General features: G+C 40.7%; 6 protein-coding genes across 6 annotated transcripts in view; 3 read left to right on the top strand and 3 right to left on the bottom strand.

The window, feature by feature from the left end:
- The window catches only part of sirt5 (sirtuin 5), a 17938-nt gene extending 4631 nt beyond the window's left edge, over positions 1-13307 (bottom strand). The window contains exons 1-5 of the mRNA XM_063200403.1: positions 13292-13307; positions 11945-11979; positions 10846-11018; positions 4572-4625; positions 672-789 (exon numbers count right to left, since the gene is read on the bottom strand). Coding sequence (XP_063056473.1) covers positions 672-789; positions 4572-4625; positions 10846-11018; positions 11945-11979; positions 13292-13307 — 396 coding nt within the window. The remainder of the gene's footprint in view (positions 1-671; positions 790-4571; positions 4626-10845; positions 11019-11944; positions 11980-13291) is intronic.
- An 11681-nt stretch (positions 13308-24988) lies between these two features.
- Positions 24989-31438, bottom strand: stx6 (syntaxin 6). The gene is made up of 8 exons (XM_063200969.1): positions 31234-31438; positions 28979-29147; positions 28561-28656; positions 27638-27700; positions 27369-27497; positions 26015-26121; positions 25658-25752; positions 24989-25561 (listed from the first exon to the last, which is right to left on the bottom strand). The coding sequence occupies exons 1-8, from the start codon at positions 31266-31268 to the stop codon at positions 25485-25487; spliced, it is 771 nt and encodes a 256-aa protein (XP_063057039.1). The 5' UTR covers positions 31269-31438; the 3' UTR covers positions 24989-25484.
- A 1893-nt stretch (positions 31439-33331) lies between these two features.
- On the top strand, positions 33332-35575 carry tal1 (T-cell acute lymphocytic leukemia 1). The gene is given in 5 exon segments (XM_063200402.1): positions 33332-33343; positions 34081-34145; positions 34207-34383; positions 34512-34585; positions 34958-35575. Coding segments are annotated over 5 exon segments (822 nt in total). The 3' UTR covers positions 35452-35575.
- Positions 35576-46851: 11276 nt separating this feature from the next.
- Positions 46852-49913, top strand: pdzk1ip1 (PDZK1 interacting protein 1). The gene is made up of 4 exons (XM_063200121.1): positions 46852-47060; positions 47668-47782; positions 47938-48021; positions 49363-49913. Exons 1-4 carry the CDS (start codon positions 46994-46996, stop codon positions 49430-49432), a joined length of 336 nt encoding a protein of 111 aa, XP_063056191.1. The 5' UTR covers positions 46852-46993; the 3' UTR covers positions 49433-49913.
- Positions 49914-50626: 713 nt separating this feature from the next.
- Positions 50627-116072, bottom strand: patj (PATJ crumbs cell polarity complex component). The gene is made up of 47 exons (XM_063200967.1): positions 115663-116072; positions 115265-115319; positions 114951-115129; positions 108003-108188; positions 107583-107722; positions 105995-106160; positions 105274-105402; positions 103664-103915; positions 102950-103052; positions 102231-102319; positions 100030-100165; positions 98890-99018; positions 98592-98659; positions 98215-98271; positions 97788-97922; positions 96258-96488; positions 95251-95475; positions 94152-94358; positions 93623-93733; positions 92951-93298; positions 92610-92688; positions 92274-92361; positions 91687-91761; positions 89191-89262; positions 88020-88197; positions 86315-86425; positions 86122-86190; positions 85222-85339; positions 73239-73435; positions 71268-71359; positions 70791-70863; positions 70340-70414; positions 69832-69894; positions 65823-65891; positions 65445-65577; positions 64725-64831; positions 63565-63648; positions 62056-62249; positions 60854-61001; positions 60349-60435; positions 59372-59477; positions 54892-54929; positions 54611-54733; positions 54196-54300; positions 52683-52786; positions 52192-52315; positions 50627-51706 (listed from the first exon to the last, which is right to left on the bottom strand). The coding sequence occupies exons 2-47, from the start codon at positions 115284-115286 to the stop codon at positions 51560-51562; spliced, it is 5772 nt and encodes a 1923-aa protein (XP_063057037.1). The 5' UTR covers positions 115287-115319; positions 115663-116072; the 3' UTR covers positions 50627-51559.
- Positions 116073-124706, top strand: tm2d1 (TM2 domain containing 1). Its single transcript, XM_063200968.1, has 7 exons — positions 116073-116496; positions 116852-116925; positions 117599-117707; positions 118114-118205; positions 119115-119188; positions 123030-123150; positions 124110-124706. Exons 1-6 carry the CDS (start codon positions 116327-116329, stop codon positions 123138-123140), a joined length of 630 nt encoding a protein of 209 aa, XP_063057038.1. The 5' UTR covers positions 116073-116326; the 3' UTR covers positions 123141-123150; positions 124110-124706.
- The last annotated feature ends 19473 nt before the right edge of the window (positions 124707-144179 follow it).

The raw sequence follows: 144179 nt of genomic DNA, 5'->3' as shown, positions 1-144179 counted from the left end.
TAGGCATTTACAACGAATAGCAGTGTCTTAGAAAGTGTTACCCAACATTCAATGAACATTGACTGAGGAATGCAAAACAACCTAAATGAGAGGCAGATATGCCCCCTGGTACAGGTCAGGAGTGGAACTTAATTTTTTCCCCCACCAGTCACTGTGGCAGGTAGATTTTAAAATCTACCAGTCACTAGCCATTTTTACCAGTAAAAGTGACTGGTGGGTTGAAACATTTACCAGTCACCACTGAAACTTACCCGTCATTGGCAGGTGGACGGGTGCTTATTTCCATCCCAGGTACAAGTACAGATAAGTGTACAGGTAGGTGTTCCTTTGTTCAAGACGTGGGAATATTATCTATAATAATAATATTATCTATTATCTTATCACAGGCTTTAGGCCCAATAGGAGGACATACAACATACCGGTATGCATAAAATAGACAGTAAAATATATTCTATTTACAGTGTACTGATAGAGTAACAGTGTTATTATGCAGATAAAACAACCCAGACGGAGACATTCCCACAACCACAAGCACACACATGGAACAACACGTACACACACACGCACACGCACACGCACACACACACACACGAGGCAGAGATCGCACACTCTCTCTCCCTCACACACACACACTCACACACACCCTCACACTCAGAAACACACACACTCACCACGAGACAGAGGTCGCACATGTCCAGCTCCACTGCAGTCAGGATGTCAGAGTCCAGCGTCTCCCCAAACCACACCAAATGCGGACGCAGGAGCCCGTTACAGTCGCGCACTTCACATCTGAAGAACACACGCACACACACGCACACACACGCACACAGACACACACACACACGCAAGCACGCATGCTCTCTCACACACACACACACACACACACACACACACACACACACACACGTGCACTGCACACACACACACACACACACACACACACACACACACACACACACACACACACACACACACACACGCAAGCACGCACGCACGCTCGCACACACACGCACACACACACACACGCGTGCACTGCACACACACACACACACACACACACACACACACACACACACACACACACACACACACACACACACACACACACACACACACACACACACAGTAGCATCAGAAGCAGAAGCGGTAAGAACACACACAGTAAAAACAACTTTTGTAGAGAAAGTTTCATTTAGTGTTCCTGAACATTGTGATCAGAACACAGAGCCCTCTGTAGAATGGGAGACAGTAACCCCACACCACAGCACAGCACAGCACAGCGGCATGAACTGAACATTATCAAAGTATCCAAAGCTTAATCTGAAGACCGCCTGCTGCAGTCTTACACTCCACACACACACACACACACACACACACACACACACACACACACACACACACACACACACACACACACACACACACACACACACACACACACACACACACACACACACACACACACACACACGCAGATATCTCAGAGATGTGTGTGTGTGTGTGTGTGTGTGTGTGTGTGTGTGTGTGTGTGTGTGTGTGTGTGTGTGTGTGTGTGTGTGTGTGTGTGTGTGTGCGTGCGTGTGTGCGTGTGTGAGTGAGTGCGTATGTGTGCGCATGCTCACGTCTGTGTGTGTCTGTGTGTGTTGTCTTTTACTCAATACACACACACACACACACACACACACACACACACACACACACACACACACACACACACACACACACACACACACACACACACACACACACACACACACACACACACATCTCTGAGATATCTGTGTGTGTGTGTGTGTGTGTGTGTGTGTGTGTGTGTGTGTGTGTGTGTGTGTGTGTGTGTGTGTGTGTGTGTGTGTGTGTGTGTGTGTGTGTGTGTGTGTGTGTGTGTGTGTGTGTTTGTATTGTGTGTATTGAGTAAAGGCGCACACACACAGAGCCACACAGACGTGAGCATGCGCACACACACACACTCACTCACACACGCACACACACACACACACACACACACACACACACACACACACACACACACATATTCTTAAAGCCATGATGATTAAAGAGAAACATTCTCTCTCTCTCTCTCTCTCTCTCTCTCTCTCTCTCTCTCTCTCTCTCTCTCTCTCTCTCTCTCTCTCTCTCTCTCTCTCTCTCTCTCTCTCTCTCTCTCTCTCTCTCTCTCTCCGTTGAGAAATCTAGTCATCTTCCTTCCATGTAGCAGGCAAAAAAGGCACAAGGAAAGCAACAGCAATATCATGAACAGAGGCAGAGAACATGCATACCAAGGAAGCTGTTTGATAGAACATTTGACTATGTTACACCCTTTTTTCATTTTAAGTCTGTCTGCCTTCTTTTTGTGGAGTTAGAAACTGGAATGTTTCACCCTGTCCCGCAATTCAATTTGCGGTCAATAGGGGCGTCTAGATTCCTAGGCTAGCAATGGTGAAGACTACGGACTACAGACATCAGACAGACAGACAGACAGACAGACAGACAGACAGACAGACAGACAGACAGACAGACAAACAAACAGACAGACAGACAAATCAACGCGACCAAAAACATAACCTCCTTGGTGGAGGCGGAGCTAACTACAGTCCGTCTTTACACAACACAGGCCACTTATAGGCTTGTCTTGCTCCGCACAGTCACCAGACCGTAACATCTATTTTTGGGGGATGCAAATCGTCATGGTAACTTTAAGGAGCCATAAGCAGTAACAGTAAATTGAAGTAAATCAGCTTTATGGCTGCATAGTATCTGGATTGAGTAGTTTTAATGGAAGGATGACGGGCTGTTGACACTGTAGCTGTGAGCAGGGCCGCTGACAGCTTTGGCTGTGCCCGTGACAAAGTTCTCTGAAAGGGCCCCCCTTCCCAATACATTCAATGTAATGAAGACCCAATTATGGGCCCCCAATCTCCCAGGGCCCTGGGACAACTGACCCCTTTGTGCCCCCCCTTGTCAGCTTCCCTGGCTGTGAGAACAAACAGAGACACTCTCCCATTCTGGAGAGAGTTAAGGTCTGTTGCCTTTGTAGGGTAATGGAGGAGTATCATAGCTTGACAGGCCAGCGCACACCAAATGGGATGGGCCAGAGGGCAATCCACCAGACGGCGTCAACAGATGACACTCAAAATTGCTTCTGCATGAAACAAACAGGACTACCGTTGCACTATCGTACAACCAGTCAGAGCAACAAACTTGGGTAACACTTTCAAAAATAAAGGTCCTTCAAAAAGCTTTATAAACAAAACATTTGCAAATGTTTGTAAATGAGTTCGAAAATATGTCAAGACAGCACAGTCGCTCCAAGGAGCAAAAGAGATGAAACATTTGTAAATGGTTTGTTTATAACTAGTTCAGTAACACATGTTAGTAACATGTTAATAAAGCTTTTCAAGGGATCGTTATTGTAAACTTTGGAATCTAATCTAGAATCTAAAGTGTTACCCAAATTGGTTGTCCTGTCCCTATTGCAACAAGCCAGCACTCCCAGTGACTCTATACCAGGTGTAGTGAGATAAGGTTAGGCATCATGGCCATTATGAAGACAGAGAATGTCCTAACCAAGTATTGACCATTGCATGTTATGTAGAAAATACCAAATTTCAACTGATTAATGTGACCCGAATTTTGATGAAGAAAAATGTGATTTTATAACAATATTCTAATAATGCGAATTCCCCAATTCATGGGTTTTTTTAGCTGGAAGGCCAACGTATATAAAAAGAAAAAAAATAATGATTGGAATAGTTAAAAAACTGGGCCATGAATCTACAATCCATGACAGTTTAACATTATTGATGGAATTATGGAAATAAATCAACTTTTTCATGGTATTCTAATAAAAAGGCCTGGAGCTGTATATGATTCATGTGGTTGGCCGGACGAAATTTGGGAGAGTGGCTGACCATAGGCTATCAAATAGACTGATAATGGAATAAACATGTTAATGTGCGGTACTGGTTGAGGAGCTGAACATCTCCAAAGCCCAAAGAAAACGTGCTTATAGAGATACACTGGATAGTAAACTAAGACTTTGCAGTGGAAATGCAATGGTGCAATAAACAAACCTTACTGTGACCTGTAACATTATCACATTAATGTCAGTTCAGTCAGTGAGGGCTCATTCCATGTCAATACATGGATACATGCTGTATTATGATCCTGTACAATGAGGAGGACATCCAGAGGTAACAGCACCGTTTTATTATTATAAATCATAGATGAAAATAGACTGGGCTGAGCTGAGCTGAGAGCTACACAATGTTGCCCCCTGCTGGAAAATACTCGTAATTGCAAGCCAAACTAAGTGACTCAGGCAGAGTAGGCGGCACTCTCAGGAGTTGATTATGCCCGCAATACAAAACAGAAATTAAAACTGGACTAGAATCTAATTACACACGTAACCAAGTTAAGATAATGCCGTTCCTAATCGAAGAAATCAAAACACACACACACACACAAACACACACACACACACACACACACACACACACACACACACACACACACACACACACACACACACACACACACACACACACACACACACACACACACACAAAAACCTGGGTAGTTGTTCAACTGGTATGCCAGCATCTTTTGCCTTCGGGTCGGGAGCACTACAGAGACAGAACATAAAGTGATGTCTTCATAGCACAGGAAACTGACAGTACACATTCTGGAACACAGTGGTGTGTGGAGCTACAGACAGCAATTGGAAATGGAATATTAATGTATAAATAATTCTATATTGAAGACAGACTATCTGTGTGCGCGTGCACACAAGTGTGTGTGTGTGTGTGTGTGTGTGTGTGTGTGTGTGTGTGTGTGTGTGTGTGTGTGTGTGTGTGTGTGTGTGTGTGTGTGTGTGTGTGTGTGTGTGTGTGTGTGTGTGTGTGTGTGTGTGTGTGTTTTATCTTTTAAAAACTTTGAAAGAGTCATCCATGCTTTTATCTCATCACGCCTTGATTACTGCAATGCCTTGTATGCTGGCCTCAGTGCTTCCTCCCTCTCCCGCCTGCAACTTGTGCAAAACGCCGCTGCCCGCCTCCTTACTAAAACTCGAAGGCGGGAGCATATCACGCCTGTGCTTGCTGCTCTTCACTGGCTCCCTATACGCTACAGAGTAGATTTTAAGATTCTTTTATTTGTTTTTAAAGCTCTTCATGACCTGGCACCATCTTATTTATCTGACCTACTAAACGTAAACGCCCCCTCTAGATCCCTCAGGTCAGTAGAACAAGCGCTCCTCATTGTACCACGCTCCAGGTTGAAAACCAGAGGAGACAGAGCTTTTGCTGTAATGGGCCCCAAACTGTGGAATGACCTGCCACTCTATATCCGCCTGTCCCCCTCCCTAGCTGCTTTTAAAACTCACCTTAAAACTCACTTTTATGCATTAGCTTTTAACACTGTATGACCTCTGTGTTTGCACCTAGTTATTTATCTATCTATTTATACTTTTATTCTTTTTATTTCTTTGTTCTTAAATGTTGATCATCCCCTTAGCTCTTATATGTATTCTTATTTTTAAATATGTGTCGTTATGAAACTGTCTTTTTATGGTTTGCCCTTTAGCATAACGTATCCCCCACCCCCTTTTTTGTTCTACATGATGCTCAGTTTTTAGATCTTATTGATTGTGATTTTTCTTCTTTATCTTGTCCTATGTCCTCAAGTATGTCTATGTGTTCTAAGGTTGAAAGTTTCCTTTCAAGTCCTCCTACTTGTCCAGCACTTTGGACAGCTACCTCTGTTGTATTTTAAAGTGCTTTATAAATAAATTGACTTGACTTGACTTGACCTGTGTGTGTGTGTGTGTGTGTGTGAATGTGTGTGCGTGTGTGTTTGTGTACTTAACAACCATTATGGGGGACGGATGTCCCCACTAAAGTAGCAAAATCCTTGTCATGGTACTTTGTGGGGCCCACATTTTGGACCCCATAAATCTATCAGTGTTTTTATAGTAGTTTTGTGTGAAAAGTGTACAAATATTTCCTCACAGGTTAAAGTTATGGATTGTTTTGGTGTGGGCACAGTTTAGCATTCTTTAGCTACTGGTTGGGCAAATATGAATGGAAGTCAATGGGAGGGCCCCACAAAGATATTAAAGTGAGGATTTATAGAATAGAATAGAATAGAATATAGAATATACTTTATTTGTCATGCAAGCATGAAATTTATCTTTCGTCTCATCATAAAAACAAACATGTGCATTCACTCCATTAAAACACTCATACTCTAAAAAACATAAATACACATAAAAAACATTGCACATATCCCCTCCCTCCAGCCACCTCTCCCAGCACACACACCACATACAGTACAGGTCAGATACCAGATCCAGTCCCTTGTTGTTATACCAGCCTAGCTTTTCCATTGCTTATTGACCATGGAGATTGCGTTGGGTATGAATGAGTGCTTGTAGATGTTTTTCTTTGTAATGTGTGCTCTGTAGTGCCTCCCTGAGGGGAGCAGCTCAAATTCAGGGTTAAGGGGTGGGTGTTGTCATCCAAAATGTTTATGGTTTATGGTTTTACTGCAGTCCAATACAGCTTTTCCAGTTGCTTTTGGGGTCGACCTATGATTTTTCCAGCATTTTTCACCACTCTGGACAGCCTGTTCTTATTAGATAGGGTGAGGTGGCCATACCAAACAGAGATGTTATAGGTGATGACACTCTCTATTAAGCTAACATAGGTCCTTTCCAAAATGTTGCTGCTAACTCCAAAGCCTCTCAATTTTCTTATTAAAAACAACCTTTGGTTAGCTTTCTTACATATGGCATCAACATTGTCTGAGAAGCTCAATTTTGTGTCAATGTATGTGCCCAAATACTTAAAACAGTCAACAATTTCAATATTTTGTTTGGACAGTAAAAGGGGTGATGGGACACCACTATAGTTAAGAATTATCTCTTTGGTTTTGCATACATTAAGTAAAAGTGAGCTTTTCTTGCACCATTGCTCTAACTTAAAAACATGATCATATCATCAGCATATTTCACCAATTTAAAATCATCATGGCAGAGTGACATTTCATTTGTGTATACAGAGAACAGAACAGGGGACAAACAGCATCCTTGTGGGGCCCCCGTGTTAAGGACCAGCTCATCTGAGACCAAGTCTCTGGTGCACACACGCTGTGGGCGGTCAGTTAAAAAGTCTTTGATCCAGTGCACCATCCCTCCCTCTACCCCTAGGTCTAAAAGTCGTTGCAATAAAATGTGGATTTGCATTGTATTAAAAGCAGCTATAAAATCAATAAATGAAACATGTGCATAAGCATTGGCGTTTTGCAAGTGTTTAGTGACCATATTGGTCAGAGTGAGGGTGGCATCTTCAGTCCCTCTGTGACACTTGTAGGCAAACTGCATAGGATCCAGATGTGGGTTCAGGGATGCATTAAGGTGTCTGATTACGACCCTTTCCATGCATTTTGCCAAAATTGGGGTAGGCAACCGGGCAAAAGTCATTCAGCTCTTTTGACCCAGGTTTTTATGTCACAATAAAAACACAAGAGACAAGATAAACCACAGCTACATCACATCTAAACAGAAATAATCTCTTAAAACAGAGTATACATAGAAAACTAAAAGGTAGACAGCAAACAAGAAATTACATTTTTAAAAATTACAGTGGTCGGTTAATGATGATTTTAGGAGGTCTTTAAAATAATTTATGGGTTGAAGAACTTCCAGATTTAGAGTGACTTGAAGTTCATTCCCAGCTTTTGGAGTGTAATGGAGGCCAACTAGCAGAGTGTGGCGTGGACTGTTAGTAAAGCTACCTCCTGAAGCCTCATACAGTATTGGTAGCGCTGGTCCTTTAGCTCAGCGGTATCGTGCTATGCTTGCCATGCCCAAACTAGGAGGTGGCAGGGTCGAGCCCCAAGTGGTACAGGAACACCTCTGTTACGGGTTCTTATGGTGAAAAGGCTGTTTCAGTTCTTGTGAGTGGAGTAGGCCTATGTAAAAGTAAACTTTACTTTAAACAGTATTTTGAAAAGAAAGCAAATGAATAAATGTAGTTTACCCATTAAGGTATCTCTCTCTCTCTCTCTCTCTCTCTCTCTCTCTCTCTCTCTCTCTCTCTCTCTCTCTCTCTCTCCCTCTCTCTCTCTCTCTCTCTCTCTCTCTCTCTCTCTCTCAGATTAACTGTCTGGTTCATCAGCAACAATTAGGGGCATTTTCACACCTAGACCTCTTTAAGTGGACAAAAAAGTGACAGCAACCGACAGCAAAAGGACTCAGTTCTGTTTATGTTCAGATTGTGAGTGTCTTAGAATAAGAACCAGCTAATCTTTCTGGTCCTGTTAGACTGTAAGGGGGTGAGAACTGAGTGAGCACGTAGGCTACTGCTGTGGTGAAACTGTTTTGACATACCATTTGAGAGCTTTAGCACGTAAACCATGCAAACCTGTTTGATTCTGCTATTGCCAGAGATGGATGGCCTGGATGTCTTTGGTCTTTCAACGCTTCTATGTCCATTAAATATCCATAACTTTGACCAGAGGAATGAGACTCACAGGTTGCAGCTGTCAGAAGCGTTGATGAACTACTTCGTCGGATTAGCCCCATGCTGTCTAACCGCTGTCTGACTGCTATCTAATTGTTCCTCCGGTGTGTGTGTGTGTGTGTGTGTGTGTGTGTGTGTGTGTGTGTGTGTGTGTGTGTGTGTGTGTGTGTGTGTGTGTGTGTGTGTGTGTGTGTGTGTGTGTGTGTGTGTGTGTGTGTGTGTGTGTTTCTGTGTGTGCGTCAGAAGTGTTGATGAACTACACTCGCCGGGTTAGCCCCATGCCGTCTAACTGCTGTCTGGCTGTGTGTGACACATATCTCTGGCAGGGATAGCGATGGTTTGGCTCTACATTGAGATGTCCCAGTGATAAAATATTCTTTTTTGGTCAATGATGTCTGGGGTATGGGACTGAACAGCAGCAGGTTTTTTTCCTCCCATGATGATGAATATTCACTACACTTGCGTACCACACACATGCAGAGAAAGAATTGCTAGCCAGTGTGTGGATGTTTCTCTTTGTGTGTGTGTGTGTGTGTGTGTGTGTGTGTGTGTGTGTGTGTGTGTGTGTGTGTGTGTGTGTGTGTGTGTGTGTGTGTGTGTGTGTGTGTGTGTGTGTGTGTGTGTGTGTGTGTGTGTGTGTGTGTGTGTGTGTCTCAGAAACGTTGATGAACTACACTTAGCCCCATGCTGTCTGACTGCTATCCAATTGCTCATCCAGTGTCTCTGTGTGACACATATCTCTGGCAGGGGCAGCGGTGGTTTGGCTCGGTTTGGCTCTACATTGGGATGTCCATAGTGACAAAAGCTTCTTTTTTAGTCAATGATGTCCGGGGTTGGAAGTGAACAGTTGAAGTTTCTTTTTTCCTATGATGAATATGCACTATACTTGCTTACCACACACATGCAGATTGAAGGCTTCAGCAAATAATGTATGGCTAGCCAGTGTGTGTGTGTGTGTGTGTGTGTGTGTGTGTGTGTGTGTGTGTGTGTGTGTGTGTGTGTGTGTGTGTGTGTGTGTGTGTGTGTGTGTGTGTGTGTGTGTGTGTGTGTGTGTGTGTGTGTGTGTGTGTTTCAGAAGTGTTGATGAACTACACTCCTCGGGTGGGTCCTCGCTGTCTATTTGCTGTCAGACTTCTATCTAAGGGTGGTTGACGTTTAAGGGCGTAACACAATTTAAAAAAAAAGTTATTCCAATTCCTGAAAAAATTGAAGGAAAAAAATGTAAAAAAATGTAAAAAAAAAATAAAGCACTTAGTGGTCCGTGGAATTTCACCTAATTTTTGCCATTTTTTGGGGAAATATGTCCTGCATCAACACATTGCATAGGCATGCCACACCGCAGGAAAATGAAGTCACACCACAAATTTTCCTGAAATTCACTACATTATGGCCATTTCAATCCTTTTGTATGCATGACTGACATCTGAGCTCATGCTAACTTGATAATGATATTGTGTTTAATCTTAATATGTGTTTTCATTTATCAAATGAAATATATATATGAAATATAAGAGCAGTCACACCACAGGACACCATAAAATGAACCTAAGCATTGCGTGACAGAAACATTGCAATATGAAGACATATTAAGAGGTTGATAGTCACCTTAAACTTCCACAGCACTCTCCAATAACTGAGGTACTGACTGGTTAGGAGCCAGTCTTTAAGACCCTTGTAATTGGCCTTGCAGCTGCCCGTTCACAAACATTGACATACATGTCACCCCACAGGACGCAATTTGTGTTACGAAATTGAACTTGTAGTTAATATTACTGTCTTGAGTTTTTTTCACATTCACATATCTTAATATAAAGTTAATATTTATGCAATCATGCCAAATGCTTCATACATTATTCAAAATGTTGTTGGTTAATTAAATATATATTATATTCCAGGTTTCATTAATGTTACAGTCACACCGCAGGATATTTGACATATAAACCTTTACATAAATCTTAACAAAAATGTTTCTTCTCATCTAAGACTAATATGAAATATAATGTACCACATCTTCTTTCATTGACATTTGTTTTTTAAAGGAAAAATAACAGTTTTGTAGGTTTTTAACCAATGTTACGAAAAAACAAGGCGTCACATCAACCACCCCTAAATGTTTCTAAATGTTTCTCCAGTGGCTGTGTGTGACACATATCTCTACCAGGGATAGCGGTGGTTTTGCTATACATTGGGATGTCCCAATGGCAAAATGTCCTTTTTTAGTCAATGATGTCCAGAGTTCAGCATTTTTGTTTCCTATAATGAATATGCACTTCACTCATGCGTGTGTGCGAGTGTGTGTGTGTGTGAGTGAGTGAGTGAGTGCGAGAGAGTTCTCACCTGTTTGGCAAGTCGTGCCTCACACTCAGCGATGGCGATGTGTGCCGGGTTGGGTTCCTTGGTCATCATGAGTTCACGCGTATTGCACGGTTCACGGTATTGGTAGAACTCCCACACTAGCGACGGAGAACGAGAGAACGCGGTCGGGGTGGTCAGATCCTGGAAACAAGAGAGAGTCAGAGACAGAGAGTCGGGGGGGAGGGAGAGAGAGAGAGAGAGAGAGAGAGAGAGAGAGAGAGAGAGAGAGGGAGAGGGAGAGAGAGAGAGAAATGAAAGACACATTTAATAACTATAACATCAACCAGAATATTGATGAAGTTCCTTGGATTTAGGACAGAACTCAAGAAGTACAGTTACTTACAACCAAACTCTTGACAATGAGAGAGAAAAAGAGCAGTAGAGAGAAACATACAGACAGAAGGGAGATTGAGAGAAAGAGAAAGACATGCAGACAGATCAAGAGAGAGAGAAATATAACTAGGACACCTGAAACAGGTACTATAATTTATTAAAAGGCTAATTTTCATGACAAATGACAAAATATTAATCACGTCGATGTAGGTCAAATGGTATTTTATTCATAACCATAATCAGTTGAAGTGTGTGTATGTATGTGTGTGTGTGTGTGTGTGTGTGTGTGTGTGTGTGTGTGTGTGTGTGTGTGTGTGTGTGTGTGTGTGTGTGTGTGTGTGTGTGTGTGTGTGTGTGTGTGTGTGTGTGTGTGTGTGTGTCGCTGACAGCTTTGGTCAGGCCCGGGACAAAATCATCTGAAACGGACCCCCTCTCAATACATATAATGTAATGTTGTCCCAATTCTGGCCCCCCTGTTTCCCTGGGCCCGGGACAACTGTCCCCTTTGTCCCTCCATGTCGGCTTCCCTCTGTGTGTGTGTGTGTGTGTGTGTGTGTGTGTGTGTGTGTGTGTGTGTGTGTGTGTACCTGTGCCTGCCATTTCCTCCAGTACTTGTGTGTGTGTGTGTGTGTGTGTGTGTGTGTGTGTGTGTGTGTGTGTGTGTGTGTGTGTGTGTGTGTGTGTGTGTGTGTGTGTGTGTGTGTGTGTGTGTGTGTGTGTGTGTGTGTGTGTACCTGTGCCTGCCATTTCCTCCAGTACTGTGCTGGGCCTTTGCAAACGCCTTGCGGAACTCTGCAAGGTCTGCACAACAAAACACACACATACACACACACACACACACACACACACACACACACACACACACACACACACACACACACACACACACACACACACACACACACACACACACACACACACACACACACACACACACACACACAATGCAGAATGACAAACTGCACCCAGCTTCTTGAGGAAACATACAGGTGCATGCATATTAATTGTATCTCCATAGTCCAACATTGACAGACAAGTACTCTGGACCGGCCTTACCTGGTTGAAAAACTGACCTTAGGTATTAACTTTAAAAAAAAAATATATATATATATATAATTATTATACAATATATATTATTATTATATAATATATATTATTATTATACATACTTCAAATGTGAGCTTTTGGTCAAGCCTAATGGCAAGATATTTGAAAGGATATAACCCTCTCCAAGAAGGCACCATCAAGTGTTGTTAAATTACCACCAGGACATGATCCCGAACATGTGAATATACTTAGCTTTATTTATGATATTTCACTTGAATTCACACAGATCACACGCATCTCTGTTTTAATCTACTGTTTTAACGAGCTAACATTTTAACATTGTGTACTGCTAAGTATCCTTGGGTACTTTGAAAGGCGCTACAAAAAAAGTATTAATATTATTATTATTATTATTATATGCATGAAATAAATTCCTGACTGGTGATTTCACAAACACTGTATCTCAACTCAACAATGAACTACTGTAGATGGGAAACCACCTTATCATGTAGTGTGATGAAGCGGTCTGAACACTGTGTATTAACTCCAAAAATACTTTATTTCATTTTAACATACGGCAAAGTTTCGAACCAACAGAGGGATCTTCCTTATGAGAACTATGGTCTGAGTTGACTTATATCACATGACCTACAGGTAGGCTACCTGGCAGAAAGGTGAGCGCACCCTAAGGTGACAAGTGGTATGGCATGCGCCTGGACGCGCTGGCATACAAATTCAAGACCAGTGATCACAACCGGTGGTCAGAAGAAAACAAAAAAAACAAAAAAAACAGAAAAAGAAAACAGATTAAAAAGATAAAAAAACACACTGCAAAGACAATCAGTCATAATAGTCTGTACAATCATGAATAAGGATTTTTTGTGTGCAGAAGACACATTACATGCATCAATATATTATAGCTTAATCATAGTAAGCTTAATCATGCCATACTGCGGTGCACTTTTGCTCTCAGAACAGCTCTTTCTGGTCCCAGTTAGGCTTTTATGGGGTGTCAGTCTTCTTTTTGATCCCACCCTGTGCATAGTACATCTTGCTCAATGAGTTTTTGTTCACTATTATATTGCACGTTATTATATGGAATTTAATTCAGCAAAATCATTTACACTAATCTGCGCAACAGTAGGCAAATGGATTCACAGTCAGTGTTGCTTCCGGACATGCTGATATCACAGAGGTACAGTTGAGGACGATATTATTATTTTTCTTGATTTCTCAGTAAGAATGACCATTATTAACCGTTTATGTTATTCTGGAAATAAATACACTGATGGAGATAATGTTCAATGAGTTGAATTTGGATTTTTCTATTGTTACGATGAGTTTAAACAAAAAAGGGCAAAAATGACGAGGACAAAATTATTAGCCCTCTGATCATTACTAGTCAATATGGCGCCATTTATGAACCAAAACTGACAACAGGCTCTCAAAAGTTGCTACCTAGGTTGGCACATGCCCCACTAGGGATTTTGGCCCATTTCTTCACTGCAAAGTGTTCTAGCTGGTCCAAATCGCATGGATGCTGAGCATAGACATTAACCACAGACTCTCAGTGGGATTGAGGACTGGACTATGAGTAGGTGATTCCAATATCATGGTTTTAGTGTCCTTGAAGAACCTCTGAACTAATCTAAATGTATGCTTTGGGTTACAATGTTGTTGGAAGACCCAGCAATCCAGATTCAGACCCAGACTCCCTGTGTCTGAGGCTGAATAACAGACTAAACGTGATGCCCCACCACTATGTGTAACTGTGGAAACTGCTTAGCCTCATTAGACCAAATAAGCATTGGACACCTGCCTAGATGATTGTTATTGACCTGGCCTCACCTGGAGGTTTTTTACTCCCCCCAAGAAAGACAGTTGTTAGGGCTTGTCATCATATTGGGCTTTGGGGCCATCATCACAGAAGAACCCCTTTACTAAAGGCAGTGCATATCAGTGTTATTGAGCTTTGCCTGTGAACATTTGAAAGTCAAAAATGTGTTTTGAACGTCTCCGCTTTCATCTGATGATATTCAATTGCACCTGCTTTGATGCATGGATTTTGCGTCTGTCAGGTGAAGAAAGGGATAGGCCTTGAATAGTTATAAGATGGTTTCCACAATTAACCATGGGGGTGGATGCATCATTCTGTGGCAGCCTCAGCCACAGGAAACCTTGTTTGGGTGTATGGCACCATAAAAACTGAAAATTATGATAGAATGTGGAAAGTGACCTTGCAAAAATATGCTCATAGAGGGAGCTAAGATCTTCACTGGATCTTTCAATAAGATAATAACCCAAAACTTGCACCCAAAATAGTTCAAATGTTCTTCAAGGATACTAAAACAATGGTCATGGAGTGGTTCAGACCTCAATCCTTTAGATCAGTGGTTCTTAACCTTTTTTTCTTAACGCACCCCCTCACCTGTGCCCAAGGCAAGCCGCGCACCCCCAACCCAAACTTCCACACATGTATATGCACTGAAAAATGATTGAAGTGATTAATTACAACGATTCTTGCTTGAGAGACTAATCAATATCTTAATGCCTTTACATGGGGACCAAATCATGTTTTAATTTGGATTTGATTTGGCCTAGTTTTGGTCACAACCTCAAGACAAACAAAATTCCGTGCACCCCCTCAAATCTCTGGCGCACCCCCAGGGGGTGCCCGCACCCCAGGTTAAGAATCACTGCTTTAGATAGTATTTGAAGAGTGCTGAAAATGAATGTCCATCCTCAACATCCATGCAATTTGGACCAGCTTAACTATTTGCAATGAAAAAAATGGACCAAAATCCCTGTTAGGACATGTGCCAACATAGTTAACAACTAATCAAAGTGCCTGGTGTCATTTTTTGTTCATAAATGGCACTGTATTGACTATTAATGATAAGGGGGCTAAACATTTTGTCCTTGCCATTTTTACACTTTTTTGTTTAAACTCATTGTAAAAATGGAAAAGTCCAAATTTAACTTATTGGATACTATCTCCATGGTGTATTCGTTTCCAGAATAACATACATTTATTAATAATAGGTAACGCTTTATTTTACGGTACAGTATTTACTATGTACTTTCTGGGTAACAACTGGGTAACAGAGAGAAATTACATGGTACCTAGAATGTAAAAAGGTGGTAATTATGATGTAAATACTATGTAATTACAGGGGAATAGCTCAAAACTTACCATGAAACTACACTGTGTATTTTCTGGATAACAATTGGGTAACCAATGTTGGTAACGCTTTATTTTACGGTACAGTATTTACTATGTACTTTCTGGGTAACAACTGGGTAACAGAGAGAAATTACATGGTACCTAGAATGTAAAAAGGTGGTAATTATGATGTAAATACTATGTAATTACAGGGGAATAGCTCAAAACTTACCATGAAACTACACTGTGTATTTTCTGGATAACAATTGGGTAACAGAGAGAAATTACCCAATTGTTATCCAGAAAATACACAGTGTAGTTTCATGGTAAGTTTTGAGGTTTTCCCCTGTAATTACATAGTATTTACATCGTAATTATCCCCCTTTTTACATTCTAGGAACCATTTAACTTCTATATGGTACAGTATTTACTGTACTTTCTGGGTAACAACTGGGTAACAGAGAGAAGTTACATGGTACCTAGAATGTAAAAAGGGGGGTAATTACAATGTAAATACTATGTAATTACAGGGGAAACCTCAAAACTTACCATGAAACTACACTGTGTATTTTCTGGGTAACAATTGGGTAACAGAGAGGAATTAGATGGTGTATAAAATTTAAAGGGGGGTTACTACAAAGTAAATGCTATGTAATTAAGAAGAAAATATCTCATGAATTACTATGAAAGTACGGTGTATTTTCTGGGTAATTATTGTTTGATGGCAATTTAAAAAAGGATGAAAGTACTACCTATTTACCTGTTTGTTTTACAGCAATACCACATTTAATTACTAGGTTAATGTGCTGCTCTGGATGGTCATTACACAACTCCAAAGTCAGAACTTACAAGGAACAGTATTTCATTGTAGTTACTGTGTTTATCACCATACATACCCATTTATTGCATGGGTAAATGTGGTACTTACCTGACAAAACAATTGCTGATGTCACACATTGCCATGGGCTTTATCTTCATTCTTGTAGCCGTTGAGTCAAAAGTGTTTGGTAAGTACATGGTAGGTTTCTGCACTGTTACCAAGTAACATATATTTATTTACCAGGTAAAAAAGGGGAAACTGTACTGTAAAGTAAAGTGAATGCTCTTACCAAAGTATTACCAATTTCTTACCAAGTAATTAAACTTGTTTCATAAATCATGTAAGTGCATGGTAAGTTTCTGCACTGTAACCGAGTTACAAATATTCAGCTACCAGGTAAAGAAGGGGAAACTGTACTGTAAAGTAAAGCGAATGCTCTTACCAAAGTATTACCAATTTCTTACCAAGAAAATAAACTTGCTATGGTAAGTATCTGCACTGTTACCAAGTAACAGATATTCAGTTACTAGAAAAAGGGGAAACTGTACTGTAAAGTAAAGCGAACGCTCTTACCAAAGTATTACCAATTTCTTACCAAGAAAATAAACTTGTTATATATCATGTAAGTACATGGTAAGTATCTGCACTGTTACCAAGTAACAGATATTCAGTTACCAGGTAAAGAAGGGGAAACTGTACTGTAAAGTAAAGCGAACGCTCTTACCAATTTCTTACCAAGCAATTAAACTTATTTCATGTATCATGTAAGTAGGCCTACATGGTACGTTTCTGCACTGTTACCAAGTTACAGATATTCAGTTACCAGGTAAAGAAGGGGAAACTGTACTGTAAAGTAAAGCGAACGCTCTTACCAAAGTATTACCAATTTCTTACCACACAATTAAACTTGTTTCATATCATATAGGCCTAAGTACATGGTAAGTATCAGCACTACCAAATTACAGATATTCAGTTACCAGGTAAAGAAGGGGAAACTGTTCTCATAGGACTCTGTGTTAATTGCTAGCATGGAGGTAACATTTGCACTGATGTAGTCAGAGAACGGCAGGAAGTACAGGAGAAAGGTATAACCCAATAACTTAACTCAAGGGGAAATGTAATATGAGCTCATTTCCAAACATGGGACAGTATCACTTTAACATCCGAGTTGGCAGCAGATATAAAGACTCATCAGACCAGGCCTACATTTTTTACAATACAAGACTAGAGAAAGTATTGCCTGGACTGTTTCTGCTGCCAACTCGGATGGCTGCCTTGTTCCACACACACACAGGTGCATATATTTTATTATTATTATTATTATTTCATTCCAGAATTCCTGCTGCCCGTTCTTCATTTCAATTTTCATGAATATCACTTTCCAATTTCTAGGTATTATGACAGCACACATTGCAATTTTCATCAATGAAAAAATGAAAAGGGGGATTTTCTCCATGATCCTCAATTTTTAATTTAGAAACAGTCATTTTTAGCTGCAAAACTTACTATGTTCATGTAACCCAGTTGACAAATGCATATTAAAAACGTATTAGTTGATTAAATAGCATAAATAGTAAAATGGGATAATAAATAGTGATAATACTGATAAGGCAATTCATGAATGAAGGTTTGGTATCGTTAAAAACACGATTAACATAGCAGGACTTTTACTGTGACAGTTACGTTATGGGACTTTTATTTTGACATGCGTTTCCACGCATTCAGCTTTCCGTGGAGCCGTTCCAGTCAGTTGAGCTGAGAAGAGCTCGAAAGCTGAAGGAAAGACTTCGTTTCTTCGGCTCCACCTTGGAGCTAGATATTGATAGAAAATTAATTCTAAGTTAAAGATACCTACTTCTAAGTTTCATTTTGGACCACCGAGCGACCTGCTCTGTAAATCTTTTCTGTTTTGAAGAGCAAGAAGCTGCGCTTCGTCGTGTATTGTTTCTGTTGAATCGTCTCGGTAAGGCAACCACCTGTATTTTCCCTACGGATGTAACTTGAGTGTTATTGCTTATCACTGTGAAATACTTCGGTGAAACCTCAGAATTGTATTTTGTTTTGTTAATACTTGTTGTGTTTAGTGTGAAAAGGGTATATTTTGGTTGAATTGAGTATAAGTTTAAAGCTTGGAATGAGCGGCCTGTAATTCACATGCTTGTGATCACGCACCCAGCAAGTGCGAGGGGAGACTCGAGAGGTCTGAACAAGTCCTCCTGATCATTACTGTGCTCGGCAATATCTGTGTGTAATTCCCGCGGTTTCAGTACCGAGTGATGTTTTTCATAGTATTCATCCTGTTATTTGATAATGGTTATGTAACTGAATGGTATGCAATGCTTTTCAGTATGCGGTTTGCATATATTTTCCTTTGAGAAGATTGATATTAATGTTGTACAACCAGAGGTGGAAAGAGTACCGAAAATTGTAGGCCTACTCAAGTAAAAGTAGGCTATCTTTAGGCTACTTTGCCTAAATCCTGCTCGAGTAAAAGTAAAAGTAGGCCTACCTATCTAAAAATCTACTCAAGTAAAAGTAAAAAGTACTTCACTTAAAAATGCAATTTGAGTAAAAGTACTTAGTTACATTTAATTAGCTTTTCTAGACAATGTAATGTTTCTTTTTCTTGAATATCGTCCTCCATAACCTCTATCTCTTGCTTGGCACCAGCCATCATCCAATACATTGATCCAAGATAGTACAATAGTGAAAATGCTGTGTGCCATCCTGCATCATCTTTCATTTCCGGCAGATTGTGGCATTATTTTGCGTGGCATTTTGTCTATTTTTTTACTCAGTACTCAGGCCAGGTTCCAGTGTAATTGAGTTAACAACTTGGGTCAAAATGTACTCAAGTACTAGTTAAAGTATTAATTTTAAAAACTACTTAAAAAGTTCAAAGTACTCATAAATGCTACTCAAGTACAATACTTGAGTAAATGTAATTAGTTACTTTCCACCCCTGTGTAGGCCTACAACTACTTTAAGTTTAAACTGTTTGAACTGATATTTGATAAGAAATGTGAACATTGTCCTGTGTACATGTGTAGCTTAACTAAGGGTATGGTTACACAGGTGAAGTTTTTTGGACCTGGATTCCGCTGTGGATTGATGACTGCGTTTGATGGCGAGCCACCCACCCCATTGAGTCGGATCCTGTCCTGTGTCATTGTACGTGGCGCATATGTGGTAGGGTTGTGACCTGCCTGTGTCACAACAACACTGACTGACTGACTTGAGTTGTTACTTTAACGGTTTACAAACTGAACTAAGGCCTTGAACTGAACGGAACTACTATAAAGGAACTACTTTTTCTTTTCTTTTTCTTGAACAACTGAAAGGAACTCTTTTCTCTTTGAGGATTTAAAGGACTGATTTAAAGGACTGTTCCCAACTTTTGGAAAATAGACAATTACTCACTTTTGAAGGACAATTCATTTTATTTTATTTTAAAGGGTCAATTCTTTTATTTTATTTTGGGAATATGTACATATTTTCTACCTTGCAATTCATAACTAAAGAAAGAAAAAAAGTATATCCTTGTGTGGTGTCTTTTAATTGCACTTATCTTTTTGCACTCTCCCAGAGCCTAGTGTCTTTATTCTCTAGCTATTGAACCTGGCCTATCATCGACATGTACATACCTAGTAGTGGGTTACATTCATACTAGTATATATTAGTTTATCACCTAAACATAATAAAATTTGGCAATAAGCAGCACAGTTCCAATGAGCAGCATAGTTGCAATACTGTCGTTTGCCACAATATACAATAAAAAAAAATGATTTCCACAATAATGCTTTGATTTGCTTTTGATGTATTTTTTCCCCTTCTTTACCTGGTAAATGAATATCTGTAACTCGGTAACAGTGCAGAAACCTACCATGTACTTACATGATATATGAAACACGTTTACTTTCTTGGTAAGAAATTGGTAATACTTTGGTAAGAGCGTTCACTTTACTTTACAGTACAGTTTCCCCTTCTTTACCTGGTAACTGAATATCTGTAACTCGGTAACAGTGCAGAAACTTACCATGTACTTACATGATACATGAAATAAGTTTAATTGCTTGGTAAGAAATTGGTAATACTTTGGTAAGAGCGTTCACTTTACTTTACAGTACAGTTTCCCTTTCTTTACCTGGTAACTGAATATCTGTTACTTGGTAACAGTGCAGATACTTACCATGTACTTACATGATATATAACAAGTTTATTTTCTTGGTAAGAAATTGGTAATACTTTGGTAAGAGCGTTCGCTTTACTTTACAGTACAGTTTCCCCTTCTTTACCTAGTAGCTGAATATCTGTAACTCGGTAACAGTGCAGAAACTTACCATGTACTTACATGATAGGCCTACATGAAATAAGTATAATTGCTTGGTAAGAAATTGGTAATACTTTGGTAAGAGCGTTCGCTTTACTTTACAGTACAGTTTCCCCTTCTTTACCTGGTAACTGAATATCTGTAACTCGGTAACAGTGCAGAAACTTACCATGTACTTACATGATACATGGAATAAGTATAATTGCTTGGTAAGAAATTGGTAATACTTTGGTAAGAGCGTTCGCTTTACTTTACAGTACAGTTTCCCCTTCTTTACCTGGTAACGGAATATCTGTTACTCGGTAACAGTGCAGAAACTTACCATGTACTTACATGATACATGAAATAAGTATAATTGCTTGGTAAAAAATTGGTAATACTTTGGTAAGAGCGTTCGCTTTACTTTACAGTACAGTTTACCCTTCTTTACCTGGTAACTGAATATCTGTTACTTGGTAACAGTGCAGATACTTACCATAGCAAGTTTATTTTCTTGGTAAGAAATTGGTAATACTTTGGTAAGAGCGTTCGCTTTACTTTACAGTACAGTTTCCCCTTCTTTACCTAGTAACTGAATATCTGTAACTCGGTAACAGTGCAGAAACTTACCATTTACTTACATGATTTATGAAACAAGTTTAATTACTTGGTAAGAAATTGGTAATACTTTGGTAAGAGCATTCACTTTACTTTACAGTACAGTTTCCCCTTTTTTACCTGGTAAATAAATATATGTTACTTGGTAACAGTGCAGAAACCTACCATGTACTTACCAAACACTTTTGACTCAACGGCTACAAGAATGAAGATAAAGCCCATGGCAATGTGTGACATCAGCAATTGTTTTGTCAGGTAAGTACCACATTTACCCATGCAATAAATGGGTATGTATGGTGATAAACACAGTAACTACAATGAAATACTGTTCCTTGTAAGTTCTGACTTTGGAGTTGTGTAATTACCATCCAGAGCAGCACATTAACCTAGTAATTAAATGTGGTATTGCTGTAAAACAAACAGGTAAATAGGTAGTACTTTCATCCTTTTTTAAATTGCCATCAAACAATAATTACCCAGAAAATACACAGTGTAGTGTCATGGTAAGTTTTGAGGTTTTTCCCTCTAATTACATAGTATTTACATCGTAATTACCCCCTTTTTACATTCTAGGTACCATGTAACTTCTCTCTGTTACCCAGTTGTTACCCAGAAAGTACATAGTAAATACTGTACCGTAGAGAGAAGTTACATGGTACCTAGAATGGAAAAAAAGGGGGTAATTACGATGTAAATACTATGTAATTACAGGGGAAAACACAAAACTTACCAAGAAACTACACTGTGTATTTTCTGGATAACAATTGGGTAATTTCTCTCTGTTACCCAATTGTTACCCAGAAAATACACAGTGTAGTTTCACGGTAACTTTTGAGTTTTTTCCTCTGTAATTACACAGTATTTACATCGTATTTACCCCCTTTTTACATTCTAGGTACCATGTAATTTCCCTCTGTTACCCAGTTGTTACCCAGAAAGTACATAGTAAATACTGTACCGTAAAATAAAGCGTTACCAATAATGATCATTGTCAATTATCAATGAAGAGATATGTCTAATATCAGGAGGGGGGCTAATAATATCGTCCTCAACTGTATGATTGACTTGAGAGTTGTAGTCCGTTGTTTTGGTGCTCCCTAAGGTTTATCTAGGCCTATAGTTATTCAAGTTACCAAATTCTGGATCCAAAGTAATTACTTCGAAAAATAAACAAACCTATTACTATTTGCACTGTTTTGCTTGTTACACAAAATGCATTTATAAATCACTGTGGCTACACAATAAACACGCAAAAACCATGGCTCTATGGAATAGTCTTTAATGCAATGTTGTTAAGGTGACTCGTCCCCATAATGATGTGGGTGATGTTCCTTAACCACTCTTATATCAGAGAGAAGCACAACACCGCACAAATAAAAAATAAAAAGAATAAACAGCCATTTAAAGCTACGCTCATCACCGGATGCAGCGTTCTGTGCAGACCAGTTCCTCCCAGTAATAGTGTGATATTACTGATCGAGGAGCCCTATTAGTGACATCAATGAAAAAGTAAATATCTGCTTTGTTAGAAATAATAAGACCAAACTATTGAGACACACTTCAGATTTCCCTTCTGCAATCCAAAAGAAAATGAAACACATTTGAAATGAAAAATAAGGATGCTTCAGGAAATCCTCCCAACTAAGCCAGTCAGTCAGTTTCTGAAAATAGTATTAACAAATAAACACAACAACTGAGGAAGTAGTGTAATACAAGGTTACTCATTAATGTAATATAAAGGACACACAAAGTCATGTGGACATAAAGTAATTAAATATAACTAGACACAAACAGAATAATCAATACTGTTTTAACAGCATGTAGTGTAATGTTCACCTGCTCTAAGCCCATCACATTTACACCATTTACAACCTTCTCTCTCGCACACAAAGCATTTCAATACATGGATTTAGGGTGTAAAACTCAGTAAACAATGTTTGAGAGTGGAAACCTTTCTATTTGTGTCCAGAAATAATGTTCCGGGGGCTTTAGGTAATGATAAGAAAAGGGTTCTGGGTACCACAGACAGAAAATACTTTGCAGATGATGATATTGCACAGTCCACAAAACCCTGTAAACCCAGAGATGGACTCCTCTGTATCACATGACCAGTGTTGGGCCAATAGAAATTCAGATTCCTAAAGGAGTGTCACACTTTAATTGAGACCGCATGTTAGTATGTGTGTATTGTCCTGGACAGCTCATAACTTACACTTACAGAACTATGAAAAATGTTTTGAGAGCAAAGAGATTAAATAAAAGACTGGTGTGAAACATGTGAACGGCAAACATGCTCAGCCATGGAGTTTGGTAGTATATTTGGTGAGCAGCAGAACGTACGAGCCTGTTGAGTTTTGAACTTGACTATTGACAGACAATTCTCACAATGCTAGCGATCGGGTCACAGGGGAAGCGTGAGGATGTTGATGATTTCAAATGAATTGTTAAAAACACTCAACATACAGCAGCTCCATACTTCCAGTAGTAGTAAAACAAGTGTCCTGATATTTAAAACAAGGCATTAGGAACATATCGCTATACAGTATGTCGTCCTAGCAAACAGGTAGAATATTTTAACAGAATTATTGTGAAAGACACAAACCTGGGTTTACACACAAAAAAAGTCTAAGCGCTTCTGTGCTGATGAAATGGTTTAAAAAACCTCCTCTCAAAACTGTGTTGAAACACTGGTAAACAACAATTGAAAATGTTCAGTCATATTTGTATGGATTCACATACAAGTTCACAGTCAGGTCATACATTTTTGGGTCTTTTGTTAAATTACCTTAATACAGAATAATTGTAACACTTCAAACCGTCTTCTTCTCTATTTTGTTTATCTAAGTAATACAGGGTGAACGTAATTTCCTTTTTTTGTGTGTTCTCAAGTATCTCAAGCATTCTAGCACCACCATGTTAATTTAACCATTCTTTTACACCCCTTGTCCTGGCAATCAAACTACTACTGTGAGACGTATCAGAGAGGTGCAGCAGGAGAGTGGCATTTGTTATAAAGAAAAGAAGTACAAACATAACAAAATGGGAATCCCTTATAGTGCTTCAATCAAATCGTACAAACAAACAGATGCTGCCAATTACCCCCTTTTCTATCTAAAGTCAGTCTAAGGCACTTGCTGAAGTTGGTTTGATTCTGTAGTACCAGGTTCATGCTGCTGGGCTTTCTGAAGACTTTGTAAATTATTGTCCCTACTGCTGATATGGTTTTTGATTAGTGCCAAATTCATTACTCATAGTGACTCATACTGCCTTGTTATGGGGGAGTGCTGAGGTTTATTAGCACAAGACTATTTGTTTGACAGGGGTTAAAAACTACACCTTCTTTTACTACGCCCCATCCCCCCCCCCGACCCCCACCCCAAAAAAAAAACAAAAAAAAAAAACAAGTGGTTAATGAGAAGAGAATGATGCCAACTTCCAAAATCAGTTGGTGACACAACTTTTGGAGTGATTTAGGCATAAGTGTCAAAAGAGATAAGATTGTACATATACCAAAAAAAAAAAAGTCTGTCTGATACATCATTGATAGTCTTTGTACCGCTCATTCAAGACATAGTGTAAGCTATTCTTTGTATGACAGCTTTGAAAAACTGCATACAAATCAGCATAAATTCATTAAAATCATTGCATAAGGGTTTCCCCAAAGTTGCTATCTGAACTCAATATGTATTGCGGCTCTCATAACTAGCAAATAAGATTAAAAAAATAAAACACTGGAAATATGATTCCCTGATCATTATCAATCCAGTGGCCTGGTTCGTTACGTAAAGCAGCCATGTGCACACATGAATATTGCCAAAGGGTCCAGAAAAGTCAACGGTTTATAAAGTTTACAGCACTAGACTGGTCTAGAACAAAAAAAAAGGAAAGGAACCATAATTAATAGCGCTGACTATAAATCATAAGGAAGACAATGAGTGAAGTGATGCTCCTGGCGTTGTCTAAAAGCCTCTTCAAAATCTTCCTGTATTCCAACTTTAACAGGTCTGCTCCTGGAAACGTTGCAAGAGTCCATAGTGTTATATACATAACAAAACCCCACACTACGTAGTGACGACCTGTTCCATTATAAAAACACACTGACAGTCTACTTTGTGTGCAGTGACTGAGAGATGGGGCCCTATTATCATAATATTGTGATGTCCAAGGCAACAGCAGATTGACAGCAGGATATGTCGGGGACAAGAGATGTTTGTTTCCACAGCACCATCCAATCAGTAACTCCTGTGTCGGAGTGGGTGGAGCTATCGAATGGGTGGGGCTAGTGCAGTTTTGTCACATCACTAGTTAGTGATGACATCACAGGATGATGAAGAGGATGATGACTACGAAGATGACTGCCAACAGAACTCCGATGGCACACCACTGACGTCGATCTGAGAGAATCAAACAAAGAGAATACATGTAACAAAGGGACTAAATCGCCACAAGGCAGCTGTTTTGATGTTTCTTTTTTTTCATGCATGACTTACCGCTGGTCATGTGGGAGACCTTAGCCAGCTTCTTCATCACGTTGTCTAGTCTGGAATGGGTGCTGTCCATCTCATGTGAAAAGTCATCCAGCATTCTGTAACACAATTCAATCAGTCAGAGGGAGAGGGTACAGCAACACATTTGATTGATGGGCACAAAACAATTTGAACGAATAAAGACGCCTAAAAGTAGCACAAGGATACAAATGTGTAGTTTGTTTTCTTAATCGATAGATGTGCTGTTTTCTGAATGTATACAATGTTACCCCCATATAGAAAGGACTGCAGAAAAAATATCTCTGACAAATGAGAGAAAATAGTACAAAGTAGGTGTTTGGGTGAGGAAGAGCGACTCACACAGCCTGTTCGTCCAGCTCTTGGCCGATCCTCTGGGACATGTTCTTCAGGACACCGATGGTCCCAGACACCAGCTCCAGCTGCTCATCCTGCTTGTCAGATATTAACTACAAAACACACAAGATGCTGAAATTACAACAACGCAATACGTGAAGTCACCAGAGAGATGCTGTTACATTATGTCAATGTTGTGTAGAATGCAGATTACCTTGAGAATGAAGCGGATTTACTACCATAGATGTATTGCAGATGGGGTGCCAGGAAGAAGACATTATAGGTCTGGCTTTTTATCTCTGCCCATCCTTATGTTTAGCAGTCTTGTTCAAAATTCGGTAACACTTAATTTTAGGGATACATCTATTAGCACTAATACATACAATGTTAATGCCTGCATAAGTAACTTGTAAGGCATGTACAAAGCAAACACTGAGGCCTACTAGGTCCTTACTAAGGTTAAATTGGTAATAATCCCTTATTGTGCATGAACAAGACATTTGCGAATACATGCCTAACAAATGTTTGATTTTGCTTTGTACCGGTGCATGCCTTACAAGTTACTTATACAGGGACATTGTATGTATTAGCACTAATAGATGTATCCCTAAAATAAAGAGTTACCCAAAATTCTACTTTGGAATGTTGGGCTTTGGTGGGCTGGCTCTACGCCTCGTCACAAACTGGTTTACCATAATAATAAACATCCTGGGTAATGTTTTGAACATTTAAGTGCAGGAGTACAGCAGTTCTCAGCAGTAGTAAAATGTCGCTAATGCTATTGATGTACGGTACTTATGTGACTATAGAAGTTCATGTTACTTTCTGAAATATATATTAGAATAGCCGTGGCCTTGGCAGAGTGGTTAGAGAGTTGGTCTTTCAATCTAGGGGTTGCCGGTTCAAATGCCCCCTGGCCCTGACCCCTCCCTAACACCTCCATCCATGGCTGAAGTGCTCTTGAGCAAGGCACCTAACCCCACATTGCTCCAGGGACTGTAACCAATACCCTGAAAAATAATAGTTGTAAGTCGCTTTGAACAAATGAAAGCATCAGCCAAGTGAAATGTAATTTAATGTAATAACAATGTAATATTATCTAAAGTAGCCGCATTTGGGGGGATGGGGGAGTGCAGTCTGTGAACCACTGTTGGTATGTTTACTCACAGGAGCAGAAACTATGCAACCCTGTTCCATTCCAAGCTCGTTTTTTTTCATTGAAAAGGCTAATCTTCCCTGTTATCGGAGCACGCAGATAAGCAGAAGATGTTTTTAGACTACAAGGCTCCAAGTGTCTTCGCACTTCCTTTACCAGGGCTTTGAAACTGAGGCACTGAGAACAACAGTTCACAGGACTTACTTGTTGCTGGGTCTGCTGCTCCTCTATAAACTGGGAGTTGGCTGTCTGCAGCTCCTGGTCTAGACCCGTGTATTTGTCTCCTCCAGGCTGCCAAATGGGGCCCTGGGCTCCGCTTCCACCAAGCAAAGTCTTCACAAAACAAAACAAATGCTATGAATATCTAGACAAATCCACTATATAGAGCACCATAAGATCAGGGTTTGACACTAATGTCAATTCAAGTTAAATAAAATAATAATAATAATAAATATATATTTAAATATACTTGCCTGGCGACCTTTCTTTTCAGTAGCTGCCTGAGCTATTGGACCAGCCATCTGATCTTTCATTTCCTGTAACATAACAGAATTTCATTGTGGCAGGAGTTGAAAGTAACTTACAGTACTTTTCAAGAAGTTGGTCATCACATGTTGAATCTTGTGTAGTTTTTATAATAATTGGGATCAAATTACAGTAGCTTTTACAACAAAATGCTCAAAGTGTTTTAAAACACACTGAACGTGTGTGTCATAATCATCTCTAGAAACTCAAATGTCTTCAATGACCAATAAAAACAAGACATGTGAATAAATTCGCCATTCAATATAATATTTTGCCCATCAAAATCTTTCTGGTAGACATGGAACATATTGTGTGACATTTTGAATCTTGTGTAGTTACATTTATTGGGATCTGGGATTGTATATGTCTACATGGTCTGTGTATACGGTAAATCTGGCTCTGATCTGTGATCTAAAGGACAAGATACTAGTTAACAAATTACAGCCACTTTAATAACAAAGGCTGAAAGTATTTCTCAAAGACGCATGTTGTGTAAAAGTGAACCAGTGTCTTTTTTTAACCACTCACAACCAAGCACATCCTGCAGCAGAGGCATATGAGGTTTAGAGCTATGAACATAATTATACATTTCTTTTTCTTCGTCTCTGTGGCATCTGCCAACTGTGTGACGTGATGTCTAAAATGGTGCTTTGGGGTCAACCAAATTCCATATACTGTATTTAACCAACGTTATAAAACCTACATATTCCTGCAGTCCACATTACCATTATATATGTCTTTTTTTTTAAAATAACTATGCACTGCAGAATAAGTCTTTGGCATCGCTCATCAGCAAACCTTGTCGTTTCTCCTTCGAAACATTGATATACACTACCGTACAGTATGTACACTTTAAAGATTACCAACTGACCTTGATTGTTTGCCTGGTGCTTGTGATAAATGCTTTACGTTTACCAAGTTCAACAGCATCCAAGTTGAACTTCCTCGGGTTGGACTCAACAATACTTGCAGACAGAGTTAAGGCAGAAAAAACACGCAAACAGGACACAAAACAGATTGCACTCAAAGAGAGGGTAAAAACATTCCAGTGGTGAGTGAGAAAATAGTTTTGCCATCTAGTCTTGCAAGGCATGGCAATCAATAGGTCAATCAATCATACAACAAATCATTAAATATCCATAGGCTTTCTTACTAGATGATGCCATCTGTATTCATGCAGTGATCTACATGTTTCACGTTAATTTATTGTTCCAAACTTACCAACAAAATCAATTACCAACAATTAAACAACCAACCCAACTAATTCAGCAATTATTTGAAAGGATATTGATGGTCTCATCCAAGTCCTCCAGGTCCCACTCTATGGACCTCAGGCTGTTCCTCAGCTCGTTGGTGGTCCAGTCCACTTCCTCTGAGGAGGAGTTGCCAGGGTTCTGCAGGAGCTCCCGCCATCTCTGGTGCAGACTCTGGGCAGTGTTCACGGCCTTCAGGACCTCTCTGCACCAGACACACACAGTACATCACTGATAAAGAGAGCAAGCACTGCACACACGCAGCACATCAACAAGTAGAGAACACAGTGGTCCGCCCAGGCGTTCGTAAATGTTTTGGGGGGGGGGGCTGGGGACCCCTAGAACAAAACATATAGGGGGGCCTACATTATGATACAATTTACACAAGCTAGCCATTAACATTGAGTCCTATGAGACCAGCAGGCGGCTAACTGGTCTCATAGGGGACTCAATGTTAATTGTTAGCTTACAGGTAGAATGTGCACTGTCATACTCAGAGAACGGTTGAAAGTACAGGAGAAAGGTAAAACTTAATCATTTAACTCAAGGAGACGTGTAAAATAAGCTTATTTACAAAAATGGGACAGTATCACTTTAAAGTGATACTTAACCACTTCTGGAAATAAGCTCATTTACACCTCCCCTGGAGTTAAATGACCCTTCTTTACCCTTCTCCTGTGATCCAGTCCTTCTACGATTATTGAATTTATTATTGAATCTTATGGATCCAGCTGCAGCTGTAACATAATCACATGTTCCATCAAACAGCTTCCTTGGTGGAGGTCACTCTGCACTCTCTGAGTGCATTTCTAGTTGCAGAATGATTTTTTTTTTTTTTTTTTTAATGGTGGCTTGTTTGCATTATAGTCTTGGACCAGATCATGTACCAGTAACCAGGTCACAGTTCACAGTTCACTTCAATATCAGCAAATTACACATTTAGGCTATCCTATAGTTTATGATAAAATACATTTTGTTGAGTTTAAGTTGTATCTATAAAAATCCATAGCTTTTTCGTCGGATCTTATGAAAGTACCATGATGAATGCCATGACTATACGCAAACACCACATACAAAAAGGCAGAACACCATCAAAAACTGTGGATATGTTTTAAAGAGACATTTTGTCTTTCCTACCCTAGCCGAAATGGGCTGAACTGCTCTCCCTCTACAAATGACTTTTTAATGATGGAGGAGGTGTCAGTCAAATTGCACGTCAACTTGCTGTCTGATTCTATTTCCAGAGTGCATATTTTTCTGTCAGAGAGAAAGTTGCACAAAGTTGGTGGATTATAGGCTTAGGCCCCTATTCTCGCCTATTTTAGATTAAGGACACACTGTCTCTTCTAGAGTCATATGTTGCACAAATCATCACTCATCATTGTAAGTATAGGCCCAGAACTACCTTATTAAAATGATATCGCATTGTCTTCAAATCAAAAAGCTTGTCTCTACCATACGCATGGCGTGACACATACAGAAGGAAAAAAACAATTGCCAATAAGTTAACGCACGGCTCAGAACAAGAACCCATAGGCCTATACAACGCAGAACTTCTCTATCTGCCCGTTGTGTAGCCTACCAATTACTGTCCCAGCCCCTCCTATCATGTTCCTCTAATAATGACAAGCTACACTGTGAGTGACTGTTGCATTTATCAACAACAACGAGCTGCCTTCCACTCCTTGAAAGAAAATTGATCAGTGTATTGCCCACATATAGGCCTACTACTTTACACAATATTCATTACATTCATCATCATGCGCTCCGATCCCCTGGCATTTACTTTTTCTGTCAACATGTAGGTTACGTTTAGTCTACGAAATCAGCGAAACTAGGAGATCGACCTGTCAGTCACTGCATTGAGTTAGACCTAACGACAGCACACGCATTCACAATTTCACATGAACATTACTCATAGCCTATGCGTAATGTTCATGTGAGAAAGAATGCATCATTGCAGTCGTGATGAACCCATCCCTCGCGCGCCGATACAGACGTGATGCAAATAGTCGCACCAGGTTCTGATGCTACCACTGTTAAGCATCAATGGATGCTACCACACCAGTTATAAATATACAATTACGTCGTTAGCTGTCTGGCGTCCAGCTAACAAACATGGCTAACTGTAAACATGAGTCGTAAGAGTAGTGATATGAAGCTACAAGAAGCAGTGTTAGGCATGAAAACCTATATCTTCTGCCCAACGCCAATAACAAAACAATACCCGTGTCAAAATCCGCAGTCATTTCCCTATGCCCAACTTCGAATTTCACAGAAACATTCCCTACCCTTTCACGACGAAAAATGGATCTTCCATAGACATCTTTATATTCGGTCACAGAGCTTTTCAGGTTGGTATATTAAAAATGGGCACGCCCGCCCAAAATGCGAACTTCAGCGTCAGTTTCAGAACGAATACACATGTATTGTTTACATGTGGAAAACGCTTCATAAAATGTAGACGAATGTGCTGGAGCTTACGGCTACCGTTTCTCCAAAACAATGGACCACTACGATTACATCCGGTTCATACTTGCACATCGCAGCCCTTTTTACACATCATGTTTGTTATTATCATATATCTATGGAGTGTTTACTTCACGTAAAATACATATGTATTTTAAATTCAGCATTAAAATATATTAGGTCCTTCCTGTATCACATCTAGATCAGTGTTGGTGTGCACATTTCACCACTTTATCGGTCTAGCACTTGTCTTCAGAATAAAAGTCAGTCGTAGACTCGACACGTTATTTTGTAGTCTCGGGCATGACATAAGATGACAGCAACATAATCCTATTTTGTTTCCTCTTTAGGATCAGGACTATTATGACAAAGACAAGTTTGCATAACGACTTGCGTTTGCATAACGACTTCTACAACTCTCGCGCTCTCTTTTTGGCAAGGGTTTTTTTTAAATGAACTGCAATGTTGCTTGGAATTGGCTCTTGTTGTTGGCTGTCAGGGTCTGGGGTGGAGTGGGGATGGGATTGGGCGCTCTCATTACATAGCCTGTGTGTATTGTTTGGGTCACCAGCAGCCCTAGTCCAGTGCAGATCCTGTGTGATCAACTCCTCCAAATAGGAAAAACATGAATCAACAATCACAAAAAAATGACTGTGCCCCCCACAATATGGTCGGTTGCAACCGACATTGGAGCCAGAACGTGGTGGAAATTCACTAGGCCTAAAAAAAAGGCCTGCTGAGGAATTCATTAATTCATAAAATTACTCGGTATGCAAAAATAATTATGTCAGTAGGCTACTTGAACAAATTCTTATTTATTAACACTTTTGATAAATCAATTTGAAAATTTAAGTGTAAAAAGAAAGAGACGAATTCAACTGTTTCTTCAAAATCAAGAACTTTGTTTACTAAGAAAAAAATCGCTGTATTCTATTCCATGTTGGTTTTGTCTCCTTCATTGATAGACAGGGGTGAAAAAAAGCTTGCTGTTGACTTCTTTCAACCAGCTGTGTCATGAAAGATGCCACAGGCAGTCATGGGTAGGTTAGGGCATCAGACTTGTAGCCAAAGGTTGCCTGTTCGACTCCCGACCTGCCAGGTTGGTGGGGGGCGTAATTAACCAGTGTGTGGGTCCTTCTAGCCTAGGCTGCTTCTGGGGTCATCTTCACTGTGTGGGTCCTTCTAGGCTGGTCTTCTGGGGTCATCCTCAGTCTTCAAGGCTCTCGTCATCTGGTGTTGACAGATAGGCTACCTGGTCTGTGGTCCAGCAAGGCACCAACAGACCAAGGATATGGATCACTGGAACCATGTTGTGTGGTCTGAAGAGACCAAGATAAACAAATTAATCTAGATGAGTATCAAGTCTATATGATGTTACCGTGACATTTTACACAAACTGTAACAATTAGAGGTGTATTATATGTCAACGTAATGAGGATGTCATAACAACACTAGGCTATAGCCCACTTGTCACATCATCCTAAGGTGTAATTACATAGCAATAGGCCTACTTCTACTTCTCACCTCTACACCTCTGGCTGAGTGCACTGTGTAGGATGGTGGCCAGAGGCCTAGGTAGAGGCTATTGCAACTATTCTGCATAGTGAAACTGCTGTCTACTGCCAAAATGAATGTTGCCAAATGTTACCCTGTTCGTCACCACCATAAAATCCTTACAAGTTTACTCTTATTCATGAAAGGGCACCATAGTTATGGACATTTATTTATTTATGCATTTAACCTTTTTGCCCATTTTCTGAAACCCTTATCACTGTATAATTTATCTTATGGATGTGTCTTCTTCATTTTCTCTGTTTATTTTACGGGGATATCCCCTTAGGCCTTCAAAGGGGTATTGGATGTGTAGGCTATTAATGTGTTATCATCATCATGTAGGGCAGGCAATATAATAAATCCAAAATGGATGGATGGGTAGATGGTGCATTAAAAAAAATCACATTTAGGGCAATCCAACCTAGACCTTTGGCTGCAATAGGGCAGATGACTTTAATGTTATCCATTAAGACTACAACATCACATTTCTCTTGATATCACAAAATGACACAGTGTATGTCTAGTTTGTTTATATGCAACATTGGGTGGCTAATTATTCCATAAGGCCAAGGCCAAATTCCATGGTTGTGTGACCATATTATCTGAACATACTATTCTGCTTTTAATTAGTAGGCCTAACCTACAGCCAGGCCAAAAACAGTCACACAAAAAATGTAACTCATGTTGGACTGCATTTAGCTTTGCCTACTTTGAAATATTAGTCTCATCGCCACACCATCATCATCCATTGACGTCGTCATTCCCACCACACTCATCAAGCCTAATTTAGCCCTAAGCCTGCCCCAAATGCAAAGTGATATCTTCATTTCCTTTACACTGCGCGTTCTTTTGACGCCTCTTGGCCTACAGTAGCCCATGTCAGAATAACTGAAGTTTAAATGAAAGCATAGTCGTCCGTCCATTATGGCGACGGTGTTAAAAAATAAAACCCACACCGGCACGACATCTGATTGCCTCTGTCCTGACTGTGGCGTGACAAGACCGGCGAAGCAGGAAGACACGACAGCCAGCACGACAACAGCGCTGTAGACGGGAAAGAAAGTGGAGACCGGGGGGTGGGGTGGAGGTGGCGGGTAGACAAATTATCTGGCTAGGGCATTGTCCCTGGGGACCACTTCAACAGGACAAGCTTAATTAATGGGGTTACTACAGAAACGGCGTTGGGGGCGTCTTGACCCAGTCTCCTGGGAATGGAATGAGCGCGTATATAAATGGAGGAGTTACTAGACAGAGCATTGCGCAGAGCTGCTGGCTTCGATGCACGAGCCTCACCGGTAACCCGTCTGCTTTGCACTGCCCCTCCAAATTCGCATGGTGCAGCACAGTCAACTTGCTTTACCTCGCCAGGCCCTAGCGATGCGCAATAACATCACCCAACCGCTCCTCTCCACAAACAGGTAGGCCTAATGATCTGTAACATTTCTGTCCTGTTTTTGTTTGTTTTACCATCAGTTTAATCCAGCGGTAATGCAGGTAGATTTTGCCTCAGAAATTTACATCTGTATATCTTTTTTCTCTTTTGCAGTGGATACCTCGGTGAGCACTTTGGCATGCACCTCATGAAGAAGCGCACTCCTTACGAAGTTGCCACAAACAATGGTAGGTAGCCTATATGCATTTGGAAGAAATGCATGCAGTTCATTTTTAAACATTTTAAATGTTTATTTGCAGAGGTGTTCTGATAAAATCTATACACACATGTTGGTCTACTTGTTGCTCTTATTTATTTCACCTGGATCAGACCAAAATAAAACACACACACACACACACACACACACACACACACACACACACACACACACACACACACACACACACACACACACACACACACACACACACACACACACACACACACACAGCTGCCCATGTATACTTAGCAGGCTACACTCTTGAATATACATGAATCAAACAGAATGCATGTAGGCCTGACATTTACTCTTTTTCTGTCTTTGTTTTATTTTCATGCAGGTTCTCAACCAAAGGTTGGTCGCAGAATCTTCACCAACAGCCGTGAGCGTTGGCGCCAGCAGAATGTCAACGGAGCGTTTGCGGAGCTCCGTAAGCTCATCCCTACACATCCGCCAGACAAGAAACTCAGCAAGAATGAGATCCTCCGCCTGGCTATGAAGTACATCAACTTCCTGAACAAGCTGGTGGATGATCAGGGAGGGATGTTGGGGGTGGAAGGGGTCACTGGTGGTGGCGGAGACGGGTTACCTGAACCCAGAGAACAGCAGAACTCCATGGAGAGTGGCAGAGAGGAGCTGATCCCCTACACACCAGACATGCTCTCCTCCCCCAGCTCCACAAGTGGAGGAAGCCTGTTAGATGAGGACAGCATCAGTCCAGGAACCTTCTCGGAGGATCTGGACCTCTACAGCTGCCCAGTGTTGTACTATGTACAGCCCACCTCACAGCCACTGCACCCAGCAGAACACATAGTTGTTGGCAGCCAACGGTGATGCTATGCGTTCAGGTGCAGGAGAAATTAAACAGACACAACGTATCTTTCATAAGGCAGAGTTAACAGTAGTAAATCTCAGTTTGGGGTTTTGTCAATGGAAGTTTCAATGAAACATTTTTATTTGTATGCTGATATAGCATTGTCAGAACACTGGGACCAATGTGAGGATTAAGTTGTTGAGTATAACAACTCAGTTATTAGTCCCAGAAGTCAATGCCCTATTTTACCCCCTTTGTTCCAATTTGTATAATGTACTTTTTAGACCTTTAATACAGTAATTGTCCAGTGATTATACTCACTATGTATTGTGTGTGTGAAGGTTATTATTTAATAAACCTTTCAGTTTGGTACTTACTATATTGTAAAACAAGGTATGCAAAAGTATGTTTGTTTAAGTGGAGTTGTATGACTCGAGATGTGTAAATAAAATACATACCAAATGATCATAACTTGTCGATGGTGTTACTACTTTGTTAATGCTGTGTGTGTGTGTGTGTTACTATTAAAAGGAAACCTAATACATTATTATCACTAATTACTTCTACCACATTGATGGCCTTCTAATATGTTATTGTGAAAAGAGTTATGGCAATAACAGCAATGGGCTGAAATTATTAGGCTTACAAAAATTGAACGTAGCCTCATACTGCAGATGGGGTCGCCGGCGGGCCTATTCACTATTTGCTGGAAATACTCAACTACATCATAACAACGGAAATGAAGGATGAATCACCGCACACTGGTATCTTTGCTGGTAGTTTATTTGGTGAACAACGCGTTTCACTATTGCTTCATCAGGTTCACTCTGACATTACGCATGTCACCGAAAGGTGATAAGGGTGATTACCTGGTCGCATGACCTCACCCACATTCAACCACTCCACCCATTTAAGTGCTAGACAACACCCAATCCTGGTTTAGGACTGTATATTATTAGTCAGGGTCAATTTTCCCAAAAGATGAACCCTGAAGGCAAATTGTGTTAATTTTTGGTATACAACTGATTTAGGGGTATTCAAGGGTGCTGAATCCAAATCTGTTGTATACCGGGCGCAAAAATGTACGGAAATGCCTCAAACGGGCAAAATCCAATATGGCCGCCGACACCAGGTTAAAATCTCGCAATCCCTTTTCTTTTTGACTAAACAAGGTATGAATGTGAAAATAAGACTTATTTTTATGTTTTCATATATGGGGAACCCCATTCTGTCATCAGATTTAAGGTCAGATTTGAAGAAAATGCTTATATAATTGGCTGGCAGCTTTTTTAAAACAGGGAGCCTCATATTGTCAACGATTTTTAGCATTATGATCAAACTTTCAAGATCCACAGAAAATAATGTCTGATGTCTTTGTGAACACCAATACTACCACAAACTGCACTGAACTGTCTACTTTCACCTGAAAAAAGAAGTTTGTGTCTACCTATTTCCATTCTTTAGTTACTGGCAGTAGAACATGGGATGACGCCTCTAAAAAAGCACTGATTTCTGACCCAAAAATAGTACACTTCTGTGTCCATATTTTTTCTTTCAGGACAAAGTGCCTTTTTATAGTGTTCATGTTTGGTATACAGCATTTCCATGGGTTTTGAAATATGCTTAACTTAAATCTGCTGTATACCAGGCTCAAAAAATTCCTATAATGCCTCAAAATGAAGGAATCCAATATGGCCGTTGAACTCTTAAAAACATTATGTAGCTATATGTTTTCTTTTCATACATGGGGAAATAATGTATGTAATCAAATTTAAAATTATAATCAAAGGTAGTCAGTCAGGCAGTTCAGTGTAGTCTGAATTCATGTTTACAACCATTGTTTTTCATGCCAATTAACTGACAGGCTAATTTCTATTGAAATGTTTTGTCTTATTTCAATTGCTTATGTACAATGAAATGTGTTCACCTCAGCCCACCTCTTCCATTATGACAAAACTATACACAGATAAGTCTGAATGCCTGAATGTACCTTCATCTAATATGAATATCTAGTTTTGGGAAGTTATTGTCTGCTGATTGTATTGCCTTGTTTAGATTAAATCCTTGAACGGTAGAAAGGTGAAAGGTGGAACAAAAGACAGGTTGATGTCATTGTGAAATATTTACTTTCTTGATAGTTAGGCTATCTCCAATCATTATCAAGCTCCTCCTACTCAGTGATTTGGCCACTACATGTTTAGACACTACACTACATAACACCAGGCACTACATTGTACTTTTGCTGCAGATGTAGCGAAAGCAATGGAGTTGTTTTGCAGTGATTAGTCCTAGTCATAGAGTCTTTGCTATCTACATCAGAAGCCACACAATGGCATATTGTGCCCCCACATTATCAAGCCAATGTACTGAGGCAGGATCACATACTACTCCACCCTGTCCTCCTGTCAGTCACTGAAACGGGATGGATGAAATTGAATGGGGCATTAGTCCCACTACTCCTGTATCTGCCATTCACGAAGCATGAAAAGATATCACAACTTGTGCTCGCCCCAAGGAGTGCCTCATCCCCCTCTGGATTTGCAAGAAGAGGCATGGAGTACATGGAGTCATTCAGTTGCTGCAAATAAGATAAATTTGTCTTGGGCATACATAGCAGTCCCATTTAAGCGAACAACTCCTTCAAAATCACTGGAGAGGAGGAGAGGTAATTGAGAATAAGTTAACCTAGGGCTCTGACTTCTACTCCAAAGGGCTTGGATCATAAGTGGGACAGTCAGAGCACACCCACAACCCTAGTGATGGTCAATATCACGCTGCCTTCCCCTTACTTGCACTTCACCCCCATGGTGTCCCTCACACACAACTGGTGCTTCTCTCATCCAGTGTGCTCCATCATCTAAGATTCACCTATCACTTGGATCCCTCACATGGGATTACAACTCCATCCCGTACAGTAGATAACCTATATCCTTCGGATTCGCCCTGATCGCAAACCACAATACCGGAGAACCAATCAGGATCACTGATTTTTCAGAGATGTGACACAGTCAAAAATGTATGGTGGTGAGAAGTTAAATAAGTGAAAAAAGTAGTTCTTCCTTTCAGCAAGAATGACTGCTCCAATGAGTCCACTTTTCGAATTTGTGAATAGTTAAAGCGCAGCTCAGACAAATGTGACACAAAATGTGTCATAAGTGCAAGGATTTTCTTTAAATAACTCCACTCTTTTGGACCTCTATGCCTATGGCGTAGCTCCAGATGGAAGTTGCTGTGGCCAGCAAAAGGTGGTAGTCTGGTATACAGAGAATAATTTCTGTATCTTTGAATGCAAAGAAAACCAGAGATAACTGCAGCCTTCAGGAGGCACACCTACAAGAGGAAAAAAGTTAGCCCCTCTCTAATCCTCCTGCTGCATCAACAGAGCTAAAACATTATCTAGGACAGCCTCCAATCGGGTCCTCAGCTCTTTGCCTTGCTGTCCTCTTGGTACAGGTGTGTCAAAGCAAGGACCAAACAACTCAACAAAGGGCCATAACCACATTTCACACGCACATGCACAGAATGACCATTCATTGATATCCCTCAATCCAATGATCTCTTTCCATCCATCTGGTGTTCTGCAATAGACTAATTGATACAGCACAATGTAAAATAGTTGTGTTTGCAGAGTGGGCCGCCGCTACTGTAATATCTACATTGAGCAAGACAATCGATGCAATAACTCTTGGATACCAATCAGTATGGCATGAGTACCAATACATGAGTATGTCCTCTGTGTATATATTCTCACACACACACACACACACACACACACACACACACACACACACACACACACACACACACACACACACACACACACACACACACACACACACACACACACACACACACACACACACACACCGTATGCACTCCCTGCTCTGTTCATGGGTTTTTTTGGCACTACTAATTGTATATTCTGCTCACCAAAACTGTTTTGTGAATTAAATGTGTGCTCTGAAGTGTGTTGCTTTCAATCTCATTGAACATGTGCATAGTGACAAACACCATTCTATTCTATTCTATTCTATTCCAATCTATTCTATTCTACACATCAGCTCACCACTCAATCCTCCTTTATTCATAGATTGAATGAGCACATCAATAAAATTGGCAAACAGTGATTTCCATTTTAAAGTTGTATAAAAAGAATTATTTAGGCAGACTCGTGTGTGCACTTACTTTTATGGTTGAAAAGATGGCAGCATGGGACGTGGTTTGAGATGGAAACATTTCATCATGGTATAATGCCTCAATTATTGAATTGAAATCTGCCTGAGTGTATATTAAAGCGCCTGTATACGTACGTATGTGTACGTTGGTGTTCCAATAAGAGTGTCTTCTCTGCCACACTTGTGTGTGTATGTACTCTCTCAATGTGTGGTCCGTCCGAACAATGCAATGTTATGCTTGATTGTTATTTACATTAAGAGTGGCGACAGGGTGGGGATGAGGGAGTGAATGTAGTGTATGTGGGTAGTAAGTGTGTGTCTTTTCAGTGACAGTGTTCGTATTGTTAATGGACTCTACCGGGGGCCTATTCGAAAACAAGATATGTTATCTAAGACCAATACATTTAATTTAATGCCGGATTAAATTGAAATAGGGAAATATCCAATATAAATGATCAATTTATTAACAGTCTTAAACATGTATGCAGGTCTAAATCATGTCTTTTCATCCAAATCTTAAACCCGAGCACAGCAATGAATTCCCCATGTATGAAAAACTATAGCTGGCATAATATATTTAAGAGATTACCTTGTTTAATCACAGACATGTACTGTATATCTCTGGTGATGGCGGCCATATTGGATTCCTTCATTTTGAGGTACTATGAGATTTTTTGAGCCTGCTATACAGCAGATTTAAGTTAAACATCTTTCAAAACTCATGAAAATGCTGTAAACCAAACATGAACACTAAAAAGACACTTTATCCTGCAAGCAAAAATATGGACACAGAAGTGTAGCATTTTTGGGTCAAAAAAACTGTGCTTTTTCGTGGTGTCATTCCATGTTCTACTGCCAATAACTAAAGAATGGATATAGGTAGACACAAAACTCTTTTTTTGGGTGAAAGTAGACAGTTCAGTGCAGTTTTTGGCAGTATTGGTGTTCACAAAGACATCAGACATTACTTTCTGTGGATCTTGAAAGTTTGATCATAATGCTAAAAATCGTTGACAATATGAGACTCCCTGTTTTAAAAAAAACTGCCAGTCAATTATATAAGCATTTTCTTCAAATCTGACCTTAAATCTGATGACAGAATGGGGTTCCCCATATATGAAAACTTAAAAATAAGTCTTATTTTCATATTCATACCTTGTTTAGTCAAAAAGAAAAGGGACAGTATAGACATAGACAGTACTTATACATGGACTTAAGACAGTCTATGTCCATACTGTCTTAAGTCCATGTATAAGTACTGTCTATGTCTATACTGTCTATGTCCTTACCTAGATTAGTCTATGTCTGTATGGGAAAGCAAGAAATGTAATTTCAAATTCTTTGTATGACCAGTGCATGTAAAGAAATTGACAATAAACCTACTTGACTTGACTTGACTTGACTTGGGATTGCGAGATTTTAACCTGGTGTCGGCGGCCATATTGGATTTTGCCCGTTTGAGGCATTTCCGTACATTTTTGCGCCCGGTATACAGCAGATTTGGATTCAGCACCCTTGAATACCCCTAAATCAGTTGTATACCAAAAATTAACATGATTTGCCTTCAGGACCTTAAATAAGCACATTTTCTGAAATTCTGCCTAGACTATATCACATCCTACCATTTAAATTACTATACAATTCTCATGCATTTTACCAGATAAATATGCTCACATCCCTGTCTATATTCATATCCACATAGAGTTCATACAATGCATATCACTCAGATTCAGGTTCAGGCTTTGAGTACTACATCATAACAATATTGCTATGACAGTACAGTGTGCTTTAAGTAATAGATTAAGACATAGCCATTACAATTTTGGTGACAGTAAGGTTATAACATTGGCTCTGCACAAAGGGGTTGATCAAATCAAACCTAGGTCTATCTGACTCTATCAGCCCAGTGTAAGGTGCATGAAATGATCATGCATGCCCCAAAAGGCAACTTTGAGGTCACCAAATGACTGAATGAATACTGCAACAACAATTCTATGAGAAAAACGTGCTCTATGGTTTAGACCAGAGCCAAAGACTCCACACACCTGTTGTGGGCAGACCAAATTCTGGGCCCTATGAACCCAGCTCCAATTAATCATTACAAAAAGCCGCACAAATCTGACCGTCTCTCTTTCAGTATACATGAAAAGGTGTGAAACCCATTCATGTCAGAGCTCGGTCTGGCTAAAGTCCCATAAGCAGGAAGTGCCAGTTCCCAGGCAGGCCAAACAGAGTTACAGCAAGACTGCTGTTTCCAATGATGGGTATCTTGAATTGGCAGTTTTTCAGTTTGGTCTAACCAAAGAGCATGCTGACCAAAATGGGAGGCACATTTTTCTTCTATTTCTCCTAAATTATGCAACTCCCTGCCATTTTCATTGCATTTTCACTTGTTATCAGTTTCTTGGGCAAAAGAGTAAAAATAATGCAGCATCACAGGCATTATATTATGGAGACTGTGGGCGCCATACAGATTTATTCTCTTGCCTTGCATTTTTTGTGGTCTTGATGACAAGCTTGAAGCTACAGTGTCATTATTGTGTAGTTAAAAACATCTCAGTAATATAACTTACAATAAGTTCTTGCTTAATAATAAATACAGCACATCTATTCCCTTTCCTATGTTGTAACGTCTCATGAATTGATCATCTTTCTGAGTCTGACTAACAATTTCACAATTGGGAAATCTCTCGAGAGTAAATTTTAAAAAGCCCAAAGGTGCTTATAATGGTCCAATTTGTAATCTTTGGGCTATTGATTTTAGATGTGGGAACCTAACAATTTGCTGTGGTCCAGAATGTGGTGGGTGGCTTTTTAATCTTCAGACGAGGAGCATCGAGAGGAGATAAGCATCAAAGGCCTTGACAAAGAGGCGTTTACAGCCGAGGGATCCCAGAGGAGATCCCCAGCTAAACGCAGTCTCCAGCTTATCTGATGCACCACTGCTGCTGAATGACACTGCACCTCTCACCTCTCTCACACTTCTCATTCCCACATCATACATTGGAAATGGGGGGGGGGGGGGGGGTGTTGGCTATGTATCGAGGGGCGTTTATGGCCCCTGTAGTTGTTTTATCCGGTCCCCGATATAATTTTAATGTTATGCAGCTTCACATGAAATATGACATATTTTGTAAAGGAAGCTTAGAAAGTACATTTGAAGTACAATTAAGTTATATTCAGGTGACCTCTATAGAGAAGGTGGGGTCTGTTTTAAAGGTGGCTGCCTTCAATATAGGTCTAAAGTGCAGGGGGAAATCCTGGTTTGTGTTCATAGTACGGCCATAGGCATGAACGGCCATCCGGGTACTTTGCTCGTAAATGTGCGTTACGCCCCTTTATGGGGGAAATCAAACCGAATGTCTCATCAACTTACATGCTACATCAGCTAGCCTAAATGAACACACAGATATGCTTCTCCACGGCTGTTTGGCTATTGGCCATATTATTTGAACAGCCGGCAACAAGTTTTAATGAGTGTTTTTAGGTCTTAATGAGCAAGAAGATATGGCTTTGGAATTCCCTAAACCACTCGGCCAAAAAAATCTTAAGGGTTACTGAAAGTTGGTTGTCTTTCTAATAATTGGACACCACTGCCCTTGAGAAATAGTTTATTTTCGGTCCACAAGAGCTCTGTAAATGCGAACACGGATTAAGAATCCACCTGTTTCTATCCACACACTGCTACTGTGGCACTTCAGGCATTTTCACCACAGAGTGCTATCCCCACCACACATTTGGAGGAAAACAGCTGAAGTAAAATTCTAAGTGGGAGAAAAATATGAATGGCTGGGCTACTTGCCATCTGAGGATGCAGCTGATTGTGCGACTTGCCTCGGACTTATTCACGTTAAAGGGTCAAACTTTAGCTTCCTTACAAAGGGCTTTACTGACTGTAAGAATGCTGTTTGTGATAAAAGAGGTATGATACCAAAGAACCACAGAATTGGCTGAAAATGTATGCATTACATATTTATACATGTAATGTACATACTGTACACATATATATACGGTATAGGGCCTATACATTACATGTATAAATATGTAAATATATATATATATAATATTTAGGCTAGAAATTCGGTAGCCTATTTATTAGGCTATTTATTTAGGCTAGAAATTCGGTGCCCACTATGCGCACGCATCATGGACCTCACCTATTTCAAAACGCTGGCTACGGCCCTGATGACAGTGACTTGAGCAATGGCGTGTATACGAGTGTGTACACTTTCAAATGATTCATATGAACATGAAATGCGTCTAAAACTAAACCTGTTTACAGCACATACTGACCTTAGGCAGTGCTGCATACCTTTATGAATGAAGACTTCTCCTTTTCTCAAGACCACCCCTGTTGGATATCAGTACGTTCTTCATTCAACAACAAGCTTGTTACCGACAAGGGACCGGTCATGGACAGACAGAGATAATGAAAGAATGATGGAGAGTTAAAAAAAAAAATCAATTAACAGCACCTCTCTGACGGGTGAGTGAGTTGTGATGTGATGCTCAGTAGTGTGGTGGGGCTAGAGAAACAGCTATAGGTCTGGTTCTCACCATAGCCACAGGAGAGAGGAGGGAGGACGGTCCCTCAGGACTCCCCCAATGCCACTATCAGCACAGTCATCACTGCCGCCTCCTGGGCCCTCCTCTCCTCTCCTCTCCTCTCTTCTCCTGCCTGGCTGCCTGGCTGCTGATGAGGGGGCGTGCCCGAGGTGCCTGGCTGAAAGGAGCTGCTAATTTGCTGCGTGGACTTTTTTGGCTTCAGTTCACGCACGCACGCACTCACACACACACACACAGTCAGCTAGGCCAGCCAGTATATGAATGCCTGTATTAATACCCCCCTTAAATATATAATAATAATAATAAATTCATAATCAGCAATGCACCCTCATCCATGTGATTTTACCATAAATATATTTAATGCATTTCATCTATTATTTGTTCATTTGCAGAGCATTTGTAAAACGATTCGTATTAATTGTATCGTTTCCATTACAACGCAGAATTAAATGAATGTGTATGCATGTAGTCCCTAGACGTTCCTCAAATGTGTGTGCATGTGTCATGCCTGTGTAATGACTAAACTTCACCTAAACCAAACCTCTATTGGATCAAACAAGCCAAATAATAGAGAATATGCAACTTCATGTTTAAACTTTTATCAAAATGGCTTTTTAAGTTAACCGGTTGAAACAGGAGTTACTGTAGTCTATTGTGATCTTATTATCTACAGTTATTGAAGTTACGTATTTGGCTACCATAAAATTGATGGTAGATATACTCTCATTTAATGAGAATCTTCAGACTGTTCACTGAATTCCCACTGCTACTCATACTGGTAGCTCAGCAAGTGGCACATTATTATTATGATTATTATGATTAATGGTCAACAGTAATGGTGTGTGCCCCCTGTCAAAGGTCTTAATTATATAAAAAAAGAGACAATACAGATGACAAAACATATGACAATAGACAATACAAATGAAATGGGGAATACAGATACAGGTGCAATACAGATGGGGAACCTTGTCCACCCTAAACTAAGCTTAACAAGTGTCGCCACTCAGCAGAGACCTTCTTTTCCATTCCCTAAATTAGTTAAACGATGACAAAACATGAGGCAGTCTCCAGTGAATAAGTACCTGGAAGACAAGAACGCCCCCATGCTGACACATTGTTGACACTTGTTTAAACCAAGAAACCAGGAGCAGTTAAGTGTAAATATGCTGACATGACCAAATGTCTTTGAATGATGTACTCACACAGCCTGACCTCCAGGTCCCTCAGATCTTGCAGGACACACCATCTGAAATATCTCACTACTGTATTTCCTGCCCATTTCAAGTGGGATACATGCCCATGCAAGTGGGATGTATACTGTATGTCTGCGCACATGTGCATGTTTGTCTGTTACAATACTGAGGTCAATACAATGGAGTAGTAAATAAAAAATAAAAAGTGTGTATCTCAACAGGATAAAAAGGGTTTCGCCCTGAAAAAAGCTTTAATCTGTAAAGCTAGACTTGATGACCATGTCAATTTGTTTCTCCATTTGAAAATTGCAATCTTGTACACATTTTTTTGTCATAAAAGCTTACTTTTCCAGTTCTCTCTGACTGGTCCAAAACTGGAGTTTAAAGTAACATCAAGGATGTTTTGCTGTCTTTCGCATAATGGTTGAATAGTTCCCATGGTTTAACAGTGATGTTAAAGGAACACTCCTGGCAATTTCAATATGCTGTTGTATGGCTCACGCTACCCTTGACTTGTCAGTATCCGGTGACGCCGCATTTTTTGGCCCAGCCCTTTCCGAGATATGAGCTATTCTAATGGGGGCAACTTTTGTTTACATTTCAAAAAAACATTTTCATTTATTCCCAAAAACATCCAAAAGGTTATGCAACATCAGCAGACAGCTAGCAAACAGCGATGCCTTTTGGGGAAATATTTGGAGTAGGCCCATGTTCATCTTTTAAAAAATGTAAACAAAAGTTTAGAATTAGAATAGCTCATATCTCGGAAAGGGCTGAGCCAAAAACTGCGGCGTCACCGGGTACTGACAAGTCAAGGGAAGCGTGAGCAATACAACAGCATATTGAAATTGGCAGGAGTGTTCCTTTAATGTGGTGAGGTAGTTGTAATTTAAGTGGGACAAGTTAGTGCGCACACTAGGGGAATTACTGCCAATTTCAACATGCGGTGGTATTGCTCACGCTACCGTTGACTTGACAGTACTCGATAAAGCAGATTTTTTTGTTCAGCCCTTTCAGAGGACCAAGCCATTCTGATGTGGGCAGGGCTTATTAACAAAAATCACATCTGCTCTCCTGTCTTCTGTATTTCACATTTGACATAACAAATTATATTATATATATTTTAGGCCAGGTTTACCCAAACAGTCACAAACGGAACATGTTTGTCACATATAAAATGTGTCTGTCTGATGGGCAAAGCAACATGGCTTATTTGTGATATCAATGTACATGACAGTGTTTTTAATATGGTTATCGAGGAGAAAAGCACATATAGCCTGGGTAGCACTTTTATAACAGTGATGTGCAAGGTTACACATCAACAGGAAGGATAGTCCTCAGCCAAGACCTATTAAGTACAGCAAAGCACGTCAGTCACCCATTACCCCTGCAAAGGGTGTTTTTCATGCACTTCATACAGTTTTTTTCCTCTTTAGTAAATCATTTACAGGCAAGAATCTGCTGCTGCTCTTTGTGGACAAGACGCTCCACATGACTCACAGGACCAGACAAAAGGGAGAGCTGATAGTCTGTCAAGTATTACAAAAGAAACTAGTACACATTCTTAAAACAAAAGAATTGCAAAAGATTTACAAATAATTATTTCCATAAACAAGCTCAACTAAAAAATGGGGAAAATAATTCCTGCGTTTTCATTGCTGCTTGTCATGCTGGGTGTGGTTTCAGCTCAAACAGGTATTTCCTTTTATTATATTCAATGTGTTTACTTAGCTGTAGTTGTCAGCCTGAATATAGGCTATAATATGACAATATATACACTTTGTTGATGCATTCCTATGAGATACAGTAGTATGTATCTCATCAAGTTGTGGATGCATTTTTTGTAGATGGAGTGTTTCACTAAACCAATATTGCATTCTAGATTTCACAGTTTGGCCATGTGCGTGCTTTTATGCGGTTGGAAATACCACCTCTTTCTGGTTTCTTCAATTATGTATTTAATGTAAAATGACACTAATTGGCCTACAATAATATTGCCCCTTCAATGTTTTACAACTCACTGCCCATTCAATGTATTCAATGTTGGTCGTGTGATCAGATGTGTTTGGGTCATACACATGACATGCCAGAAGGATACTGTACTGATTCTGGTGGCTATTATATGGAACTCATGACATGTTACAAATGAACAAGGAAATGCTATCGTTTTTCTACACTCATGTTAAATCAGATGAATCAGTATTGTTTCAGTAAGATCAGATGTATTTCTGTCACTTAGTTGTGTGTTTTAGTGTACAAACATTACATACAGTAATATTTTACTATTTTATGTTATTTTCAGATGGTGTACAGAGAGGGATCCCAAACTGGCTTACTGGAATACTGGCAGTGGCTGTTTTCCTGTTCCTGGTCTTTGTTGCTTTTATTGTAAACAAAGCCTGGTGCACCGAGCGCAGGTAGGTTGGGCAAGCCATTCCCATTTATATTGGCCCTACAGTACTCAGTATACTAATTACATTTCCCCACTAGTCTGGAGTGGTGCAATACGATTATCAATATCAGACAGAGTCAATATCCTAATAAAGACTTTATTACATGCATCATTTTCTAGACCAGACAATGAGATGGCTGAGACATCAACTGACTATGGGATGACTAATGGGTGTACATACGACACCGTCATTAATGTGGCCCGGTAAGAACCTACACAATCTACATTTCAACCGTCTACAATTGAATGATGATATTCTTGTTTGAAAAACAACAAATTTGTGACATGGATAAATGTAATAAACGCCTAATCAGACCACATTAATGATCCATATACGAAAGAAAATAATCGGAATGTGATTAAATCCAACTCTATTAAAAAATGGGAATAGCAGGCAAAGAAAAAGCAACAACCTACAAACCATATTCTACTCGACGGCCACTTTATCAGCCACGCCTGTCTAACTGCTCAGTGACACACATTTCTAATCAGCTAATCATGACGGGAACTCAGTGCATTCAGGAATGGAGACATGGTCAAGACAATCTGCTGCAGCAATGGTGATTTAAGTAACTTTGAACAAGGCATGGTTATTGGTGCCAGAAGAGCAGGTCTGAGTTTGTCTGAAACCGCTGATCATATTCATGCTCATCCATATCAAGGGTTTTACATAGAGGAAGAGAAAATATTCAGTGAGCGGCAGTTCTGTGTGCAAAAATGCTCAAAGGAGAATGGCCAGACTGGTTCCAACTGATAGATAACTCAAATACTCATCCGTTACCAACCAAGGTATGCAGAAGAGCATCTCTGAATGCATATTATAGTATGTCAAACCTTGAGGGAGATGGATTACAGCAGTAGAAGGCCACACTAGGTGCCACTCGTGTCAGCCAAGAACAGGAAACTGAGCCTACAATTCACACAGGCTCACCAAAATTGGACGATTGAATATTGGTAAAACGTTGCCTGGTGTAATGAGTCTTAATTTCTGTTGCAATTGTGCATTGCTGCAATGTCACAGCCTACCTGAGAATTATTGCAAGTAAAAGGGGTAATTCCTCGCGCTTCTGCTTTATCATCTGGTGCATCGACGGCAGAGAGGCAGGAAATCTTCACTTGAGAGACAATACCTGTGCAGCACAGATGTAATTCTTTTTGTTTTTTTATTCAAGTGCACAACATGACTAACGTTTCGATGGTTAGACCATCTTCATCAGAGTCAGAGGTATTGTCTCTCAAGTGAATTATTGCAAGTAGTTAAGGCAGTTCTGAAGGTGAAAGGGGCTCCAACGTAATAGTAGTAAAGTGAACCTAATAAAATGGCCGGTGAGAGTATGACATTAGGATTAAAAATGAAACACCTCGCTGTACAAATATACACACATTTGTAAGTGAAACTATTTAGATTCAAAACCCTAAGCACAGTCTACTGGTGAAAAATAGTATTGCACAAACTCTGAAGAAGTCAACCCTCTGCTCTGAAGAACTGAGACCACCAGTCTTCATCTGTATAATGTTGTTAAATGCCTGTACTGCTTTTTACAGGACTGACGAAGATGAGAATGTCTACATGAACACAACTGAAGGCGCTGAGGAGAAAGTTACAGCCATGTGATGGTCTTTAAAATACTTCAAATTAGCATTTAATTAAATCCCCCTGTAATTAACTTTTGTGTGTGTGTGTGTGTGTGTGTGTGTGTGTGTGTGTGTGTGTGTGTGTGTGTGTGTGTGTGTGTGTGTGTGTGTGTGTGCGCGCGTGTGCGCGCATGAGTGATTGAGAGAGAGTATGACTATTTGACTATGGATGATATCTTTTAATGCAAGCGTAACCCTTGCCTTTTGACTCTTCATACATCATGAATGGATCGGCAACTTTTAATGTGAGTCAATAAAACTAACTTCATGACAATGTTATGTGTACATAGACATCACATGTATTGTTTATATGACATTTTTAGATAAATTAAAACATATTTGTCATCCAAGATCTGAATCTTTGTATAGACCCTGACTCTCAGTGATCCATTTTTCTTGGGATACATTGTGTTTAGGTAAAGATTTTCCCAGTTTATGGCTTCTTCAGCTGGTCTGAATGTAATGTGGGCAACTCACCCAGTTCAGTTCTGATAGGGCATGAAAGTGTGGCCTCCTGATTAAAGACTGAAAACAAAGAACAAGACAGTTAAGACTAAGAAAATGTTTCAGTAGTTGTGTGCTATTTAAAATGGCCTCATTGATAGTTGGGTTTCACATTTTAAATGTATTAGCAGGTCTGTGGTGTGTGGTCAAACACAGCAGCAACAACAGAAACAACATGAATACTGTAGGTGCGTTTTCCAGGCCAGATGTTTTATCCCATCTGGTGGTGATGTTGTGTATTGCAATGAAACACCAAGTTATCTATAATGGGTACAAAAAACACTTTGACAACCAGACTGGACATTCCGCAATATGAAATTCTATTAGTAACACACACACTCATGCACGATGCATTCCATTATTCTAACTACCGTCCTTGACCTGTGCTTGTGGCGTCTCGCTTCGCTGAATCCCCTCCTCTGTAGAGAAAACAATAAAACTTCCCCGCCGTCAGCCTAGCCACAATAACTTTTGGGGGACTTTTCCCTATTCAGTATCCTGATTGCAATGACTTTGAAAATGACTTTGGAATTGTGTTTTTGCGAGATATTAAATTAAACTTCTGTCGTCAATGACGTCTCACACTCACACTCACACTCACACACACATGCAATTACGTTGAGGTAGCACTCCTTATGTTCAAAAGTCAGTTATTCGCTAAAAAAATATAGAAGGTGGCAGCACTTGATTTATTGTTTTTGCTTTGTATGGTGAGGTGAATTGTACAGGCTTTTCTGAAGACAAGACATTTGCTTCGTATTGTTATTCATCAGCACTCACTTAATAAAAACAAGTGATGACTACAGTAGCAGTAACAATTATTACAAACTCTAAGTACTGCATGTCGTTAATTAAAAATGGAATGTCTGTGTGCAGTAGCCATTCTGATCATTTGTGCTCAGCTAATGCGTCATGAGAGGAAGGCAGTGGTATAGAAAACAAACAAACAAACAAACAAAACAAACAAAGAAAAACAGATAATCTAACAACAACAATTACCAGTAGGTGCCTTTACAGACATTATATTTGCTATGCTTAGTCATTCATCTCTTGCATAGATGGTGCATGTTTCTATTTATCATGATATCATCATTCAAAGGAATAGAAGGGCGAATTCTCACTGCTGTTTATCTGAATGGATTTGTGTTGCTCCCCTCTTTCCTGCAGCCAGGGCGTGACGCTGGTCTTTGCAAGATCACTCAGTAAATGTCACACATATATTAAAGGGCTTAAAGTTGGGCAAGCAATTCTAGACACATTCGATCCAAAAGTCTCCATGAGATCCATTGTGGGATGAGGATAACTGTTGTAGTCTGTGCCATATACTGTATATCTTGGTATCGCTGGATACAGGTGAATGAGGAGCGAAACGTCTTTCGAGCTCAAAGAAGACCAGCTGCTCACAGCTCAACTCCTTGGATAAAACATGACCCTGCAGGGTGTAGGAGAACCTTCACAGACACACAGGTGGAGATGCTGCTAGAAGTCAAGAAAGGACAGCTAGGGTGACCATCCCTCTCTAAAGTCAAGATAGGACAGCTAGGGTGACCGTCCCTCTCTGAAGTCAAGATAGGACAGCTAGGGTGACCGTCCCTCTCTGAAGTCAAGATAGGACAGCTAGGGTGACCGTCCCTCTCTGTTTCTTCAGGATGGCCACGGCCTGCTCGTGGGTCACCCCCTCTAGCGACTCTCCACTGACGGACAGGATCTGGTCACCGCGTTTTAGACGTCCGTCCACTGCAGCTGCTCCCTACAGGCACAGGTGGAAAAGGCACAAATTGTTAGCGCTTTTTTTGCATTCGTACTCTATCCATTCAAAGATGTCATCGATGATCATAACATTTTATTATGCAATATCTTGCAAAATCATAGTTCAAAGGTCATACTCTCATTTGTTATCGGGATGTTGAAAACACTGGTGGTTGACAGTGGTTAAACGGTATTGTTTTCTCCACAAAGGTAGGGAAACACTGAGGCCAGAGGCCAGAGGCCACAAGTAGGATGGGGGGGACAAAGATTAACTTGCAGTCCCCAACACCAGTGAGCACCCACACATACACGCAAGTCATATATATATCATGTCGGCTCTTCCTATCATTGTGAAGCTGAATTCACCAATATATATATATATATATATATATATATATATATATATTTTTTTTTTTTTTTTTTTTTTTGGGCATGCATTCTTCTTCAGGCATGAGATGAAACATGCACTCCTTCCAGTCCAGGTACCTTGCTGAAGACAGTTTTGACATAGATGGGCAGGTCCCCATGGGGACTACCAAAGCCCCCGACAATACTGAAGCCCAAGCCTTCAGCCCCCCTCTCTAGTGTAATGCTCTTCGGCTTTTGAGTCCTGAACCATAGAGATAGAGACACAGACACACATACAAAATCTTTAAAAAGACGCAATTTGAAACTGTTATTATATACATCATGTACATCTAGCAGCCGTTTTTATCCATTATAATTTTATAGAGTATATAGATTGTATACAGCAGGACAAAACGTGTTGGGGAAAAATACAAGTAACATGGGCAAACCAAGGTTAGTGCAGATGAGTTGGTTTTTTTCTAATTAAGAAAGACAATTACAGAGGAAGATATGAAGGAAGACTTGCAATACCAATGCCTAGAATAGCTACAAGTACATCAGAATAGAGTTTGACAAATAGAAATCCTCAACCTAGCATTTTTCAATATTGTAGATATGTGTAAACTCACTCAGGTTCTGCGCTTACAGCCTCCAGACTAGTCACGGTGCTGACGCTGTTGGACATGTTCTCCACCTGACTAGCAATGGCACTGATGTTGGTGTCTGCTACTACCTACAATACAAAACACGCCCACATGCAGAGAGGAAAACATACACAGAAATGGTTCCATTTTTAGGGGAAACTACAGCTACAAGCGAGGTCAAAAAAACAAATAACTTATTTTCCTGTAGTGCCTCTTGGTTATAGAGGCCGTTTTCTTTCACCTGAGTAATCAATGTCATGTTTTGAACAGAATATGTAGTATAGCCTTGAGTGATACCCGCTAGGGTGCATCGAACGCCCCTGAGAAAATAAAAACCTTTCAAAATCCCACTCTGCTCTTGCAAATTCGATTCATGTTAAAGGGTGAGACAATAGAATCACTGCAAAATTTGTTTAGAGGCTCTTTTTTATCAAAACTAGTAAGGAAAGTAATTTGGAAGAATGTTCCAGTTGACTTTCCACTTCCAAAAAACATCATGCACCCAAAAAATGGCTTAAAGGTACACTGTGTAAGATTTTTAGCTGCAAAAATGACTATACTTGGGCCATACTAGAAAGTATTAGTTTATTACTTAGTAAACTTTCTTGAAAAGATCAAATTTAAAAATAGACAGCCCAGTTTTAATGAGCAGCATAGTTGCAGTACCTTTTTTGACCATTTCCTGCACAGTGTACCTTTAAGGTAGCCTGGGCAAATAGCCGACTGTTGACTCCGTCAATCAGTCTGGCAAAAGCCATGAGGAATCCGTCTCCGTGGACGGTGGGAGATGGTCTGATCTTACTCCATCATTTAAATTAATTGGAGTTCCCAACTCAAATTAAAACCCATATTGTGCTTTATTAGCATTATAGCGTCACAAAAGCATACAAATAACAAAACGAAAGTGTGAATATAGTTACCTTAACCAATCAGTAACGGAGCTCGCGGGTGAGTTCTACGTCATCACTCTCAACTGTTTGCTGATTGGCTAAACACTGAGAGAACCGAGCTCGAGGCTTTTGCCAGACAATGTGCGGAGCCAAAATCTTTGGGTGGAGTATATGGATGGCGTCGCCAGGCTACCTTTAAGGATGGGTACATGGGTTTTCGAACATGGCCAACGGATTAGCACACAGGGGCCAAAACGTTGCTAAAAGGAAGGCTGCAGAACATGTACTAGGGATTTCATATCTGGGAAAGTGGAAGAGCAACTGGAGCATTCAGCCAAATGATTCTCCTAACTAGTATAATGTAATAATAATCTAAAAAACACACTTTTCACAGATTTTGCTAAAAACCCCAATTTACTGCCATTCAAAATGTCAAGCCTATTGTGCCACCCTTTAACATTGATTACATTTTAGAAGATTTTTTACTAGGGAGTTATGTTAGTACAGAGGAAAAATACTTCCAAGGGAGAGCAGGATTTTCAAAAGTTGGGGCGTTTGACACACCCCAATACCCACTTTACTTTTAGGAATCCTGTTATGTTGCGTACCTGTAAGGTGATATCTCCATAGGCATTCTTCAGCATGTTCACCACCTCTGCATGGGAAAGGCCATCCAGAGACTGGGAGTTGATGTGTACAATACGGTCACCAACCTGGAGGAGCATCACACACACGCGCACGTAAGCACGCACGCACGCACGCACGCACGCACGCACAGTCACACACTAATTAAAGGCTCACATAGTTTTAAGTGTTACTAACAGCAGGAATATCAAACGATACCAAACTGAAAAAGGTTTTACAGCACACTTACTTGTTTGACTCTTCAAGCTATATTCTTTCTTACTATTTCACTCTTTCTTACTATTCTTACTAAAAAAATATGTAATTTTAAGTCAAACAAGTGTGTGGTAAACCATTTTTCTGGTCAGTTATGATGCATGTAGTGTAGCTGTAGTGTACCTTGAGCTGGTGAGTCTTAGCTGCCACCCCGTTGGCCTGGATCATAGCTACAAAGATGGGGATGTCCCCCAGGGGGCTGCCCTTCCCTCCTGCGATGCTGATGCCCAGAGTATCATTGGGGCCCTGAGAGAGAGCAGGAGAGGGAGAAGAGCACATCACTCTTGGAGAACACAACCATTACTTTAATCCCATATCCCCATCCAAAAGATGGTGACTGGTGCTACTAACACTAGAGACTACTGTAAGTACAGTACACTTAAGAGGAGTTCTGGTTCCCTTACTCGTTTTAGCTCCACTGTACGAAGGCCTGATTCAGGTCCTGTAGGGTCACACAGGAAACGTAAAAAACAATCACATGAGTCACTCTCTTACTCTCTCTCTCACTCACAGACACAGAGACAGAGACAGCCATAGACACAGACACCAACACAACTGACAAAAACTTAAAATAATGCATATAAAAGTATAAATAATGACAGGAATGTGAAAGTAACACAGCTGTGTCATTACTAAGCTGGTACATGATGTTTGCTTTGGCCCATACATCTCTATTTGATTTCATGAATGAAAATATATACATGAACAATACAAATGACTACAAACAGCCTGCTGCATTACCTCTAGGTCCTTAGACCATCATGAGCTTCAAACCCCAATGGACTGACTTTACTTCCTTTGTATTTCATAGTACCCACATAAGTGGGATTGTAAACCTGTTTTAAAACTGAGGAGATTCATTTCCAATTAATATATGTCAACCTTTGAGCAGTTATCCATTTCCCTATCCTACCTTTCCCAAAGAATATGCACATAATATTTAGTTTTAATAAATCAGACCAAATATTAACATTAAAACTGAATGTAAACTATAGTTTAATTAAGGTGTATCCTTTTTCAAAAACAGGTACAGGTGCATATCCAAACTGCAGGTGCAGGACAAAAGAGTTAGACAGCGATGAGAATAAATTTGAATGTTCGCAGTTCGCACACTTGCTCCAAATTTGCTTTTTATTTATTTTTTTCTCAGTGAACGTTTTCAAGCTATCCCTTCTAATCCGACTTCATCAGGTAGTCTGATGAGGAGCGAGTAGCTAAAATGTTTTTTGTTTTTTTTTAAGCAAAATGGGAGCAAGTGTGCAGACATTCAATTTAATTCTCGTAGACCTTTTCAAAAAGGAAAAAAAAAGTCAATCAAGGCCTTAACAGCATCTCAACAGCACTAATTGTCTCATGATGGCCCGTTCAGGCCACTTGTCTGCCAAAAAAGAAACCTACTATTTTTACTGCTACTGTTCATTACTGTTTGGACATGGGCAAATATTTTGTCCACATACATGAATGTTCAAAAGTTTTCCAAAGCTAAACTACATGCCATGAGATTTTTAGATCTGTTGCACAATTATCAACTATCATTTCACAATGAAACTGGCAAGTATGGTTAAAATAAAGACAAAGTGAAGAAGATATTGAAATCTTTTTTTTATTTGAAAACATGGAGAAGTTGTCTGGTGTTCCATGTTGTTTTTCAATAATTGACATGCCTAATGCCTATGTCTACACACAAAGTTCATTCCACACTTTTTTTGCTCTAAATGAATAGTTTTGTTTATTGCATTGTATATATAAAACTACTACTTGTTGTTTGGACGTTCACAGACCTGCCTCAAACATACAGTATGGTATTGCATCCTGTAACCACATGCTTAAGGCCAAGCTTTGTGTAAACAGCGCATTCCAACATCAAGAGCCATGGGCATGAATATTGGCAACACAATACTTTCCTCAGATTACTTCTCTTGGAACATTGATGCAATTACAAATACTTTGTAATTCTTTGATTTTGTTGAAAATATTTCTTCATCCTGCTTTACACTGAAATCGGGATTAAATTCCACACAGAACCTTAAAAAATTAATCGACAATTTACTGTGCTTATAAGTGCCATGCACCTTCATGTCATCAATATAATGTCGACATTTCATGACCTTGGATGGAACAGGCAGCGATTAATCTATGAAAATTGCTGTAGTCCCAGTTTTCAGCGGCCATTTAATTAAAAACCAATAATCAACAAATTGAAATTTTACTCTGGTTAGATATTCAGCGCTTGAAAACCCACAGAACTAAATGAGATTTATGCAAACAGAAGGCAAGGCTACTTTATTCTTGTCATCGGAATAGCAAAAAATCGTACATGTGAACTGGACAAGCATTTCCTTCATTTGACTTTTTACACAAGCTGTTGTGTTTGAGTAGCAGGAGCCGAATGATTTACTAATTGCAGTGTTGTTTGCTTGAATTTTACACATATGCTGTTTTTGTTCAAATTTCAATTCACAGAATTATGTCTCATTAAGCAAAGTAGAACCGTCTACGTATATTGTACTATCACAACAAATAACTTATCTCTGGAAGCATGTTGAGTTTATTGATGCATTCTGCTTCGTAAATATAAAACTGTGTGATCAACAAGCTCCCTTAGACCTTTACCATAAAATATACTATGCCATCTAACACCGCATACTCCATCCAACTTCATGGTAACAGGTACATAGATAAAACGATACTACACAAGTTGAATACAAAACAGACTTTTCATGAAACATGAAATACTTGGACATTTATAAAAGTGATTTATTAAAATTATTACATTTATATTAAAAACAACTGAAGGTGGCCACAGAACAATTTGGAAAATATGAGGACATATAAATGTAATTACAGGTAGCACTTAACGACTTTCACTGTGAAGCACAAACCGAGTTGCCATAGCTTATCTCCAAACTCTACACAGCTGTGTAAATCTCAAAAACAATGTATTTTTGTAACACACAGAACTGCCACAGAACTTGCTCCCAGATGTCATAGATGTGCTACATAACAAACGTCAGTCTTACAGCTCTTGGCTCATGATTGTTAAATTGACGTTTTTGTTTTGTATCTCATTTTCAGTAACTGTTACTTAAATACAAAGACCAAGTGAATACTTTTATGCAATGGTTCCCCCACAGGCAATGTTGACTGCATATGAAACACTACAAGTCTGTCCTCATCCAAAAATGTGAGTTAAAGCTAATTGCTGTGAAATTTGGACATTTAAAAAAAAGACAAAGTCTATACTGCAGTTATGGAGACACATCATCAGTGTTCACTCCTGCTCAAACTCATAGATCATTATGTTGCTAGTTAGGCACTTCCATGTGTAAGAAAGAAAATGTATACTGTACTTATAGCTTCAAAAATATAAACTAGCGTGGAATGGCATACATGGCATTCAATACATTTTACTAAATATAAATTAGAGACTAAATATTAAGTAACACCATTGTGTTGAATTAAGTATGCCACATGATCCATTAAATTATCCATGGACAGTGGTAATGACAAATAAAATTTGCCAGTCAGTCACACAAATGGATCACAGTCATTCAAGTTCACTCCAGGCACACAACAATTCCAAGCAGCTCAACTTAAAAAACGGGCTAAGTTCCCAAATGTTCCACAAATAGAGAACGTAACAGAACCTGCATGCCTGCATACCTCCAAGATTATTTATCATCGGTCAGCTGACTATTGTGGGTATCACACAGAGAAGGTGAACAAACCACATTATAATGCAAAAGGTATAAAAAGCTTGCTGTAATAGAAAGCAGTACCACCATTTCCCATCATCTAAACACTGACAAGGCAGTGTACCGTATGCAGAATCCATTAAAATAGAAACACTATGCTCAACACGAACACCATCAAACCACCATGGGTAAATAAAATTGAGCCCGATAAGCATAGCAGAGAAATTCATCTAGACATGACCAAATAATCAAATCCATGCCACAAAAGTTTTTTTTCCCCAAAACACAAAACAATCTGGAGGTTGTGCACTGCAGGTGGATTGCTTAAAATTCATTCAACATGATATCGGAATATATGGAAGCATACACAATGTATAGCTATAATATACTTCAGAGTTTTCAGTAATTAAGGGTGGGCATGCTCCTTTTGCATGACATTACTAAATGATCATATAAGATATTGCTTTTGAGCAGATGTGTTACCACACTGATGCCAAGTATCCAAGTACTTCAACAAGTCAATACTTTGTCCTGTCCATGTCTTTACATTTCTGTGCGGAATTTCTGAGTATCAAAGACTTTGCAATTGCAAAGATATTCTGAGGGCAACTATCTAGGCAAAAGGCTAGGGGTGCAATTGTACAGCCAAGCCCATTATGTACGTAGGGTGTGCAATGCATTTTACTGTAGTACCAACTGCAAATACAGTGCTATCCCTTTACACATTTAAATGTATGTAGTGTCTTTCCTACTGAGGCCATTGGTAAAGGGGAGCTCTCTGTTAGGGCTTTCAGGCCGACCAGAACGGAGCTGGAGCCGGTGCCCGCACCAGTTACGTTCAGCACTAAAGTGCTTATCTGCGAACCGCCCGTGTTCATACCGGGCTCTGAACTTTTCCTGCACGTGACTGCGTTACCCGGATGAACCTGCTGACGGGCACGCTGTCGTCACGGTTCGCGGAGAAAAACCTAGTATTTTGCGGTTCGCATTGCGAACCAACTTTCCGGTTCGCGAACGCAAATATCTGTGGCATGAACACGACGGCCGGTTTGCGATTAGGTGCGGGAACGGGCTCCAGCACGGTTCTCAGTCGGCCTGAACGCGCTATGTGAGGGCCAGGAGAAGCTGAGTAAGCGCTGTGTATTGCTGTGCTGCTGTGTGTCAGGCATTGTGTTCTACTGTGCTGCACCTGAGCTCTTGGAGGACATGTCACTGGCAGACTCGTGGGGGTTTGGGGTGGGATGTGCTGCTAGAGAGGCATAGGTGCCACTGCTGCCTGTTGTATTTGGTTTTATCTGTGTGTTGGAGAGAGAAGGAGAGAGAAGGAGAGAGCGCGAGAGAGAGAGAGAGAGCGCGAGAGAGAGAGAGAGAGAGAGAGAGAGAGAGAGAGAGAGAGAGAGAGAGAGAGAGAGAGAGAGAGAGAGAGAGAGAGAGAGAGAGAGAGAAAATATAAGACCTGGCAGCCATAGAAAATAACAATTCACACACAGTTCACACCAACATGGTAAACACTGCCCTGACTAGTTCACATCATTATCGACCATGATGTTGTCATGATGACACTCTTTCATGAACTCACAATTTTCTGGCATTTGAGACACCTTGTTACTGAACAACTAGGTCACCTTCATCCTTCACTGGCTTCTACTATTAAGTAGGTCAACTTGCACACTACGCACTACTATTAAACAATTTCTGGTTCATAGTGAAATAACTCAAATCAAGTAGGTCTTCCTGAAGTTGCATACTGTAATCATTTCTCATATTTTTGCTATGTTTTTGCAAGTTGACTTTGGCCGATCACCAACAAGGGGACAGTTCGAAAGGTTGTGTCACTTCACTGCTTGGGTGAAAAACTTGAAAAAGTCCTAAGGCTGAAACTTCTTTTGAACAAGAAGTGCACCATGCCATCATGACTGGCACGCTTGGGCTGGATCGCAAACTGGTGATTGGTCGAGTATAGAGGCGGGAGTGGCTGCAATATGGGCCTTGAGCAACTTTTAAAGCAATTCACCGTGATGGTGTGTGTGCCTTAATTTGGTAGTTCTTAGGTTTCAAGGCTGGGTATTTCTTTGGTAGTGGTACGAGAGGGAATAAACAAAGAATCTGAGGTTGTGTTTGTCGACAGTCACTGAGACTGAGGAAAGTGATGTTGCCAATTCCCACCTGGCTTCCTTTAGTGCTCTGCCGGTAGGACACCATAGAAGCTGCTTTCAGTCGGCCAAGCTCCAACACCACCCTTCCCCTGGCACACTACAAGACATACAACAGCCATATTGTTAGCACACTACAAGACATGCAGCAACAACATTGTTAGCACACTACAAGACATACAGAAACCACATTGCTAGCACATACTCTTTGCCTTCTGAGTCTCTATAGAACACATAGAATCCAGATTACCAATTCTAAACTTCCAAACATTGCTAGTACTACATATCGTTTTCCACTTTCACCCTTAATTTCTTATACAGGGTGTGACTCAAGTATGGAATATTATGAGTGAATATTATGTCCCATGTGGACACCTGCGGCTTGTACAGAAAAGCGGCTATATGTACAATATATTTTATATATATTTCTTCAAAATTTGAGTGGGTGTGTCTTATATTTGTGTTTGGATTATAACCCAGACATTACAGTAGTTTCAAAAGTTATTTAGGAAATGTACTTTGAGGGTAGCCGCAACAGTCTCTTGGGACGCCTGTTTCATGTCTTCTCCATCCACAGCCAGGATCTGATCCCCTTGCATCAAACGGCCGTCGACGTCAGCAGCTCCTCCCCGAACTATGTCTGAGATGAACACACCAGTGCCGTTTCTGGAAGTACATTGGGAGAGACAAAAAATAAGGCACAAAAGTAAGGGTGGGACGTATCGACAGGGTAGATGGGGATTTCTGACAGGGCTCAAAGATCATAGCAATTAATTCCAGGACAAAGGATGTAGATTGATTAATAACATGTTGATTCTTGTCATGTTGAATCATGTTTTTCTCCCTACTTTGACACCAATTCCAAGGACACTAATAAAGTTTGTGTATGGTATGATGCTGCAGAGGCTTTCAGTCCTCATGGTGAGATAAACGATGCACATAAACTTTAGTGGCCATTCATACTGACCGCACCACTAGGCCATTGTAGTTTACAAAGCTTGGATAAAAGGCACTGAAAAAAGGAAATCAAGCATATACACTGTTTCCATACTACAGTACTGATCAAATATGCCACACCTTGACATTGTGTATGTTCTTGGTTTTTCTGTTACCTGCAGAGAACCACATGGTCTAATCTATTTTTAATGTTGACGACTGATCACAGGCGGCCAAATCAAACACACCCAAACCACACCCGATTCCAATCCCCAGATTTTCCTCCTTTTTAAAAAGAGTCGAAACACTAATGAGAAAAGGTGTACAAGCTAACAAATATCCTACTACTCACACTTGGGAAAGCAGGAGTGGGAGGCTTAGTTAACCTGAAGGTAACACATTTGTCAGTGAGGCAAAATGTTAAAAACAAACAAAAGACAACATGCTAAATATAAATCAATGACCAGTTTAACTTAATTCCACATTAAACGTTGGAATTATTTCATCTTCATCTGAAGTCTTAAGGACTAGACTGAGCTAATTAGCACATTAAATAGTTAATAATAATAATAATAATAATAATAATAATAATAATAATTACCATAACAATAATAATAATAAAAAATAAACAACACATTTTATCTTCATGGCTCCTTTTATAATAACCAAGGTCACTTCACATAAAAACCAGAGCAGCAAGAGTAATCGAAACAGTAGAGAATTAGGAGAACACAAACTGTAATGTTGGGGTTGAGGACTTATGATTAATGTGTATAGAGAGTACCTCTTGCCCACAATACTGAGTCCTAGGCCGCGTCCAGCCTTCTTCAGGAGCTCTACTGTGAAGATGTCCAGGCTCTCCTTGTCCTGGTAGCGCGCCTCGTCCCGCAGCACCAGCAGCTGCACTTTGGCCGGAGTGTGACGCAGGGCCGTGATGGCCTCCTCATGGGTCACCCCCCGCAAATCCAGCCCATTCACCTGGGGAACCATGTGACAGAGCCAAGTGACAACAAAAAAGGATGGAATGCAAATTAACAAGAGAGATTGAGAGATTTTATTTAGTCGTGTTGAGAACTAAATGTGTCAACATTTAGTGAATCACAATGTTGTGTACCTGTAACATACACAAAATGCGGTGACTAGAAAAGTATGTGAACTTTGGCCACTTTGTGGATGCACTTGAGAACTTTGTTATTTATGTATTTGTCTGGGGGATTTTCCTCCACCGTGTGCACTTGGAGGAGAGTCAGTTTGGAGAGGGCTCAGGGCTGTGCAAGCCCATCAAAGGACGACGGCCGCTTGCGGTCACCCAAAGGCCGGGAAGGTACCGCATGTGGGTTTGCCTTCGTACACCTGCATCCGCCATTTGTGTCTTACATGTCTACTGTAGGAAGAAGAAATCCGCACTCACAAACTGCGTCTCATTATTTATTTATATTACCACCATGTCCAAAAAGCAAACGCGTTTCGGCTAACAAGCCTTCATCAGTGCGTGGTACCACGCACTGATGAAGGCTTGTTAGCCGAAACGCGTTTGCTTTTTGGACATGGTGGTAATATAAATAAATAATGAGACGCAGTTTGTGAGTGCGGATTTCTTCTTCCTTAAGTTGACGCTTTTTATCTCGCACCCAAAAGCTTTTCAGTTTTCCAAGAAGTTGAGCGCGTCCTCTGCCATTACATGTCTACTGTCACATTCATATATACATTTAGTGTAAGGGGTGTCAGTGTGGGATCTAGCATTGTTACCTAACAACATTTTATGGCCAATTCATGCAAATATCCAAGTAATCACAAAGGATTCACGTTTTCTAGCCAATGTATGTCCATGACGTGATTTCATGCACCTTTTGTAACATGCGCAGACAGTTCACTTACATTTCAAAAGCTTGAGTTAAACTATGCTTTAGCATGTATGGTTACATGATAATAGCCATAAATGTATACGGGATGTAAGATGCAAAATGCAAGATGCAAAATCTGAAAAATGCTGCCTTGGATCAGGCTTGTACGAAATTCTGAATGGAAAGAATTTCCATTCAAAGTAATGCCATACTACGAACACTAGGTGGTGGTGTTCTATGTACTTTCAATGGGTGGTGTATCTTAAATTCAAAGAAATTCAAGGTAATGGCACCACCTAGTGTTCGTATTATGGCATTATTTTGAATGGAAATTCTTTCCATTCGGCATTTCGTACAAGCCTGCCTTGGATTGGACTTGTTTGATGTGAAATGAATATCCCTATAGGCAAATAAGAAAGGAACCAGAGGTATGATGCGAGTTCTTGTACCTGTAATATTTGGTCCCCAGCCCATAGACGGCCATCCCTTCCTGCTGCTCCCTCCTCATACACTTCATGGATTATGATCGCGTCCTGGAGGTGATGATCAATCAATTCATTCATTAATCAATCAATCTATCTGTCTATAAAAATGCATTTATATAGCACAATATCATAACTATAAAGTTTACTCAGAGTGCACACACACACATTTATACACCGCCTCTAAAGCCTGACTTTATGAAAATCGGGACAGAGGGGAGAGACTGTAGTCAGGCACAGAATAAAGAATGCAGTGCCCCCGAAGTGTCAAGAATAGTTTGGTCCCATTCATGACCCACTCCTGGAGAGCACTAGTCATTCTGTCATACTGTAAGAAAGGAAGCAGTGAGCTCACGATGCAAACTTTGCATTGCAACTTTTGGATACGTCACGCTACCTCGGACAAGCTGCAAGGGCCGATTGAGTCACTCATATCACATACACGCAATATTTTACGGTAGTGAAATCCCTTCTCATTGAAAATATATAGGGCAATGCGATGCGAAGAATGCATAAGAATGAAGAATCTGGACATGGCAGCCGAAATAGATTTTTTTTAAATCCTAAAGGGTTAAACAGCCACAGCTACTGAGGGCCACAGACATGCAAGATAAGGGTTGATTAAAAAATAAAAAAATAAAAAATAAATCAAGAAATCAGTGGACTTCTTCAGCCATCCCCTTGTACATGACATACAAGGTACAACTACAATATGAAAAGGACAGCAAAATCCCCATAAGCATTGGCTAGGGTTGGCTTTCACATGGGCAACCTAGATTCATAAGCTTCAATAAAATGTCACATATTCCAAATGACCTGGCGTCACCTGTCCAAATGCCCTAATTTAGTGTTTCTCAACGGGGGTTCTACAACCCCGCAGGATACAGTTGAGAGGGGCAGTGCTTAGTTGTCATTGGGGGCATTAGTCCATTTAAATGTTTTTAAATGTTGTCAGGCTCATGATAAGGTCAAGGGGGCGTTGGGAGGCGTAGGATGAGGTTCAGGGGGCGTTTGTGCGGAAAAAGGTTGAGAACCACTGCCCTAATTGAACAGGTCCACATTGCCCATCACTGAAATTTATTTACGCAAAACATTTCACAACAAAGTATTTACTGAGATGACTGTACCAGCTGTGTATCTTTGCCGCCAACGATACTGAGGCCGAGTCCAGAGCGCCCCTTAGAGATCTCAATGACAGTGTCCTGTCCTGGTAGGATGGGGCATGTAGCAGGGTCTATGAGAAAAGGAAACCATGATCAACAGACTTATACCAGAGAGAGTAGAGAGAGAGAGAGAGAGAGAGATTCCATTGGCCCATTGTTTCCGGGTTCTACAGTTGCAAGGGAGATGGGGGGTAAATCCCCCTTTAGAAAGACCTAGGGACTGTTCTATTCAATGCTAGGAGTATTATGACACGCCCCTTTAGGCAGACCGTAACCTGGTCACCTTAGGTGTCCATAGCAACCTATCACATTGGTATATCACTATATACTTAAAGAATCTCTGGTTATACGAATGGCTGCTCTAATTGTGTTCAGATAAAGTCAAAAGTAGCCTCATGAGGACCGACACCGTTCTCTCCCAATAAAAACTTAAAAAGCAGATTTCAAGCCTTTCTCTTGGATGTATAAGGAACACCCAGTCATTTTTTCAGAATGTTTTGAGATGTAAGGGCGTGGAGATTTGTTCAATTGGCGTGGAATAATAATAATTACTAATTAATGACCGAAAAAAAGTAAGCTGCCAGTGTTTTAACACATAAACTCAATAATTTTTTAAAAAAAATACACCTGACTACATGAACAGACAGTAACTTTGTGAAATATACACAGGATGACTCAAGTCACCTTTGTCATTGTGATGGATGTCTGGAGTGGTGCATGCAGGGGAGGCTGCTGATACTAGAGTGGGTGGCTCCTCCTCCTCACTCTCCACAGGCAGCTCAGCAGTGGGCGCAGGGCTACTGGGCAGACGCTCAGTCTACAGTACAAACAGCACATAAACATGCAATTACTGATGTGATGCGCATTCATACTGGAAATGTGTGTTGTCGTGTGTGAATTAATTCACCATATTAAAATACATTTGTTTTGCCTTGCCTTGCGTGTGTGTGTGTGTGTGTGTGTGTGTGTGTGTGTGTGTGTGTGTGTGTGTGTGTGTGTGTGTGTGTGTGTGTGTGTGTGTGTGTGTGTGTGTGTGTGTGTGTGTGTTTCATGTCCACCCACCTGTTTCAATGAAGTCTTGGTGGGCACCTCATCAGGGACCTCTTTAGCCTTCTCTTTAAGTGTGAGGTTCTTGAAAGCAACACATTCATTAAAACAATGAAGCATTGCCTGGGTCCTCCATAAAAGGACACATCTCAAACACCACAAACGTTTTAAAAACTGATGATCCAAAAATCCCAAAATGAAGAGAACATCAAAGCATCGCAATACGTACATATTTCTGTGATATCAGTGTGTCCGGTTAGTAAGCCAAACTCATTCTGAGTCCATGTTGCCTACTATTGTGTAAATGTAACAAGCAATGGGTAGAAATAAGAGATAATAACCACAATCTCTTCCTACGGTGTCACTCTGGAAGCAAACATGCACATCAGTGGTTGTTTGTTTGTTTGTTTACTTTATGGGCAATTAAGCAGCTGTGGCTATTTCATGGCCAGTACAGGTTAAGACTAGAATGGGCACTCGGTAGAGCGCAAACCTTCGCCTACGCGACTTGTTTTTTTCTGGCCATCTTCAGAGTGTGGGGCATACCATTCTCCAAATGTTGGTGTTAGTTTCATTTCAATCGGACCGGAATATCGTAATATTACATTTTTGGCCCAGTCTTGACCTCTTATTCAATTCAGCATGCACACGTTGTGCTGGCATATAGTTCTTGGCAAAGAAAAACGTTTTTGACCTTTTCGTGACCTTGACCTTGACCTTTGACCCAATCACTCCCAAAAAGTAATCGATTGTTCCTTGGGTCATGACCAATCATCCCAGTAAATTTCATATAAATCGGCTCAATTTACGTGTTTGACCTTTTCGTGACCTTGACCTTGACCTTTGACCCAATCACTCCCAAAAAGTAATCGATTGTTCCTTGGGTCATGACCAATCATCCCACTAAATTTCCTAAAAATCGGCTCAATTTCCGTTTTTGACCTTTTTGTGACCTTGACCTTTGACCCAATCACTCCCAAAAAGTAATCGATTGTTCCTTGGGTCATGACCAATCATCCCACTAAATGTCATAAAATCGGCTCAATTTACATTTTTGATCTTTTCGTGACCTTGACCTTTGACCCAATCACTCCCAAAAAGTAATCGATTGTTCCTTGGGTCATGACCAATCATCCCACCAAATGTCATAAAAATCGGCTCAATTTCCGTTTTTGACCTTTTCGTGACCTTGACCTTTGACCCAATCACTCCCAAAAACGAATCGATTGTTCCTTGGGTCATGACCAATCATCCCACTAAATTTCATAAAAATCGTCTCAGTTCTGTCTGAGTTATACGAAGTACAAACAAACATTTTGACCTTGACCTTTGACCTTATCACTCCAAAAACTAATCGATTGTTCCTTGGGTCATGACCAATCATCCCACTAAATTTCATAAAAATCGGCTCAGTTCTGACTGAGTTATACGAAGTACAAACAAACATACCGGTATTCACAAATAAATACACGGCCGTCAAAATATAACCTTCTGGCGAAGGTAAAAATGCACTGCCCATCAGTGGCCTGCATTGCTCATTTTGCAGGGCTCCGCCACCTACAATGAAGGAGATAGGATAGCTATCTGCCATTCCACTGCTGGGTTGTAAACTATCCAGGGCCGTCGTTAGGCCTATTTAAGGGGGGTTTTGGTTTTTCCAAAAACAAATGCTGTGAAGCACTGAATACGAACCACCAAGAAGGCAAGTTAATCTGAATACAAGTTCATGGTTGCTTATTTATTGTTTAATGCTTATATCCTTAATGCCACTTATTATACTGCACAGCAATAAAAGCAGGGTGCGCAGCAATGTTATGCGGGGGGAAACAGGTAGAGGATTGTGCTTTGTGACTAACAACACCTCGAGAAAAGTGTAATTACTTACACAGATGAAATCTTCGGACCCAAAGTACCAATTTTCACTCACAATACCCGTGTAATAAATCAATTTGACATTGTCTTGAAATTATAGTTGAGTTTTTAATATTTGTCTTAACAGTTTGAAAACACACATGAACTGATTAAAATAGCTACTAATGGAGTAAAAATTACCAAATATCTACCGGGGATGCATAGTTTTCCAAGTAAGGAACCTGTTTGAATGAATCGCTTCCTGACCACTGCTTCTCCTGGAGTAACTCCTTAAAGTTCCTAGTCCTTGTGTAAATTATGCTCTCGGCATTTTTATCTAATCATATTAACTTCCGTACATAATATTCATCAGTTGAAACATTTTGAAATGTTTTGTTTAGCCTACATATAAGGAATGTTCATTAAAATGTGACATAAAAAATAAAAAAATCACTGTAACTAGTGTTTAAAAATCGGTATGGTGCTCTTAAAATAATTGTTCCAGAAGACGCTTTTGCACACCTTTGTAGGTGCAGATATTATCCCAGTGGGGTTGTCATTCAAGTGTAAAGAAATCCTGCATACTGTCCATTCCACCAACAAACTTTAATACAACATGAAGAAGGTCGGATGACCGAAACAATGTATTAAAGTTTGTTGGTGGAATGGACAGTGTGCGGGATTTCTTAAAATAATGAATTCATAGACAAAACCTTAGCAGGTGAGCTGAAAAAAATTCGGCGCGCACTGCGCGCGCGCATTTTCTTCCTCTGGGGCTAAGCCCCCCCTGTCTCTCAAACCTAGTGACGGGCCTGAAACTATCCTACTGTAGGGCCTCCTCCACACCCCCTGTGGATTAATAAAAGTACTCTACTCTACTCTACTCTCCAGGACTAGAGACCCGCCCCATGCTACTTCTGATTGGCTAAAATGCTACTGTCAGTGTTCACCTTTCACTTGACATTGGCAGACAAACGCACATAACCGAAAGCGAACGTCTTTATTGATTTTTTTTTGTAGGCACTTTGCCTCGCAATATTTAAAATTCTGCGGAAATGAACGGCGGTAAACATTTTTAGACCTGGATAACATTAATTTTAGACCTAGGATGAAAATCTGGCTGTTCTTGAGACTTTTTTATGCCTAAAAAAAGTTTCTGAATTTGAGACTTTTTTAGACCCTGCGGGAACCCTCTACTGGCATGTCTCCTGGCATCTGCTCCACGCTCTGAACACTGTGCTGAGGGACATAGCAAACCTTCTTGACACAGTACATATTGATCTGCCATCTTGGATGAGTGGCACAAGCTGAGCAAATTCAGCGGCTGATAGACACCACGTCATGGTACCTCCAGTGATGGGACACTGATAACAAAAACAGCCAGAAAGGATGAAAAAAGAGAAAAGGTCTGTGACACCACCTGACAAATACAGTATCCGTATTTTTGGGTGTATTTTGATTATTAATTCGTATCAACCCATTGGTGTATACAACAATGGGCAAAATGGGTTCACAGTGAGTGTTGCTTCTTAACGGGACAAGCTGGTATCACAGAAGTATGACTTTGAATTGGTAAGATGCATTAGGAAGGCCACAACACATGGTATGGAAACTGCACTCTTAACAAAAAAAATCTTGAACAATCCTAGCCACCCCAACCATGGACTATTTGGGCTATTACCATCCACCAGGAAAATTAGACTGTTGAACACATGCTGAAGACAAGCCAAGGCACTTTTTTTTTTCTCTCTTCTCGCTCTCTCTGTCTCTCTGTCTGTCTGTCTGTCTGTCTGTCTGTCTGTCTGTCTGTCTGTCTGTCTGTCTGTCTGTCTGTCTGTCTGTCTGTCTGTCTGTCTGTCTGTCTGTCTGTCTGTCTGTGTCTCTCTCTCTCTCTCTCTCTCTCTCTCTCTCTCTCTCTCTCTCTCTCTCTCTCTCTCTCTCTCTCTCTCTCTCTCTCTCTCTCTCTCTCTCTCTCTCTCTCTCTCTCACATGACATACACACAAAGACTTTTATACATCATAATGAGATGTAATAAATTAAATCTTGGATCTTGAATGTTGCACTGGAATTGCATTGTGTTGTTTTGGTGTTCCCTTTATTTTTGGAGCAGTGTATACAGCAGATAATGGTAGATATTCAAAGTAGTACTAACAAGCCATTGTCAACACTCACCAACTTTGTTTTTGTGGGCACATCCTCAGAAATGTCTTTCCCTGTATCTGATGATATGAGATTCTAGAAAAAAATGGGAATTTGACAATCTTGAGATTTCACAACTCTCAAGTTAACAGAACCTATCACTAATTCTGAGCCTTGATACTTTTGCACAATTCTCTGTTTATACATCCACGTTTTAATATAGAGAAATTATATTAATATTAATTAGAAATGTGTGGTGTGAGACAAACCAATGCTTTTAACAAATGTGTGCTTTTGAAAAGTGTTACATTACACATGGTGGTGTGAGAAGCTGAGTTGCATTTTGTGTGAACAGTAGCTGAATTTGTGTGCAGGGTTTTGGGGAAAACAGTTGTGAAAATTGTGTGTAAGCGATTGGAAAAAAAGCTCCTTTAATCAAATTTAAATCTGTTGTCAATATCTGTGCTAGTGGTACCACTTTGCTTTAAGAGAAATATTTCAAAACATAGCTGAAACAATGCCAAAATGCTTCGGTGCTTACTGACGACTCCTTCTCCAAGTTCTTCCCAACCCCCTCCTGAGGTCCAGGTTGGCTATTAACGGTAGACACCAGTTCCTACAAGGACAGGGCACAGTGGAGACCCAGCGGAAGTCTACATATACTTGTAGCACATCATTTCAAGTATTTGTCTTCATTTTTTGTCTTTTACAGTAGAAGAATGCCAGATTTAGTTCAAGCAACTCATCAACTGATATGGAATCTGTATTAAAGTGTGTTCCAAATCGTAACAAGGAAATGCAATTGGAAAGTATGTGTGATGGCCTCTGTAGACAAACGAATTACTAACAAATTACATTTATCTGAAATTTGTGTACAGCATCTATGGTGGAAAATGTCAAATAAATGTTAAATGTAACATAAATGTGAAATAAATGTCATTTAAGAGATATAGGTTTAATTTGTCTTTGTAATATGCTTTATCTGGCTTTACCTCATTGCTGAAAATCAGGGGAGGTGCAGTGGCAAATGCGGGGACGGCCATATGACTAATGGCATCTTTATTCCTGCAGGGGACACAAGGGGGGAGATGCTACTGTAAGTTCAGACCACACGCCCTGTCTGGCTTCCTTTGTGAATTTACTGAAAGTCGTTTTATTATTTACTGGCATACACTTTGATTGATTTTATCAAATAACTTTTACTTTCTTTCACCACGCAAATTAAAATGCTTTGATGTGAGAAATACGTTATATGATACTGCTTTGCCTGCCATGAACAACAATATGCTATGATGAGTGTATGCTTTTGCTATGCTTACAAACTCAATAATTGTTTGAATGAAAGAGCATCAACATTTCTTTTCCCATAATGGATGTTCTCCATGCATTTAAAATGGATTTCCTTTTGGCAGGCCACAAAACAACAGGTTAAAAGCTAAAAAAGTTATGAGATTCAAAAGGTTACTGACCTGATGAGGAGAATGTTGACCTTCAGTGATGCGGTTTTTATAATGGCTGAAGCATTCTGGTGACTTCTACCATATAAAACCTGGCTGTTGATCTAAGGGGTAAAAGGAGGGAATTAGCTCTAAAGATAATTGGGCTTTATAGAAATTATGCCAAAAAGAAATCAGTTTCAGTATGTGGTGCAGTTACTTGAAACTAAATCATGTTCGGTGTTATTCTACTTTTTAATAGGTATAGGTTTTTGAATTGGTATTGGTTTTCCTTTGTCCCTGTTTCTGTTAAACTACTGAATGCAGGTCGTTAACAACTACCATCTTGTAATGCCATGTATATGTGTAGGCTGTAGTAGATATGCACTTGAGTATCTCTATGAGGGCACTTTATGTATGTATGTATGTATGTATGTATGTATGTATGTATGTATGTATGTATGTATGTATGTATGTATGTATGTATGTATGCATTTATGTATGCATGTATGCATTTACAGTATATCACGAAAGTGAATACACCCCTCACAGTTTTGCAGATTTTTGAGTATATCTTTTCATAGGAAAGCATTAAAGAAATTTCACTTTGACACAATGATTAGTGACCTTTTAACAACATATTTAACCGCTTAAATTTCTTTTTCACTCAGAAAAAAACAAAATACAGCCATTAATGTTTGAACATGTACTCACAAAAGTGAGTACACCCCAGATTAAAATCCGGTAGAGAAGGGGCTATGTTGGCTCGAATCGTCTCGAAATGAAAAGGGATGACAAGGGAGGTCATCAGTGTGCGTTTCAACCTTTCTTTGCATTGAACTTTAAAATTTTGAGTCTGCATCTGGCTTAAATAGATTGGTGTGAGATTTGAATGCAATCCTATGGAGAATATCATGATCTGCTTCAGTAGTCACAGTGCATGTTGACATGCATGTTTTTTTAGGTGTATTTCTGATTGCCAATGTTGACAGCATTCATGCATCCCCAAACCATGTCAGTCCCACTACCATGCTTGGCTTATGAGAGGATACACCTTTTTTGTAAAACTCACTTGTTTACCACCACACATGCTTGACACCATCTAAAGCAAATTTGTTTATCTTGTTCTCTTCAGATCACACGACATGGTTCCAGTGATCCATATCCTTGGTCTGTTCATCTCTCTTGAGACCAAGATAAACAAATTTGCTTTAGATGGTGTCAAGCATGTGTGGTGGTAAACAAGTGAGTTTTACAAAAAAGGTGTATCCTCTCATAAGCCAAGCATGGTAGTGGGACTGACATGGTTTGGGGATGCATGAATGCTGTCAACATTGGCAATCTGAAATACACCTAAAAGAAACATACATGTCAACATGCACTGTGACTACTGAAGCAGATCATGATATTCTCCATAGGATTGCATTCAAATCTCACACCAATCTATTTAAGCCAGATGCAGACTCAAAATGTAAAAGTTCAATGCAAAGAAAGGTTGAAACGCACACTGATGACCTCCCTTGTCATCCCTTTTCATTTCGTTTCATTTCGAGACGATTCGAGCCAACATACCCCCTTCTCTACCGGATTTTAATCTGGGGTGTACTCACTTTTGTGAGTACATGTTCAAACATTAATGGCTGTATTTTGTTTTTTTCTGAGTGAACAAGAAATTTAAGCGGTTAAATATGTTGTTAAAAGGTCACTAATCATTGTGTCAAAGTGAAATTTCTGTAATGCTTTCCTATGAAAAGATATACTCAAAAATCTGCAAAACTGTGAGGGGTGTATTCACTTTCGTGATATACTGTATGTATGTATGTATGTATGTATGCATGTATGTATGTATGCATGTATGTATGTATGTATGTTTGTTGTTGTTTTTTTGGCGTCATGTGTATCAGCGTTGTGTGTATGTGGCAGTTATGTATGTCCAAGACAAATTTCCTTCAGGACCATTAAAAGAATCTTGAATCTTGAATATTATAACAGTAATTCATTCACCTCCAGCAGCTCATCTCCTACTTGGATGCGTCCGTCTCGATAGGCGGGGCCTCCTGCTGTGATGCCCACCACAAAGATGCTCATCTGGTTCCTGTCGCGATTCCCAGCCAGACTCAGGCCGAGCCCCAGCCGATCCTTCTCCAGCTCCACCTGGACCAGCTCCCCCGGCAGCTCCCCGTACCTCTGCCTGATTGCCTCTGAAAACACACCCATCGGCCACACATTAACAAACTTGCACGCACACACACACACTGGGATACTAAAATACATCCTACATCCTATAAATACACCACGCGACACGTACTAGGGTGACCAGCTCCCCATATACCTTTGCCTGATTGAAGAAGCACCCAAGAACCCAACAGTTCTGTGGTGCAGTATAGTAATACACCCAACCATGAATGATACATGTGCACATGATGAACCCCGGTTCGAGTCCAGGCGGGGTCATTTCCAAACCCTACTCCATGTTTCGGAACCACTCACTTTTTTGTCACTCCTTCACTATCCTGTCAAATGAAGGCGCAAAAAAGCTGGTTCTGGGGAGGACCCCAAAGTTATAAAACTTCCATAGTGGCAACCTAAGGGATCGATATCCACCTTGACATGTCTTGGCGAACAACGGTCATCCAATTGTCATGGCAGACATGTCTTTGCGCACTTTTTTTGGTGGGGGGTGGGGTAGCTTCCACAGACAGTTTTTTTCTGGGTAATTTTGTTGTTACTGGTAGAACGAAAAGTGCCTAAAGATTTCTTTACCGACAGGTTAGGGTTACGGATGTCACAGTTTGACACTGGTCTCACATAGAAAACCCATGAATGGGGAAATGTCTGCCTTGACCTTACAAATCTGATGAAAAATGTCTGGGTGGAGAATTGTCCCGACATCTGAAGGGATCCTCAAAGAACCTTTTCTTTTCTTTTTTCTTTTTTCCACGAACCAATTTGTTGCATGCAGGTCCCTCAGAGAACTTTTAGAGGTGCCATCACAGTGACAAACAGAAGGCTCTTCGGGGAACTTTAAATTCTTGCTGTGTGCCGTGTACATCACTAAGCCACTGAAATATACCCAGTTCATTACGAACACACATTATTCTAAAATACGTTCTATACCCACTCATAATAATACATAATAATACTATATTATAATTAGCTACATTATAACATTTGCTGAAAAAGTATAAACTTCATTTATTTATGTACCTACTGCAGTACAGCCCAGTGATGTGGACTAAATACATAAATACTTAAAACTAGCTGTAGTTCAGTATGTATCGTTTTTATTTACAGAATTCATGCTGCTCATTCACAAATGTTACCTTTCTCACAAATACTTGCCACCACCATCAAATTCTAGGGTTATTCATAGGTATTCTATAGGTATTCAATATGACTGGGAAAACGACATTTTTCATACGTGAAAAGGTGAATCTTCTCCATGTCCTCCATTTTGAATTTCCAGTTATAGACATGTTTAGCTGCAAAACTTACTGTACTTTGGTCATTTTAGTGAATATTACTTTATTAGTTACTTTATTAGTTATACCATCCTAAATACTGCACCTTTAAATTTCACCAGGTGGATCTCACTGTTTTGCCTTAATATTCTTGTACATGTACCTTTTGAAGCCATATATTTGGAATTAAAATATATCTGAACAAAAAAAATTGAAGAGGGCTACCTGGGAAGAATGTGTGTATTGACACAGAATGACTCTATACAAAAGGAAGAAAATCTGGATCTGGATCTGAACAATTTACGGTGTCGGATACCATTGTGTTAGAGACAGTGTCTCTTTGCCTCGGCAACTACTCTAGACTCTACTCTCCTTTGGGACACACACATACTGCAGCAGATTTCCTCCTAATCTGATCACAAAAGGACTCTGACAAGAAGACCTTCTCCACTTACGTGAGGTGAAAGATAAGCGGTCTTGTAAATATGCCTACCTCACTCCATACATGTGTTGTCTTTATGGTCATAGAGGGGTATGAGAATGAAAAAGAATAAAACATGAAAAAAAGAATCTCAGACTTGCCAAGCGACATGCTTTATCAGCCTGATCTCTCAGAATGCTGTGGAATGGACACGGGTCTTTGGGACACGAAATCTTTGTCATTTTTACAGATTTTGCCAAAATTCTGTGCCCCTGGACACGGAATTGCTTTCCGTGATTGAATCACGAAAGTGCTTTCTATATTCCCACAGCACTGTGTGTAGTATATCATTGGAAAATAGATACCAAATTCTAATACTAAATAAAATAATGCTAGAGCAATTTAAGTTGTGCCCTGACCAAAACAATCCCTTACCTTAACCTGTACACTATCAAATTCATGTAATAAATAAAATAATGTGTCCAGACCAAAACATCCCTAACCCATCAGTTAAAAACATTTGAAATTAGAAAAAATCCTGAGAAAACACAAGACTGTAGAAGCAGAGCTATGGGAATATAGAGAAAGCACTTCAGTGTGTCCATCACGGAAAACAATTCCTTGTCCAGTGGCACGTGTCCCAAAGATCCTTGTCCATTCCACAGAATTCTGAGAGATCATGTTGGCATCCCACAGCTGTTGTGGTTTCTTTGCACTAACACACAAGTTCAGCATTCTGTTCAGTGTGTGCTGATTGAGTATGCTCAGAGACTTTCATGGATATTAGAAAATTAAATGTGCAAATTAACCAACAGTTACCTAACTATGAAACACTTTATTGACAGCTGTGGATCATCCGTTTCATGCATGAAAAGACCAAACCGATTGTCTTGAGCTTGGTGCTTTAATGACACTTTGTGCCGCATCAGACATTAAGTCCTGCATTTAAGTTAATGTAGACTTATCAATCTTATTATGTCATAGAAAACTAGGCAATTGTGACAAGGTGACAAGCTTCAACTAGACCTGTATTAAGTCATGAGAAAATATAAGAAAACAAGCAGAACACATAGAGGACAACAACAAGGACAACACAAATACCAGAACCTCAATTAAGCATAAGCTGTTCCTGAAATTAGTTGAGTATTAATGAGGACATATGGTAATGCGTGAACCAGGGGCTCAAGATATGCATGTTTAACCCTGCAGGGCTCGGCTTTACAGTACTGCAAAATGATACAAAATATAAAATATAACTACCGTGCACACCTCAGCCTTTGTCAATCAATCTAGTCAACACTTATGTAGAAATGAGGATGTCTGTAAAAAAAAAAAAACAAGTTATATGTAATGCCCTATGGCTTGGCCACCCCCCTAGGGTCATGCAAAGAGGTCAGGGTATACACTTGGAATCACAACACACTTCACAGCCCAACACACACTCAGCGACACCTTGACACAGGTGCAGCAAGTTAATGCGGTTATTAACTTGCTGTCAAGACCCAGATATAAAAAAGACGAGGGGGGAAACGCAGTGTGTGTGTGTGTGTGACCCCTAATCGTCTGGTTGTACAGCCCTGTTCAGCTGTAACCAGATTTGGGAGGCTGTGCTGCAGTCTCCATCTTCTCCTCATGTCCTCTCCGGTGTCTGTGCAGTGCAGTGCAGGGCTGCTGTGCATGTGCCATAACCATCCCACTACAGCAGCCTTCAGTACTAACCATTCACCATGACAGGAGCACTAGCAAAAGCCCAGTAGCACACAGAGATATAACGCTATTGCACCAACACAAATGCATTGACAAGAGATATGTTCAAATCCTACAGAGTTCTAATGCACAATACAGACCAACACCATGTATATTTACAGCACATTCAAACAGCACATTAGTGGAGAGCAGGACAAGCCTAGATGAAATATATCCACCAACCTGGCAACATCGTCCATGCTTCAGTCCAAAGGCTTTCCAGGGCACACAATGTTCATGTGGCTGTCAGAGTGTGTGTGTGTGTGTGTGTGCTTGAGTAAGGAATCTGATCCTATCGAGTAAAGATTTCTGTGCCTTGCTGCTGCATGCACCCGAGAGCTGAACGTTTGTGCTCACATGCTTCTCCTCCATCGCTCTCCCTTCCTTTCTAACTCCCTCCCACCCATACTCTCTCCATCCCTCTCTCTCTCGCTTACCCACCCCTCCTCCCTTACGCATCATTCACCACTGCTGCCTTCATCCTCCATCCACCTTACTCCCTCTGCTGGCCTTCCCTGTCAACTACAGGCATGATGCAGTCGGGACAAGCAGATGGACAAGTATAGGCGTGCACGCACACACACACACACACACACAAACACGCACACACACGCACGCACGCACGGCACTTAACAAGACCCTGAAGGGAACCATTATACGTCCTTTTTTACACCTGATGTCCTTGCTAAAGGTTCTCTGCTCTGTTCAACTACAAGTCACACTTTTTCTAAGTAGCACCATGTTTTCTGCATACCAAAAAGTCTGTATGATGAAAAAAATAGAATTAACCAGAAGTATTCTCATACGACATTAAATTGGAAAACAAAAACACACAGATAGCAATTCTATATATTTTTTGCTTAAAAAACATTAGTGAACAGTGAGATGTAACTATTGTTTAAACAACATGCATTTCAAATATGTTAAACTGGTTTGGAGCTTTTAACCCTTGTAAGATGTTCATATTTTTGTAACATAGAGGGTGTTCCGGTCCACTTGACTAGGGCCTCGTTTCCGAAAGGGCCTTAAGTAGGCCTACTACTTAACGCTACGTGCTACTTAAGTTCACACGTAACACCATCGTAGAGCTCACGGAGCGTTTCCCAAAGCCAACTTAGCAAAGAACCATCGCAGGTTGACACGTAACTCTAAGAGAAATCCACGAGTGTTCTGGAGTAGTCTTAACGCGCTAAGATTGATCGTAACGGCATGGCACAATGGAGACACCCACAGGATATGAAGGGAAAAGAGGAAACTTGCGCATAAGATTGGTGTTTTAAGACGCGAGTGGCATGGCACAGTGGAGACACCCACAGGAAAAGAGGAAACTTGCGCTTCAAGTTGATGTTTTAAGACGGGAGTGTAAATATCATGGCACCACAGTTGACACTGTAACGAAAATAAGAAGGTAACATTAATTGTGTAAGTGTATAAAATAAAAGCAATGTGTTTGGAAAATATTTTACAGGCAGTAAAATAGTTCAGCTGTGTTTGATAAATCAGGGCATTATTAAACTGTGATCAATCATAATTTGTGTGGGTGCTTCGTGAACAAGAACAAGGCATCCACACGCAAAATAAATAGGGGGCTTCGGCGACCAGAGACAAGAGTGGTGATGTCGGAAGGGAAGGCCACTACCGAAACATTAAAAAAAAAGAAAAACGGTCAGCGAGTCGTTGCGCCCTCTTTCTTTCAAGTACCCTAAGGGAAGGCGACGCAGAAAAGACACGATAGTTGTAGTCTAAGGGTAAACTATGACATTAAAAGGCAGCGATGGGGATTCGTGTAGATTTTTTGTTTTAATAACAGCAGACTGCCGTGCAAAATGTCCCCCACAGTTGTTAAAGCCTTGAGTGCAAGGTACTTTGCACGCCGCTCCCCAAATGCGCATCCCAATTTGGAACTCCTAGGCCTATTTGTCTTCTTAAATATTAAGCACGGTAGCCAACTGCACGCGCTTTGTCTGGTTTAACGGCGTATCTCATGGTTTTGCATGCTTTCATTGTGTGTGTGTGCATTTTATTTCATTTGCCAACAATATCTCCTGTCTATAGTTGTAAACTGCTACAAATGTAGTCCCACCCTTATAGAAAACAACTTTTGATACTGACACACGCCTTACATTTTGTAAATGGTTCAGAAGCATGACGGCGCAGTTCACTCTGAGGACACTTCAGCACCACATACTGTATGTGGACAGCGATCCTTAAGAGCGACGCTACGAATGATCTGTGCACGCGCGTTCATGTACGAGTGTCTTTGGGAAACAGTCGTAGGAAATCTAAGAACATTCGTAGGATCACTGGTTAACGACACACGTAAGGCTAAGAACCATCGTTATCGGGAAACGAGGCCCAGGGCCTGTAGAAGAAATAATAAAATCATAGCTTGTGTGCACCCTCATGTTCCTTGAATCATCTCACGAAATCAGTAAATGAGTCAAGGCCAGTGAAACTCAATGTGAAAAATCTGCATTCACACTATTTTTCTCAACTGAAAAACTGAAAACGACACAAACGCCTTACAAGGATTAATAGTCCAGAGAAAGATATCATCATATGCAACTAAATATCTTAAATATTTTAAATGATTATAATCAAATTTGATAGTGAAAGTGGCTAATGCCAAAACAGAGTCAGCAAAGCTGCAAATAACATTGAGTCACTCATGATGAACTAAATGTGGCTGGTGAAGGTGTGAATGCATATCATGACTGCAGATGATAGATACTGTGTACATGTGTGTTAATTCAGCAATGAAAAGGGAGGACCAACACTAAATGGGTAATCAACTCTCTAGTGTTGAATTAACACTGGAGGGTTTACTGCCTGGCTATCAGATATTAGATGCAGACATCTTTGGCCAGGATCAATGTGCTATTCAGAAGATAAAAAGATAGGAGGGGCACCACAGACTGATTTACAAAAGAGCCAGGATAAAAAAACAAGAGGCGTTCTACTTTGATAGCTAGCACCAGCCATAAGTCAAGTCACAAAGCAAGGGCTTAGAATAACAGAAATCCGACCCAAATGGCAGATGGAAAGATTGCTAGAACTAAATTAATTAATGTAAGACAGGCAGAGTGGCGGTCCACCTGGGAATGCTTCCTCACAGATTAATTAACAAGTCATCTCTGAGGCCTTCCAGAACTGTAAAAAAGATATCTCTCGTCTTTAAACACAGCCTTCTCACAAGTTCAAAATAAACATCACACTTCGCAGCTTAAAACATGCACAAAAATCCTTCCAAAAACCATCCTATTATCTCTATAGACAGTTTCTTCCACTCCAAGATTGCAGTGCTTCACTGATAGTAGCCTAGTTCTTGCAGAGCATCTTTACATAGCCGTGTGGTGTCTGTGTGTGTGTGTGAAGGAAGGGAAGTGGGACAGGTGTGTCTGGGCTTATAATAAACACAGAGCGTGGCTCAGGGATATCTCCAGTCCATGACATTGTGGCCTTGACCTGCCTATTCCAAAGAAGGTGCCCTACATTAACACAAAGTCTAGGCCAGGTGCCTGGGCCCACTACTACCATCGTCTCACACATCACAGACATTAGCAGTCGAGGACAAAATTACTATCAAGCCATCAGGTCTTTCTGACTAACTGGGTGATTTTGAGGTTTCATTTTTTTGTAACCTATGAAAAGGTTTGTGGGTTGAAGACTTTACTCTTGATTTCACATATCCTTGCATCACTCTCTGAAGTCTTCTTTATGCTGCAAGGAAAATCATTGCTTGAATGGATGAGCAGCTTATAAAAGGCAAGTTGTTTGAAATGTTAATGTGTCCAAAGCTGAATCCAGATCCAGATCCTGCAGATCCATTACGTTTCAAACGCATCATTTGAGCATTGATATTTTTCAAGTGCTCTTCTTAGCTCTGTAGTCTCATTATTAATGATCTATTCATACTGGTGCTAAATTCAATTCAAATTTAAACCCTTCTCCTAATAGTCTATTCTAATATTACACGGCACATCACACAACAGCTATGTCTTGCATTATTTAAAGACATAAGACTCCAACAACAGTCGTCAATCATTTATTATAGAAGTTTTCTTAATTTCAAAGAAAGACAAAGCACAGGTTAAGACACATTCTCATAATAGCCTTCTCATTAGAGCAGACATACACTAGCAGCATAGAACACACCTTCACCCATAACAACGAGCGCACCATGATCTTAGATGTAACTTACTCTTTCAACAATAAAAAAGATGAGATGCACGAGAAAAAAAGAGACAAGATGACAAAAACAAGTCCAAAAAGTGTAGTCCAAGTGCAGTACTACAGCCCCAAACCAGACAATCCCAGGGCTTCAAAGTAAGCCAAAATCCTCAGACAGAATTAAGCAGTTAAATTAGGTCATGAATATAAGAAAGGACAACAACCCATTACGCATTCTTCAGATTCCCCCAGAAGCTAACCACTGGATGTTGGCTGCATAGATTGAGGCGATGACATGCATAAAGGCCTTCATCAGTCTAGCCTGTGAAGAGAGAAACAGAAGGGGGTTAACTGTGTATACCCAGGCCTACTTTAAAACAGGTGCATACACTGTGTCCAGAATTATTAAGCAAACAAGTCAAAAAACCATATCGTCCTTTTTAAGCATATTGTCACCATTGGATTTAAGCATTCATGGATTTTAAGCAGGTTATGCTCATTTGTATAAAAAGAGAGTGTGAGATCTATGGAGCCAAACACCCTATATCAATTGTGCATATCAAGTGTGCATAAAACAACTTTGTTTTCCTCTGGGCAAATTGGCCACAAAATGGCTTTATCAAACAATTTAGAAGTTCTCCAGAGGGATGTGGCTGTCATAAAATTGGCAAGATGTTGGTCACGTTAGCAAAGAAGTATTAAAATGCACAGTTACAAAGCCATCAAGGTCACAAAAAATGTAACTGCCAAAGATTGAGAGGAATCAAAAAAGGTGAAACTATGAGAAAATTGTGAAAAATTGTGCTATATGGTTTGAGGTGTTGACAGGAAGGAAAAAAAGATAGGACCATCTACAATCAGTTTGCCATACCTTTAACACCTTTCTACTATATGGTTCAACCAACCAACCAATACAGTGCCTTAAGAGTCACTTGCATGTGACTAAACGAAAAAGCAAATGGACAGCTGGAAGGTGGATCAAGAGAATAATCAAGAGGAAGAGAATGAATACAAGAGTCGTTTCCTATTGCATCTCATTGCTTTTGAATAGATAATTTCCTGCATATGCATTTTGTCTCGTCAATAAGAAGTTCATGTGCTTCATGCATACCCAACCCTAAAGACATGCAAAATACATGCTTAAATACTAATTAATAAACATCAGTCTCACAGTTCAGATCTACACCTTGGGCATGTCCGACACATTTATGGTCAATTGAAATACATTTCCAAGCTGTGACGGCACTTACAAAACTAAGCCGCGTGTTTACCAATGACAAAGTGAAACCGAGTCCATTATGCCATTATGCCATTATGTCTCCAAGCCCAGTCTCGAACCAATCACCACCAACAAACTCCAGTTTGTGAGGCAGACATGCCACCAAGGGAGCTAAAGGCCAGGCTGCTAGCTTAGTAATCAGTAGAGCGTCTGTATGAGGTGTCAGGAGAGAGGTTTACTGATGTTCAACGCTGAGCTCTGCTAGCTGCCATCTGTTACACTAGCGCAAAGAAAAGTTGCCTTCATAGCTTCAGTACAAAGTCGCATACCGTGCTGCAACTTCAGACAGTCTTTGACTGCTATCTGCAAAACCACACACACTCCGTCACACATTCTTTTACAAAAGTATAGATGTAAGAGTGTAGAAGAATAAAAAGCCCCCAAAAGTAATGTTCAAAATTGGCATTGGCATTAACCATTGGTATTTACAAAAGTTTATAGAACACGGCTTGACTGATTTATCCTTTCATGCTTGTTGTACACCAGTGTGCACCATAATAATGGGAGCCTCGAAGGTCATATGTTGCATTGTGGTGATCATATTCCAGACCGAATGTTCAGAATTAACAGTGTTAAAGGTTAAAATAAGGCAGACAAACCAACAAGGAATTGTCCATCAACTTTTTTTGCGTGTGGCATGACATCCATATGCAGAGTTACCATATACAGACATGCAATAATTCTAGTGCAATATGCAATACTTCTGATTATTGTTATTACAATAATATTCTTCTACATCCTCATTGTGGTTTCTACCGGCAATACCAAAAAGATAATGTCAACACACCATATGCAAAAATGCCAGAAATGCACCGGAAGATCTGAAAGCATAGTTTGCCAAGAGTCCAGTCCCCTACTGCCAAAACTATTGCAAATATATTACACTATTCACTGCTGTTCACAGTTTTACCAAAACTGCACTAACTTCATTAGTACTCTACACCAGTGGCACTGCTGATGTCAAAGGGAAAAAATATTCCAGCAATATATAGTTTAAAAACAACCTGCTTTTCTAGTCGAGTAATAAGAAGAGCACCTAAGAGCAAGGCAAAAAGGATACTACGCTTGGCTCTGCATAAACAATGCAGAGATGCCAGGATGCAACGTTAGGGGAAAGGGAACTGTATCAGATAACTCAAAGGAATGGCAGAGCCAGACAGGGCACTACTGCAGCACAGCTTCAGCTCTGCAACCTGACTATGCTACCCACAGTGGCAATCTGGCACACCCAAATACTCAGCTGGAGTCTAAAGCAGAGTTTATTCTAGACATCAAACGTCATCACAACACAGACCACAATGTGAGGAAACTACAGGAACACACAGTGACAACACACATGCTAAGGAGACTTGTTACCTACCTTGATAACTTCCCTGCAACATCACAGCTCCTGTTGGCTTTAGCTTATCCCAAAACATATAATATGAGGGGCTGGAGTAGAGGATGGTGGAGTGGGAGTTTGAGGATGCAGAGAAAGCGGAATAGAAGAGGACAGGACCACAAGGAAACGTACCAAGAAATGAACTGAATAAATGGCTGAAATAAATCAAAGGCAGTTTGGAGATGTAGAGAAATTTACAGGAATAAGGAACTGCTGATTCTCAGACAGGCTGAGGGAAACATTCAGAAATAATCAAAAAGGAGGCAATGAGTAGGAAAAGGTGCAAATGGTGGTATGTTCATGGTTTAGAGGTAAATGGATATGTACATGTACTGTATATTAAAACTGACTGGATTGTTCATATTGTCTTCTACAAAGCACTCATTTTGGCAGCTTAAATCATCCAGTAACGTTCACAAGGTATTGTTGTTGCTTCTCTGTGACCAAATATGGACCAGCATTCCCCTCGAAATGGCTTTATTAGCCTCAATGCGATTCTCCCTCTCTCTCAAACAAAAACCCTGCACTTTTAGCCCCACTCAAATTAACAATCAACCATCGAAATAGTGAACTGAGTGAAGATGACCATCACATGGATTGACAAAACATTATTTTTCGTTCCACTGAAAGTTGTCTAGTTGACATTTTTACCATTTCCTAAAAACAGATTAAAAAACGTTTTGGGTTTGAAGGTTTGAAAATAAACACCAAACAATTTTGGCGTAGGTTTGGAAAGCCATTTTTACACAAAATCATGACCAAATTATCCATTCAAAATTAGTCAAATATAGTGACCTACTAAACAACAGGGGTTGGTATAGCATGGCATCATAATGGATAATTGTCACTGGTCCAGGAGGAATTTGCCTACAATCACCACGCACAACGTAGTAATATTTACTTGTATCTATTCAGCAAGTTGTTTGGGTGGGCTTAGCATGCTGACGACGCAGTTAGGCCTGCCTATTAGGCCAGGGACATGTGTGCCGTCTGCCTCAAATTACACATGTAACCATGTGTGACCAAGTGTACATACTTGCTCTAGGATGACCGGAGCACTTTGCTCCCTAGATGATGCCTCCAGTATTGGGCAGATAGCCAACGGGGCTCTCACTCATGTTTCCCACCATTGCTTGACTCTACCGCAACCTCAACATGGAAACTTCGGAAGATTGCTTCTCGATATTTTGTCAATGTTGTGTGTGTGTGTGTGTGTGTGTGTGTGTGTGTGTGTGTGTGTGTGTGTGTGTGTGTGTGTGTGTGTGTGTCCTGCAGCAAGCATGTCCCAGGCCTTATATGCAGCTAAGCAGTTGGCATGTCGAGTGTTCCATGGTGCCTATGGTGCAATCCCAGACTATGAATTTCATGTTGTGTAAAGTCTGGCTTTCCAGTCTATAAAAAATAATAAACTGTTAAATAAACGGTGATTAATGGAATTGGCTGACCTAGTGAGTAGGTGGATAAAATATGCGTGCCTTTTCGGTTTCATTAGCACATATCCAAACATTCAATTGTTGTTAGAAACACACCTTGATCTTGCTCCAGGCCTGTGTGTAGGTCAAGAGGTTCTTCTGACAGCTGACTGGGAGGGCGGTATGGGGGAGGGAGACGCATGGGAGGAGGGATGGCTGCTGCGCCTGCACTCATCTATAGGAAGCAGAACATAAAGGAGGTTTAGATGTCCATCAGATAAGAATAACTCAGGACAAGAACAGACACATATGAATGGCAGACTTGCTTTAACATTGCATTGCATTAGGGGGGCGCAGCTTCACTGTGCCTCCAAGAGATGACAACCAAGGATACAAGGACCGTTGTCCAACTGGTTTGCGGAGTCGCATTGATTTAATAAGGAAGGCAGACATTTTTTAAAAGTGCAGAGAACAAAACTAAATCTTGTGTTGATCCTAAAGTATGATTTAAGAAAAGCATGCGTTCACAAAAAATAGTAATGACATGGCATATGTACAGTGCACCATGACATGATAGAGGAGCCATCATGTACAGAAAGTTTGGGGCTGCCAAAAGGTCCGGATGATGAAACGTCTTGGTGCCATTGCTACGGTCATAAATGTACTTTGTAGCTCGCGTCAGAGCTCCCAGAATTTTGTCTTGTTAGCAAGTTAGTGTGCTATATTAAATACAGTGTACCATTGGAGTGGGGGAGAGGAAGAGAGGAATAATGTAAGAATTGAAATAAAGACAGACAGACACCTTCCCCGTGTAGCTTCCTTGGGCACATAGACAAATAATACAGAAACACACTAAGGAAAAAGGTGAGGTGAAAAGACAATAAGATCAGTAGTGAGGCATATAATACAGAAACACACAAAGGAAACAGGTGAGGTGAAAAGACAATAAGATCAGTAGTGAGGCATATAAAACAAATGGAGACCAGATTAGTGAAACAGGAGTATCAGTTCTCTTACAAGAGGTGGAGTGGACACATTCCTCTTAGCTTTGTGTTTGCTGTAGCTGGGTGCCGTCACAGAGATGGGCTGGGAAAAGGACGAAGGCGAGTTTAAAAGTAGGGAAAAAAAACACGTGAGCACTAACAGTATAGGAATGTATCAATGCCCCGTGTCAAAAACAAAACAAAAAGCCAAATGAGACCTTAATTACCCGAGGTGTTGTAGACAAGCTCTGGACGATGAAGACCACTGGGCGTGCAGCAGCCTTGATTGCCTCCACAGCCTCCTCGTGGCTGGCATTCTGAAGATCCACTCCAGAAACCTGACGAGACAATACAAGACCACAATCAGACCCTATCTCAAGACATGGTGGAACAAGTTACCAGAGGCTACAAGACTCAAGAAGCTAGTATAAACCATTAGTCTTTCCTTCATGAAAAAAAACACTACATCTTCCTCTTGTGCACTTAACAACAGAAAAATGTACCAACACTGTTATGCACTAACCTGGCTTGGCCTGTATACTCGCCACATGATTGTATGCTGCTGATTATGTCCTTGCTTGTAAGTCACTTTGACTTGAAAGCATCAGCCAGATGTAGTGTAGTGTAATGTAATGTAGTGGATGAGTGGAGACACATCTTTAGTCCAGTGTTTCTCAACAGGGGTGCCGCGGGCCCCCCTCAGGGGTGCCGTGGAAACGTGGTTGATGAATAAATTATGTAATATAATACATATTTGTCTAAATTGATAAGTTAATGCTAGTCAGTGGAATCTTTCATTTGCCATTTACGCACAATAAAGTAAATATAGGTCGCCCCAGTCAGCTGTAACTTCGAACGTAGGTTGTGTGACGTCTCCAAATGTGTTACTTTTCTAAGCTTGTGTGGTATCGGATGCAATGCCATGTTACGGCTTGTTGGTTTGGGGTGCCTTGACATTTTTAATGAATTGAAAGGGTGCCTCGCCTAAAAAAAGGTTGAGAAACACTGCTTTAGTCCATTTGCTTACAACTTTCTGTTCTCAGCTTTAAAAGACAAGTCTCTGAGGAAGACACATCACCTTCCGTGTCTTGACCCTTAGAAAATGCAGGCCACTTATGCCCCTTTCCACTGCCGGTTTTCTTATAGGCTTACAGCTCGACACGGCGCACCTCGGTCACCACTTTTTGCTTTACGTTTAAGCTGTGTCATGCCTATTCAAAAAGCAAAAAGTGGCTGCCGAGTTGCGAGTCCGAGTTGGACTACCGGTACTTTGATTTATTTATGGACGCCTCTCTGGACACCTCTACATTTAAAATAAGCCTTCCAATTAATAAAAGAAAGTACACCAAACTTGCAGCCTGGCCTAATACCTTCATAAGCTTCTTCTCATCACCCAGTGTTTTCTGATTGGCTGACAAAGTGTGCGTTATCCATTACATCTATGACGTCAAGAGTCTAACCTACTGTCGATACACAGAGTGGGGTAGCGTGCTTCGAGGTGTCGTCGGGCTGTTCAACACCTCCGCCTTGTCCATTATTTCCCTTGACATCGGGACACCTCATCGTCCACCATCCCTTACTAATCAGTTCCCTACACATTACGCCTTGGCCTGATCTCTATTGGACTCAACTTCAGGATGCATTCGGTCATGATTACATTCATTTCTTAGTCTCACCCTCCCAACTGAAATTGATGATCAATTATGAAATGAAAGCCCACCTGGGACCATAATCATTTGTGACACAACAATCCACAGCACACAGTGCTCACCGCACACAACAAAGTTTACATGTATGCCTCACCCTCTACGTATGTTGGTCCACATCCTCTTTTCAAAATTAGACGAAGCAAGAAGCACTGGGGATATGAAGCTAGGGCAACGGGGTTCTGTGCCATTTTAAATTTGAGGTGTGGAAGGCCCGTGACGTCACCTGCAGTATCTTGTCTCCAGTCTTCAGTGCACCGGTGCGTCCGGCAGGGCTCTCTGGAAGGACCTGCTTGATGAAGATTCCCTTCAGCTCTTCCCCGTTGCGTAGTCGTTTGATCAAGGTGCGTCCACCCACTATGCTGATGCCAAGAGGCTCATCTGGCTCCTGCCAAACATCCACCCTGAGAAGTACAAACAAAAAAACATGGCCATCATTCGGCTGGGGCTACGCTACAAAGGTCTTAACAAAAAAACATGGCCATCATTAAGGGTGGTTTATGCCTCGAGATCAGCGTCCCTGCGTTGTGATGCAGTGAGCCGCGCAGTTAACGGAGTGAAGCCCTCCCCCATCACGCAGGTACTCTGGGGCACCTCCCCAAAATTGTGTCTCGACGCAGGGAGTGATGCAGACAGCGACGCCGTGAAGGGCGAAAATAGGTCTCTGATTGGTCCTCTCGACCAGCCTGCTCTGTCCTCGAGTCGAGAACAAGCTACTTCCTTGTTCTAACCTTCGTCGTTCTACGGACTGTCAGCTCTCTTCATTAAATAAGTTGCCCGTGCTTTGTCGTTTCATTTATTTACACGAACCAAAGACAACACGTGCGCTTGCAAGTTACGACGCTGAAGTTATTTGGACAGTTGAACAGTGTTTCCGAGGTCGAGGAAACATTCCGCTTCGTCCTCGACAAATGAGCCACTTCTTTGTTCTAAACTACCACGGTGGCTGCCAGTGCGATCAAACATGCAGGTGATATAAAGATTTAATGTTTCATTTTCATTGTCGTCGAGTCTGTGAAGCTAAAAAACAACCGACACGTCTAGGTTACTCTTTGTATTGAAGGCAGTTTGAGTGTGGAATGACATCGCGCAGACTGTGCTTCAAAACAGGGCATAAATCAAAATTAACTGCATCATGGCTGCGACAAGCTCACTCTGTGGCACTGGCAGGAAGCATAACCCGCCCTAGGCTGGGGCTACGCTACAAAGGTCTTAACAAAACAACATGGCCATCATTAGGCTGGGGCTACGCTACAAAGGTCTTAACAACGTAATGTTACGTTATGTCATGTCCAAGAAGGCAGTTTAGAATATTCACTGCCCTGCCAGGTCTAGTGGAGCCATTTCCATGAGTTTGTTGAGTATGAAAACACCTTTCCTTTTAAGGCTGGACTCACCTGTGTGGAGGGCCCCAGTGGCTGAATCCAGGAGTTTCCTCCCCCTCCCCCTCTTCTCTTTGGGGTAAGTAACTGGAAAACAAATACGCAGGAAGACCAAATAAAATACATAACCGGTGCATTCATAACATTTAGCATGGTAAATATACAAACAATTTAACAGCTTTTCTATCTGCATGAAACAGCAGAGGATGATTCATAATTGTTCAACAATTCTCAAACAACATAAAAGTTCAACTCCATATACAGTGGCTTCAAAAAGTCTACACACCCCTCTTCAAATGTCAGGTTTTTGTGATGTAAAAAAATGACCGAAAGACAAATAAATTGACAGATTTTTCCACCTTCAATCTAAACTATTAACCTGTACAATGCAATTGAGAAACAAGCATAAAGCTTTAAATGGAAACAATAGAAAATAAAAAACTTCAATTAACATGGTTGCATAAATATACACACCCTTAAATTAATACTTAGTTGCAGCACCTTTGGCTTGTCTGGGCCATTCCAAAACCTCAATATTATTCTGGTGAAGCCATTCTTTTTGTAGACTTAGGCCTGTGCTTGGAGAAATTGTCGTTCTGAAAGATTAGTTCCTCTGCATCTTCACCTTTCTACCAGGGGGCCGAAGGTTTTGTGCCACTACCACGGCCCCTGTGGAAATTTTCATAATTCTCTCCTCCATAATGAAGGCCCCAGTAACAACTGAAGAAAAACAGCACAAAAGAACAATGCTGCCACCACCATACTTCATGTTAGGTATGGTGTTATTGGGGTGATGTTCTGTGCCAAATATACCCTTTGGAATTATGACCAAGTTCAATCTCTTGGTGGAGTAAATCTAGCAAAAAATACTTCTGTAATCTCCCAAATGCATGTGAGAAGATATGTTATGGTCAGGTGAAACCGAGGTCGAACATTTTGGACATAATTCCAAGAGGTATGTTTGGCACAAAAACAACACTACATTGCCAAGGTAACGCCATGCGTAAAGTGAAGCATGGTGGTGGCAGCATCATGCTATGTGACTGTTGTTCTTCTGCTGTAACTGGGGCTTAAGTCAGGGAGGCAGGAATTATGAACAGTTCCACAGGGGCCATTGTAGTGGCACAAAACCTTCTGCCCCCTGTTAGAAAGGTGATGATGCAGATGAACTTAATCATTCAGAACGACAATTATCTCAGACACATGCCAAAAATCAACAAAAAATGGCTTCATTAGAATAAGATTGAGGTTTTGGAATGGCCCAGACAGAGTTCAGACCTGTATGACACGGAACATCTGTTGGGAGATCTGAGAAGGACTGTGCAGATGAGATGCATTCACAATCTGTCAGATTTGGAGTGCTTTTGCAAAGATAAGTGGAAAAAATTGTCACATCAACGTTTGCCATGCTGATAGAGTCTTACTAAAAAAAAGACTGAGTACTGTAATCGAAGGAAAGGTGCTGCAACAAGGTATTAGTTCAAGGGTGTGCATATTTATGCAACCATGTTAATTCAAGTTTTTTATTTTCTATTCTTTCCCTTTAAAGCTTTGGGTTTGTTTTTCAACTGCATTGTGCAGGATAATAGTTTAGATTTAAGTGGGAAAAGTTGTGAAATTATTTCTCTTTCAGTCATTTTTTTACATGACAAAAACCTGGAATTTGAACAGGGGTGTGTAGACTTTTGGGAGGCACTGTATGCTCACCGGCAACTTTATTAGATACACTTTGCTGGGGTTTGGCCCTCTGGGGGGCCCAACGGGTGCCAAGAAAATGTCCCCTCAACATTACTGTACATCACTAGTCTGATCTGTTGATACAAGGCAGGATGGATGCACATTTCCATGCGTTTGACGTCAAATTCTGACCCTACCATCAGAGAATCGCAGCAGAAATCAAGACTTGTCAGACAGGGCCACGTTTTTCGCCCCAAATTCTATTGTCCAATTTTGGTGAGCCTGTGTGAATTGCAGCCTCAGTTTCCGGTTCTTTGCTGACAGGAGTTGCTCCTGATGGGGTCTCCTGCTGCTGTAGCCCATGTGCCTCAAGGCCTCAAGCTTCGTTGTGCTATGCGTTCAGAGATGCTCTTTTGCATACCTCAGTTATAAGAAGTAGCTATTTGAGTTACTGTTGCCTATAAGCTCGAAACAGTCTGACCACTCTCTTTTGTATTTTACTGACCATTCTCTGTAAACCCTACAGATGGTTGTGTGGCAATATTGTAATAGATTCTAATATTCTAATAGATCTAATAGGTCTGGCACCAACAACGCTACGTTCAAAGTCACTTAAATCACCTTTCTCGGTTTGAAACTGCAGCAGATTGTCTGACCATGTCTACATGCACAAATGCATTGACTTGCCGCCATGTGATTGGCTAATTAGAAATTTGCATCAATGAACAATTGGACAAGTGTACTTAATAAAGTGGACGGTGAGTGTATGCTCCATTTGTGTCTTCATGGGTTCCAAACAAAATCAGATTAACACACCAATTAAAACACACAAACCTTTGATCTGCTCTTGGGGGAAGAGTGGCAGACTGACTACTCCTCTTTTTCTCAGCAGTAGAGGGCCACTGAGAGCTGAGAGATGACATTTTAAAAAAGTAGAGCAAGTCATTTCAGCTTTTTATTTTCCAAATGCAAGCAGCCTGTTCACAATTATGATTTTAGGATAAATAATTAGTAAGTAAATTACTAACCAATTAAGTTATATTTACTGGTCTGACCAATGTACAGTAAGTTATGCAGCCAAAGAGGTTTGTCAATGTAAATTCAAAATGGCGGGTATGCAGATCAACCTATTCATGTATGAAATGGGTACATTTCCAAGTCATAATGAATACTTAGAAACTGATGGGTGTGGCAGACTCATGAATATAATAACAGTTGTGAATGGGCAGCATACATTAACTACTAACATATGACACAATCTACATTTAAAAGTGGCGCAGGACACCCAAATGCAATTCAGGGTAATATATATAGTAGTAATGACTTAGGGTTAGGAAGTAATAATGAAACAATTGTGTTTTTCAGCATGCATCAGTTTGAACTACTTGAGTACTGTATTTAAATAAAAGTGTGTTCCTCACTCATTGTCAAGTCCAACTCCTCCATCATCTGATGAAGTAAGCTCTGCCCAGATGTCACTGGTCTCTGCTCGGGACAATATTGGTGGAGCTAAGGAAGCAAAATTCAGACTGAATGAGACATAGACTCAGAGAGAGAGAGAGAGAGAGAGAGAGAGAGAGAGAGAGAGAGAGAGAGAGAGAGAGAGAGAGCGAGAGAGCGAAAGAGCGAGAGAGCGAGAGAGAGGGAGGCATTGGTGAAACCAGATTGATACTTGCTTGCATATAGAGAAAGAAAGCATATTTTTGGTTAAAAAATAATCAATACTTATCTGCAAAATCCAGCATCACTCAGCTTACCGGGATATGACTCTCTGAGTGGATCTGTAGACGTTGCCATTTCCTCTACCTCGGCAGCATTTTCTTTTGATTCAATAATCTGTCAGTTAAAAATATCATGTCCTCAGTGCTCAGCCACATACAGACACAACTTTGTTTCATAGTTCTACTCACTAGGCATTTATTTTTTTTAAACATTTTATTTTTTTGTATTTTTCGACTTTAATCGACAGGACAGTGTGAGAGGTGGACAGGAAGCGAATGGGGAGAGAGACGGGGAGGGCTCGGCAAAGGACCTGGGCCGGGAATCGAACCCGGGACAGCCGCAAGGTAGATAAGTGCCCTACCGGTTGGCCACGGACCTTCACACTCACCTGTTCCTCTAAGCCAGTGGGAACAGGGCTGAGACTGATGAGGTCACTAGGTGGTGGAGACTCGTGCATCCGTGCGGTTTCGGCCGCTTCCTCTATGGTTTCCTCCTCGTCCACAGCCATCTCTCTCTCCAGGAAGGGCCTGCCCTGCGTTGGACCTGAGGACCAGTAGTATGAGCTGGGCTGCTCATCGGCAGCAGTGTGGGGAGGAAGCTCAGTGTTGGCAGTGAAGGGGGAGGCGTAGCGGGGCATATCATCCAAGATCAGCTCTGGTTCCTCGTCCTCTTCTGCCTCAACATCCTCTTCACCTGGCAGCATGGCAGAAGGCTCCTCAAAGTCCTACAATAAAGGTATGAAAGGCCATGGACCGTTGCAGATATTGAAAGCATGAATTTTTGCCTATTGGTCTGCAGCACCTACTGCACTACTCATTGATTTATTGACCCAGAGCAATGGAACAATTCCAAACATTTTCCTTAATGAAATTGACACATTTGAAACATTTCAAACAAAAAGGGAAAGCAATGACTTTTCATTCATATTTGGCATGTGGGTGAAACAAATGGCTAGATGTCAATCAGCTATTTCAATAAATGACCAGCTGTTCAATCAAAATATGTAGAGTTGAAAAGTCAATCCAAGGTTGATAAGATGCAAACGTACCTCATGAGTTGAATGACTGCTTTGAACTCCAGGATATTCCACTTCAGGTTCCTCTACACCACCTCCTCTTTTGGGCTGCCAGTCTTCCACTCCCATCTTGCTTTCATCTACCTGCACTCCCATAAGACACAAAGAAAAATGAACTCCGGAGCAGAGCTGTATTTGTTTGCACTCAAAACCAAGACACACAGGCACTCTGTAGCTCATGCAACATTAAGTTTACCATTTATAGACAGTTAAGAAAACATGCACAAATACATCCAAGTTTCTACTATGATGAATGTATATGGAAGAGCAACAGCCACTATTGCCTCTTTTCCACTGACGGTTTTCTGGTAGGCCTACAGCTCGACACAGCACGACTCGGCCGCCACTTTTTGCTTTAAGATTGAGCTGTGTTCTGCCTATTCGAAACGCAAAAGTGGTGACCGGGTCGCGTTGTGTCCAGCTGTGGGTCTAGCAGAAAACCGGCAGTGGAAACGAGGAATCAGTAGCACCAGCCTGGCGGTAAAACAGCCTTGGGACATACCAGAGGTTTACGGATCCCTAGGTAGACTTTTCCCGGAGACAGGCCCTTTAGCACCTCCACAGCCTGGGCCAGGGAGCAGGAGTCCAGGTGAACATCATTGACAAAGACCAGCTGATCGCCCGGGAGAATGCTTCCATCTCGCTCAGCAATGCCCCCTGCTACTAACGAGCGGATCACAATGACAGAGCGTGCAGCATCCACAGGATCCTACAGAGGGCAGCAGAGACCACACATGGACATAACAGGGTCAGTCGGAATAGTCCAGTCTTTCATTTCTCCAAACTCGCATCTTTGAAACAGACACATTTTGTCACATGGCATAATTTATTTTCCAGATGTATCACATTTGTAGAAAACAGGACAGTATAGTACATAGTACAGTACATAAAGTACATACTACATATAGTAGCCTACATAGTACAGCAGCGTTTCTCAACTGGTGGGTCGCGACCCAAAAGTGGGCCGCGGAGGGGTCATGGGTGGGTCGCGGGGCCTTGGTGTAAAAAAAAAAAACAAAAAAAAAAAATTCTATTAAAAAAAATCCAACTTTTCCTGCAAGAATTTACTACTTTTATTTTGATAGGCTAGTGAACTCCTTGTCATCTGTCGTCATAGGTACAATCTGAATGTTTATGCGAGATAGATAGTGTGCAAACAGTCATTCGAGTCTTGGTTACATTTTGAGAATTGCATTGAATTGACTTGAACGCTAAAACATTTGGGTCGCGACCGAATGAGAGTGGAAAATGGTGGGTCCCAAGACTGTTCCAGTTGAGAACCACTGTAGTACATAGTATATGTGACTGTGCTCCATACATTGGTTATTATTCATTTTTTCCATGTATACCCTGCTGTGTGCTCCCATACTACCGCATCAATAGTTGGGAGACACGCTTCTAGGATACTGAAGCCCAGGCCTTGTACTCTATACCTGGTAGTCGTGGATACTGAGGTTCAGTGAAGCCTGCCTACCTGGTAGGCCAGGATATGCTAAAAGACCTACTTAAGGCATGCAATGACAAACTAAAGTTTTTAGCTAAGTAGAAAGCAGGTCTGCTGACCTGGTGATGAAGAATACTGTTCAGTATAGTCTGCCTACCTGGTAGTCTAGGATACTGAAGCCCAGGCCTTGCTCTGCCTTTTCCAGTTCCACCACCTGCACCTCTAGGGCCCAGAGTGCTAGCTCTCCATCTTCCTCTTCCTCTTCTTCCTCTTCCTCCTCAACACATGCAGCACTGTCGTCACTGTCCTCATTGGTGATCACTGGGCCGGGCGAGGTTTCCTCTCTCTCCACTAAAGACAATGCCAACATGCCAGCGTCCTCCTGAAACACATACATTTTACATTAAATTACATGAAAAGGCGCACTGTGTAGGATGGTGGCCAGAGTAGGTATTGCAACTGTGCTGCATATTGCCAAATTTGATCTATTAATGAGTTTACTTAAGGGACACTGTGCAGGAAATGCACTGTGCATACAACTATGCTGCTCATTGAAACTGGGTTGCCTATTGCCAAATTTGATCTTTTCATGAAAGTTTACTAAGAAATAAACTAATATTTTCTAGTATGGCCCAAGTACAGTCAGTTTTACAGCTAAAAATGGCTATTTCTGGAAATTCAAAATGGCGGACCATGGAGAAGATCCCCCTTTTCATGTATGAAAAATGCAATTTTTCCAGTCATAATGAACACTTCGAATTTGCTGGTTTGGAAAGTATTCATGAAAAAGGTAACATTAGTGAATGGGTAGCATGGATTCTGGAAATAAACAACTAAAAATCCCACACAGTGTTCCTTTAACTGAATAATAATAAACTAATATATTTACTAGTATGACCAAAGTACAGTAGGTTTTGGAGCTAAAAATGTATATTTCTGGGAATTCAAAATAGTGGATATGGAGAAGATCCACCTTTTCATGTATGAAAAATGCCATTTTATCACGGTCATAATGACTACAATATCCAAACTAATACCAAGGCATCGAAGGCGTTTTTCTCAGTATCAGTGTTGGCTTAGTTGCTGCACTTTGCCTTTGTAGCGCAGTACAGGTGCATAAGGCCCAAAATGTGGTGCTGCGCTGCGGCCCTTGGCAAGACCTGCCTGCTGAGGTGCTGTGGTCTGCTGGACGCCCTCCACCCCCTCTGCCTGCCAGTCCTGCTGTGGGGCTGCTGCGGTCTGATGGTCCTCCACCTCCTCCGCTGCCCACTCCTGCTGCTCCGGCTCCTCCTCGTTCAGCAGTCGGCAGCAGACCAGGGTGAAGGGGGGAGGCACCTCCCTCAGGAACGCCACTGCCTCACGACGACTCTTCCCATACAATTGAACTCCATTCACCTACATACAAAAAAAACATCATCATCACACTGCTTCACCACAACTCATCCCATGCACCTGAACTTCATTCACGTACAGACAAAAAATATCCTCATTACATTACAATACACTCAGCTGATGCCTATGCTCACCGGATGCTACTTAGATACGACAGGGTGCTGGTTACATTACAGTGACTCCTGAATTGGAACGGACGTCACGTGCATGAGTGACCAACTGTATTTCTGTAGCCATATGAACACTACGGCCAGACACTCGAAGAAGCTGCGTTCTAATACGCCTCTAATATTTGTTCCCCCTCTAGACTAAGCGTTGACTTATGCCCGCTGTCTCGTCTGCACTCCCCGCCCACTTGACGGTCACACTTCTTTCTTTCACGTGGATACGGACATTTACTCTACGTGCACATTTCAAATGCAGACGTATTGTGCAATGTTCATCAGCAGATTAGCAGATTTCATTTATTTTAAGAACATAACTGCTAGATGCCGCCTTGCCACCGTGTTGCATGAACTGTGTTGTCAAACTTCATATCTCTATTGTAAGACGCCCCATAAATACAGTAGCTCAATTTTTCAGTCGGCAACTCTTCGATAAGAAGCACAGACCTGGTGCTACCTCAGTCTCATTACTTATTTCAAACACATCTCAAATAAAAGACAGAGGGGTGTCGCGCCAGTAACTCCAGTCCTTGTGGGTGTGTTGGTTCCAGAGCGATAATCCACAGAAGCAAAGAGTGGAACTCGCACACCAGCAGCCGATGCAATAATTGGTTTATCGCTTTACATATGTACAAGTGATAAAAGTGCTACCTAAAAGTGCAGAACGTCTTCGGTCACCAGACCTTCCTCAGTGCAAACAGACAAAATCACAGAGGACTTCCTTATATAGAGTTCACCTAATAGATGGTAGACATGTCAATCAACAGTCGGTTAGGTTGACGTACACACGTGGAAACACATCTCAAACGCAGGCACCTCGCACAATACAGCATAGGCATGCTGAGACGCGTGTGCCACACATTGCATATTGGGACAGCTAAACTATTTGGGAGTTAGAGAGGGAGACAAACTAACTGGTTTCCGCGAGGGTTAAAATGTTAATTTGTTCTGAAGACTCCCCAATGGTGTTTCACTGTTGCTGCTGGATGCCGGATCTGGGCCGTGTCTGGGCTGCATCTGGTCTGCAAGCCGCCAATTGAATAGCCCTGGTCTAAGGTGTTCTGAAAGGCGCCATACTTTTTTTTTATGAGCATCGTACGCGTCAAAGCAAATGACCACACACTACTGCACGTCTCACCTCCAGCAGTTCATCCTCTTGCCTCAGCAGGCCGTGATTGGCCAGCGGTCCCTCTGGATTTATGGTGGAGATGTAGTGATGCCCATCAAACGAGTCCAGCTCTAGTCCCAAACGCATGGTGTGGATTGGATGCAGCTGAGGAGGCAGCCAGCCAGACAGGAAGAAAACAATGAGAGGAAAATTATTCCGTGGCAATGTTGACTGCATGACAACACCTTTGGGATGTTTGAATACCCTTCAGTTTAGGCATATGGTTTCGTACCTTATAATGTCTATATGCTTTGCTGTTTTGTTTAAACATTTTATGTGTGTCAAAGCAAAGTCCAATCAATTCTGTTGACATGGCAATACACATGTATTGAATCTTGAATCAATGATGCAGGTTATTAGAAAAGGCTGAAGAAGATGGAGGGATGTCCTTCCATACCTTTGAGTACTTCTGAAGTTCTGAGTCATCCTCAATAAGAGGGTCCATCTGTGCCACCTAAAAATAGATGAAATTCAATCACACACCTCTTTTGAAATGCCTTAAAATACACCTGCAACGCCTGATAATTCAAATACAAAACACAGAATGCAATGGTAATTTCCTGAACAAATAAAATTAAAAATCACAAACATCTTTTCATGTTATAGCACATTGTTTTATGTGATATTGCCCAATTCTGACCAGACTCTTCAATTGTTAAAAAAAAATCACAGTTTTATCTCATCAGAATGTACAGTGCAGAGTAGAGAGCAGAGAACAGAGAACAGAGACTATTGTTTAAAAAAGAAAACCAAATCACTGTTGTATTATCTCACCAGAACTTCATAGTGCGGCCCAAGCGCCTGTTCCCACTTTTGCCTCAGCTCTGACTCCAGCAGGTCACCTGAGTGGGTGGGTATTCCAGAAAGAGTTATTCAATTACCTCGGTATAACTTTGAGCAAATGGTGACTCTTATAATGTAGTAGAAGAGGCCTGTGGCTTTGTGTTGATCAAAGGATACATCATCAAGTCTTTTCTATTTGGAGATTTTCATCAGAGGTTAGCAGCTACACAAACATGAGCAAATGTACAGGTATGTATTCATGACTAACAGTGAACTCTTTGTAACTCACTTGTGCCTTGTCCTTGTGGCTCTGAGGCAATGTTGCTTGCACCAAGAGAATCCTTGATGGAAGTTTTGGGCACATCAGCTCTCACCACTGATGACCTTTTCAGCGACACCCGATGTGACTCGTTTTGGACTGCACACACAATGCAAACATGATAACACCAAAAATAGTCAGAATGTTAACGGATGTAAAATGTTCTCCACCATGCGGTTGATCAAAAAAACTAATTGAGAATCTTCTCCTGTATGTCATATTTACATTTTTTCATCAGTTTGGCAAAGTCATCAAATAGGCAGAAATACACATCAGAATGTGATACAAGTTCATTTGCACTGGGGATCCTTGCAATATTTTACCAAGGCCATTTTGCACATTATTTCATCACAAGGACCAAAAAGCCTGTCTGTTTCTGAAGCCAAAGCTAACAATACTGGAAACATATACCAGGTGGGGGTCTTGAATTTCTCCCTGAGAAGGACTTCCAACTTCTCAAGTTTTGATCTTGTCTTGATCAAATGTGTGCACTTCATTATGCCTTTGACCGTCAGAACGTGCGTCGACCATGCATACCGGTACATCTGTCAACCATAGATTTTTGTTTGCTTTTCAAAGGGTGGAAAGATTTTGACCAAATACTGTGTGGTAATACTTTAGATATGTGACCTGATTTTTTTGCAGGTCAACTCTTTGAAGATAGCTGTCTGGTAGACCTGTGCATGCAGAGGCATGAGCAACAAATGAGAAACCCATCTATATATAGGCTGCACCTCTGTATAAACTGCAGCTGTTCGATTTGTGAAATGAGCCACACACACACACACACACACACACACACACACACACACACACACACACACACACACACACACACACACACACACACACACACACACACGCACACACACGCACGCACACGCACGCACACGTACGCACACGTACGCACACGTACGCACACGCACGCACGCACGCACGCACACGCACCTCATTTTGAAGTTGTGCTCGTCACTTGTAATAATCCAAGCATAACCCAAACCATGATAGAAGTCCCAGAGTTCAAATCACAAGAAGTAGTGACTCATAAACCTGCAAATTGCAAGTGAATTTGATTGATTTCACAAATCATACATTTGCCAGTCCACTCACCCTTGTCCAGTGACTTCTCAGGGGACATGAGCGAACCAATCCTGCGCACCACTGTGAGGCTCACCGTCTGACCAGACCTCTTCATCACCTCCAAGACTTCATTGTTGGTGAATCCTTGCAGGTTCACCCCATCGAGCTGTGGTGGAATGGAACAGACATTGAATGCGTTTATATGCCTTTCAGTATGCTGAATATGAGGCTTATCTCAGATATGATCATATTCAAGATAATGTGTTTATATGAGCACAAAGTGTTATATCCAGGATAAGACGTTTCCATGCATCAATATCCTGGTTCCTTTCGGAATACTCCAACTAGCATATCCTGATTTCTCAAAGTCCCGAATAAGAACTTATCCGGGATACCGAAGTCGGGAAAAGGTGTTTATATGTTCAAACACAAATTCAGGATACTTAAATATCCCAATCATATTCCGTATACTGAACTGCATATAAATGCACTCTTTGAAGATAACTAACAAATCCATGGGCAGACACTAAGCAGTAACACAGAGGTTGATTTGGAAAGGGAGAGAAGGAGGCAGACTAAAAATATGAACTACTGATATCATTACATGGATATCATAAAAGCGGCATCTGAAAGGCATCATGTTCCATGATATATTTTTATTATGATAAAACGTGATGTGTTTTGGCAAGTGTTTTGTTGAGTTTATAGGCAGAGACTAAACCAGTGGTTTACAAAGTGGGGGCCGGGGACGCCTGGGGGGCCGTGGCAAGTTGGAAGAAAAAGTATGGCAAAAAAAAAAAAAAACAGACTAATTAATGTACACCAAAAAATAAGATGTACAATATTCCCATCAGTTAATAACTGCGTTATAATAATCTATTCAAACTCTGTGTCAATGCCCTACTGGTATATATAAAATAATGATAATAGTAATGCTCAGACATGGACTATGGTTGTGAGAGGAGGTGCATGGCCCATGTCAGGGGGCGCGTGGCTGGAATCTACCAGTACATGGGGGACCTTATGATGGTAAAGTTTGGGAACCCCTGGACAGCACAATTTTGCTTTTTCTTTTTTTTTAATTATATTTTTAGGGGCATTTATGCCTTTATTTGACAGGACAGTTGAAGATGGTGACAGGAAGCGAATGGGGCAGAGAGACAGGGGAGGATCGGGAAATGACCCCGGCCGGACTCGAACCGGGGTCCCCGAGGGTAGGCATGCAAGCCCAAATGTGGGGGGCTTAGCGCACTACACCACAGCACCCCCACAATTTTGCTTTTTCATTTGGCACTACATTGTCAAATTGTTTTCTCTTTCTATTCTAAGTGAATTTCTGAAAATTGAGAAGTTTAGAGTTAGTTGAAACTTCTGTGATCACCAGCAGATGGCACCAAGGCAAATATCAATGCCGTTCTTCACTTACTCTGATCTAAAATGTAGTAGTTCCAGATGAATGGATAGACGGCCAAATGAGACCAATTCTCCTTATGGCTTAAAACTAAGGGAATAGCTCATTAGAAATAAAGGGGTAGTCTGAGGGACACATATGGACAACAGGGGTCCATAGAGTATCACGTCAATGTGGACCTGTGAGCCGGAAGGTAATTTGATGAGGTCCACATACTATGTGACATAGGGCTGTAATGTAGCTGGCAAAATTATGATATGGTATGTGAGGAACATTAATGATATGACACATTATTGATGTTCAAGACTGTTGCCATGTCATTTGCTTTTTGGAATGTCAAGTTGACTTTGTTTGGGTGTCATGTCATGTCATGTCATGTCATGTCATGTCGTGTCATTCCATGACAAGAGTCTTAAACAGCAATAATATGCCATTAAAGCCACTCTTACGATGGTTACATGACACCCTTATGTAGGGATGTAAATAAAATCGAAATGTATCGATGTATCGGAAGTATCGGGTGGCGATTTCATCGAATCGCATCGTATCGTGGGGCATTGTTAAGAATCGAATCGCTGGCCCCTGTGCAATACCCTATCTCCATAACACAATAGTAGTGTAAAAGTAATTGGAAAAAAATCGAATCGAACCGAATCGCATCGTATCGTGGGGAATTCTTAAGCATCGCAAAAAAATCGAATCCCTGATTTAAGAAATCGATATCGTATCGTATCGTCATGAAGGCTGTCAAAGAAAGTGTTACAGGTAATTTCCAGTCACAGGGCCCACAGTTTCTAGCAGGACTGCTGAGTGAACTCACCGCAATTATTCTGTCATGGACTCGGATATTGCCACACTGATCTGCAGCACTCCCTGTAACCACGTTCTTCACATACACACCGACAGCATCTGCCATGCAACACAAATAGAGAATGAAGAAGGGGGAAAAACAAGGGGCTTTAGCCGTACAGCTTACTTCTCATTTACTTTTCATCACAAGGAACCAGAATGTTGGTTCATTTGAACATCCATTATGAGTGGCGACTCCCATTTTACTGGATTGTATGTTTTCTTACCTGCCCAGGGACTGCAGATGGAAATTAGCTATTAGCTATAATCTGGTGCAGGTAATCTTTTTACTATGTAACTAATATACTTTGCACATGGTCCCTGATGAAATAAACCAATAAACTAAACTAAGGCAAAAAATCAGCAGGCTTAAAATTGTGTAATTGTGAATACCTCTGTTGTCAAGAAGAACAAATGAAGAGCTTTGTTGCACAATGACATATCCATTTTGAAACATTTTAGGAAATTGACAATGGGCATTGCATTGCAAAAATGCATTCATATAGGTTTAAAAAGTATGTTGTCAAAATATTTCATTGGCACGAACTCACACATGGAGGAAAGGACGTCTGAACAGTCATTTGCAATGATGAAATGCAAAAGTTAAAAAAGGCGTTTACATCATTTTGCAACAAAACTTTTAACTGTGGGTGTTCTTCTTGTAAAGATAATGGGCTTATGAAGTGTTACCTGCACTGCTGAGGACATTGTGTCCTATGATGGAGATTCCAAGACTCTGTCCTTCTCTTCTCTGCAAAGCCACTTCATGGATCTCATAGCCTTCCAAGTTGGGCTGCCGTAAAAAATATAAGAACATAAAAATAAAAACAAATAAAAACACAAAGGTTACAGACCCCCATCTCTCCCAAGCATACTTTGTTATGAAATTGTTTCTTTTCCACAACTGTTTAAGACAGCAATGGTTGTTGTTACTCACTAAAATCATCAAAGCAACAAATGAAATCAATCATTCTTAAGATCAAAATACTGAGACCAGCCGCTGTGAACCGGTCACCAATGAGCTGCAATGTGTTGTCTGCGATGTGAAATATACTGTACGCTGCAATGTGTTGTCAAGGCATTTCTCCTAACTTGCGTCCTCTTCTCTGTCAACTGTGGTTGAGTCAGTTTCATATTTCATTAAAAAACCTTTTTCAGATAAATCACATTTGTATTTCAAAATACTTATTGTCAAATCGGCTTTGAAAAACGGATTCCTCATGTGCCACTAAGTTTAATTTCTTTTCCAGATAATTCAGAATTGTTCTTTGAATGTTAAATGACATTCAATATCAAACTGATATTACCCAAGTCAACACTAAGGGCAGAGGACAGACAGAGTAAAGGACGCTAGTGTGGAGAAGTGACTTGCACCCTGCATGAGTTTGTGCCAGCTCTGCGTACCGCTCTGCTGAGTCGGCTCGCCCTGCGGACGGGCACAGGTGGTGGCAGCGCTGCAACAGGTGCGGCGAGTGGCGCGGGGGGAGGAGGAGGAGCCGGAGCCTGGCTAGACGCCCTGAGGGGGTCACGGGCGATGAGCATGCGCACATGACTGCCGCACTCCTGCAAGACTCGCACCACCTGATCGCTGGCCAGCCCCTGCGTGGAGGTGCTCCCGATGCGCAGGATGTGGTCCCCGGTACGCAGACGCCCATCCTGCCAGAGAGACATACAAAAGAGAACAGAGGGGCACCAGTGCTTTGGTGAAAAGACTGAGAAGACTTTTGCAATCAAAATGTGCAGCTCTGATTAGAACTGTTTGGACTCTAATACATATTAATTTATAGAACGGTGCTTTTGATAGTTCTGTGATAACGTGACCCTCTGGAATCCCTCAAAATCGTTTATAGACTTTTAAGAGTTTGTTAGATCTATTTTTCTGGGCCATTTTCTCAGATGAACACAAAGTTGCTTAATAATAATGCATACGTGATATAGGGTGTTGGGCTCCTTAGATCACACCCTCTCATTTTATACAAATGTGCATAACCTGGCATGCTTAAATCCAATAAGTGTCCATGTTCATACAGGTTGGTCTTGGAAAATGCATAAAAATAGACAACATGGTCAAAAACCTTGTTTGCCTAATAATTCTCCACACCCTGTAGAAAGGTAAGGGTGATTACAATCCTATAATTATCCTTATAATTGATTGTCTGAAAATGTCGTTTATTCTGAAATCCAAATGTTGATAATCAGTCATTTGACATTTTGCAGTGACTGAAGATGAACCTGTGCAAACAGTGTCTTTCACACAATTTGCCTACAGAATGAGCTGTTATTAGCATGAACTTCTGACAATAAAAAACTTCTAGCTTTAAACTATGCTGAAATATTTGTAGAAAGATAAATATTAATGGATCTGTGTATCCCATCTATATAATTAATGTGGTTTTCTTTTTTGTTAATCAAGTTTAAAAAAAACTACGGGAGCCCCAACAACAACAAAGGGCTGATTTTCAGAGCTTTCTAGGGCATGAGGTGCAGTCATGTATTAAATTCAGAGCTCGAACCTCTAAACAAGGGAGGTTTGTGTGTGTGAAAGGCGAGAGGGAAGGTGGGGGTGATGGCAGGGAACTGGACAAGAGAGGCTGGAAAGTTTTGAGTGGAACAACAGTTATTTTGAAGTTTAGATACTATTTTAAAGTCTAGTTCGTACCATGATCTAAAATGTATGCAATTCCCACAGATGGTTAAAGCTACATTCCACGCTTTTCATATATTGTTAGGCATTGTGAGGGCCATCGCTGTTGAATTCAGCTTACTGCCTGCCCAGAAGTTCCAATAAAGACTGAAGGCAAACACCGGCAAGGGCAAGCACAGTCTTGCTGTGGTGACTGTGGTACACTGTGCATTGCTCATAAACTGTATGACAGAAGAATGTGATGCTTTTGTATTCATCGCAAAATTCTGGCAGATTGCACAACAATAGCACATGAAACCTGGCAACCTATCCGGTGTATATTGCACAAGAGACAACAAAGGCGAGTGGGTGAAGACGACAGAGCACAAACCTTATGGGCAATGCTGTTAGGAACCAGGGTCCTCACCACCACACCAGTGGCCTTGCCCCCCACGATGCCAAAGCCCAGCCCTGAGCCATCATTCACCAGCTCAATCTCCTCAACATGGCCCCACTGCTCCTGCACAGACACAGAAACAAAACAACACGGGAATCACATGAACAGTCTCAAATATTGAAATATATTACACTACATTACAAATTACATTATGCAATCCATAAATTGTTCTGTTTTTTATTCTTTAGAGATTGTGGTTCATTTCCAATGGACCCATCATTCAAGGGTGAGTCCAGTATTCAGCACTTTGAGCCCCTTTTCTGAGTTGCCTGCAATGCAATATAACGATTCCTACGGAACTCTTGGTGCTTACTTCCGTCTCTGTTATTTGGTGAAACTGGATGGTCTCAGCTTGCTTTAGATATGGGGATTCTCAATCCTGTCCCCTCCTCACCCTATTTGTGCCCATGTATAAGTCACCAAGTGGTTAGTTTGCCTGGTTGTCACTGACTGCCAAAGTGTTACATCAGACTTAGGATGGGAGGGAGTCCAGGCTAGTGGTTAGTGGTGATCACTGGAATTCTAAAACAAGATGAATAGCTACATAGAGCTAGGTGTGTGGTGTTTACAAATATTTTTTTATCATGCTTCAAATACCATTGCAATTATGCAACACCAGCAGACACCAGTAAGTAGCTATAAATGTGAAGATCACCGTAGTATGGGGTCCTGCTGGAGAGGCCTTGTCCCTTGCCACGATGAGCTCCACATGCTCCCTCTGCTGCTGCAGGAGACTGAGAGCCTGCTGCTGAGTCACACTCTCGTCCAGTGGCATCCCACTGATGGCCAGGATTTGATCATTCTCCTTCAGTTGGCCACTTCTAGGGCAACAGAACACAACACACACAATGATCAGGTTGAAGGCACCATACAAGATTATGGTGCCACTATGAAGTGGGACATGTGGTAAAAGGATATTTGTGAGGAAATGCATGCTGCCCATCATCAGAAAACTTTTATAACTTCAGACAATACGGGGTGTATAGCAAATGGGTGAATGGCATGTGTATGGTAGGCGGACGCAAATTTGTAAATCCCTGGACAATAGGAAGTTTATTTCCAGAATTAATGCTGCCCATTTACAAATCTTACCTTTTCCACAAATGCTTACCACCACCATCAAATTCTAAGTATTAGATAAGTATTCATTATGATGGAGAAGATCCACTTTTTTAATGTATGAAATGAGTAATTTTCTCAATGTCTGCCACTTTGGATTTCCAGAAATAGAAATTTTTAGCTGCACGGCCTACTGTACTTTATTAATTGCTAAATATTCATGAAAGATCAAATTGCCATTGCCATCAAAGGTGCCGTATGGGATTTTGGTACCATTTTCAATTGTGATGCAAATCAACTGTATATACTGAAGGAGTGCAAAGAAATAATCTTACTGACGTTGCTAAGCTTAACTAGTTTTAAGGTTAGTATACGCATGAACGGCCATCCGGATACTTTGCTCTTAAATGTGCGTTACGCCCCTTTATGAGGGAAATCAAACCGAATGTCTCATTAACTTACGTACATGCTACATCGGCTAGCCTAAATGAACACAGTCCATGCTTCAGCCACGGCTGGGTACCAAATATGGGTACCAAAATCCCATATGGCACCGTTAAAGGTGCACTGTGTAGTAGTTATTACAACTATGTTGCTCATAGCCCATAATTAAAGGAGAATGCCGGCCAATTTCAAAGTGCAGTTTGTACATTGTTCACACTAACCTTCACTTGTCAGTAGTGTAGTGGGTAGTGTGAGAAATACAATTGCATGTTGAAATTCTCATTTAATAAACTTGGCCTACAATAAAAAAAAAATTAAAAAGGCAACAAAAGTAGGGATGCACCGATACCACTTTCTTGAAAACCGATACAAGTACGAGTACATTAATGTGTGTACTTGCCGATACCGAGTACCGATACCTTTTACCACCAAAATACAATGAAAATAAATGCATGACCTTGTTTTTTTCAACCTGTGATACTTGTATTGTCCATTTCCATGTAGATTTAAATGTTAGTAAATGTATGAGGTGGCACCTTTTTCCATGCTGCTTTCAAGTCCACAGAATATGACAAGATTTTGCATTGTTTTGTGTAATAGTAGTACCATTCCTGGTATCGGCAAGTGCTTGATGAGTACGAGTACGAGTATAATGAGCAGTATCGGGTGCCGATACAGACACCAGTATCGGTATCGGTGCATCCCTAAACAAAAAAAATTGTGGCGGTGGCGTAGGTTACCGGTCGGCGACGCCTCCTGGTTGGATGTGGCGGATGAACACGCCGTGGCTGCCTATGCCCTCTGGTCTCAAACCGACTACGCTGAAACCCAGGCCTCCTGATGCCGGCTTTGGTAGGCGAACATGCTCCGTTTTCCTTCCCTGATGAGAAAAAGCTCTTTTTATTATCACGGCAGAATGTAGATGACCGGCACTATAGGCAATAAAAGTCGAAACCACTTTACAGTGCTCAGAATAACAGCAATGTAGAGGTTACAGTAAACCTTAAAATTACAGTTCATTACAACAATCTAGAGATGGATTATACCGGGACAGATTTTGTAAAAAATAAATAAATAAATAAATAAAAAAAAACACAACTTTGGTAACAGATACAGAAGCATTCAACAAACAAACAAAGAAAAAAAGACTTCCACGCTACCTTGGCAGCAGCCTGTATCCACACCTGCAGTTGTTTGGCAGCAGGCAGAGTGGATGTGGACGCCAAGCTGGTGCCATTGGATCTGACGGAGCTCGCAGTGCTGGGTGGGCAACTGGCACTGAAGATGAGCTGGCCTTTACGGGAGAAGCTGAACTCGCTGCAGTTATCCGGGGGCATTCGATTCAACTGGGCAAAGAGGGGAAATGTTGACGTATAGATTTATATTGTCATTTGTGGGGCAGTTTCCGTTGACATTGGAGGATGCTCATTGCTCATACTCCCACACACAAGATCTAGTTTTAAGTATCTACATTCAAGGCATTGTTAATTTTGTCAGCTGTTGAAAATCGATTTTAGTCTTAGTCATATTTTAGTCATTGCCTTCCCAATTTAGTCTTAGTCTTTGTCTAAATGACGCGAATCAAGTTTAGTCTTAGTCAATTTTAGTGATTTTAGTAATTTTAGTCAACACTGTGTACATAATAGAACTTCTCCACACACTGCTTCTCTTTTCATCACTGACTTTACAGAAAGAAACTTATTCACACACTGGTTCTCTTTTTCTCTATTTTATTTAATACCAGTGTTAATTTAGTCAGCTTTTTAAAATTTAGTCTTAGTCACAATGACGAAAATCCATTTTAGTCTTAGTCATATTTTAGTCATTGCCTTCCCAATTTAGTCTTAGTCTAAATGACAAATGAAAATCAAAAAAGGGCTTTGATTAAATATTTTAGTCATAGTCATGGTTGACGAAATGAACACTGATTCGAGGTAAAGACTTCATTAAAAAAAAAAAGAACATAACTTAAGTGAATCAGCGCAACTTGTAGAATTTTAAGGTTAGTTTTAAAGTTGGTTTCCCTTCTAACAGATAATGTACATACTTCAACAGTATAGTACATTCTGACTTGAAAGCATTTGAATTGTACTGTATGTAAATCTTAGTGGTCTGAAGACGCTCATCTTGTTGAGACAAATTCTGCATTTTAAAAAACATATATATTTTACTATGTTCCATTTTTCATCTGCAAACCCCATACCCAAACCTCAGCCCTCAGGAGGGCACCATCTGCACCTACATATTCCCTCATTCAGCAAGAAACAACATGCTTTATCATGCCTGTCTCCCAAGGAGAAACCATGCAGAACATCCAGTCTATGAATACAAAATATATACACAGGGCATTGTTATAACCCCCTCAATAAAGCAAAGCCATCTAAACAGGAAAGGGGGTAGGGGACAGATCAATAAATTCCAATGCACCTCTGTCTCTTCCCACACAGGTAATGTATTAACGACCTTTGGACTCGGTGTGTGGAAAGTTATCCGTCTCCCGCTTATTTAGCCCTAGCTGACAACGCAGCTTCCAAAGCCATTCCATCAATACATCTCAAACAAGACAGTTACTCAAACTAGACAGCAGATATTAGGCCTTCATAGAGCCAAACTCAAGCACAAAGTCTTCACAAAATGCTTTACATACATTCGATTTTCAAGTGACACTCACTGGTTCTTGCCTGACCTTCCAAGCACTTAGAATATGAAGCCAATATACGGTTATTGCCATTATCTTAATTTGATATGTGGATTGTTCCTGTGAGGACTTTTTTCCCCCTTCATAGAATCAATAAGAACTCCTGCTGAATACGAATATCTGTGAATAGGTCAAGGCTTTGTTACAACATTAAGCTTCCTGTGCCCGGTTTAACCCCTTAAGTCCACTGTCATGGAATAACATGTGTACATCAAAAGATGGTTAACCGGTTGAAGGGACAAATTATTAGTGATTTTGAATGCATTTAACCTTCACAGCGAAAGCTATCTGTTATGTTACAATAATGGATTCATTGAATATCATGTCCATTTGTGAGCATGCTTTAACCCAGTGGTTCTTAACCTGGGTGCCCCAGAGACTACAGGGGGTGCGCGGAATTTTGTTTGTGTTGAGGTTGTGACCAAAATTCAGTTGGGAACATTATAATTAGAAGGATCAGGAAGTGTGCTCAACACCTTGTCTTCTTATACTTTACACTGGGTGCTCAACTTAGTCAATGAATGAACTCAAATCTCAAAAGAAAGTGAATAAAGAAGCACTCGTCAGATTTCTTTTTTCATTTTTAATCGCCTCACATCACAGACGTTTCGGGCTTACACCCTTCTTCAGTGTGAAATGTCGATGTCTGTGATGTGAGGCGATTAAAAATGAAAAAAGAAATCTGATGAGTGCTTCTTTATTCACTTTCTTTTTAACATTATAATTAGGCCAGATCAAAATTAAAACATGCTTTGATCACCATGTACATTCGTTAAGGTATTGATTAAAGTGTCATTTATCTCAGAATCATTGCAATTAATCACTTAAATCATTTTTTTGTGCGTATACACGTGTAGAAGTTTAGGTGGGGGTGCGCGGCTTGTCTTGGGAACAGGTAAGGAGGTGCTTGAAGACAAAAAGGTTAAGAACCACTGCTTTAACCAGTACTGAGAAGAGCATTGTAAACTCCTGCAAATAGAACATTTGATTTGGTGCATAAGGCTGTTTGTGTGTGTAATTTGAACAATCATTTATTTTCTTTATGTTGCAAAATATCCAAGCGGACTTTATATACACTCACCGGCCACTACATTAGGACCACCTGGTACAACTGCTCACTGACGCAAATATCTGATTTCAGCCAATCACATGGTGGCAACTCAATGCATTTGTGCATGTAGACATGGTCGAGATGATCTATTGCAGTTCAAACCGAGCATCATAATGGGGAAGAAAGGTTATTTAAATGACTTTGAACATGGCATGGCTGTCAAGCCGAGAGGGCTTGATTTGAGTATTTCAGAAAAGACTGATCTACTGGGATATTCACACACAACCATCTCTAGGGTTTACAAAGAATGGAACGAAAAAGAAAAAAAATGCAGTGAGAAGCGATCCTGTGGGCAAAAATGCCTTGTTGATGGCAGAGGTCAGAGGAGAATGGCCAGACTGGTTTGAGCTGATACTAAGGCAACATTAAGTCCGTGAACCACTCATAACAACCGCGGTATGCATAAGAGAATTCCTGATAACACAGCACATCAAATCTTGAGGCAAAATGGGCGACAGCAGCAGAAAACCACATTTGGTACCACTCCTGTCAGCTAAGAACAGGAAAATGAGGCAACAATTTGGACAGGCTCACCATAAACGACACTAGAAGATCTGAAAAATGTTGCCTGGTCTGGTAAGTCTTGATATCTTCTGCAACACTCAGGTGGAATGGTCAGAATTTGGCGTCAACAACATGAAAACATGGGTCAACCCTGCCTTCATCAACATTTCAGGCTGGAGATATAATGCCATAAGTATATTTTCTTAGCACAATTTCTGGGCCAATTATTACCAATTTATCTTTGTTGGAATGCCACAGCCTACCCAAGTATTGTTGCAGGCAGTTCAGGCAGTTCTGAAAGCAAAATGGGGTCCAACCCAACACTAGAGAGGTGTTCCTAATGGCCGGTGAGTGTATATATATATTCTTTCCCACTTTCTGAATGCATTGCTTTAAGCTAGACATTGCCCAAACGAGTCTCAAAACACAGCTGCTCTGATTTATATGGTCTCTTTTCCTGCTCTAATATATATACACAGTATACAGTATATAGACCATATTAAAAACGTGCTTTGAGACTTGTTTGGGCAGTGTCTAGCTAAGCAATGCGTTCAGAAAGTGGGAAACGCACCACAGCACACAGTGAACAGAATGAAATTGCATTTATGACTCACTACCACAGGGGCAGCTCAAAAGGTGCCTCGAAGGGAGCAGTGCGGTGTCACGGTTATGAACGTTCCGTGCACGAAATAGTAAATATTTGTTTTGGACTAAAAACACCCATGAGGTTCACTGAAATTACAAAGGCCTCACTGCCCGAGTCCTAAAGCCAGTCACTCTTCAGGCATGAGATTTCAAACAAGCCCTTGACTTTGGGGAGGGATATGACATGATGATTATGATCAGGGTGCGATTTGTAGGGGGGAATGGGGGGGATTGTCCCCCCTTCTGGTATTAATAGTTCCACTTTTCCTACATGCTTTTAATAGTGGCTGTATGTGACTCCATTGATAATGCTTAAAATCTGACACATATCCCCCCTTCTGGTTCCTCAACAAATCGCACCCTGATTATGATCATGTCACGTTCTCCATGTGATGAGAATGTGTGCGTGCACCCCTAGCTTTCATCCCATGTTGGCCTCATTAACTTGCATTACAGAAAAGCATAAATTATTACATGAGCAGTCATGGGTAAGCGGTTAGGGCATCAGACGTGTAGCCCAAAGGTTGCCTCCATGACTGAGGTACCCTGGGTATGGTAGCCTACCGTCTCGCCACACTGCTCCCTTTCGGGGTCCATTGGGGGCTTCCCCCTTGCACGGGTCAGGCAAGTGCTGTGTCACAATGACAATGGGAGTTGGTGTTTCCCAGTTGGGCTTTCATACTTCTTGAATGAAAATATGCAGTTTAGATAGCAGAGGTGGAAAGAGTACAGAAAATTTGTATTCAAGTAAAAGTATCTTTACTTTGCCTAAATCCTACTCACGTAAAAGTACTTATCTAAAAATCTACTCAAGTAAAAGTAAAAAGTACTTCACTTAAAAATGTAATTTGAGTAAAAGTACTTAGTTACTTTTAATTACCTTTCCTCTCGATAATTTAATGTTTCTTTTTCTTGAATATCGTCCTCCATGACCTCTATCTATTGCTTGGCACCAGCCATCATCCAATGCATTGATCCAGGATAGTACAATAGTGGTAATGCTGTGTGCCATCCTGCATAATCTTTAATTTCCGGCAGAATGTGGCATTATTTTGCATGATTTTTGAAAAAAAATTCTCAGTACTCAGGCCAGTTTCTAGTGTAATTGAGTAAAGTACTTGGGTCAAAATGTACTCAAGTAAAAGTAAAAGTTAAACACTTAGTGGTTTCTTTTGCCTTAAGACATGTAAAAGTTTTTATCTTTTACCTGACATGTTTCGACGGTGTTACTTCCGTCTTCATCAGAGGGTCACTGTGATGTTGATGAGTGACGTGCTTTAAGGCCAAACGGAACACCACTGCAAGAACGCCAAACAGCTAGCCGAACAACTGAGAAAGGTAAAAGTGGAGAAGGATGAGATGCTCATTTCACACGATGTGGTGTCACTGTTCACAAAAACACCAGTGAAGGCCACACTACACATCATACAGCAACGCCTCGAGACTGACAGAACACTCAAAACACGCACATTACTCACAGCACAAGACATAAGCCAACTACTGAATTTCATCGCCACATCCACATATTTTCAGTTCCGTGGAACAATATACAGGCAGAAGGAGGGATTCGCCATGGGGGACCCACTCTCTGCCATAATGTGTGGGTTTTTCATGGAACACCTGGAGAAGGAGGCCATCACATCTGCCCCAGAAGAATGCAGACCCACGTTATGGCGGAGGTATGTGGACGACATTTTAGAGAAAATAAAAATTGGACGAACGCAACAACTAACTGATCACCTCAACTCCATAGACCAAACTGGCAACATACAATTCACACATGAGGAGGAGAAGGATAAATCCATAGCATTCCTGGACATTAAAATTCACCACACAGACGAGGGAGACATCAGAATAACCATCTACAGAAAACCAACACACACGGACCAATATTTACTCTGGACGTCCGAACACCCCATTGCGCACAAACTATCCGTTGTCAGAACCCTCTACGAACGCGCATCCATCATTACCGATCCCGACGAACGCGCAGCTGAAGAAAAACACATCCGACAGGCACTTGCAGCTTGCCAATACCCACCATGGGCCATTCAAAAAGGCGCCCTACAGGTAAAAACGAAGGAGGAAACACAAGGGAAGAAAAAGAAAAAGCAGTCCACACAAAAACCGGAAAACAAAGGAATGGTGATCCTGCCCTACATCAAAGGGATCACCGAACGCATACAGCGAGCCATGAAGAAACACAAGATACAAACGCCAGTAAAACCACACACCAAACTACGACAGCTGCTAGTACACCCCAAGGACAAAATAGACCAACATAACAAATGCAATGTCATATATGAGATTCCGTGCCGGTCATGCAACAAATCATATATTGGGGAGACAGGGAGGACATTCAACATAAGAAAAAATGAGCATAAAAAAGAATGTGAAAAGGAAACAGAACAAAGACATACAAGAGCAATAAAGGAGCGAGCCACACAGGAGAACCTCAAATCAGCCATAACTGACCACTGTAGGAGGGAAAATCATATCATGGACTGGGACAAGGCAAAAGTCATACAGCAAGAGAACAACAGATACCACCGCTGGATTAAGGAGTCTATGGAGATCAGAAAGCGTAGCCCAAGTACCATGAACAGGGATGAGGGGGCATACATGCTCTCACACACCTGGACCACCATCCTAAGAGGACAACTCTAACAGCAGGAGGTGTGACCAACCTGTCATTATTGACAGGGAGGTCACACCTCCACAACAACATCAGCTGTTTTTAAAGCACGTCACTCATCAACATCACAGTGACCCTCTGATGAAGACGGAAGTAACACCGTCGAAACATGTCAGGTAAAAGATAAAAACTTTTACATGTCTTAAGGCAAAAGAAACCACTAAGTGTTTAAGTTAAACAGTTAGACATAATGAACTTAATTCATATAAAAGTAAAAGTATTCATTTTAAAAACTACTTAAAAAGTACAAAGTACTCATAAAAGCTACTCAAGTTCAATACTTCAGTAAATGTAATTAGTTACTTTCCACCCCTGTTAGACTATGTCATGACTGTTGAAGTGCATCTAAAAGCTTACTTTTATATATGCTATAGAAACAAGTTGGGGTCTATTGATTGTGTTCAAGAAGAGTTTCTCTTGGCTTTGCTATGATGCACCAACTCACTCATACAAACCTGGTCTCTGAGCTGCTTGATGGAGTGTTGCAACGTCAGGATGTGTCCAAGCAGTGGGCTTTGCAGAGCATCTCTCAGGGCTCCGAGTCTCTCGTTGTGAGTCCATTCTTCCTGCTGCACGAGCTTCAACTGCAGCCGTTCGAGAGCTTGAAGCACCTGCTGACGCTCCACAGATGAAACTGAGGACAAGAGAACACGCGGGCACAGACAGTCAGAGACACAAAGTTAATACTGTAGCAATTAAAGCACAGCACAATTACCAATTACCCTTATTAAATCACCAACAACAAACTATGGGCTGTTATCCGTCCTACCTGTGGGAGCATTGTCAAGCATTGTCCCTGCAATCCGTGGATCTTGCTTTTATAACTGTAAAAGAGATTCGTGAAGGTTGGCTTTTCGCAGCTGTATAGTGATGACCAACATATCATACAGCCGTTCAAATACATATCCATGTGGTGGTATAATAATACACTTCATTTACATTTACTCTGGGTAAACAGGCTCCATTTTCATTCTTTTTTTAACACCGAGTCGTAGCCTAGGATATGTCTGATTAACATTGGCACACTTTTGCCTACCATAGCCTATTAGGTCACCACAGTGTGCTGAAATCAAAACAGGTTTCGAGTTTAAATAACACGGTTGTTAACTAGTTTTTTGGTGTATTTCTTACCTGTACGACCGAGGTTGAAAATTGTACGCAACTCACCTTGAACAGGAAGTGGGCGACGCCACACACTTGAGGTGAAAGTTAGGGCGGAGAATCAGCAAGCCGTTCCAAACACTGAACGCGCATTGTCTCAGCAGTACAAAACTCTCTGTGTGGATAATTCCATGCTATAAAATTGTCGACCAATATGATCGCCTATGATGAGCTTGTTAGCAAATTGGCCCGACTAGTGCACAAAAGGCTAGAATTTACTTAATGAGAACTACGTTATGCAGACAAAACTAGCATGATAGAGAACTTCTCATCCTCCAGTAGGCTACAACAGGTGAAAAGTGAAAGATGAGGTCAAGCCCGAGATGCAGTTAACTCAGGCGAACGAAGCCATGTTGGTGCCGATACCGAAGCAAACAAGTCAAACAAACCCAGCCAGGGAAGAGGAGGTTGCTACATAAAGTCTACTCCAGCTGCCTTTTCTTGAATATGTATCGTCTCTCTCAACATTTCGCCAGCTTTGCGCCCTGTGACTGATTTATATCAAATTGATATTGGTCGTTGTCTTGAGTTTCAGCTGTATGTGTCGTGTTCGGCTTGACAAAGACTCAGTTGTAAATAAAAGTAATTCAGCTGCATTTAAAAGACAACACGCAACATTACAAAGGCATCTGTCGCGAGTCCCCTGCAGTGTGGCTTTAAGAAAAAAAGAATGTCACGTGACACAAAACCACTGCCAGTGTTTTCCAACATGGCTCCTCCGTGGTTGAAGCTACTGTTTCGCTTTATGTTTGGGATAATGATCACTTTCTCTTTGTGTCCGGAGTTACAGGGAAGCCAAGGCAATGACATCGATAGCTGCGAAAATCTACGTCTAGGACAGTATCCTTCATGAATCGGTTTTATAGTGCTTTGCAGTAATGTTCTGCAGATTTTGACCAGTTGCTAATACCCTGCCAACTAGCATTTGTTGTTTCAAACTGATGTATCATGTATACATAACCTCGATAGCCTATCTCTGCACATTTGATGTGTTTAATAGAGAAAGAAAATGTGATTATTTCCAATCTGCATAGTACAAATCACTACTAATGATTTGGTTATCCCGAGTGGTGGTCACTGGCAGTGTGGTTTGCCTGAACCCTAGGCTAAACAACTGACGCTAAAATTGCTCTTTCTGAAATATGTTCTATATGAGGCTTTATGTGTTGCATGTTTCACATTTAACTTGGATCAGATATCTTTGTGCACCCCCCGAAATAAACGATGCCACACAAGAACCAGAAGGCTGCAAAGATTTAGTTGCATGGGGTAGGTCATCTTCTTGTTCCTTTACATGTTGTCAAATTACCAGAAAACTAGGATCTGTCTTTAGCACACCCTCCACAATGGAAATGTTGCAGTCCAGCCATCCCATATCTAACCCAGTGAACTGTAGTAGGGTACACCTAGTTCTCAGGTTGCAGGGTTTTGCATGTTTACATACAGTCCTGGCCTGGTGGTAATGTTTGGCGACCAGAAACTGTAAGATTGTAGCTTTGAGTACAGAACACTGTGTTTCGCATTATTAGGGTTAACATCTACAGGGCAAACATTCGTCACAGCTAAAACTATCTGTTTATAATGGTCACTACAGTTCAACATGTTCTAATCTACAGTCTCATCAGCAAACCACAAACACAATAGTACCCACTCCAAGGACATACGCTTAGCCTACTGTCAGATAGTGCTATAGAGATAAGAACAAAGTAGCAGTTCTACGTGGAAGCGGTGATGGGGAACCTGGATTCAGAAGCTGCAATCCAGTCAGTTCCATATTCTGCATCCAGGTTGCCCATCACTGCATGGCAAATGGTGGGCAATGCATGTCACCCCGTAGAAAAGACAGAACCAATGCATTAAATTCAATACTTCATTAAGGGTCACTGATCTCTGCAGTATGAGCTTGCAGTAAAAAATATATATATATGGCCTCTGTTCACAGTGGAGTGCAAACCAGCCCCCAATGTCACCTGCCTTCTTGGAAATGGCACCAAAGTCAAGTTCAGTGGAGAAGAAGTTGGTTTCAACAAAAGTATTCCATGCAGGAACGTGTATGTTATTTTTTTCTCACTATTTTGGTTTCTCATAGTAGTCAGTAGTGATCTGTTGTGAATGTTCATTGTAGTGAGTGACTAGCAGCTATTGCACCTAAGAAGTTTGGAATATGAGTTGACATTTGTAATTCGGTGCCTCCTCTTCAAAACCATAAATTCAAGAATTCAAATGTTTGGATATGGACTTGAAACGTAAGACGAGATATTTAAGTATTTTAACTATACGAGAAGGGAGTGGAAAGGAGGCAAATCCAATATTAACAACTTTGCAGCCACGAAAAGAGGCATCTTTAATTCCTCCTTTCGCTAACATTTTTTTTTATTTTCGTAAATGAATTGATTCATCTTAACTGGAACATAAATACTATGATACACATCTGCCTTCTGTGTTTATCCTCTTCAGGAGTGGATACTCTTACAAAGTTGCGGTTGCTTTGTCCCTGTTTCTTGGATGGCTTGGTGCAGATAGATTCTACCTTGGATATCCTGCATTAGGTGAGACATTTTATCATGTGCATTTTCGCAGAAATGAATTCACAGTTGTATGTGAGAAGAGCTGGGCAGTTGAGGGATGTTTGATGTGTAATATATTTAGAAAAAACTAGCTAGCGTGATTGCTGAAATTAGTTGATAAATTTAACTGGACTCGCAAATCATCTAGATGCATATTGTGACAGAATGAGCTTTTTGGAAGTTCAGTGAATGTCCAGCTAACATATTTCACCTTAAATTACTTACAGTGAAATGTGAAGTGAGCAACTCAAAGTAGTGTAAATCTCAAAATAGACTTCTTGACCTGGCTTTTTGTCAGCCTTGAGTTGAGCAAGGACTTGATTGAAAAACTTTGCACCAGGCATATTGCCAGCCATAGTGTGTTTGTTCTTCAAACACTGAAATCCATCCACTGAGGCATTCTTCAGTGGCTTTCCTGTGAACCTGTCAGCAGTCAGTTCGGTTTTCTCTTGTTATTCAATGACAGCAAAGAACAAGTACAATAAGAAACATCCTGAAATAATTGTCTGCCTCAGCAGCACCTCAAAAGGTGAAGCTCATGGCAGCATCTTTACTGTGTGTACTAACTTGTGGTTTGGGGCATTTCAGAGATACACCTGCATAGGCCTCGGGAGCAACGGCATAGGCCTAGTTTTGTTTTCTGATGTTGGTTCCAAAATACCACAATGCCTTCAGGGAAAGTTAAGGAAATAGACATATTTGATTTAGACATTGGTGGTAAATGGTATTGATTGAAATATCTATACTGGATACACCCTAGACAAAACCTAGGTAAAGTCTAATCATGTCCAGCTTAAGCTCAGATACTATACCATTGGCCACCTCCTCTATTCTTAATTGAAGGGTTCACTATATTTGTGTTTGCCCCCTGCTCTTGTCTTGTCTTCACAGGCCTGCTAAAATTCTGCACTGTTGGTTTCTGTGGTATTGGCAGCTTGGTGGATTTCATGCTTATTGCCATGCAGGTAAGTGGTGCATACCTCTCACTGCATTACACACATGATGAGCACACACTTGGACCAGTGTTGGTTTCATAGAAAGTCATTACCTATGGTTCCTTCCCACACTTTACCATGACATATACCGATAGATTCCAGCCAAGGCCCCCCTGACATGGGCTGTGCCACACTATTTTTTCTGTGCACCCTTTTTCACAACTCGATGAAGTTGGTGCATTCCTAAACCCATTCAAGTACGACAGAAAGCATAATACATAAACATTTGAAAGAAAATTAGTCCACTGGGATAGTTGTTTATTTTTGCTGACTTGTGTTATTCAGCTTATTAAGCTATTCATTTTATTTTGCTATATTTTTCCTGCCAGCCTTATGCGGCCCCCCATGTGTCCCCGGCCCCCAGATTGAAAACCACAGACCTCATCTGTACAAGTTGGTCATAACCTAATCACATATACATTTCAGAGTCAGACTTGAATTTTCTCATAATATAGGCACCTAGGCACATCATGCGTCACCATTTACTGTAGTGGTGGATTAAACCAGATTGCACTTAGTTTTCTTTTCTACTGTACACGTACACTCACCGGCCACTTTATTAGGAACACCTACTTCATCTGTTCATTGAGGCACATTTCTGATCAGCCAATCACATGGTGGCAACTCGATATATTTATTCATGTAGACATGGTCGAGATGATCAGATGCAGTTCAAACAGAGCATCATAATGGTGAAGAAAAGCTATTTAAAGGAGAAGTCCACTTTTTTGAACATTAAGGCCATTTTCTGAATGGTCTGCAATGTTTTAGAGTCCCCCTCACCGTTTATTTCATGTTTGCTGCAGTCTCTCTTATTTGGCTGATTTGGATTTGATCTCAACCAGCTTTAGAATGGCTGTCTATGAGCACCTGCAACTCTGTTCTTAAAATCACCTTAAACATTTGTTTTCAAAAGTCTAAAGCTCACAAAGTGGCTAGGGGTGTTCAATAGCAGTCCCTAACAAGTTTCAAGGCGAAATATGACCATTTTGTGAAAGAAAGTGAAAGTGAAACTTAATTTACAAATAAAACATAACAAAACACAACACAACATAACTTAACATAATTTACATAAAACACACATAAAACACGACAGATGTCATATTTCACTACAAAAAATGTTAAGGAACACCAGTGAATACTGCTGAACACTTGGTGAGTTGCATATTCTTGAAAACAAATGTTAAATGTGATTTTAAGAACAGAGTTGCAGGTGCCCATAGACGGCCATTCTAAAGCTGGTTGAGATCAAATCCAAATCAGCTAAATAACAGAGACTGCAGCAAACATTAAATAAACGGTGAGGGGGACTCTAAAACATTGCAGACCACTCAGAAAATGACCTTCATAAATGACCTTCATAAATGACCTTCAAAAAAGTGGACTTCTCCTTTAAATGACTTTGAACATGGAATGGCTGTTGGTGCCGATAGGGCTTGATTTGAGTATTTCAGAAAAGACTGATCTACTGGGATATTCACACACAACCATCTCTAGGGTTTACAAACCATGGTCCGAAAAGTAAAAAAAATACAATGAGCGGTGGTTCTGTGGGCAAAAATGCCTTGTTGATGGCAGAGGTCAGAGGAGAATGGCCAGACTGATTTGAGCTGATACAAAGGCAACATAAAAAAAACAACCACTCATTACAACCAAGGTATGCACAAGAGAATATCTGATTGCACAGCACATCAAATCTTGAGGCAAATGGGCCTGTCAGCTGTCAGCTAAGGATAGGAAATGAGGCAACAATTTACACAGGCTCACCATAAACGACACTAGAAGATCGTAAAAATGTTGCCTGGTCTGATGAGACCTTGATATCTACTGCAACATTCAGGTGGAATGCGTCAACAACATGAAAACATGGATGGACCCTGCCTTACATCAACGTTTCAGGCCGGATATATAATGGCATATGGATATTTTCTTAGCACAATTTGGGCCAATTAGTACCAATTTATCTTTATTGGAATGCCACAGCCTACCTGAGTATTGTTGCAGGCAGTTCTGAAGGCAAAAGGGGGTCCAACCCAGCACTAGAGAGGTGTTCCTAATAAAGTGGCCGGTGAGTGTATATGCTTAGCGACATTAGAAGTGTATGGTTATATGGTAATGTGTATGGTTATGGTAATAATGTTTTTAGGAAAATGGCATGGCCTACTTATTGACTATGCGTTGACTACATATCAGAGCAGAAGAATTATGCTGTGTAGTTTGATACAGATGGATGTGTCTGTTTTTAAACTGCAGGTTGTTTAGAATTCTAATACAGTATCTTTTAAGGATGGCTTCTTGTGTCTATGTCAATGTACCTGGCTGCATTATGTTTTGCTTACTTATTTACTGTACATAATCACTGCACACACTGTAATCACTTACTAATTATGAATCCATCACAGACACCTTTCTTCTATTAACTGAGGCATATTGCTTGATCTGACTTAACTTGCTTGGCCTTTTTCTCTTTGGAGCCAAAATAAAATGTGTGTAATGCAATCTTGTAATTTCAAAAGAAGCCTTGAAACTGTTAGAGGAGAATTCGGTACCGATATAGAAGGAGAGTACAGAGTATTGGCGAGTTTGCAGTTTCTACTGTTGAGCAGCTGTCTTGGACCCTTTTTTGGTTGTTTTTGAACTTGCCTCCCTATTCTCACCACCACCCACTACAAACACATTCTCGTTCCTCTAGCAGGACACCCTACTGTAGACTAGATAAGCAAGTTGGAGTGGAGATAGAGGTCCCCTGTCAAGCACATCCTGCTGCACTATCACAGCAGGAGGAGATGACTTGTGTTGCTCCCCGGCCAGTGGAGTGCTAATCTCCACTAATCCAGAATTACACCGCTGACTGTTTCACAGGCTGCTCCTCGTTTTTTCATACACACCTCTTCAATCTCCTTCATGGTGGTGTGTTCAGGAGTTCCAGATGTCTTTTATCACCCTAGTACACACACACACACACACACACACAGGCACACACAGGCATACCTTGAAGGAAAGAAGCAGGCATGTAGGAGTCTGATTTCTCTGCTTACCCTGCCCATGTGCTTGGATTTCTCCAGCTTCTGAAGCCATTTTTGGCTTTTTTTGTCAGCTCTCTGAGTATTTAATGTCATACAAAATAAATGTTAACTTTTTTACTTTTTTAAGCTTTGTCTACTGCCAATTGCAGCTGGAGCTGGTCATTTTAGGGAAAAAAATCTTTTCAGTGGAGATGTAACTTCTCGTTATAAATGTATCCTCTGCTGGGAAAGATAATAATAATAATAATTTGATAATAATTGTATTTGTATAGCACTGTATCATACAAAGCATGCAACTCAAAGTGCTTAACAAATGGGAAAAAAGCATCATTGTTAGAGGTGGATTTAAAAGGAGAGGTAGAGAAGAGGGGCAAAAATAGCAGAAAGGCAGAGGAAGAGGAGATATATTGAGATTGTAGAGTCATAACGTCAACGTAGGTTTGGACCAGGTTTCTTAGAGGCGTAAGGTCCATAGTAGCTGGGTCTAGCATAAGTCATAGATAGTCACACTGAATTTTGGGCGCTCAGATGTGGCCCCTGGTGGCATCAAGGGTGAGGGAAAAACTCCCTTTCGCTTGATTCATAGTTTGTAGGGGGGGGGAGCTCAATGAGGTCTGAGAAATAACCTTATATACTGTACGATGAGCTTATAATGCCATACTGGACCTTTTCCAACTAATCAGTCTTGATTAGGGTTTATGAGTATATTTATGTACATTTACATAATGCACGAATGCATGTTATGTATGTCAGTATCTGGTCAATCTTGCTTGATGTGGTTTCAGATTGTGGGTCCATCTGATGGGTCGGATTACATTGTGGATTACTACGGGGCGAGACTGGTTCATCTCACCATCACAAATGAGACGTACAGACGAACACAGCTGTCTTTGTGAAATGGATCATGTGAGTATTTTTTTTTTTTAAGAATTACTGAACTGAAGCAAGCTGACTGTGGCAGTATGTGTGGAGCGTCTTGTTAAAACCAGAGCAGGTGTAGCTGGACATCCATCAGTGTGATGGAGCACTCAGAGGAGTGCTTGTAATATGCAGTTAGACCTGTCTGTAGTGCTGTTAGTGTCCAACGGAGATGGCAAGAAGGGGGAGGGGGGGTGCCCAGAGCTTGTATCTGCGATTGTGTTCTTTTTGGTAATGAATAGCCTGGCTTTGAGTGGAAATGGTCAAGGGCACCTTCAACGTCTGTAAATATTTAACACTTTTGTGTCTGCCCATTCCTTTCCTCCCCTCTGATTCCCTCTTTCTATTTTTTTGTCAGTGTTTTGCTCCCATAGCTCCATTTGGATCCACTTTCCCCCCCCCTTGGTTAGCTCTTTTAGCCCCACCTGACCCACCTTACTTAGAGGTGCATAAATGTCAGGTGTAGAGCAAATACAAGTCTTTGGCTCCTATGTGAAGGGTGTGCTGTAGGCGTGAGGCCACACTCATTAGATCTGTAGGTGCTGAGCGTGACCACTGCACTCACATGTGGCTTTGGTCTTCCAGTGGCTTTCTTTGTAACATTGACTTCAAAAGGTTTTGTGTATTGATCACATGTAATTGTATTGGTGATACTAAGGATGCCTACAAGTTCCACTTGACTTGAATGGGCTACTCTATCATTATTGTCAAAAGTGAAAAATGGTTTTGCTGTCAAACCCACTTTATAAATTCTAATCTAGACTACATAAAATTGAGATTTTTATTTCTTTATTATGCAATAGTAATGCAATGGGTAATGCGTGGAGTATGTGGTGTATTGTTCAGTGATATCATGGAATAAGTTCCAACAGAGTGAGTCAATGAAGTGTCTTGAAGGATCTGACGAAAGATGACATGTTTAACTTGTTTCTGTCACATCATTTCAGGTAGTGAGATGTTTTCTGAAGACGATCCTCTGGCTGATCATCCCATGTCCAAGAGGCCAAAGTCTGTTCATCTGGACATCTTAGATGGCAACAGGAGAAGACACCTGGACTATAATAACACCTTGGACTATGCATTTGCTAACCAGTCGGGAATGTGAATAGAGTGTAAATAGTGTGTTGTAAATATCTAGAAGACTTCACCTGGACTGGCCTGAGGCCTGATCATCAAAGACCACAAGATGATTCACTGCTGTATTGTAGCTACTCCCCTTTTCCTTTCCTCGTCTGCTTTTATTTATTATCCTTCTTTTCTGTATTCCAGAACTCTAAACAAGTATGTGTTCCACAGCTCCAGGCCATTTGAGGAACCTTTTATTGTGTGCATTTTTTATATGGTTTACTCTTGTTGTAACACATGCATATATTTATGGTAAGGTGTGAAGCGCAATAAACAAAAACGGTTTTCACTATTTAAAAAAAAGACTGAAGCAGTAACTGTTGTAGTTGGACATGAAATATGCAACTGATGGACACCCTCCAACTTGTATTTGTTTTGCTTACCAGATTTTGAAATTAAACTGTGCAGTTATGACCAACGCTAAGGCTTGCTTTGTGAGTTACGCTGTAAGTACAACACAACATACAGCGGTTGGAAGCAGATCATGCATTGAATGAAAAAAAACTGAAAAGCTTGAATTGCTGCAAGCGATTAAATGATAAAACTCTTGAATTGACAAAACTGGTACAGGTAAATAGTGGTAAATGGAACGGTATTTAAAACCAGATATACTGCATTTTCAAATTCTTTTGAAATGTCCATAGGTTGGAATGACAATCATTTTAATTTAATAAAGAGGTGAGCTCAACTTGCATACTGTATGTCAAATACTGTTCCTGTTTACATTACCAGACGAAGGAGTAATTATGCAGACCACTCACTGATAATATACTGTATGTATTGCGATATAAAGTGGGACCCCAATTACTAAAGCGCCCTTATTCATCGTGTTAAATCTAATGACTTGATGTCTTGTGTGCTGGCTGGCACCTTGATCACTACATACTATGACTTGTTAAAGCTTGTTTTAACCAAGGCCACCACTCATGTAGAGGACTGCCATGGCAGAGATGGCTGGCCTGGCCAGACCGACTTGATTGGGAAATTTTGTAGCAGAGGCATAGGAAGTACAGCAAGGGTGAACTTAGGCCATTGTTGGACTGCATTTCTGAACTATCTCTATAGGACATTCATAAGAATGTTATGAAATGTATCGTTACTCTTGACATTTTCAAGTGATGAAAGTTAAAAGGGTTTGACCAGTTTCAGGTCCTCCTCTGGATGTGGAGGTCGTAAGGTGGTCTTCACATTCAAATGATCCAATGCAAATCACGTCAGACTCATCAGATTCAATGGATTTGTCCTCAGTGCGTTTCAACTCACTCGGGTCACTTTTTTCCACTTTGTCCTGCCCTGATAAAAGGGAATTGCCATGGGAGAGAAGGGCAGTGTTGGTGATATGAGTAACCTACAGTCCCTTTAAAGGTCTCCAGATATCGGGCCAGCCCAAGGTATAGAGGTCTTCAGTACAGCAATCCAGCCATTGATTTGGTTGAGAGGACAAAGTTTTGGCCAAAAACTGCATTACTAGGTTGCCCATCTTTAAAACACCATTAGTTCTCAACACTGAAATAAACTATTTCATTGCAAAAAAAATATGACAATGTGTTTACAGCATAGGCCACGAACCACAAAACCCATATTTTGACATATTATGCAAATGTAAAAAGAGCACAATTATTGGAGCCACTGCAAACACGTCTTTTTTATTTTGAAGATTAGTTAGAATAATAATCGGATGTAAGAAATAAGAAATAAACATTTATCCATACAAGATGGCCATATTGACTTAACTGTAACGATTCTTGCAGAGAACATGCCAACAACATGTGCCAAATAGTAGACCTACTGTGTACAATATGATATAGGGCCTATATCTTTTGTAGTTTGTGGCAGTTCTGTTTATCCTAAGTGTCATAATATCCTTAAAAACAGAAGAGAGTATGCAGAAAGCATGCACAGACTGAATAATAATCTTGATAGGCCTAAGTCTGGACTAGAATATTTGTCTGACAAATGTAAAATAACTGTATAGGAACCACTTATTTTTTCCCGATCCATGTGAATTATATGCAACTTCCATGAGACTCTTGTGGTTTCAGGCTGGACCTTTCAAGGTGCAATCATGGTGTGTGTCAAGAAAATATGGTACAAGAGTGGCTCATACAGTATGAAGTCATGATGGCTGAGAACTTTGTGAAGTAACAAATGTCAATAATCCATAATCATGGTCATGGCCATAATCAAGTCCCCCACACTTGGGCTTGCATGCCCATGGGGACTCTGGTTCGAGTCCGGACGGGGTCATTTCCCAAACCTACCCAATCTCTCTCCACACTCACTTCCTGTCACACCTTTGCTGTCCTGTCTGAAATAAAGGACCAAAAAGCCCATTAAAATATATTTTTATTTATTTATTTATTTTAAGTAAAAAAATCCATAATCATAATAACTCGCTTTCTATAAATAGAGAGCAGATTGTAGATCAAGGATGTGAAACTCAGGCCTGGATGCAAATCTGGCCCACCTTGTCATTTCATTTGGCCCACAAGATCATTTCAGATGATTACTGTTGGCCCACATACACCATTAGTGTACTGTATGTAGTAATTACTTGATATATCCCACTCACATACAACACAATATGTGGAGACGTGCTTGAACTGCCATGATGAGAATGATGAAATTTGCCTTTAAGAATTTAGTGCGTGCTTGCACAGTTTTAGTCAATTTTTGAAAAGTTCAATATTGAGTTTTGTTTGCAACTTTGTCCCAGATTTTGATTTTGATTCACTGTGATTTAGAGTTTGATGAAATATCAGCTGCAGTCTAATAGAATTTGGTCATGGGATTGGAAGATCACGTTTTTGCTCTTGAACTACTGGGAAGTAGGCCTATTTGGATTGGGACAATATTCTGAACCATCACCCATGGACATTTCCTCATGAGATGGAAGATGGAGATGATTAGAGTTCTACTTGGCGCCATTACAACATAATCTTCCCATTGCATCTTCTCAGGACATCATCCTTACTGTATGTGAAACTCATCGTAAACAACAGCCAACATTCTGCTCTGCTCTCCTTAAAATATGAATACAGGCCCACACACAAACTCTGTGTCAGCCTGCCTTTCTGTCTCTCTCTCGCCCTCTCTCTCTCTCTCTCGCTCTCTTTCGCGCTCTCTCTCTCGCTCTCTCTCTCGCCCTCTCTCTCTCTCTCTCTCTCTCTCTCTCTCTCTCTCTCTCTCTCTCTCTCTCTCTCTCTCTCTCTTTCTCTCTCTGCAACCTAGGTCTGTGGTGCAGTATTGGGTAGAGAAGGCATGAAATTACTGTTACGTCAGTTGGAACAGAGCATTGGAATAAATTAATGATAAGGTGACAAGCTTCACGAAATTGTGGTTGTGAATTTAATAAATAAAGGCACACCACTGCCTCTCTTCTATAATCCGTTATTTTAATTTTCTCGCGTTTTCTTGGCACATTTACCTGATAAGCTCATTCAATGTTCACACATGGTCTCGGCTACAGCTTTGTCAGCTGATGCTTAGCCCAACTGGCACAGACTGCTACCTGCCGGAAGCCATGACCATGCTCTGACACACACACACACACACACACACACACACACACACACACACACACACACACACACACACACACACACACACACACACACACACACACACGCTGCAGTGTAGAGGAAGTATGACACATCGTAAAGACCGGTGTAATTTTTGTATTAACACAAAGGTAAAGAGTTGGTATATGTATTTGCACTGGTGATGCCTCTCATTTTTCCCATTTCATGTGCATGTCACGTGGCTTCCCTGGGACTCCCAAGGTGTTAATGTGGCTTCACAATAAATGAACATGACCTTGCATGGTGCAGTCAGGACAACAAATCGTTGACATAAGATTTCACAGCCCTTTGTATTATTGGCAGTTGCCTTCTAATGCAGTCCGTCACTAGAAGTCATGCATAACGAAGAAAAAAAAGATGGAATTAATTCATTTCAAGAAACACTTAGTAGTTTTTCAACCTTAAAAACATTTCAGTGGTTCATCATTTTCTAACAATTCTTGTTCATGCTCTTGGGCATGTTTGAAATGTTCAGTACCGAAATTTTTGGTAATCATGCTGCACTGGTTTGTTTATCCTTGTCATTTGTTATGCCCTGTGCTGCATTTCATCACCTGCTGAGTCTTGTTATCCTTGATTGATTACCTCTAATCTGTTGTGCTCACCTCATTGTGCTGTTTTCAGGTGTTGCTCTGTGCCTTCTCAAGTTTATTTCAATTTATTTACAACCTTTCTCAGAAGTAAGAAAAATATGATGATGCCGTAGCCTAGTTCATTCTTGAAACTTGTTGATCCAATGGATTCATGTTATTTTGTTTGGTCCAGATCACAATGAAAAAGACATCAACAGACAGGAATGAACAAAAAAGTATTGCCTTTAAAAATGTATTCGATAAGATTGTTTTTTTTAGATTAGTAACAACTTGTTGCTTGACAATGTTTGAAATCTTATATGCACAGTGATTTTATTTATTGATGACTTCAGTCCGAGGTATCGTGAGTAGTTTCAGTTTATCATGTGCGGCTGCATTCCTTTGGTCAGTGGTTGTTATTGATAACTGATCCCTGTTGTTGGTCAGTGGTTGTTATTGATAACTGATCCCTGTTGTTGAATTTGGAAGAGATGCTAATGTAAAAGTGTAGAAGTGTCAAATTTTATATATAATGGCACAATTCTGTGTTATCACAACGATATGTTCAATGTAACAGCTACAATTTCTTCCCAGACGAGATATGAGGCTCAGTCATATGGGATTCTACACAGGTCCCGTAGGGGGCAGTGTTTCTGTATTTTGATTTAAGCGCATCAGCCAATTTCTCTTTTGTTGCACCGGAAAGAGCCCCTTTTCACTGATCATAAATTAAACATTAAACATGAGGAAGACACCCAAAATCATTTGAAGGGAATAGACAATATGTTTCAAACACACAGGAGGGTATGGTGATATTTGATAAGCATAGAAACATTGCAGTTGCTGTGAATTCGTAAATTGTTTTTGAATAGGGCCTACTCTAAGCATCACAGAAATACACTCGCCTCCAAAAGAGTTGTCGCCTATCCATCTGTTTGGAATAACAGCTAATAACCTGACTTTCAATTAATCACTTGGCTTCAGAAGTCACTCATATGAAAGCTACAACCCTCTCGAATGAAAATGAATGTACAAAAATAAATTTCATGCACCAAAGAAAGATTGACCCTTTAATGAACACAGACAGGGCAGATTTTGACAAGACAAAAGTTGTGTCGCCTATCGAACATAATGTGAAAATGAGCAGATAAGTCACTTCAAAACACTTCAAATACGCAGATCGGGTGTCATACTTAATCACTGATTCACTCACACCTCTCCAGAAAATCAACTTTGGCCTTAGGTGTATGTTTAGGGTCATTGTAATCATGGAAAGCAACACAATGAAAATCAATGGAGTTCAATGAGAGATGGTGACATATTTGCTATTCGTAGAGCAATACATTTTTAACTTCATGATGTAATCAATGATAAAAGCCCTCACACACCAGCAGCATGCATGCAGCTCCACATAAGAGCTGTATCCCTCCCATGTTTGACTTTAGGCAACATGTATTGTTTCCAAATTCTTCACCTTTAACACCAAAGAAGTCTCTCCCACTGTCCTGTCTCAAAAAAGCCAGCCAAGAGTATGTCAGGCCTAATTCTGACAAAAATAAATGCTAATGGGACTCATACTCTGAAGTCAAGATCCCAAGATCAACCATTTTAGAACTGATAGCATGAAAACTATATGGTGCTGGAGATGAAGAATATGAAAAAAGATAAATGGTGCATAAAGTGAAACATGGTACAGATACAGCTCTTATGAGGAGCTGCATGCATGCTGCAGGTGTTTGAGGGCTTTTATCATTGATTAAATCATGAAGTTATACATGTATTGCTCTACGAATAGCGAATATGTCACCATCTCTCATTGAACTCCATTGATTTTCATTGTGTTGCTTTCCATGATTACAATGACCCTAAACATACACCTAAGGCCAAAATTGATTTTCTGGAGAGGTGAGAGTGATTCAGTGATTAAGTACGACACCCAATCTGCGTATTTGAAGTGTTTTGATGTGTCTTATCTGCTCATTTTCACATTATGTTCAATAGGCGACAAAACTTTTGTCTTGTGAAAATCTGCCCTGTCTGTGTTCAATAAAGGGTCAATCTTTCTTTGGTGCATGAAATTTATTTTTGTACATACATTTTCATTCGGGGGGGTTGTAGCTTTCATATGAGTGACTTCTGAAGCCAAGTGATTAATTGAAAGTCAGGTTATTAGCTGTTATTCCAAACAGATGGATAGGCGACAACTCTTTTGGAGGCGAGTGTATATAGGCCATAGAACACAGGTTATGATATCCAAGAATGTGTGACATATTTATGATTAAATTAATTCAAAATAGAGAAAATCTGGGGGGGAAACGGGGGGAAACATTGGTTTGTGTCTTTTTTGAAATTAAGAAAGCCATGCCAAATAAAATAAAAACTGAGTTTCAAGTTAAAAAAGACATATCTTCCAAGACTGCTGTACAGTAGAATAGAGTAGAGATCTTTCAAGATCTACAAAGTATCCTCTAATGTACTCTACAGCTTAGAAACTCTCTTAGCCTAATATATTTTACTCTTTGCTCTTTTCTTGAAAGGTGTGCATTATTGACCTGAAAAATGTCTTTCTGCAGATCGTCACGTCAGATATTACCATTTATTTAACTTTAACAAGCTTTATCGTCATCAAACTCACCATGCACGCCAACAGTTCTTGAATTTATTTCCAGCAAATGCAGTGGTTAAATATTGTGCAATGCCGAAAAGTGGAATTCTCAGAGAACAATTGACAGAGTAAGTCTCAGTCACTGGGGGATCCCAGCAGATTGTGTGAGCATGCTGTGCTGTAGTTTTTAAAAAGGGTAGCTGCAGTCAGTGCCCCCACACACACACACACACACACACACACACACACACGCACGCACGCACGCACGCACGCACGCACGCACGCACGCACGCACGCACGCACGCACGCACGCACGCACGCACGCACGCACGCACGCACGCACGCACGCACACACACACACACACACACACACACACACACACACACACACACACACACACACACACCTGTCTCGCCTCTGTTACCATTCACTGGCCTCACTGATTGTGGCATCATTAAGCATCAGGGTGGCATTGATTGTTGCGCCCTCGTGCCAAAACACTGGCTACAATTAAAGGCCGCCCGCCACCGTGGAGATCTATCTTTGCCCAGGGCAACTCATTGCCATTCTGAGGGGCCGGATGGTCTGGATCGGTCCCCTACTTAGCATGACCTATTCCTTCCCTTTGCCCTCGCCGTGCTTGACGCATACTAATTTCTCCAGAAGTGGTGTGTGGTGTGGCTGTGTAATCCGTGGCTGTAATGGCAAAGTCATTATTGGAGCAGCCAATGGTTACCCATCACACTGGGCTTTGTTAGCAAAATCACTGACGCAGGCAGGCACGATCAACACCACCCTTCTCTCCCCACCGTCCACTGCCCATGGGACTTGCATGCATGCCACTGACAGGTTAGCTGGAGTCTGGCTTTATCCTTCCAAATAAGCATAATAAGCACCGTGGGACTAGGTGGCTGTAAATAAAAAGAGTCGTGTTTGTTCACAGATAGACTTCTAGAAAGTAGCAATGACATCTTACAGCATGTGGATTCTCAGTGGTGCAAAACTTTTTGGCAGTTCCTTCTCTTGAAATGAAAACCAGTTTAGGGTTCAGGAATGTGCCTGAATGTGGTTGATAAGTCAGTCTGTCAATCTGTCTGTCGTAAAGGAACCAGTTTGCATCAACATAGGTCAAAATTCAAAATTCAAATGGATAAAATTCTGTGTGAAATAGCTGCATCTGCACATGGGCATTTCATGTGTTCTCCACCTGTGCAAAGATAAGTCAGCCAGGCCATCAAGTGGAGAGATGGAATGGTGCAGAGCCGGACAGGGCAGAGGGAATGACGTCAGGACACAGAGGTGTGTGTGTGTGCGTGCGTGTGTGCCTGCGCGTGCGTGCGTGCGTGCGTGCGTGCGTGCGTGTGTGCGTGTGTGTGTGTGCGTGCATGCGTGTGTGCGTGCGTGCGGAGGGGAGGGGTGGTGTTCAGAGCTGGCGTGATAGAGGGAATCAAGGGGAGAGATTTACTCAGCCCCACTCCACTGATCTCCACCACACGCTTGTTCTCCGTTTTTATAAATCCCAGCTGGCACTTTTCAGTCTAATAGTTGTGCCTGAGGTGATAATATGATAATGGTCCAGCTAACACCTGGGAGGAACTTTTTTATGTTTTTTTTTCTTCTTCAATTGGCTTTGATAGCTGAACCGTGGTAATCCTTGGTGCTCTGCATAGATCGGAGGGAGATACTTTTAACCAGTGAGACTCCTATCACACAAAAAACAGGTGTACTGGTAATTGTTGTAGATGTAAAACTAATAATAAATACGCCTAACCATACTGGGCTCTACACACTGTCACACAAACAAACATCTCAGGTTCAATCACCCCAATGTTCAAATACACCATAGAATTTTGGTCTAAAAATGAATTTGTTACCTTGTAAACACCAAGGTGATATGGGGGAAAGATATGACCATTGTGCTCTCCTTTTGTTTTCACTGCCCATCCCATCATGAAGCATGGGAAATGATAGGGGTTTTTTTTAGTTCATGCCTCGTCAAAGTCTCTTTGTAAATAGCCTAATACAAAATGTGCGACTAAATGTGACCATTTAATTTTTTTGACTTTTAATGTGGCAAACTTAATCACAATGGATGGGACCCGTTTGAATCAACTTCATTTTACAGTGAAACATAAATGGTGAAAAAGTGGTGGGGCCCATGTCTCAGGAGTCTTTTTTGCTTAGTTAATTCATTTAATTGGGTATGTGCAATGATGAAAAGCAGGCCATTAAGAGAGCCAATTGATCTGGTGCATTTTGGTGAGTTGTTAAGTGCTGATGCCCCAGTGCCTTGCCTGCCTGTGCAAGATGTCCTACCAAGCCAGTGCAATGCACTACAGTAGTACCCCTAGTTTAGGGTTCGGAATTGGATTAGGGCTATGCTAAAAGCTATAGGCCACTTCACAAAGCAGCATCTCTAGAAATGGACATTCCTTTTGTAGCTGAAGGAGAGCCATCTGCCTTATTCACAAGGTGACATGGCATCAGTGGTTTCTCGATCACAGTTCAGCTTTACACTGATTTGGGTGTAGCCTGGCTGTGCCAACTAAATATAAACATGTGTTGGGGTCCCATTAGCTGTCATGGACTAGAGTAAGAGTAGCTGTGCAATACTGATTATGTCACACTAAACTGGAGGGACTAGCAGTAGTGTGTGACTGTATTCTACTGAACTTGTTTTGTGCAGTCTTTTTTCCAGTACTTTACATGGGCAATGTGCTAATGGTGTTGCAGAGTGCCTTTGAGGAGATGTAGGCCTGTAGGCTGCATTAGTGTCTATAAATTGCTGTCTGCATACAAATTTGTCATAATGAGCCTGGTTCTCATGATGCCAGACACCTTTGATCCAATGCATTCGAAGCAGGTATATCTAAGTTGTATACGGTGGCATAAAGCCACACAACACTGTTTTCAATAGATTTCTGTCTGAAACTAGTGGTCATTTACACCTGCTTCGCGTAGAAACAGAACTTGGTTTACAACGTCATTGCGAAAAAGGTGAATTAAGGTCAAATTTAGGCTACAGGTTATCAGCTTTGTGCTCTCCTGCTCTTTTCACCCTGTCAATGTCTTCACAGGCTTGAGGGCGAGGGGTTTCTTGTAGTAATCCAGATTCAGAATTACCATTACACTCAGAATAGTGTGAATTTTAGTCAAGCAATTTCAACCAGAAATTGCTAATCATTACAATTTAGGGGAGAAAAAAAAACAATTTCTAGGCCTATGCAGTCACTTCCTTCTGCCAGAGGCCAAAACCACAGGTTAACACACAAAGCTACTGGCATTTTGACCATTAACAATGTGCCTCCCAAATGTAGCCAGTTTCTGTAGGCCTACCTACGTATATGTTGTTTGCACATGAGATCTGGTGCAAGGCCGTCTAAAGTTATTACACAAAAAGGCCGTCTTGAAATTGTTGGCCTCCATAATTTTAATAATTTCCGATACCTATTATGCAGTGATCCGTGTAGGCCTTTCAAAATGTATGGGCTAAACAAAAACTTGTCTATGTTGAAAGAGGCCAATTTTTAAAGCCTCCAACACCTACGGTAATCAGTTCATGGATCTGCTGTATCATAGAACATCAGATCACAAATTTTGCTGCAAATCTGTCCATCATTTCCAAATGTATTGGCGGTGGCTGAAACAGTGGCAGTTGAGGGAAAGCCATAATATCAGATGCACTGTGATTCGAATATTGTTTGGTGATAACATATTTCCTCTTGCTTCAAGTAACTGCAACAATGTATGGTTCGTAGAAGCTGAACCACTCCAGTGTCTCTAATTCTCTCTGTGTTAGCGTGTGTCCACATACGCGTACGACAGGAACATGATCTGCAATCGGTGTCCATAAAGCCCTTGGCCAGATCTGTTGTGTTAATGGGAGTAGTGGGTTTACGATTGTTTTAATGACGGGCTTTGAAACTCCTAATTATAGCCAGAGTCATAGTGTGTGTGAGAGAGTTCAATGGCTTGTGAACACAAGTGGTTGGCATATTTAGCTCTCCAGCTCTCTCCTGATGTGGGAGTAGGCCTAACGCCTGCCTTGTGGTAGGCAGACACGCAGCCCAACTACGGGACATAGAGATAGGATAGAAGAATGACAGGATCCGGATCTTAGTTGCCCGTTCCTTTCAAAGAGCCATTGAAAAGATTGGCTCATTTGGCTCTTTTTCAAACATATTTATTCAATGTTAAGAACAGCATTTAAGAAGCCACCTTTGACTTGTTTTGTGCAAACGACGACTGACTATCCTCTTTCTAAAGATTTGAATACTCATGCGAAGGTCACTCCAATGCTCAAAATGAAAAGATACAAAAACAAACAACAAAACCCAAAAGGAACGGGTCCACAGCTGCGACTCGGTTCCCATCGTTGACGTCTAGGAGCCGCTGAAAAGAATCGGTTTGTTTGGCGGTTCGTCACAACACTAAGGGGACAGGTAACTGGACACCACGTCTTACTGGTGAATTATTCACAGGGTTGCCTCTTGTGGTGTAGACTCAGGATTGTCTCTTTGGCTCTGAAACCTGATGCCCTAGACAGTGCTGATCTCTTGGGAGAATCCAAGTTCAATGTCACACCGCTTTTCAAAGCAAGAAAGACAGCAAGAGGAGAGAGTTTCAGTATGGGACTCTGAAGTGGGGTGTGTGTGTGTGTGTGTGTGTGTGTGCGTGCGTGCGTGCGTGCGTGCGTGCGTGCCTGCCTGCGTGCGTGCGTGCGTGCGTGCGTGCGTGCGTGCGTGCGTGCGTGCGTGCGTGCGTGTGTGTGTGTGTGTGAGAGAGAGAGAGTGTGTGTGGGGGGGGGGGGGTGCAGTGGGGGGTCAAGTAAAACACATTCCTCATTATTTCAGGCATTGTCATTTGGTGTGAAATGACATCATGACTTTGTCCTTGCTATTTGCAATGCCCAAATATCCCAAAAACATTATGGGTGCAACATGTTGTTTTAATGAGCTGTGTCTGGCGGTCAAGTTGGTACAGTATGCAAGCCTGTAAGAGGAGAAGAGGTTTTATTTTTAAAAAGTGCTCGAAATAAAAAATGATTTATTTCTCTCTCTACAGTAGGTGACATTAGCTACTGTCATCCCCTCTCATGTCATGTCATATGGGCCTGCAGTGTCTTGTTGCAGATCACTCCCTTGCTTTCCTTCATTTTCCTTACTTCAGGACTGTGTTGCTCTGATTTAACCCATTGATGCCTGATGTTGCGTTGTGCAGCATTGGCCCTGGCGCCTGGAGTGGCATTATACGCAACATTCAGACTCATGAGATTTGAGACAACTTTATTAAAAATCTCTATTTGTTTGAGATGAATGAACACATTCTAATGAAAGATGAGGGTCTTAGCGTTTAAATGCAACTTAGTGCATATTTTTATGTGCTTCAGAAGCTGAGATATTTAGGTTTTTGTAGGCTGAGGGTAGCTTTACTTAAAAAGGGCTCAGGCATTCAGCACCCTTTTTTGCAGGTGCCTTAGGAGTCAATGGGTTAAAAGAAATCTTCCTCTTACAGTATTTGCATGTAATTATGGTGAATATGGAAACCATACAGTAGGCCTAATATAATATATTAGAAACTATATTCAAATATGGACATTATGAATTCCTACCAGTCTTACTGTAATATCAGTACACCATTACATCAAAATGATGGATAAAACAATTATCATACAGTCAGAGGATGAATGAGCTGGTTGTGGACCAGACTTAGGAGAAAGTACAGTATGGCAGATCAATGTAGTTTTGCATAGGAGCTTGCCACTTGGGAATTCAAACATCAAAGAATGTATTGCCGCCCACTCTGCTGTTTTATTTGAAGTGATGAGAATTTGAAGGGACCAGGCTTAACCATTGCTTTGTGTGTTGACCATTGTGATAATGATCCTATTGACCCCAAACCTCATGTTGCCTTAGTTGCGAGACTCAGCATCTTAGAAGGCAATGTGTAGTTAATATGTTTACAGGACTCCTGATAACAGGAGTCCTGTTGATCATAAGGGATATATTTTGGAAAACAACCAAGTCTTTGTTAATGAAGTGTTATTAATGAATTTGAATTAATGAATAATCTTTTTTGTCTTTGTGCAAGTAATTTAACGCACGCACACACGCACGCACGCACCTCAATATTGGGTGAACATCAAGAGCGAAGGAAGCCCTTTCCTTACCTTTCATTCAAGACATCAGAGCAAAAAGGAACATTTTACAGAAGCAATATGTGTTAAAATGTCCAGCGTATGTGTGTGACTTTCTTTCCCTTATTCAGGCATGCCAAGGACAAAAAGACATTTGATACAGCTGTTGTAAGTTCTGAATTCTGAACCATTTATAGGTCTATTTCTACTAAACCAATGCTGTATAGCATATTCATTAATTAATATATGATATTAAGGTTGAATTACTTTCACGTGTGTCAACCTAAAATGTCACACACACTAAACCTTACTGTGGAGGAGACAGTTTTGCAAAATTCTCTTGTTTGGAATAAATAGACACAGAAATAAAGCATTAGCATCTTTATTTCTCTTTTTTTTCTTGTAGTCGTTGTAATTGTTGTTGTCATTATTGTCATTGTTGTTGCATAGGAAATGCACATATTACTTGCAGTAATAGAGTCTGAGTGGACATAGTCACTCGGGTGAGCAGAGAGAGGGATGGAGTCACCACACTTAAGTCCATGAACAACAGTTTGAAAAAACGGAAAAACAAAACAAACCAAAACGAAACAAAATGAAAGACTCTTAGATCAGGACATCAGAAGGACAGAACACAACAGTTACAAACAAGGAACAGAGTGATATTAAAACCACAACGTACTCTTAAGCCAGTCAAAAAGAGGAAGGGAGAGAGAGAGAGAGAGAGAGAGAGAGAGAGAGAGAGAGAGAGAGAGAGAGAGAGAGAGAGAGAGAGAGAGAGAGAAATAAAAAAAATCAACAACAAACAACTGCTCATGGTAACCATTCGCTTCAGTACACATATAATAGAGGCACAAGGTTTTGTCTTTTTTTTCTTTTGAACATGAGAAACTGCTGTGTTATTGTTAAAGAGAAGTGTGTTGTGTTGTGTGGCTAAATAGCCACGTGTGGAGTGTGGTGGTCATGAACGGTTCAGTCACAGGCTCAGTCTTCATCTTGCCAACACAAACATCCTGGTCACTGGGATTGTCCTCATCAATAACATTGAGTTCATCCAAACCTATAGCAAGATGTAGTCACGATGGTAGTGGTCAGGTCATCTAATCAGTCGAGTGAGATGCGGTTTGCAGTTATGGCACGGAATTTTCCCTCTGGATTCATACCGACATGTAAGTGTTTGTTTTAAAAATAAGAGACGAAGTAAGGAGTCAACAGATTATATGTTTTCCTGGCAGTAAATCACCCATGGCAGAGGGATTTAACTCTAAGAACAAAATTGGAAAATGGTATCCAAGGAACAGTAGACACATAGTAAATGGAAAACAGTAAGAGTTCTGACCTCTCACATAGAGCCAGAGTGTTAATAAAAGCTGTATGACAGAGGATGCATGGGACTAATGCTACACTTTTTTTTCTCTCCCCACAATCATCATTGGTACAGTGTGATGTACAGTATAAGCACTTTACACAACCACCACATACAAACATTTGGACTCAACGCTAAAATGATTGTGCCATCTTATGTGCCTCATATTAATTCTCTTGCGGAAGTCACGACCGTCTATTCTCACAAGATAGCTGGTCTCATATTGACAGGCCATGGGGAACATGGTGAGAATCATAGCCTCAAAGGTAGAGTTTTTAGTAGTTTATTTCCATAATTTATGCTGCCCATTAAAAAATTTGATTGTTTTCATGAATATTTAGGCCTACTACCACTGTCAATTTTTACGTTTTCATTATGCTTGGACATGTACACTTTTCAAACATGATTAGATGGATGTTCTCCATGTTACTCCACTATATCGGCCATATACATCTTTGGCTGCAAAGCCATCTCTGGTGAGACCACCAGACAAATATGAACAATATCAGATTTGTGAATGGGCAGCATTCATGTTGGAAACACTACTAACATTCCACACTGGACCTTTAACTGCGCGTCTGTATTGGCATGGAGACCATGAGGCCTTCTCCTTTGTAAATGGCAAAACAACAGACCTTGTACGTCAGTTTAGGATTGTCTAACAAGTGTAGGGACGTCACCAAGACTGAACACATGTTCAAAAGAAACACAAGTGAGAGGGCATGAGTGTGAGTCTACAAAGCACGCATGGGAGAGACATAGAAACGAATATCTCCAAATGTTTCCAAATCCAATGCTGTGTTTGTCACTGTGTTTGATGGATTTAAAATACTGGCTATGTTCACACTGTCCTATTCCATGCAGTGTATTTCCCCAAACAATTTCTGGGGATTCTGCACCGTAAAACTTGATTGCAACTATCGAGACTGAGGTACAAATTTGCAAGGTTCACGAATTTGGACGGATTGGGATTTGAATTTTGCAATTCCAAATTGGATTTTTGGAATTTGTGTTAGGATTTTGAAATGTGGTTAGTCATTAAGATTGGAGTTCAGGGGATTTAAACTATACTCTGGTCTACTAAACATATCTTTGCACATAGTGTATCTATCATAACTCATCAAGGGTATTTGCACTCTTTCAGTACTATTTAGAAAGCATAAGACAACATTACATGTTTCCCTCTACCTGCTGATTACTATCCTACTATGTTTTGTGTAATATACATTGTTATTTTCCATTATATTTTTTCAAAATTATTGTCAAATATTTGTTTCCTTTACTATGATACTACCAGGAAAAAACTATTTGCCTGGATCTGATCTGATCTAAATGATGCTCAGAAAGGTCATACTGGAAAAATAACTTTCTACTCCTGTAGTCTGAACATAGCCTTTGTGGCCGACAATTAGGCAAATGTGAGGTGGTTCCGAAAAAAAAAGTCAAAAAAATTTAACAATAAAAATAATGTCTTTATGTGTTTTCACAGATTTTTCTTTAGTCATCATTCACAACAACTTACTAGGCGATTATGGAGCATGCAAATACATTTGTCATGGTTATTGTACAAGAGCTATAATCAGAAGGGTCTGACAGACAGCGAAGGCTACTGGTGTTGGGAAATTGAAACAATTACAAACAGTTTTTTTGTTTTCATTATTCAGAGAGCAATAGAATACTGTGTTAACAGGCACTACATATTTTAATATATCAGGTAATATGCTGGTTTGATCATTTCCTTTGATTTTAGTATATCTTGTCTTGAAAAAAAGTATCATTAAAAGAAGGCAAAGGCTTAAGTCAAAAGTAGATACCAAACCTTAGCATCTCAGAACGGATCTCAGCATTTTATTTGTCAGTGCATAGTTCATGCAGATCCATCTGCAGCTGATTATGCTGTCGGAGAAGCAGGATACTTGAAGTCCAATTTTTTCACATTTCTATTTGTTTCCATTTTCAAAGCCAGAGTTAGCACCATGTAATGCTTCTTGGAAAATAAATCATTTAAAAAGGAACATTTTCAAAGCTTTAGTTGCACTGCCATGACTTAGACTGTGGTGATGTTCCTGGGCAAAAAATACAGTCTTTGTTTCAGTTATTGTCCTTCTTAGGGTAAAAGACGGAAGAGAAGAAAAAAAGACTAAAAGCAATCTTGTGGGCCGACAGCAGGGATTTTCAACCTTACAGGGCATGCAACCCCCTTCTAGGATATGTTACGATTCATGTAGTAGTCAGAGCGAATTGCAGTAAATTCTGCAGTATCAATTCAACACTCAAAGAGTCAAAATGAACACCCACGGTGTAGGTCTGACTGACTATTGAGTCAACACTGTGGAATGTACAGTGGATCATGCTAATGCATTAGGTGCACACATTTTTTTAAACATCGAAATTTTGTCAAATTCATGTCCATCAATGAAGTAGATGACACCACTTCAGGGTGGGGGCAATGCAACGCTATAAAGATTGAAAGAAACCCTGGTTTACACAGTGCGCTAGAACAGAAAAAAAACAATTCTCTCAACTTTGGCAAAACCCACCAGGAAAGGGTTATGAACAAAAACTAAACTGATGACCAATGCAGCTCTTTATGGATTGTCAAAAGCAGGACTTCACAGTCTTACCCAGACTGCTCAACACAGGTGGTAATGTGATAACCAGGCTGCGATTGCTTTTTTTCCAGTTGAACATTTAGTTGTCTTTCTAGTCAATTGATGACTTGCATTGGATTTTTCTGTTTATTTTCAGATTATTCTTGGGAAAAAGTACCCTGTTAACATTTTAAAAATAACAATTCTGTCTGAATTGCACTGCACCGTACACAACCTTCTTTCACTCTTCAAAAGTGAATCACGCAAACGGTCACTACAAAAAGAGGCTACACAAACCTGTACACACTGATAACAAAGACCTCTGAGCCTTAACAATCCCCCATGTCATTCAAAACTGCAGAAACCTTTGGAGATGAGTTAACCAGACTATTAGAAAACAGTTTCAAGGAAGGGCAATGCGGAATATGCAGAAATCAGAAAAAATGTGAGTGAAATGCTTTTCATTTGACTACTCCTCTCAGCAACCCAAAATGGACGGATCCACACAAGTCAGGTCATTTTAAAAGCATTTCTCAAAAGACCATTAGCGCTTGCACATAAAGCAGCCAGTGTGAAGGTATTGCTTGGGGTACGGTAGTTTGATCAAGGGAGGGATGGTGATGGAATCAAACACATCCAAATCAATCAATGAAATAATGGAAGCTATTTGGTAAAGTAAGTTTTCAGAAAACTTTGAAACTTTGAACAAACTAAACATACATACAAAAAAACAACAATGCAGAATTGATCATATAAAGCATGCCATGCCTGCATGTAGTGAGCATTAGCAAGTGTGACAAAATGAACTAAAACTCTTCTACTAGGCTATCCCATATGAGTGTCTAATGACTTTTAAATATAATTTAACAACTTGGTAGTATAAGTGAATACCAGGCATGGTATAAAATATGAAGTTGTTGATGTACATGTTATGAGATAATATTTTAGTTCAGGTCTAAAAATGTATGAGGTGAAAGATACGGACATTGTATGGAGACTCAAGGAGGTAGGAAACCCATCATCGGAAAGTAACCTGCCTATAGGGTTAGGGTACAGGGTTCAAGGCAGCCACTCAATCTGCTTGTTTTAATTAGCTCAGTGCTGATTGGTGCACTGACTATCTTATATGCCTATCTACCTTATTACCACGCCCACTAAAGCCGCCAATTTCAACATTTGTGGTGCTACCATTTGTAGCACCACAAGGGTTAGGGTTTGCTAGTTCCTGTTAGGCTGGCCATGGCCCATCAGGTGTGTGACAACGCAATACAATTTCCCATTGGCAACTTACTAAGGCCTCTTTTCCACTGTCGGTTTTCTGGTAGGCCTACAGCTCAACACAGCGCGACTCAGCCGGCACTTTTTGCTTTACAATTGAGCTGTGTCGTGCCTATTTGAAAAGCTAAAAGTGGTGGCTGAGTCACGCTGTGTCGAGCTGTAGGCCTACCTGAAAACCGGCAGTGGAAAAGAGGCATAAGTTGCTAAGTGGTTAGCAGCGATGCTTTCAAGAAATGGGGTCCAGAATGATGATCTAGCAACTGCTACCCAAATAGTCATTTCATTTCATTCTATTCTTCATTTCATTTCATTTTATTCTTTTATTTTATTTCTTATTTTTCTTTTCTTAACTTCTCTATGTAATTTTTTGACTGTTGTCTTGATATGGACCATGTATTTTGACTCTGATGTAAATAAAGAATTGAAATTGAAAAAATAGTAATGGTGCAGCCCTTGTAACCGTGGGTAATAAGGTGGATATTATGAAGCCACTTGTTTCTCTTCCATCTATCTTGTCTCATTGTTCATTGGCTATATTTTCGCCGACCCACCTATGCATTCCTCAGAGCACATTTTTAGGAGAAAAATGTCCATAAGAGGTGTTAAATAGAGAGCTAAAAACCCAACATAAAATTCTATACTTCTGGCTGTTGTTTGAGTCAGGGTCAGAGGGACAGTAGCTGTCTATCTATCTGTCTATATATCTATCTAATGTATGTATTTGTGTGTATCTTGATGTCTGGGTTTCCCACGTCACTGGCTGTTTCAACTGTAATAGTAACTGACTGACTTTTCCTTATAGGTAAACTGACCAGCAGCAGATGGCAAACACATCTGAGTTGACCATAGTGTACAGACTCACTATGTGTTTCTCCAATGTGTACGTGTCATGTCAATTATATGCAGGTGCAAAAAGATGGTGAGGGAAGATGTTCTGCTAAAAACCCTTGGGCTCAGCGAGTGAGTGAGATCAGTGGAGGCGAATAGAAGGAGAAAGAATGTGGAAAAGAAAAAAAATAATCATGTTGCATATCAAGCTGTTTATTTTTGTCCTGCATGGAATGGTGAACACAAAAAGATGCCTGGATGCACTGTAATAGGGGCATCGCTTGGCCGTCTATGTTATTGTCCTCTGCCTAAACTAATTTTAAATGCAAAACACTCTTTTTCCTTACCAACATCCTCATAGTTACCTACTGTGGATTTTAGCTTCATCAACACTGATGCAACAAATTACCTTCAATACATACAGCATACTTGTCACATCCATTTACAATAGGGTTTTCACCTTAATTCCCTATACTTTTCAAGTACAGGGATATTCCATACCACTGAAAAAAAGAGAGAAGTCTTTAAATACATACAAAAAGGAAAGCAAAAAAAAAGAAGAACAGGAAAGTTTTCAACTTAAATCCAGTTCCCCAAGAACAAACAAAAGGAAAACAACAACAACAAAAAAAACAATTCTATTAATGTGGCCTTAATACAAACAATCAGAAAATTCACAACACTATTTTTCCTCATTTAATCAATGTTACAAAAATCTTGCATTATAAAATAGGGCAGCTTTCAAAAATCAGTGTAATTAATAAAACTATACAACATACAAACAACATATCTCCCACAGTCAGGTGCGTTCCGCCAGGTTGGCTTCTCTGCTGTTCTGCCCTGCCCAGTTATACAAAGTACATTTTGCAGTCTTGATTCAACAATGTATCAAATGGGACCATATATGCACTAGAATAGCATTCAATTCAACTCT

This window comes from Engraulis encrasicolus, chromosome 6 (assembly GCF_034702125.1).
Source record: "Engraulis encrasicolus isolate BLACKSEA-1 chromosome 6, IST_EnEncr_1.0, whole genome shotgun sequence".
Classification (NCBI taxonomy): Eukaryota; Metazoa; Chordata; class Actinopteri; order Clupeiformes; family Engraulidae; genus Engraulis; species Engraulis encrasicolus.
Note: the sequence above shows the minus strand (reverse complement) of the source record. Positions and strands in the feature narration are given on the sequence as shown.

Coding starts and splice junctions, on each gene's coding strand:
- stx6 (XM_063200969.1), bottom strand. CDS start 31,268: ATGTCTATGGAAGATCCATTTTTCGTCGTGAAAGG. Junction 27,498..27,637: donor CTGAAAAGAAAGGTCGCCAG/GCAAGTATATTT, acceptor TGTTTTGTGAAG/ACTTTGCTTGGTGGAAGCGG. Junction 26,122..27,368: donor AGCAGCAGACCCAGCAACAA/GTAAGTCCTGTG, acceptor TGTGTTTTGTAG/TTAATATCTGACAAGCAGGA.
- pdzk1ip1 (XM_063200121.1), top strand. CDS start 46,994: ATGGGGAAAATAATTCCTGCGTTTTCATTGCTGCTTGTCATGCTGGGT. Junction 47,061..47,667: donor TGTGGTTTCAGCTCAAACAG/GTATTTCCTTTT, acceptor TGTTATTTTCAG/ATGGTGTACAGAGAGGGATC. Junction 48,022..49,362: donor ACCGTCATTAATGTGGCCCG/GTAAGAACCTAC, acceptor TGCTTTTTACAG/GACTGACGAAGATGAGAATG.
- patj (XM_063200967.1), bottom strand. CDS start 115,286: ATGCTTGACAATGCTCCCACAG. Junction 97,923..98,214: donor AACTTCAGAAGTACTCAAAG/GTATGGAAGGAC, acceptor CTGCCTCCTCAG/CTGCATCCAATCCACACCAT. Junction 86,191..86,314: donor GCTTGTCTACAACACCTCGG/GTAATTAAGGTC, acceptor TCCTTTTCCCAG/CCCATCTCTGTGACGGCACC.
- tm2d1 (XM_063200968.1), top strand. CDS start 116,327: ATGTCACGTGACACAAAACCACTGCCAGTGTTTTCCAACATGGCTCCT. Junction 116,497..116,851: donor GAAAATCTACGTCTAGGACA/GTATCCTTCATG, acceptor AACTTGGATCAG/ATATCTTTGTGCACCCCCCG. Junction 118,206..119,114: donor CCTTGGATATCCTGCATTAG/GTGAGACATTTT, acceptor TTGTCTTCACAG/GCCTGCTAAAATTCTGCACT.